The 144,179-nt window shown below is 36.8% G+C and overlaps 1 pseudogene; it reads right to left on the reverse strand.

Annotated features, from left to right (window-relative positions):
- Positions 1–67,954: 67,954 nt before the first annotated feature.
- LOC122225419 lies at positions 67,955–118,208 on the reverse strand (annotated as a pseudogene).
- Between the last annotated feature and the right edge of the window lie 25,971 nt (positions 118,209–144,179).

Raw genomic sequence — 144,179 nt, forward strand, 5'->3', positions numbered from 1 at the left:
CAGCACTCCTGTATCTCTTGGGTAAATTCCTAGCAGTGCTATTGCTGGGTCATAGGGTAGGTCTATTTTTAATTTTCTGAGGAACCTCCACACTGTTTTCCAGAGTGGCTGCACCAATTTGCATTCCCACCAACAGTGCAAGAGGGCTTCCGTTTCTCCACATCCCCTCCAGCATCTATAGTCTCCTGATTTGTTCATTTTGGCCACTCTGACTGGCGTGAGGTGATATCTGAGTGTGGTTTTGATTTGTATTTCCCTGATCAGGAACGACGTTGAGCATCTTTTCATGTACCTGTTGGTCATCCAGATGTCTTCTTTAGGGAATTGTCTATTCATGTTTTCTGCCCATTTCTTCACTGGGTTATTTGTTTTTCAGGTGTGGAGTTTGGTGAGCTCTTTATAGATTTTGGATACTAGCTCCTTGTCCAATATGTCATTTGCAAATATCTTTTCCCATTTTGTTGGTTGCCTTTTAGTTTTGTTGGTTGTTTCCTTTGCTGTGCATAAGCTTTTTATCTTCATAAGGTCCCAGTAGTTCATTTTTGCTTTTAATTCCCTTGCCTTTGGAGATGTGTCAAGTAAGAAATTGCTATGGCTGAGGTCAGAGAGGTCTTTTCCTGCTTTCTCCTCTAAGGTTTTGATGGTTTCCTGTCTCACATTCAGGTCCTTTATCCATTTTGAGTTTATTTTTGTGAATGGCATGAGAAAGTGGTCTAGTTTCAATCTTCTGCATGTTGCTGTCCAGTTCTCCCAGCACCATTTGTTAAAGAGACTGTCCTTTTTCCACTGGATGTTCTTTCCTGCTTTGTCAAAGATGAGTTGGCCATACGTTTGTGGGTCTAGTTCTGGGTCTAGTTCTATTCTATTCCATTGGTCTATGTGTCTGTTTTTGTGCCAATACCATGCTGTCTTGATGATTATAGCTTTGTAGTAGAGGCTAAAGTCTGGGATTGTGATGCCTGCCGCTTTGGTCTTCTTCTTCAAAATTACTTTGGCTATTCGGGGCCTTTTGTGGTTCCATATGAATTTTAGGATTGCTTGTTCTAGTTTCGAGAAGAATGCTGGTGCAATATTGATTGGGATTGCATTGAATGCGTAGATAGCTTTGGGTAGTATTGACATTTTGACAATATTTATTCTTCCAACCCATGAGCACGGAATGTTTTTCCATTTCTTTATATCTTCTTCAATTACCCTCATAAGCTTTCTATAGTTTTCAGCATACAGATCTTGTACATCTTTGGTTAGATTTATCCCTAAGTATTTTATGCTTCTTGGTGCAATTGTGAATGGGATCAGTTTCTTTCTTTTTCTGTTGCCTCATTATTAGTGTATAAGAATGCAACTGATTTCTGTACATTGATTTTGTATCCTGCAACTTTGCTAAATTCATGTATCAGTTCTAGCAGACTTTTTGTGGAGTCTATCGGGTTTTCCATGTATAATATCATGTCATCTGCAAAAAGTGAAAGCTTAACTTCATCTTTGCCAATTTTGATGCTTTTGATTTCCTTGTGTTGTCTGATTGCTGAAGCTAGAACTTCCAACACTATGTTAAACAACAGCGGTGAGAGTGGACATCCTTGTCATGTTCCTGATCTAAGGGAAAACGCTCTCAGTTTTTCCCCATTGAGGATGATGTTAGCTGTGGGCTTTTCATAAATGGCTCTGATGATGTGTAAGTATGTTCCTTCTATCCCAACTTTCTCGAGGGTTTTTATTAAGAAAGAATGCTGAATTTTGTCAATTGCCTTTTCTGCATCGATTGACAGTATCATATGGTTCTTATCTTTTCTTTTAAAATGTGATGTATCATGTTGATTGATTTGCAAATGTTGAACCAGCCCTGCATCCCAGGAATGAATCCCACTTGATCATGGTGAATAATTCTTTTTATATGCTGTTGAATTCGATTTGCTAGTATCTTATTGAGAATTTTTGCATCCATATTCATCAAGGATATTGGCCTGTAGTTCTCTTTTTTTACTGGGTCTCTGTCTGGTTTAGGAATCAAAGTATTACTGGCTTCATAGAATGAGTCTGGAAGTTTTCCTTCCCTTTCTATTTCTTGGAATAGCTTGAGAAGGATAGGTATTATCTCTGCTTTAAACATCTGGTAGAACTCCCCTGGGAAGCCATCTGGTCCTGGACTCTTATTTTTTGGGAGATTTTTGATAGCCGATTCAATTTCTTCGCTGGTTATGGGTCTGTTCAAGCTTTCTATTTCCTCCTGATTGAGTTTTGGAAGAGTGTGGGTGTTTAGGAATTTGTCCATTTCTTCCAGGTTGTCCAATTTTTTGGCATATAATTTTTCATAGTATTCCCTGATAATTGTTTGTATCTCTGAGGGATTGGTTGTAATCATTCCATTTTCATTCATGATTTTATCTATTTGGGTCATCTCCCTTTTCTTTTTGAGAAGCCTGGCTAGAGGTTTATCAATTTTGTTTATTTTTTCAAAAAACCAACTCCTGGTTTCGTTGATCTGCTCTACAGTTTGTTTTAGATTCTATATTGTTTATTTCTGCTGTGATCTTTATTCTTTCTCTTCTTCTGCTGGGTTTGGGGTTTCTTTGCTGTTCTGCTTCTATTTCCTTTAGGTGTGCTGTTAGATTTTGTATTTGGGATTTTTCTTGTTTCTTGAGATAGGCCTGGATTGCGATGTATTTTCCTCTCAGGACTGCCTTCGCTGCATCCCAAAGTGTTTGGATTGTTGTATTTTCATTTTCATTTGTTTCCATATATTTTTTAATTTCTTCTCTAATTGCCTGGTTGACCCATTCATTGTTTAGTAGGGTGTTCTTTAACCTGCATGCTTTTGGAGGTTTTTCCAGACTTTTTCCTGTGTTTGATTTCAAGCTTCATAGCATAGCATTGTGGTCTGAAAGTATGCATGGCATGATTTCAATTCTTGTATACTTATGAAGGGCTGTTTTGTGATCCAGTATGTGATCTATCTTGGAGAATATTCCATGTGCACTCGAGAAGAAAGTATATTCTGTTGCTTTGGGATGCAGAGTTCTAAATATATGTGTCAAGTCCATCTGATCCAATGTATCATTCAGGGCCCTTGTTTCTTTATGACTGTGTGTCTAGATGATCTATCCATTTCTGTAAGTGGGGTATTAAAGTCCCCTGCAATTACCACATTCTTATCAATAAGGTTGCTTATGTTTGTAATTGTTTTATATATTTGGGGGCGCCTGTATTTGGCGCATAGACATTTATAATTGTTAGCTCTTCCTGGTGGATAGACCCTGTGATTATTATATAATGCCCTTCTTCATCTCTTGTTACATCCTTTAATTTAAAGTCTAGTTTGTCTGATATAAGTCTGGCTACTCTAGATTTCTTTTGAGTTCCAGTAGCATGATAGATAGTTCTCCATCCCCTCACTTTCAATCTGAATGTGTCCTCAGGTCTAAAATGAGTCTCTTGTAGACAGCAAATAGATGGGTCTTGTTTTTTTTTTATTTATCCATTCTGATACCCTATGTCTTTTGGTTGGCGCATTTAGTCCATTTACATTCAGTGTTATTATAGAAAGATATGGGTTTAGAGTCATTGTGATGTCCATAGGTTTCATGCTTGTAGTGATGTCTCTGGTACTTTGTCTCACAGGATCTCCCTTAGGATCTCTTGTAGGGCTGGTTTAGTGGTGACGAATTCCTTCAGTTTTTGTTTGTTTGGGAAGACCTTTATCTCTCCTATTCTAAATGACAGACTTGCTGGATAAAGGATCCTTGGCTGCAAATTTTTTCTGTTCATCACATTGAAGATCTCCTGCCATTCCTTTCTGGCCTTCCAAGTTTCAGTAGAGAGATCGGTCACGAGTCTTAAAGGTCTCCCTTTATATGTTAGAGCACGTTTATCTCTAGCTGCTTTCAGAATTTTCTCTTTATCCTTGTATTTTGCCAGTTTCACTATGACATGTCGTGCACAAGATCAATTCAAGTTACGTCTGAAGGGAGTTCTCTGTGCCTTTTGGATTTCAATGCCTTTTTCCTTCCCCAGATCAGGGAAGTTCTCAGCTATTATTTCTTCAAGTACCCCTTCAGCACCTTTCCCTCTCTCTTCCTCCTCTGGAATACCAATTATGTGTAGATTATTTCTCTTTAGTGCATCACTTAGTTCTCTAATTTTCCCCTCATCCTCCTGGATTTTTTTATCTCTCTTTTTCTCAGCTTCTTCTTTTTCCATAATTTGATCTTCTAGTTCAGCCATTCTCTCCTCTGCCTCTTCAATCCGAGCCATAGTTGTCTCCATTTTATTTTGAAACTCATTGATAGCATTTTTTAGCTCCTCCTGGCTGTTCCTTAGTCCCTTGATCTCTGTAGCAAGAGATTCTCTGCTGTCCTTTATACTGTTTTCAAGCCCAGCGATTAATTTTATGACTATTATTCTAAATTCACTTTCTGTTATATTGTTTAAATCGTTTTTGATCAGTTCGTTAGCTGTCGTTATTTCCTGGACGTTTTTTTGAGGGGAATTCTTCTGTTTCATCATTTTGGATAGTCCCTGGAGTGGTGCGGAACTGGGGGGCACTTCCCCTGTGCTGTCTTCAATAACTTGCGTTGGTGGGCGGGGCCTCAGTCAGCCCTGATGTCTGCCCCCAGCCCACTGCTGGGGCCACAGTCAGACTGGTGTGTGCCTTCTCTTTCCCTCTCCTAGTGGCAGGATTCCCTGTGGGGTGGCGTGGCCCATCTGGGCTGCTTACACACTGCCAGGCTTGTGGTGCTGGGGATCTGGTGTATTAGCTGGGGTGGATCAGCAAGGTGCACATGGGCGGGAGGGACAGGCTCAGCTTGCTTTTCCTTCAGAAATCCACTTCGGGAGGGGCACTGCAGCACCAGGAGGGAGTCAGACCTGCCGGAGGGATGGATCCGCAGAAGCTCATCGTTGGGTGTTTGGGTTGGGGTGCAAGCAAGTTCCCTGGCAGGAACTGTTTCCCTTTGGGATTTTGGCTGGGGGATGGGTGAGGGAGATGGCGCTGGTGAGCGCCTTTGTTCCCTACCAAGCTGTGCTCTGTCTTCTGGGGCTCAACAACTCTCCTTCCCGTTGTCCTCCAGCCCTCCCGCTCTCTGAGCAGAGCTGTTAGCTTATAACCTCTGAGATGTTAAGTCCCGCTTGCTGTCAGAACACACTCCCTCCAGCCACTCCGCTTTTGCAAGCCAGACTCGGGGCCTCTGCTTTGCCGGCAGGCTGTCCCTCTGCCCTGGCTCCCTGCCGCCCATCCCTGTAGCGCGCACCACCTCTCCACCCTTCCTACCTTCTTCCGTGGGCCTCTTGTCTACACTTAGTTCCAGAGAATCCGTTCTGCTAGTCTTCTGGTGATTTTCTGGGTTATTTAGTCAGGTGTGCGTGGAATCTAAGTGATCCACAGGACGCGGTGAGCTCCGTGTCCTTCTACGCCGCCATCTTCCCCAATTATCATACCTGCTACTTTTAATGGATGATGATTTTGATAGTTGGCATTCACTTGGAATAGAAGATACATTAAGATATGTTCATATTTTAATATGGAAGATACATTTTAAAAATAAAACTAATGACTTTCTTAATAATTTCTAAATGATGATAAGCCACCTAGGCATGTTAATATACTTGGTATTTCATCCCGAATAATATTTGTGGGAATGCATATTTTCAAGGAATTAACAATACCTATTTTACTGCATAATTTGGTTAAGAACTTAAAATTCTGAAAATGTCATTCAGAGAAAATCTTCTCCTCAGTGGACTAAACACAAATTTTGTTAGGATCCTGAATGTTTATTAATCATTTTCACTCTAAGCAAGGTACAGCAGTTAAATAAATAACTAGCTTTCTGCATCTTTAGAGAAAAATAACTAATGAGAAATGTTTCCCATTTCTGATATAATATCTTTAGGAAAGACAGTGAAGCAAGAAGTTTGCCCCGTTCTGATGCAGACAAGTGGGACACTGAAGAGACCCAAATTCCTCTCTGAGTGAGGATGCCGCTATTGCAACATCCTCCCTGTTTAAGTAAGTGTTCACTGAGATCCAGTCCTCATTTAATTCTCCCTGGTCATGTGTGTGGGTCATCTGACCCACAACAGTCAGATAAGGGAACAAGAAGGGCCCTTAACAATCTACCTACCATCAGCTATGGTAATCTTAACACAGGGAGTGCGTCTGCAGAGGCTTCTGCCCAGAAGCGAGGCTGGGGAACGACAGAGGCATTGGCAAGGGTGATGTGCTCGCATTTTGTATATACGATCTATGACCAAATGCAAAATCTTCTGCTTGCTAGCTGTGGAAATAGGCGCAATCTACTTACCGTCTCTGTCCCTCAGTTTCTTTATCTTGACATGGAGTTAGTGGTACCTACTCACAAGGTAGCTCGAGTTCAATGAGTTAATTTGTTGAAAACTTGTGAAGCAGTGCCAAGCATATAGTCAGCACTCAATAGATTTTAGTAATTACTGCTAGCATCATGACCACTACACCTAATACATGACCCTCTTTTCCATTTTTAATGCCTTGTATCGAGTGCTAAATTCCCCACTTTTGGTGGGGAGAAGATTACCAGATTGTTTCTTATTCCTTTAGCTGACCTAGAAGCTATTTTGTAACACATAGGCTTTAACAGCCTATTACAAAGGAAATCTGCATTTCATAGATTATTTTATTGAGCATACATCTTAGAGTTAGAGTTTTCTGGTAGTTAACTCCATGTGGTGATTCTCCTCCCTTCTGCATGAGTGCTTGATGTTAATTCCTTCCCTCTAACATTTTTTCCATATTTGTTTGTCAGATACTTCCAGTGATACTCCTTAGGGACAGGACAGTGGGCAGGTTTGTGTTCTGTTCAACACACTAATGTACTCTTGTACCCACTATGCAAATGATTAAGCTGTAGGGGGATTAGGGGGATGAAAGCTCTTTCAATCTACCTTATATTATCTGTCCTGTCAGGGAATCATATGAATTTTCAGAGCTCCACGTTACATGATTTTCAGTTTCAGGTCCCACGTTGAGAAGTCAGTTCACTAAATCGTAGACCCATAGGCCTTTTGGTGGCTTGTCCCAACGTCTTAATAATTACAAGTTGAATGTTTATAATACCCTCACTCATCTTGCTCTAATAAACTCAAATTAGGTCAGATGGGACTTCAATCCCCTCATAGAGAAAACTTAAGAAAGAAATTGAGTGGAAAGTGGAAATTAAAAAGAAGAGATTAGCAGAATTGTGGCCAATGAGGGAAGGACTGGAACACATATGAACCCTGCAAAAAAGAATGAAAATGTAAAAAAAGCAATCAAACATACCTTGAGGGGGAGAAGTGGGAAGTCAAAGAAACAAACTGAATGGCTTTAGGCTTCCCTGGAAATAATAACACAAAGTCATATAGGACAAGTGAGAGAACAAAGGAATTTTGGAACTTGCAGGTAGGTATGTTTGTCACCATATAGTTCAGTAAGATTTTCCTGTAATTCTCTATAATTTTCCTAGCTGAGTTATGCTCAGAGGTAGGCAGTCCATATCCTTCAGGTGAGTTATAGGCAAATAATTACATCTGATTAGAATATTCTGAAGAAGTAGAAGCTAAGTAGAATATATGATATCAGTAACAATAAATCAGAAAAAGAACATCACTGGTTTTAACTTTGTTCCATTTAATCCACACTGGAAATCCCTACGATATTCTGGGAGCATGGTAATGAATCAATATTAGAAATAGGGCAACTTTTAAGTTATTTATTCGGGGATTAAGGCAATGCCTGACAAGTGATATGTTGTCCTTTTCACACAATGCTTTAGAATCTCATTAGAAATTTCTGCTTCAAGGAGCATCTGGGTGGCTCAGTCAGTTGCACATCCAACTTTGGCTCAGGTCATGATCTTATGGCTTGTGGGTTCAAGTGCCATGTCGAGCTCTGTGCTGACAGCTCAGAGCCTGGAGCCTGCTTTGGATTCTGTATCTTCTCTCTCTGCCCCTCACCTGTTCACATTCTCTCTCTCTCTCTCTCTCTCTCTCTCTCTCTCAAAAATAAATAAATATTAAAAAAATTAAAAAAGAAATTTGTTTCATAAATAAGAAAATATATTACATTATTGTTTATATTACTTATATTTTCAAAAATAGGACTCAGTCATCACTGTGGCAGAACAGATCCTGAGACCAGAAAGCTCTACAGAAGGAAAATAATGACAAAACTAGGCAATGACCTACAGAGGGTAAAAGCACATATGGGATTTTAAAGCAACCAGGAGACAGCAAAATTAAGTGGTTGGTTAGTATATGATCCAGGACTCCCACTTCTGGGTATATACCAAAAGAAAATGAGATCGCTATATCAAAGAGATAGCTGCAATCTCAAGTTTGCTGCAGCATTATTTACAATAGCCAACGCATGGAAACAACCTAAGTATCCATCAGTGGATAAAAGGATAAAGAAAATATGGGGACTATATAAGTATGTTTGTGTATATATGTATATACACAAGTATGTTGTGTATATATATACATATATATACGTATATATATACAAATATGTATATATTTGTACAAATATACAAATATGTATGTATACATATATATATATAAATATGAATATATATTCATATACATGGATATTAGTCACAGAAAAGTAGGAAATCTTGTCTTGTGCAACATGGTTAGACTTGGAGGGCATTGTACTAAGTGAAATAAATCAAAGAAAGACAAATATTGTATATTCTCACTTCTATGTGAAATCTAATAAACAAGTTAAACTCATAGAAACAGAGGGTAGAATGGTGGTTGCCAGGGCTATGGAGTGGGGGCAATGGGAAGATGTTGGCCAAAAGATACAAACTTTCAGTTAAAGATGAGTAAGTTCTGGGGTAACTGGGGCACTCAGTGCATTCAGCGCCTGATTTTGGCTCAGGTCATGATCTCATGGCTCGTGAGTGTGAGCCCCACATCCAGCTCTCTGCTGTCAGCACAGATCCTGCTTCGGTTCCTCTGTCCCCCTCTCCCACCCTCACTCTGCCCCTCCCCGCCTCATGTTCGCTTGCTCTCTCTCAAAATGAACATAAAAAAGTAAAGATGAATAAGCGCTGAGGATCCACTGTACTACATGGTGACTATAGTTAACAATATCGTATATTTGAAATTTGCTCAGAGAATAAATATTAACTGTTTTCACCCCCCCCCCACACACACACATACACACAGTTAACTATGTGAGGTGATGGACGTGTCAACTAACTCTATTGTGATAATCATTTCACTGTATCATATATCATGTTATAACCTTAGATTCATATAATCTTTTTAAAATATTTATTTTTGAGACAGAGAGAGACAGAACATGAATGGGGGGAGGGCCAGAGAGAGAGGGAGACACAGAATCTGAAACAGGCTCCAGGCTCTGAGCTGTCAGCACAGAGCCCAACGAGGGGCTCAAACTCGCAGACCGTGAGATCATGACCTGAGCCATGACCTGACCATGACGGAAGTTGGAAGCTCAACAGACTGAGCCACCCAGGTGCCCCGATTTATATAATCTTATTTGTCAATTATACTTTAATAAAGTTTGAGGGCAAAAGGTAGTCAGTTAGTGCAAGGTGGTTTACAGAAAGGAAGCTACCTCTTATAAGAGTGTCAAATGGTCTGATCTACAGCAGGAGGCTTTGTAGGAAAAGAAGGCTGTACTTTAAAATTTTTTTTTTAATGTTTTTATTTATTTTTGAGACAGAGAGAGACAGAGCATGAGAAGGGGAGGGGCCCAGAGAGAGGGAGACGCAGAATCCGAAGCAGGCTCCAGGCTCTGAGCCATCAGCACAGAGCCCGATGCGGGGCTCGAACCCACAGACTGTGAGATCACGACCTGAGCCGAAGTCGGACGCTCAACCGACTGAGCCGCCCAGGCGCCCCAAGAAGGCGGTACTTTTATCGTGGAACACAAAAATAGGACACCAGTTACTAGGACTGAGATAAAAGTGCAAGTTTCTTCACTGAGTAATAGCAAGAGCAAAGCTTGAGGTATAAGCCCGTGGGGAAGGCAAGTGGTTCCCTGAGGCCTCTAAAATCCTCCCAGATGGGACGTGGTAGTATTGAAACCCATATGCAGTAGCACCAATTAAAAAAATTTCAATAATGTACTTCAAACAATTAAAGTCCTAAATCCAAAATAAAATCCTAAAATGAAATCCACATAACTCTTTGGTTTGTAGTTAGGAGATAAATTCAGCAGTATATTTAAAACCTTGAACTTATCATGCAAAGTATATGCTAAAAGTGAAAGCAAAAATTAGAATTCTTCCAAAATTTTTTCCTCAAAGAGGTGACCCTATGTGTAATCTTAACTATTGATGACGTAAACATATCTGGAACTTAACTGGTATCATTGTACTGTACTCTACTACAGTTTTTTTTTTAAGCAGCTCTTTTGAGGCATAATTGGCATACAGTAAACTGCATGTATTTACAATATAAGCTTTTATAAGTTTTGACATTTATATATACCCATGAAATCATCACCAAGATTAAGCTAATAAACATGTTCATCACTCCCAAAAGTTTTCTCCTGTGCCTTTGTAATTCCCCCCTCTGTTTCTAGCCCCCACACCCAAGCAATCACTGCTCTGGCTTCTGTAATTATAGACTAGTTTACATTTGATATTTTGAAATATATATATATATATATATATATATATATATATATATATATATATGTATATATCTATAGGCCTGTTTTAATTTCATTCAGCATAGTTATTTGGGGTTGTGTGTATCAATAGTTCATTTCTTTTCCTTTCCTCAGTAGTATGCCACTGTGGGAATATACCACAATTTATTCATCTGTTGATGGACATTTGTGCTGTTTCCAGTTTTAATGACATAAAGCTGCTAAAAAGATTCAGATACAATTTTAGCACCTCTAGAATGGTTATGTTTTTAAAGTATAGTTATCCATCTGAGGAAGTCAGAGCAAAATAATGTAGAAAGCTTTTCGAGAGGAGCCGTAGAGTATGTGTGGCCTCTGTGGGCATTATGCTGATACCTCTTTTCCTCCGTGACAGCTTGTGTTCCATCAAGGCAAGTCCCCAGTTTTTTATTGACTCAGGATGAATATGTACCTAAGTAAGATTCTATCGTATATTACAGGATATTGAAGCTAATTTCCACTAGTTTAAACTTCTAATATCATCATTAGTTTCTTTATCCTTCTAAGGAATTGTAGTGAAGACACCTGAACTTCATCACTGTGAATTTTGAAACATAATCATCTCCTTTATTTCTAATTAAATTTTAAATTTCTCATATGAGAGGAATTCACACCCATATGTTTTGATTTCTAACATTTTAGGAAGAACAGGCTTGACGTTCATTACGTTTGAAAGCATTTAAGAGTCATTACAGTTTTCTTCAAAACGATACTGGAAAACAAATGAATAACATTAAAACCACATATTCTCAGCGATCTAAGAAATATTTTACACCAGTTAAAATCACAGAATGTAAGACTTGGTTGAAAGTGAGGTGTGTCATCTCATCAAGGTTACTTATTTTATACTCCTGGAGGTGAAACAATTTGCTTAAAGCCACATAAGAACAGTTGTTAATGACTGTGTAGCAATTCAAGCCAGTTACCATCACACTTCTGATGTGGTTTTATTTCCATTATCCCTTACTATTCCTGTTGCCTTCTCAATTTTTAAAACAGCTTTCAAATTTGGGGAGACATACAACATTTTTATGCTAAATTTTTCATGAAAATAGATGTGCATTTTCTTAGCCAAAAGGTGTCATTTTACCAAGACAAGCTGTCATCACTGTGAAAGCTACAAACTTCTATCCATGGAGAAATCCAAAGTCTATACTTTTTGTTCTTCCTCTAAGTAAAATGTTGTCTTTATTTACTTTAACTTTGAGATGCTCTTGCTGGTAGAAATAACAACAGTTTGCTTTAGATTAAATGTTCTTTTAAAATGTCATGGCTCTTTTTCCTCCTACCCCACACCCCATTTCCATCCAAGGAACTTTTCTCCATATAAAACTTTGTCTACATTTTTATAAAAGAGAAATAGACAAGTTATTTAATTTGGAATATAATGGAGTATATTCCCTAAAGTAATAATACTATGTCCCTTAATAAATGTACAGACTTGTGCATGTGAATTAAGCTCCCAAAGTTTAGTTTCACTCAAAATTATGCATAATATTATCTTCTGTGAGCAATTGTAAAGATTATCATGAGAAGGAAATGAAGTACTTTATAGGAAGCACTTTATAGACTGAAACATGCTACAGAAATATAATTGTAATTTTATCAATTCTCTGAAGTTGGATAAGGGGATTATAAAAATCTTGTCAAAATGCCAGGACTAGCCTACTTGGGTTTCTACCTCTGGAAAAGTATGGAGTAAAGACCTATATATTTTAGAAATTCAAGATCTACTTGTATCAAGACCACTGCAATGGTTTTAGCAAAATATGTGTAGTTCTTTGCAGCAAGGTATGCTAAGAAGGACACATGATGAAGTGTCCTCCCATGGTGATGAAAGAACTATCAGGGAGGGGGCAAATAGGATGCAGAAGCTTCCCATAGACTCAAAGATTTCTGTGTTCAAGGTATGGATTTCCTCTGCTTTGTTAACATACCAGCTTTGAATTATGTAACTGAAGCAGTCACTTTCTTCACTTTAGGTACATTCTTTTAACATGTATGTATATAAATAACCTTCCTGGGTCAGACATTGCTAATTCCTCCATCTACAATGTTAGACCAGATCAACATAGTCCTGGCTTCAGTAACTTATAATTAGATACCATTACCTCTCCATTGTTTTATAAAGTTTGTAAATGAGTGAAGCTACATGGTGTTTTGTGATCCAGATTTTAAAATCCAAGGCTTTTGCTATCAAGTTATGAAAAAGCATGAGGAATTGTAAATGCATAGTACTAAGTGGAAGAAGCCAATCTGAAAAGGCAGCATACTGTATGATTCCAACTATATGACGTTCTGGGAAAGATCAAAATATGGAGACAATAAAAGGATCAGTGGTTGCCAAGGATAGTGGGTGGGGAGAGATGAACAGGCAGAGTACAGAGGATTTTTAGGGCAGTGAAAATATTCTGTATGATATTACACTGACGGATATATGTCATTATACTTTTGTCCAAACTCAGAATGCATAACACTAAGAGTGAATCCTAAGGTAAACTCTGGACTTTGGGTGATTGTGATGTGTCAATGGAGGTTCATCTTTGGTTAAAAACTGTACCATTCAGGAGAGTAATGTTGATAGTGGGGGAGGTTGTGCATGAGTGGAGGCACAAGATATATGAGAAATCTGTATTTCCTTCTCAGTTTTTTTGTGGACCTAAAACTGCTTTAAATATATAAAACCTTAAAAAATCAAATAGGAGAAAAGTAGAGTTCTGAGTGTAATAAAGGAAATACTTCTCTATGTCATCATCTGGTTTCCATGCATTTAATTTCAATATGCATTTTCACTGTCTATTGATGATAATAACTCTCCATTTCTAGAATATCATTTTACTTCACATTTTCAAAAGAGTGTAAAATACATAGGTAATATCTTTGACAAGTTTCCACTGTATTGTGATAAAAATATTTTGAAAATTTCTACATAATAAATCACTCCTGCAGAAAATGATATTAGTTGATAATGAGCATTTTTAAAACCTCGTGTTTAAAATATTTTCGAGTATCTGATACATTTAAATTCAGCTTTGATGTGTGATGAACATTCAGATTTGATATTCTAAAAAGTCATAATTTTCATTACGTCATGGAGGATAATTCTGATTTCGGTTTGTAATTGATTTTTTTTAAATACACATGAACTTTAAATTTTTCTTGAGTGGAGATCTTGGTTTTCCCTGTAAAGTCTAGCTAAAGTATAAAGAGTAATTTTAATTTAAAATATTTATAAAGACGATGAAAATATACTTGCTTTCAGAAATTATCTTTTCAACTAAAAGGTCAAATAAGTCTTGAGTAAATCCTATTTCATTGCATTTTATTTATAAAGATAATTTTATCCATATATAATTTTTAATTGCTGAAACTAAAAGATGACATTTCAAAAGAATATTATGTCTTTCAGTTTTATTCTTTCTGTGACTTTTTTAGGTGATAAGGGAAGTTCAAACATTGTATTTTATGAAGCAGCTGTGGAAACATGGATGGAACTTATACACAAATTATAGTATGAGCTCCCTCTCACCGATGCTAATCTAGCTGTTCCTGAATTCCTGAATCATAAGAAGAGAGAGAAATGCCTAGCCCCAGGTATGGTAACATGTCTCAAGAATCTAGACAGGCCCCTAAAGCCTATTAATTATATCTGAATTAATTTCTGATATAATTTTACTGTGGAGGGGACAAAGTTTTTATCTTATTGAGATACTCATCTACTCTGGATATGGGTTTGCCTTCCTGCCTATATTACTTAGGCCAGAATAATATGTGATTGATTACTTAGACCAGAAGATTATGTGATTACAAAAAATCTGATTTATTGACATAGGATCCTGAGTAAAACCACTTTGGAACAAGGAACGAATCTGACAATGACAGCCTGTAGGGTTTGGTTGCTGTTTTCCAGGAAACAGTATATATGCTGGACTAAAACATATCTATGGCACACTTGCCAATAGGCTAGAAAAGTTGGATTCCCAAACCAAAGAGTGGAAGTAGGATTAGTTCTTCTCACTCTCAGTGACTTTGCAGAATTTGAGCTTTGTGCCTGTGCAACTCTAGACTCTCCTGGGTTAGAGATCCTAGTCATCAGGCAGTATGCCTTCGTCTGGGTGCATTATAAGAATTCCACTGAACATAAAAATATTCCTGTTGCCTGATCATTTTGGAGTCCTCATGTGAGTGAATGAGTAGGTAAAGAAAGTATTTACTATACTAATGGAGATAATCAATTCTTCTTTTCATGAGAAGCTTTGGTTTGTATATTCCCTATATAATGGGGATAGAAATAAATATGTTTGAAACTTGTAGGTTTTTCTGGACATCCCTTGGGACTTTCATGACTAGTGACAATTGTGCATGGACAATTGCTAAAACCTAATCTGATAAGGTGAAGGGCACTAAGGACTCAGATACCCCAGAGATAAATGGTGACTCCACCGGACAAACAACTTACATCAGTTGAAATGTTGGGCAAGAGTGAAGGAAATCTAGTGTGAGTGGATGAAAAGGATGACAAATATAAATTATAACCTCTGATAGCCGCAAATGGGAACTATAACTTGTTTTCTTAAGTACTGTAAACAAATCTTAGAGGTCGCACACAGTACCACCTAGAAGAGTCAGCAACAGAGAGGACTTCATATGGGAAACATGCTGAATCAAGTGATACAGCTGATGATCCATGCTTGGATATATTATGCTAAATCTCCTTGACTGACCTGGATTCACCACAGCTATAGTGCACTGTTCACTCACCTGGTCTGTGTGCCATATCATATATGTATCTTATATATCTTATTATATCTTATGTATATGTATCTGTGTCATATCCTATATATCATATATCTGTGTGCCATGTCATATATTTATGATATATAAAAAGCAGTTTCTTTGCTTTGCTGACTCATGGCTTTCTCCTTAGCTGTAGAAGCCTGTTTTAGCCCTGAAATTTCAAGGTAGTTAAGAGTCCCCTGGGTCATTCCTGAACAAATAAGTAACAGAAGTTGGTGTATAGTTCAACCAGCCCCTTTACTCTATGGAGAGAAGAGACAATTCTGAGGTACATTCTATGTAGTTTCTCATAGGTTCCCCCATGGGATTGAGCAGTAGTTTTCTACAGAGGTAACCAATTAATTAACACATTATTTATTGGTCTGTGTCTCACATTCCTTCTTTTATTTAAATTTTGAGAGTTGTGATAATATAAAGTATAAGAAAAATGCAAGGAGTCTGTCTAGGTTACTTTTATAGCTTCATTATACTATAAGTGTTCACGTGCAAATGTGTAGTTGAATGGTGTCTCATAAGACTATTTACTTAACATAGTTCATTCAATCTGATTTGGATCCAAGTGCTTCATTGACTCAGCTCTATATAGAATTCACTTTCCCCACTCCAGGACGTGTCCGCATTTCAGTATATTCACTATATACCCACCATAATTTTTTTGTCCTATAAATTTACCTTTAGGTTTGGTTACTTTTATATAATTTAAATATCACCCCTTTCATCTCCAGATCATAGTGACACTGAAAACGTAATAGAAGGGCTAACAAAATGAACTGACAGCAGGAAATGTGGAAGAGAATGTACATCTGCCTAGAGGTATCTTTCCATCTTAATTTGAAATGTTGAGTAATGTTTGGACCATCAAAGAAGACTGAATCCAGGGATATGAAATGGGTAATTGTCCTGTTTAGGGCTGGCAATTTTATTCCTTCTAGAGTAGGTAGTATCAAAATTTCAATATCACTATTCTGTAGCATAGTTCATGGCCAGTGGATTTCGCACTCATTTATTTGAGAACTGTCCTTTAGAATGAGAATATAAGAAATTTATGAGGTGTTTCACAATTCCACTTGTAGTCGTAGGAGACTAAAGACAATAAAATTAAGTATGTTTTTGAATATTCTTTCTAAATACTACCTCAGGAGGAATTCTCCAACAATATAATTTTGATTTTTCTTGTCAGTCTTGAGGCTAGGTAATATTTTACTAATTCTAAGAAACAGTATGTATATACATTATATATATATGTATATATATACATATATATCATATTTTAAATTTTGTCAGTCTAAAGGCTTTATTTTTCCTACTTAATTGTAAAAAAAAATTAAATAATGACATTGAAGGAAAATATATAATGTTGTGTTATCCAGGAAATTAACCAAAGGACAGAAAACATCTTTGAAAGAAAATTCTATTTAGCAAATACTTGTTGAATGCTCACTAGGTGACAGACACTGAGGCGAAGTTTATTGTAATGAGTCAACAAATGCAGTTTGAGTCTCAGCTTCAATATTTGCTGACAATGAAATCTAGGCTACTTATTATTAACTTCTCTGCTAATGTCTTTATCATTAAAAGGAGAATATGGAAACCTGTCTAATAAGCTTGATGTTAGGATTAGATGAAATAATACATGCAAAATGTCAACCAGTGCCTAGGGCAAAGTGCTCAACAAATGTTAGTTATTCTTAAATTGTAGGGGATTAGGGATGAACAAGTGAGACATCCAGCATGGAGACAGACAATTTAACATGTAATTACAATACAGTAGACTAGGTGCTTTTATAAGGCTTCTGGAAGGAAGTGATATTTATCTTAGAAGATATTAGAAGATATCTGAAGAAAAAGAGAAAGTTGGTGGGGAAAATCAGAAGAATGATAGTATTACAGAACAAAAGAAAAGACCAGAAGACCAGACAGAACGTGGTGATTTCAAGGATTAAATTAACTCAGGTAAAGTTGAATAAGGTAGTATGAAGTTGAAACAAGAGATACACACAGAGAGATAAATAAGCTCAGATCAGTGGCTCTCAAACTCTTTGGTCTCAGGACTTCTACTTACTCTTAAAAATTACCAGGGACCTCAAAGAGCTTTCATTTATGTAAGTGATGTTGATCAATATTAATCACATTAGAAATTAAAGCAAATTTTAAAGCATTTATTTATTAATTCATTTTAAAAAGCAACAAGCACATAGTGTGTTAACACAAATAACATATTTTTATGATAAATGTATTTTCCAAAACAAAAGAAATAGTGAAAGGGTGGCAGTTTTTTACATTTTACAAATCTCTTTAAAGTTTGTCTAAATAGAAGATAGCTGGATTTTTATACCTGCTCTGAGTTCAAGCTTTTGTGATATATATTTTTTTGTTGACACGTATAAAGCAAATACAGTCTCAGATATGAAGTAGGAAAACGGAAAGAGTATTTCAACAACTTTTGCAGATAACTCTGTCTCCTTTTGATACTATGTCAAAAATCAGCAAGGAATGATTTCTTAAAAGTTAGACATAATGTAAGGTCTGACCCCATACCAATCAAAAGTTCATATACTATAACAGTAAATTGTGTATTAGTATTCAATAGTATATTTCATACTTTGCATCTTTTTCTCATGTATAATTTTGTATTATAAGTGATTGGTCATTTGGAAAATATTAGTTCACTGTTGCTATCCTATACTGGTCTCTTTAGTAGAAAAATCTTTATTAGAAGGATAAATTTATGATAGCAAATTCAAGTTTTAAATTTTCATTTGGAAGCTAAAATTTTATTATTGGGAATAAATACTATCATGTTTTTTGAACAGCTCACTTCATCCATTTTTGAGTAAATTTCTGTCTCATAGTCAATTCTGCATAATCTCTTTTTGTCTGTCACTTGTTCTTTTAAGTAAGAATGGTGTCGAGTCAAGAAAGTGGCTAGCTCAGCTTGCAAATCAAACTATTGTCCAGCAGTTCAAAATTGTTTAATGCAAACTTCCCCTTTCATCACATAGAATATTAAAAGGACATGTCCACAGAGTGGAACTATGACAACATTAATGAGTCTTCTTCATTAAGATTATATTTAGGTAAAAGTAGTTTTAAAAATAAAAATCCAGAGAATATATGACAGTAACCCAGAGGTGTTGGACCACACTTGTTTAAGAATGCTATGTTTCTGGGGTGCCTGAGTGGCTCAGTTTATTCAGTGTTGGACTCTTGGTTTTGGCTCAGGTCATGATCCCACGGTTTGTAGGTTCGAGCCCTGTATTGGGCTCTGTGCTGACACCTGGAGCCTGCTTGGGATTCTTTCTCTGTCCCTCTCTCTCTGACCCTTCCCTGCTCTCTCTCTTTCTCTCTAAATAAATAAACAAAAAACATTAAAAGAATGACTATGTTACTAAAAAACAAAAATATTCAAGAAAGGAAACTGATATATTTTTTTAATGGTATATAATTTATCTCTTTTAATTGTATTTGTTCATCACATAAAGATCTCCTTAAGTGTTGAAAGAGCCATTACACAGAGTAGGAATTAGACGTGTTAGGTTTCTGTGGGTAGAACTTGAGCCCAAAAACATAAATGGCAACAAAGTAGATAAAGGGCAACATAAACATGACTTCTTGAAGCATCACTGGCTTTCTCAGATGGTGAGACTATTTGGGAACTGATAAGTTTCTAGGAACTGAGCCAAGACAGGTAAAGCTTCAATGCCACAGAGTAGTTTAAGTGCTGGAGAAATTTTTGGACAATCACTCTTCAAGTGTTGAAATTCTATGATTTTTTATTTAATTAGATTGACTCATATGTAAAACACTAAGAGACACACACAGAAAATGTTAGGAAAAGCCATTGTCAAATTAATTCTTCAGAGTTGTTTTCTTGTTGTTGTTTTAAATCTCAATTCCACAGATTCCCACAGACCAATTGCTTTTGGAAGGAAATTCTACTGGTATCTCATTTGGCTAAAGCATTTATCCAAACACAATCTGCTCAATCCTAAATAATGATAAAAGCTGCACATAGAATTGTGTGAAAACAGAAACAAGTTATTTGTAATTTTGCTTCATGCCAGAACTAATTAATTTTTATGAATTCTGTTTCATTTGCCTAATTGCCATGATCACTTCCCTAGTTTGTTGATATCTTTTTCATTTTTCAGGTGGACAATGGAATTTGTACATCAATTCAAAAAGTTATACATAAATTAAAGAGTGACACAAAATGAATAGGCTGTAAGTTTCCTGATTATTTTAATGGAACTTTATCTCAGGTTACATTTATATGATACCTACAAAAAACATTTGATTCAGTTTATTTAGAGAAAGAAAAAAAGGCGATGATATTGGTGATTATTGACTTCCTATATATCTCAGTAGGTTACATTGCTAATTTTTTTATGTGTAGACATAACAAACTGTACTTTAAAATAAAAAATATACATTGTTAACTAATAATGTGCAAAAAGAAAAAACAAAAAGCAAAAAAACAAGAAACAAAAATCTCTATCTCTGCCCCTCTCTGTCTCTCTGTCCCTCACTCTCTCAGTCTTTTAAAGCAAATTTGTAAACAGACCTAAGAAGCTACAAGATAAAAGATGCCCTCCAGTTCTATGAAATACGTGAAGGTGAACCCATGAGAGATTTTAAAAACAAATGTAAAAAGAAATCCTTGAAGTTTCTTTTATTCTTCTTTCTCATTTGTCTTCTCGCTAATATTTAAGAACATTCCAATCACATCATTCCCCATCTGAAGTGGCTATTGTCTGTTTCCTTGTTCTTTCAATCTTTTCTCTCTTGCATGGTAGCTTCTTTCATCTTTAGCTGTTAAAAGATAACTCTAACCATTGTTTAAAGAACAAGCAATCTGAGGTGAAGCTTGAAAGCACCAAAAAGCATTACATTTATTGAATTGTACTTAAGATCAGTGCATTATGAATCTTCTATTAGTGTCCTTTCACTATTTTATGGACGCATTCCCCTATTCTTTGTTATATATATAATGCACCAAGCCTGCATATAAGCAGCATTCAGCTTCATCTTTAGACTTGTTTTAGTTTTCTCATCTAGGCTTTTAGTAATTCCCTCTAAATCAATATTTGTCCATTCTATTAAAATACCAGCTCTTGCAAGCAAGAAACCATTTACCGTGGATCCTAAATCAACAGAATATAAGCTCAGAATTGTGGTAATTTTACATAAAGCTGGAGACTTTGATATAAAGGAAAATAATTCAGCTACACTGTGAAATTTGTCTTCAACAGATGTTAATTCAAAATTAAAATATTTGTTATAAGTTAAGTCTACCTGAACAGTTTATAAGAATGAGATTTGAATAGGTTACAATGCATTCTCAATATCATGATTATGATTTTTGTGGAGTTGTTTTTATAAATCCCTTAATTGAACAAATTTGACACATCTTTTATTTTCTTTTTTTTTCAATATATGAAATTTATTGTCAAATTGGTTTCCATACAACACCCAGTGCTCATCCCAAAAGGTGCCCTCCTCAATACCCATCACCCACCCTCCCCTCCCTCCCACCCCCCATCAACCCTCAGTTTGTTCTCAGTTTTTTACAGTCTCTTATGCTTTGGCTCTCTCCCACTCTAACCTTTTTTTTTTTTTCCTTCCCCTCCCCCATGGGTTTCTGTTACGTTTCTTAGGATCCACATAAGAGTGAAACCATATGATATCTGTCTTTCTCTGTATGGCTTATTTCACTTAGCATCACACTCTCCAGTTCCATCCACGTTGCTACAAAGGGCCATATTTCATTTTTTCTCATTGCCACGTAGTATTCCATTGTGTATATAAACCACAATTTCTTTATCCATTCATCAGTTGATGGACATTTAGGCTCTTTCCATAATTTTGCTATTGTTGAGAGTGCTGCTATAAACATTGGGGTACAAGTGCCCCTATGCATCAGTACTCCTGTATCCCTTGGATAAATTCCTAGCAGTGCTATTGCTGGGTCATAGGGTAGGTCTATTTTTAATTTTCTGAGGAACCTCCACACTGCTTTCCAGAGTGGATGCACCAATTTGCATTCCCACCAACAGTGCAAGAGGGTTCCTGTTTCTCCACATCCTCTCCAGCATCTATAGTCTCCTGATTTGTTCATTTTGGCCATCTGACTGGCGTGAGGTGATATCTGAGTGTGGTTTTGATTTGTATTTCCCTGATGAGGAGCGACGTTGAGCATCTTTTCATGTGCCTGTTGGCCATCCGGATGTCTTCTTTAGAGAAGTGTCTATTCATGTTTTCTGCCCATTTCTTCACTGGGTTATTTGTTTTTCGGGTGTGGAGTTTGGTGAGCTCTTTATAGATTTTGGATACTAGCCCTTTGTCTGATATGTCATTTGCAAATATCTTTTCCCATTCTGTTGGTTGCCTTTTAGTTTTGTTGGTTGTTTCCTTTGCTGTGCAGACGCTTTTTATCTTCATAAGGTCCCAGTAATTCACTTTTGCTTTTAATTCCCTTGCCTTTGGGGATGTGTTGAGTAAGAGATTGCTATGGCTGAGGTCAGAGAGGTCTTTTCCTGCTTTCTCCTCTAAGGTTTTGATGGTTTCCTATCTCACATTCAGGTCCTTCATCCATTTTGAGTTTATTTTTGTGAATGGTGTGAGAAAGTGGTCTAGTTTCAACCTTCTGCATGTTGCTGTCCAGTTCTCCCAGCACCATTTGTTAAAGAGACTGTCTTTTTTCCATTGGATGTTCTTTGCTGCTTTGTCAAAGATGAGTTGGCCATACGTTTGTGGGTCTAGTTCTGGGGTTTCTATTCTATTCCATTGGTCTATGTGTCTGTTTTTGTGCCAATACCATGCTGTCTTGATGATGACAGCTTTGTAGTAGAGGCTAAAGTCTGGGATTGTGATGCCTCCTGCATTGGTCTTCTTCTTCAAAATTACTTTGGCTCTTCAGGGCCTTTTGTGGTTCCATATGAGTTTTAGGATTGCTTGTTCTAGTTTCGAGAAGAATGCTGGTGCAATTTTGATAGGGATTGCATTGAATGTGTAGATAGCTTTGGGTAGTATTGACATTTTGACAATATTTATTCTTCCAATCCATGAACAGGGAATGTCTTTCCATTTCTTTAAATCTTCTTCAATTACCTTCATAAGCTTTCTATAGTTTTCAGCATACAGATCTTTTACATCTTTGGTTAGATTTATTACTAGGTATTTTATGCCATCTTTTATTTTCTGACCATAGTTCTTACGTGTCAAAGCAAAATCGTTCTAAAGTTAAACAGGCACGGAAGACTTTATTCAATTGATTGCAAGAGGAAAAAGAGACTGAACTTAATTCTGCTGAAAAAAGGCTGGAGAATTTTCAAGAGCAGGAGTGCAGGGATCCTAGGTCATCTTGTTCTCTAATTGGCTTTACTCAAAGGAAAAGCAAATAAAATAAAATAAAATAAAATAAATGTAATTCCAGTGTAGTTAACTGTGATGTGAAATTAGTTTCAGGTGTTCAATATAGTGACTCAACAATTTTGTATATTACTCAGTGCTCATCATGATAAGTGTACTCTTAATCCCCTTCATCAATTTCCCCCATCTCCCACCCACCTTCCCTCTGGTGACCATCAGTTTGTTCTCTATAGTTAAAAGTCTGCTTTTTTTTTTTTTGTCTCTTTTTCCCCCTTTGTTCATTTTGTTTCTCAAATTCCACATATGAGTGATTCATATAGTGTTTGTCTTTCTCTGATTGACTTATTTTGCTTAGGATTACATTGTCTAGAATCACTTATGTTGTTGCAAATGGTAAGATTTTGTCTTTTATGGCTGAATAATATTCCATTGTGTATATATACCACATCTTATTTATCCATTCATCAGTTAATGGACACTTTGGCTGTTTTCATAATTTGGCTATTCTAAATAAGGCTGCAATAAAAATAGAGGTCCATGTATCTTTTTAAATTAGTGTTTTCATATTCTTTGGGTAAATACCCAGTAGTGCACTTACTGGATCGTAAGATAGTTCTATTTAAAAATTTTTGAGGAACCTCTCTACTGTTTTCCACAGTGGCTATAGCAGTGTGCATTCCCACCAACAGTGCATAAGGATTCCTTTTTTTTCCACATCCTTGCCAACAATTGTTGTTTCTTGTGTTGTTGATTTTAGCCATTCTGAGAGGTGTGAGGTGATATTTCATGGTGGTTTTGATTTTCATTTCTCTGATGATGGGCAATGTTGAGTATCTTCTCATGTGTCTATTGGCTATCTGTATGTCTTCTTTGGAGAAATATCTGTTGATGTCTTTTGCCCATTTTTAATTGGATTATTTGTGGGGGGTTTCTTTGGTGTTGAGTTGTATTAACATCTTTATTTATTTTAGATACGAACTCTGTATCAGATATACCATTTGCAAATATCTTCTCCCATTCGGTAGGTTGTCTTTTAGTTTTGTTGATAGTTTCCTTCCTGTGCAGCAGCCTTTTACTTTGATGTAGTCCCAATTGTTTATTTTTGCTTTTGTTTCCCTTGCCTCAGGAGACATATCTAGAAGAATGTTGTGGCTGATGGAAAAAGCAAACTTTCATTAACTTCATAACAGTAGGTAGTTTTACAAGTTGGAACAATGCCCTCAGAAGTTAGGTTCCTGCCTTCTCGTAGAAACTTGGGAAATAGAGCTGCTATCTTCCTCTGTGTTTATATTTTATAGATGGCTCTCAGATCCTTAAGGAAAAAAAAAGATGCGTAGGTTGTAAAACTGACAAGAAACTAGGAGAAGATTTACATACATTTCAAAGGAACAAAGAAAAAGTTTACAGTGACAATTGTACTAAAGTAAATGGTCTAAGGAAAGTGGGGTTGGGGATCAAGGGCCTAGACACAGGAAGAAACCTGCCTAAAAATTGGTCAAGCTGTGAGAAAGGGTAAGACTATATTGATCCTACATACAATTTTTTTCTATTGAGATCAGTTTCTGTTTCTTTTTTATTGTATTAGCTTATCCCAATTACTGACAGGGAAGACAGAGTAGCTCCTATATTATAAAATCTGTAAGGGACAGTTATTGTTTCATTGACTTTTATTATAAAAATATCTACAAAAATGTTTCTTGGTTTAGTTATTGAGAGCCCACAATTTGTAAATTACCATTAAGTAACATGAAGAAACAGAGTGTATAGGATATTCTTTAACTTGAATAGCAATAATCACATATTTTTTATAGTAGTTGGTGATTGTGATTTTTATAATATCTACAACATAGGAGATGATAATAGGTTTTGTCTAAAATCTTGCCAAAGGTTCTGGGTTATCACTTATACAACATGCACAATAACTTGATTTTAATAAATATTTCTCAAATAGACACAGGCTTCAATCATTTCAACATTATCTACTCTGTGGTAGTCTTGAAGGATAGCAACAAGAAAAAAAGAATGAAAATTGGAAACATAGATTGTTAAATGCAATATTAGATAATGTCAAGCATTATCCTATCACTTTACAGATGAAAAGAACACAAAGAAAAATGAGATGGTCCAGAGTCATAGGATTATCTGTAGAATTTTATCCTGTCACAAAGCTCTGTCATTGACCTCTGTCACTGAGCTCTGTCACTATTACTTCAAATAGCAGAAAGTACGTATGGTATAAGTCTGTCTACAGAGTTGCAAAGTACTTGATTTAAGAATATTTCTTATGGGGCTCGTGGGTAGCTGAGTCATTTGGGCGGCTCACTTTGGCCCAGGTCATGATCCCATGCTTCGTGGGTTCAAGCCCTGTGTTAGGCCCTGTGCTGACAGATTCTGTGCTTCAGATTCTGTGTCTCTGTTTCTCCTCCACTTTCACAGTCTCTCTCTCTCTTTGTCTCTCTCTCTCTCAAAAATAAATAAACATTAAAAAAAATCTTCACGAAAAATTAAAAAAAAACACATTTCTTAAGTAATTATGGCCAAGAACAAAAATAAAGATGGAAAAATGGTACATACCATAAAATAAATATTCAACACATGGTTGAGACAGTTGCCAGTAACGATCACCTTTTAATTGTTAAAATTTTACTTTGACCATATTGTAATGAATATTACATTTTATCAGATGTTTTAAAATGTGATTTGCCCATGTGTCCTATAATTATTTATTGAGTGTGACCAAATGTGTGTATGAAGAAAACTCTAATCTTATATGTTGAGGAAGAATAGTTTTTAGTACCATTTTAGAGAAACAAGTCACTTTGACTGACCCCTTTTTATATAGGTCTTGACTGTTCTTAATTTGAATTGAATGGATAATTAGCAGGCAAAATTACCTAGAGAAAACAAGCTATTTTCAGTTCTCCAGTGGGAATTAGCTAGTAGGGATTCAGCCTAGTGTGCAGAATGTCTCGTTCAAATTATTGCAACTTAGAAATGTCTTATGTATGGCCATGAAATGGTACTGTTTAAAGACATTTCTGAGGGTATGGATTAAATAGAGCATTTAATGATAAGACAAAAGAACAAAGTGGCATGATATGGATGTAAACCTAAGCAACCTTTTTGTTATGAGCATGTGTTTGTGGCTTCTTGTTGGTAACTGTCTTTCCATTTCTTTTTAAGTATCATATATAGATGTCAGTAATAAAACTGGAGCTGAACAGAAAATTGTTTAACTGAGCCAAAGGCAAAGTGCATCTTCAGGTAAACTTCAAATGCAACCTGGGAAATTAATTCCAAGATGCCTTACATAATGGCATTGATTTTGGTTTTAAAGCAAATCAGTGTCCATAGGACAGGAATATTTTCTCCCATCATTACCATGTATGAAATAACAGGATTCTAGTTGCATAATTAGATAAAATAATAGGGAGAAAGGTGGTCAGGAGTGCAATGACTGTGTCAGGAAGGAACAACTACATTTTGTCACACTGTACCTGTTTGAGGTGGTTTGTAGGTAAAATAAAAATAACTAGTTTTAGATGATCCCTTTAGTGTGAATGTTTTCCTAAATGATCTGTATTAAGTAAATTAAACATATTCTGTGACTGCTGATGCATCTAGTAGTTAAAAAGGCATAGTGACGGTGATTGTAATACCTGCCTTCAGGGATATGTGTAGGATTTAAATCTTAAATGTGGTGCGTTTGTGTATGTGTATATATATATATATTATATACACACAATATACACATATATTATATACACATATATACACATATATTATATACACATAATATATATATATTGTATATATATAATATATATATATATAATATAATATATATACACACACACACACACACACACGTATACACTCACACATGCATGCTTTGGCTGTTCTTAATTTGAATTCAATAGATAAGTAGCAGGCAGAAAGGCAGGAATATCTGAAGAAAATAAATTCTTTTCAATTTTCCAATGGGATTTAGCTAGTGGAGAGTCAGCCTACTGTGTTGATTTAATATATATGTATATATGTATATATATGTCTATGTGTGTGTATGAGTATGTATTTATGTATATATAGTACCTTGTTCACTGCCTAGGACATCTGTGACATTAAATAAATGGTAGTTTCTTATTATTACTTATGTCAATACTATAAAAACTATGAAAAATCCAAATATTATTCATATTTGGCTTTGATATATCATCCTTGCTTATTATACAGCAAATATATTCTCACTATAAAAAATTCAAAGATTCAAATATAAAGAATGAAATTGTGCAAGTTCCCTTTTCTTCTTCTTCCCAGTCCTGCTTTCATCCTTGGTGATTACCACTCTTAAAAACTTGGCGTGTGTTTTTGTGCTGTGTATTTACATGCATTTACATGTTCATAAAGAACTTCTATACCTTTGTCATTTTTATTTATGAGAGATCATGGGATACGCCTTTTTTGACAACCTTTGTATCTCAATCACTAACTTTTGGCGATATTTTCATGACTGGGGATAGAGGCATTATTCTTAGACACTCCAGAGCCTCCCACAGTGTGGACACACCATATACTATACAGTCATCTATCTGTTTATCAACACTTTGGTCATTTGCAATATTTAGAAATTATAAACAAACCTGCAAGGAAGATTCTTTTAGAACCTTTGCAAACGTGTATTTCTGGGGTTTATATTTCCAGATGTAGGATTTCCCACTCAAACGTACAAGGTTGTAAAGTCTGGTAGGTCCTGCAAAGGTATCTTTCCAGAAATTTTGTGGATATATATTCTAACCATCAATATGAGTATTTTCACTACCCTCTCCCCCACATCCGTCCTCCTTGTATAGCCTTTGTATATTTTTATCATGCTATGTTCATAATAAAGGACAGTATGATTCTTGACGTGGTGAAATTTGAGGTATTTCTACAGTGAGCTATTCCACAGTCTTCTGGACAAGTCAGGGCATTATAAAATGACCAGTCACATTAATTCTCTTAAACATTTTGCTGAAAACACTGCCTCACCAACCTCTTAGAGCTTAATAAGCTTATGGAGTTTTATAAACTTTTGAAATCTTTCCATGAAAGCTGGTTTTAAAGGAGTCAGTCCTATAAGTTTATCATCCAGTGTTCATTTTCAGATTTATTATATACATTTCCCTTACAATTTGTTTTATTATTTTTGTCTTTATTCTCACATAAAGAGCTTTATGTCTGTGCTAAAACTGCAAAGTATTTGAAGTATGTTGATGGACCATGTTAATACTTGCTTTCCTGTATTTTCTAGGCAATAAGTGAAGTTTTGATTAAAGTTACTAACGTCATGAGAATGATCTGTTATCTGTATAAAATAATCAGATGAAACACATTTAAATCTTAGGTTTTTTTTTAATTCCAGTGCAGTTAACATACGGTGTTATATCAGTTTCACATGTATAATGCAGTGATTCAACACTTCCAGACCTTAGTCAGTGCTCATCAAGACAAGTATATTAAAAGCTTAGGTTTCCTTTTATATAGTTTCTAGAAAATCTTTATAGTTTTATGTTACTGATGACCATTTTTCCCACACTTTAAAAAAAACAATTTTTTTAATGTTTATTTTTGAGAGACAGACCGTGAGCAGGGGAGGGGAGGGGAGGAGAGAGAGGGAGACACAGAATCTGAAGCAGGCTCCAAGCTGAGAGCCTGATTTAGGGCTCAAACTCACAAATAGCGAGATCATGACCTGAGCTGAAGTTGGATGCTTAACCAACTGAGCCACACAGGCGCCCCTCCCACACTTTTTTTTTTTTTTTTTTTTTTTTTGTAAATCAACATATTGATGGATAAATTCAAACAAATAGTTACAAAGCAATTTGTTCTTTGTGATGTTATTTTCTTTCAGGCAATATTTCCCTATATTCTTTAGGAGATAGAAATATTGATGGTAAAAAAGAAACAGTTATATTTCCTTATTAGATATTTCATATAAAGTAGGACTGGATAAAAACTTGAGCAATAAAAGTAAGACAGCATTACTGAGCATCTACTGTTTGCCTGATATGATGATGAAAAATCCATATTTTCCCATATGCATTTAGAGGGATTAGCTGGCAATTTACTCAATGTATTGTTATATAAATACAGACAGTTGAATATTCTTGTATTGTAAAATCTCAAATGTAATAGAGAAATCAAGAGTGTCTAGTTCCTTGGCAGACAAATGTTTACTAATTGAAAATAAAATCTTCTTTATTGATTTTTTTAAATGATGAATTATGCCAAAGAGCTCAGGGAAGTCATACATATTTCAACTAGATTTTTTTAAAAGATGCCTCAGTGGGCCAAGGAAGACAGATTTTTGCATTTTTATACATGCTTGGCTCATCCTAAATTACAGCAATGTTTCATTACCACCAAAATTCTCAAGATAAAAATTCGTAGCACAACTGCTTGCTAAGCAAAAGGAGAAACATAAATTGTATCTGTGCTGAGCAAACGGATTTGGAAACTGACTTTTATTTGGCTTCCAGCTCCCCTTGCAGAACAAAGTTTCTGCTGATTCTGTTGAGGATCTGGCTGAGGTCAAGCGGATAATCTGATAGATAATCAACGGATCTACAAGGTTATACCTTCTTGTTCTCTGATTTGTAAACAGCAGTGATTCCTTTAAGCTCACCAGTTTTGATCTGGAAGAACTAACTGCTCACCACAATTCTTTTTCCTAAAAACAACAGTTTTGTTTCTCTGTTTAAAAGAAGTCTAACCATGATTTTTATTACAATAAATTATTTTATTACAATAAAATTACAGAAAGTTGTTCAAAAGTCTTTTCACTCACAAATGTTCACTTAGGGTAAAATATACACCTATTTCAATCTGTCCAATAAAGCTAATTTAAATCACTGACATGTTCCTTACATTCCCCTTAAAAAACACATTTCCTGTTTTTTTTTTTAATGTGTGGATTGTCTAAAGTTTGTGAAAGTCAACTAATCCGCATTTACTTTCATGTACTTCCATTCTTCGTCATTTATTTTCTCACATAGTAATTGCTAGCCCAAGCAAATAGATTTTTAATATGATTCTACTGTTTTCATCAGTAATATTTTTATTTATTCAATATGCAAATTCCTAAGCCCTGCTGTAAGTTCTATGTTTCCAAAGAGAGGAAAGCACAGCAGATGCTACATAACTTCTTTTACGTACATTGGATTCTCCATTTTTTAAATGATGATTGTTCTAGATCCCCTATTGAGGTTTGTTCTTGTGCATGCCCGTACTTTGCATTTTGATTTGACAGAGAAGGAGTTGGAAACTGATGGTCAATGCAAAATTTGACAGTTAGTCAATATTCAGCTTCTAGTGAAAGATATGCTTATTTTCTTTATATATATATATAATTTCTATGAATATAATACAAACTGGTTTCAACATGTCGGATTGAACAGGTGTTTACTTCGACTCTTTCCTGAAAGTCTACTAAAATGTAAATAAAGAGACTTTGGAAAGGCATAAAATGTCAAGGACAAATAGAACAGAAGTGATAAAGAAAGCCATGACATTTTGAGACTGGAAAACAGAAAAAGTAAATCATACACAAACATGCACACACACACACACACACACACAATTTAATCTTCCATTCTTGCTCAGTTCTTCTCCTTACCACTTATTACTTGGCCCTGCCTAGTGCCGGAGTCTCAATCAGAACAGGATCTACATGAACTGTTAAGAAATAATTTCCCAGTAGAAAGTTAGGAAATAATTACCATGTCCTAGAATCTGAATCTTCCTCTTTCCCAATGATAATCCAGTTGGGAGAAGTTCAATTTGAGTATTAGCTCAGGATATTGTTTTCCAAATACTCTATAAAATATGTAATTGTGTTTCTATAATTCCCTGTCTTCACAGATACTCATAATGGAAAACTTGGAGACTCTTTTAGTTCACTGCCATTTAGGAAGACTGGAATGCTTTTTATTCTTATACATTTTTGATTCTATGCTTTAAACTTTTATACCAGATTATGTTTAGTAGGAAATGTTTCTTCCAACTTTTAAATAAAACAATCTTGGCCAATGGAACATGAGCAAAACTAATGTATGGAATTCTAGGCAGAGCTCTTAAAGGGAAGTAACATTCTAGTCCCTTCCTATTCTCTTCACCCTGGGTAAAATACACATAGGGCCTTTTAGTATCTCAAACCCAGTCAATCTATAAATGGAAGAATAAGGGGAAGGAACCTGAATCCATAATTATTTTGTAGACACATATTATGCTCAGGAAATAAAATGACTTAATTTAGCTATGTTATTTTGGTCCTCTGCTATAATCTGTTATGAACTGAATAGTGTGTTCCCAAAATTCATGTGTTGAAGCTCTAATCCCAAATGTGACTGTATTGGAGATAGGGCCTAAAGGAGGTTGAGTGAGGTCATGAAGGCAGGGTCTTAACCTGATAAGACTTGTGTCCTCATAAGAAGAGGGAGAGACACAAGATCTCTTTGTCTCTCTTTCTCTTTTCAGAGGAAAGGCCATGGGAGGATACAATGAGAAGGAAGCCATCTACAAACCAGAAAGAAAGACCTCACTGGAAACCAACCTTGATCTTGGACTTCTAGCCTTCAGAACTGTGAGAAAATAAATTTCTATTGTTTTAGCCACCAAGTCTGTGGTATTCTGTTATAGCAACATGAGCTGACTAATACATACTCTAAACCTAAAGATTAAGTAATATGAAATTTGGTTCTGAAAAGGGGTGTGGCACAGAGTAAAACCTAAGCTATACTGGATTTGTTCAAGAATTAAATTCTAGCAACAGGACACTGATATTGCATAGTTACAAAAATGATGCTCTTGACCATGGCATGGCAAAACATTTTGTGAACACGGTGTGTTTATTATGTCTGTAGCTCCCAAGATATAGTTGGCATAACCCAAGAAGTTAGTATGTGTTTGCTGTTTCTTGCCATCTTCAGCAGGTGAAAACAGAAGGGAATAAAGTTCTTTAAGGAAAGTTTCCTCTGACTTCAAATTTTAATTTTAATTTAATTTAAAAGATTCAGGTCATATATGACCTTGCAGCATTAAAAGATGCCTCTACTTCTGTTTCCCAAAATGGAAGCAGATATAAGGGATAGCTTTGAAGATACTAGCTTTAAAGAATAATCCAATGCTTCCAAACATTTTTGAAGTATCTCTAGGAACCAGTATGAAGTAACCCAGAATTAAAGATGTGGTTGAAATTAATACCTTCCATCCAAGCCTGTTGTTTGAAGATGGTCTCAAGGGAGCATACATTAAGTTGTGGGCATGGGAGTGGGGATTAATCATAACAGAGGGACCAGAAAATAAAATAATGCAATTTTCAGAAATAAAGTTTATGAGATCATTATCTGTGGTTACTTCGAAATGAAACTGAAAACAAACAGAAGTAAAATAATATAAAATTTAAGGGTATAGCATTATCAGAAAAAAGACAGCTCTACCAAATGTATGGTTGTTCAAATTCTTAAGTCCTAACAACGGAGTCCAAACCTGCACCTGTAGAAAGACCTCTAAGCTCCAAAGCAGGGCGTGCCTTCCAATGGTGATTTCAGATGAAGTCCCATGAAATATAGGAAAAAGAAGAACCACATAGAAGGACAGGTCAGGGGCTATTGGGTTAGGATGTTCCTCCAACAGACTAGAAATAAGTGTTGTCAGATGGACTAAGCAAGGAATTTATTATATAGGCAAGGAATTCTATGTAAATCCTGTCTTCAGGATTCAATAATTGCAAAAAACCCAATTGACTGCTACATGCAACCCATTTACCTCCTTAGAACAATAGTGGTTTCTTGAAATTTTTCTGTTCCTATACCATAATTCTATACTGGCTGTGAAGGGGAAAAATAAACTGCTTTTTAATTTATACTTTTAATTTATAGGTGGATGGAATATAAAAAGCCACATATGGGACTTTGATGGGACTGCACATTACTCTGAGACCCTTAGCTTTGAGCTAAATGCAATAACAGGGCATAATTTTCTGTGTGGGAGATCGTATACATGGACATTTGGGTGCATTGTGGCAGAAATTGCTAATTGTCCTTTAATATCCACTCTCTGATTCGTAATAGAAAGATTCCTCTTTAGCTAGACACATAGTTCAATGGCTGGCCAGAACAAAGCTAAATTTCCAGAATACCCTCGAATCTCTGACCGAGTCCTTACTTCTGGCTAGCTTCTAGGTTGTTAACTTAAAGCAAACAGGAGTTGCGTTTAGGGACAATATGCTGATCCAAATATGGTGCACATAGGAGTGCCTGGTTGGCTCAGTCAGTTAAGCATCTGACTTGGTTCAGATCATGATCTCACAGTTTGGAAGTTCAAGCCCTGTGTTGGGCTCTGCACTGACAACATGGAGCCTGCTTCAGATTCTCTGTCTCCCTTTTTTCCTCTCTGCCCCTCCTCCAGTCATACCCTCTCTCTCTCATAAAAATAAGCAAACAAGGTGCACATAGCAGAGCCCCCACTGTCAGTCAGTGTTTCATAACCGTAGAGTCCAATACAAGAGCCACTAGACATGTGTTTGAGACTTAAAATTGTGGCTGGTTTGATAGAAGCACTGAATTTTAAACTTTATCGAATTTTAATTAATTTTAATAATTGATATTAATACAGTTATTGAAAAATATTTAGGTATGTTTGGAAAAACAGATGTTGCATTTACTTTTTCAGCCATAAATTTTATGAAAATGAAACAAATATTATCAATGAAAATTTGGTACAATTTAAGATATACTGTAAGTGTAAATAAAAAACAGATTTTGAAGACAATATAAAAATGAAAATATTTCATTAAAATTTTATATTCATTGAATGTCAAATAATAACATTGTAGATAAATTAGGTCAAGCATAACAAAAAAAGTTATCAAAATAACTTTTCCTGGGGCACCTGGGTGGCTCAGTTGGTTAAGCATCCAACTTTTGATCTTGACTCAGGTCATGCTTTCAGTCATGAGATCCAGGCCTACACAGGCCTACACTGATGGCACTGGGCCCATTTGGAATTCTCTCTCTCCCTCTTCCTCTGCCCCTCCCTTAATTGTGCTCTCTCTCACTCTCTCAAAATAAATAAATAAACATTTTATTTTATTAAAGAAATTTTTTTAATGTTTTTTTTGAGAGAGATAGAGAGACACCGAGTGAGAGCGAGGGAGGGGCAGAGAGAGGGAGACACAGAATCCGAAGCAGGCTCCAGGCTCTGAGCCGACAGCACAGAGCCCGACGCAGGGCTCGAACCCAGGAAACCATGAGATCATGACCTGAGCTGAAGTCGGATGCTCAACTGACTGAGCCACCCAAGTGCTGCAATAAATAAACATTTTAAAAACAATTAACCTTTCCTGTTTCTATGTACTTTTTTAATATGGCTACTAGAAAATTTTAAATTGCATTTTGTAAGTGGCATTCTACATCTACTGGGCATCACTGGCCTGTAACTTGAATAATGTCTATTGAATGTTGCATTTGGAGGCCCTAATTCTGACTTCCTTATCCTCTTTTTACCTTCTCAGTAGTTGAAATGAGGACTTGGAGTGGCCATTTTGGATCACATGGCAAGGTTAACACTCTGGAGATGTCAGATCAACCAGCCAGAGGAAGCATGAATCCATCACGACATGTTAGCACTGAGCTGCCACACTACCTCAGAGATTTACATGACAGAGATAAATTTCTATCCAGTCTAAAATATGGCTTTTTGAGTTTATATTATATAAAACTAAAGTCACTCCTATCAAACATAACTAAGACAATGAATGAAATAGAGTTTTCTGGACTTGCTCAGATAAAGTAACTTCAAGTCTAAAAATGTATATGTCTTGTTTTAAATTGGGGACAACTTCTTTCTTTCTTGAAACAGATAACTTCCCAAGTACCGCACAGACCTTAGATTATGAAAATACTTTAGAACATTGTACACCTGAAACTAATATAACACTGTAGTTTAAACTTACTGGAACTAAAATAAAAAACTTAAAAAAAAAGTACTCTAGAAATCAAAAGTAACAATAACTATCACATAGAGTTCTTTTGGATCATTATTGGAAATAATGTAAATTCAGTAATTTCAATCAGGAGGTTATGTTAAAATTTGTGCACATGAAGAATTCCCTGACATGATTAATAATCACAATTAGAAAATTAAGTGTATTCAGTATCAGAAAGATGGCAAATGCATGTTATTCAGACTGTGTTTTGCTGAGATATCAAGGAAGTATGCACTGGGACAGCTCCTGGGTGTGAGAAATGGGAGACAGAGGTACTCAGCTGGCCCACCAAGCAAAGCCAGCACCTGGGTTTAGAAATGCAATTATCTAGGTAAGTCTCTCAGAAATTAATCCAGTGATGCCATTCCAGAAAAAGGGCTCTGTTGGTTAAACATTTTTGAGATACGATATATAACACATCCTTTCACTACATACTTAAAATGCGTTTTAACTTGATAATGATTTTAGGGAGACTTACAGGAAACTCATTTAACTTTATTAAGTGAATGTTGTCTAATATTATTTGAACATCAAACTCCTTTTCTTTCCCTTTCCCCCACATATCTCTGGAGGAACTGGAGCTAAGTAGTAACTCGTGGGAGATACTAGTCAAGAAATTTGAAGGTGGACATCCAACATTTTACTAAAGCTGCTTAGCCCATCCCAGTTAGGTCTTTAACCCCGAATTCTTGTTAGAACAGAACAGTTTTCTTCATTGTGATGCTTGCCAAATCAGAATATGTTTTTCCACCAATTGTTCTTACTATCCCCTAATTTCCATTTCAGAATCCATAGTTTCTGGGAACCTGTCTCCACAATTCCAGGGTTGGACCTGAAACCGAGTCTAATAAATCTAACATTCCTTTCTATCCTCTTGGCCATACTGGTTGTTTCAGAGAATGGGCATAGGCGTCAAAACTGGTCTAGTCAAAGAGAATCTATGTATATTTGTTTGGAATGCTGGAACAGTGTTTCTAGTTTCCTATTTGTTTTTGGCTTTGGGGGATTTTGCTACATTTTCTCACATATTTTAGTGTTTTAGGTTTTTGCTTTTTTTCCCAGCATATCTAGTCTGTCACATTGCCAACATGATTTTTGTGTTTTTCTCTGTAACTACATAGGGGATTCAAAAGATTTGGGGATGATCCCAAGGAAAAAGTTATTGCCACAAAAGGCAGTAACACACATTTAGCTTTATTGGGTGATGCTTGAACAGAGTTGTATGTGAGAAGTCTCACACAGACTGAGACTTACAGAGGCTTTCAGTGAGAAGGCCACTACCCAGAAGGGGAGAGGGGAAGGGAATGAGGGCAATCAGAAGCACGGTAGGTAGGCTGTGGGTCAGGGAACTGAAGGGCCATAGCAGCCCAGGGTATTATAACAAGAGTCTGTCTTTAAAAGGCAAGCAGATGTGGAATGATGTTTCTAGGATATGCAAAGCAAGGAAGCTCTAAATGGCCAAAAGCCTGTTTATTTGGACAATTTAAAAAAATAATTGGGTGTGTAAAAACTTGATCTTAGCTAGTAGGCTTTAGAGCTAACATTTCTTAGCCTGCAGTGAAGAAATAAACACCCGGATACCTTCTTTGGCTCAATTATGCGACAACCACCTGAATCCCAATTACCTTGGGATTATACACAAAGTATAATTTTGAGCAGATATATTCATTTGATTGTTCTTTAAGCCCTCTTAATGTGTGCAAAATATATAATAGATATACCAAATGCATTAACCATTATTTCATTTTTGCATTTTCCAATTAGCCTGCCTAAATTCTAAGGGATTTGGGAAAAATAAACATATGGATAAAAGCCATATTTGTTTTTTCTCTAATTAAAATATTCTTGTGAGGTAATTATATTTGGGGAGCTAGTTATGAGTGGTTGTTGTCTACTCCATATAACATCTAACTATTTGATTCCTTAGTCATTAAACTTAATGTCAGCTGTGCCCTTTCATTCTTTGGTTGTATAGGTACATTCAGCTCTAAACTCTAATTCAATGATCTAAAAATGTAAATTCCCTCCAGGTATCTGAGAAGCTCATTTGTTCATCAGCCTCCCTGCCTCCGGTTTTTACATTCACACATTCAGTTTCTCCTTATTTGATGTCGATATGGATGTGAAATCAGAAGCTGACAGATTTCTATGTACCCTAAAGCCACTCACACCAAGGATTTGAAATTCTGGGGTCATGAATTAACATTTTTGAACTTATCACTCCATGACATTTATTTTGCTCTCTACTTTTGATGGCCTGTCTTTCTCTTTTCTTCTCTTCTTTTAAGAACAAAAGGCATTTTTCTTCCACTGTACCTAGCGGCATAATGATGCCCTTTGATAATCCGAGAACATTCATCTCAAGCAGCTTCTCAAAGTAATTCTTGTTAATAATTTATGATTCTTTTAAAAAGTAATTCTGGAAAATATAATTTTCTTCATTATTTGCAGAATAAGCAGAGGTAAACCAGAAGGTATTTATTCATACATGTATATGTGTGAATAAAGGCATTCACCTGTCACTCTTCATGTTTGTCATAGAAATAAAATGACTGTCAAATGTCCATTATCGTACCCATGCATTTGGGTCGCCTAAAACTGTCGCCTAAAACTGACAGAATTCCACTTGTAGTCAGTCGTAAAGATCACCAACTATGGGCAAAACAAAACCAAAAACAAACTAGCTCCGTTCAGAAGGGACAAAGAGGAACAATATTTCTATTGAACTTCACGTCTTTAAATACTTCAAAAGGAGGTTAGAATTCATGAGAATGTCTCCCCAATGAGTTGATCATTGTTATGAAGCAGAAAGGCAACCCAGAGCATGAGTATACAGTGGCTGCCTTTTTATAGATGTTTTAACACAAAATTCTTTGCAAATATAGGTTTAATTTCTTAGTTAGGCATTGATACTGGATGATGTCACAATCATTATATGGTAATTAAAATAATAATGTTTGACTATGTCTTTTGATTCAACAGCCAGTGCTTGCTGTGTTCTTCTGTTTTTCCTATTTCTATTTAGTTAATTTAATTTGCAATAAAATATTCTATTATTCTTCTCTCTCAGCATCCACAATAAAATTTTCACTGAGAATGAATTTATTCACAAAGAAATAAAAAATGTGATAAGAGCGATACAGAAGTAAGCTTCAATTCAGGTCTATGTTTACATGTAATTGTTAATGTTTCTAAATTCTATCTTAATAATCTACTCTGATATGTTGGCTATCACATTGTTCCTCATTATCTAGAGAGGAAATTTGCGCTCCGAGATCTCTTCAGAATTTGTAATTTTGAGCTCTGTGCCACCAAATATTTTTCAGAAAAAATTTTAACATTTATTTGTTTTTGAGAGACAGAGAGAGAGAGAGAGAGAGAGAGAGCACAAGCCAGGGAGGGGAAGAGAGAGACAGAAACACAGAATCTGAAGCAGGCTCCAGACTCTGAGCTCTCAGCACAGAGCTGGATGCAGGGCTCAAACCCACGAATAATGAGTTCATGACCTGAGCCAAAGTTGGATGCTTAATGGACTGAGCCACCCAGGTGACCCTCAGCAAATATTTATTAAAATTCTAATTTATTTATTCAATTAACAAACATTGCTGTATTTCAGTGGTTTTTCCAGATGCTAGGGATCCATATAGCTCACGTTTCTTACTATTGGCAGATATACAATATAAACAAATGAAATTTCACATATCTTTTGATATTGGTCACAAAGGCTGTCCATTAAAAGACTGATATTTAATTATAAAAAGCAATGACTATGATATTATGCATATCTATATTCCCAGCATAGGTCCCTCCATTCAGAGCCCCTTTCTTGGGGATCCTTGGCCAACGTCTTACTTAGACATCTCTGCCTAGACCTCCTTATGGGAGGATAGAACCCAAAGACATTTTTTCTCTACTCTGATTTAGTACTTGACACTTTCCCACTACTGGCCATTCCCTCCATCCCCTGCCTCAGCCAACCCATCCTTTGATACCAACCCCCAACCCTTGGTCCATAAAACAGCAGGAGACTTTTGTTTAGGACATTTTTTCCTTCCCAACTGATACAGCTGAGCCTTACCTAGCATCACTACAGGGGCAGGGTGGGGTGAGGGGGTGGGGGGAGGTGGGCAGAATGGAACATTCAGGAAGCTGGTATTTTCTCCTGTTTAACCTGGTTTTTATGCTATAGCAATAAGTGATTGAAAACTTGTCTTTGTTTCGGCTTATTGTCTTAATTGTCTACTGTGACATCTAGTATAACAGCTCAGCTCCCTCCAGCTCAACACAACTCTTGATATGCAGCTCAAAGAGCAGCAAGGCACAGACACTGAGAAAGAGTTCTTAGGGAAGTTCAAAGACAGCAGAGAATATAGCAAGAACACTAGAAGAATATGAACCTTTGACACTAAGAGTTACAGCAAACATTAAATACAGCCCAGTTACTAGCTAAATGAAACCTTGCACCAATGGCCTATATAGCTCAGTTTCTACTACCTGATATATCTTGTTTTGAACAAAAAATTATAAGATATTCTAGAAGGCAAGAAAAATAACAATGGTTACGGCAAGAGTTCTAACGGATAAAATAGACAATGTGCAAGACAATGGGCGATGTATGCAGACATATGGAAACTCTAAGAATGAATCAAAAGCAAATACGAGAAGTCAAAAACACTGTAAAAGAAATTAAAGGATTCCTTCGGGGTCATCAGTATACCTGGCATGACTGAGGAAAGTATCTCTGAACTTGAAGAAATATTAATAGAAACTTCTCAAACTAAAATGCAAAGAGAAAAAAGAATGAACACAATAAAATAAAGTGAACTTCAAGTAATTATGGGGCCATTTCAAAAGATATAAATATAACTGGAATACTCAAAGGAGAAAATAGAACAAAGTATAAGAAATACCTAAGGAACAATGGCCAAGAATTTTTGAAAATTAATTTCATACACCAAACCACAGATCCAGGAAGTTCAGGACTATAATACTGTTTTGATACATCTGATTTGCCTGATTTATACTGACCTAGTCATTATTTGTTTCCTTTTTTTTTTAGCCTTATAGTTTGTTTACCTGTTCGTATTCTAAATATGCAGATGATTGAATCCTCTTATAGTTATTCTCTTAACCTCTTAGAGCTTATTTTCCTCAATATGTAATCCTACTGTTAATGCTTATAATCTTCACCTCTTACATTGTATCCTTTTATCATAATCTTTATTCACTCTTATTTTAGGATTTTTAATGTCATTGATTTCATACATTTGTTCTACCATATTTAAATTGCTGTAGAAATCTTTAAATTGTGCTTGAATTCCTGATTTATATTATTTTTAATGGAATCACTTTTAATTGTTAACTCTTATTTTCGTCTAAATTTCTTAGTATTGGTCTTTTCATCTTTTATTATTTTAAAAATTCTTTTTTTTTGTAAGGACATTCTCTCTCAGTAAAAAACAAACAAACAAACAAACAAACAAACAAACAAAAAACTTCTCTCCAATCACCATAAACAGGATATAATAAAAGCCTTTAGCATTTATTCATTTAGACTTTCATTAATTCAACAAATATTTATTGATAATGCTCTACTACTCAGTAATTTGCCTTTTTCGTATATTGGGGCAACACTAGTGAAAAATATAGAACTCTCTCTTCATGTGAATTTTATGTTCTAATGTATATTTGTGTGAGTAGGACAGGGGAACAGGTGGTCTCAGAAATTTCAAAAAGGCAAATAAATAAAATAACTATGAGGTGGTCTGATAGTGAATATTTCTAAGAAGGAAATAAAATAATTTGATTTGATAGTGTGTCAGGCTTAGACAGTACTTTACATTGAGAGGGCACAGAATGATAAGATCTGAATGAGAAGAGACAAGACTAAGAAATATATATTCTAGGTGGAGACAACTGTGAGAAGGCCCTAAGGTTGTAAACATCCTCATGTTTTCAAGGAACAGAAGGCAAACAAGGTAATTAATAAATGCTGAATGAAAGACCACCAAGAGATTAGACAAAAGAAATGTGGTCACATGCCTGATCCTGAAAGCTTCATCAGACATGGTGATAAGTTTTAAGTTTTGTTATAAATGTAACGAGAAGACTTTCAAACATTTTGTTAACTCTTAAAAGACAACTCTCTCTAGCTGCCATGTAGAAATGGAATAAGATGCAAGAATCAACTAAGGAAATGTATTTCAGTAGTTCAAGTTTAAGGTTGTAGTGACTTGTGCTAGGAAGGGAGCAATGGAAAAGTGAGACATGGACAGCTGCGAGATGGGTTAGATGTGAGAGGAAAGATAAAATCAAAAGTAATGAGTGAATTTGGGGTTTGTAAAATGGGTAGAGTAATTGTACCATTTACTAAGCTAGAGAAGACCATAGGTGAGGTAGAAGGTAAAAATTCTATTTTTAATATTTTAAGTATGGGATGCTTATATCTATCGAAGTTCAAACCTAATGTAGGCTTTTAGAAACATGTGTCTGGGACTCAGACGAGATCTCTGAGCAATAGGAGATAGTCTATTTTAGATTCATCAGCACTTTTAGCTATTGTGATGCTGTATAAAATGGGGACACAAAAATGATCAGATTCAGCCTCACGGATAGTATCAGTGACTTTGAGAAAGTTCATTGAATGGAAGGTGGCTGAAGGTGGTCTGGAGTGAGTGAAGGAGTAAAAGTTGCGATGAGGAAGTTAAGACAGTAAATATAGAGCTGTATGGATGAGAAGTATAGGATTGGAGTTGGAAGAATGGAGATAATGGAGATACTAAATTATATTAGTCTTCTGACGGATTTAACAAGTAGATGGAGAGAATCAGGGGCTGCAGAAGAGAGAAGAGAACTGATGAAACAAAATATTTGAGAAGGTGAGGAGGACAGGGTACTAGGGAAAAAAATAAAGGGGTTGACCTTTGAAAGGAGCAGGAATATTTCTCTGATTTTGATAGAAATAAGCAAAAACTAAAGTCTAAGATGGAGATAGATCTGTTCTTTGAGGGTGACAAATTAAGATAGCTTCTTGCCGCTTACTCTTATTTTTTAGTAACATATCTGTATGGTGACGAATAGAGAAGCAAACGTAGTAGGGTTTACAGGGATGATGGAGTGTCTATTTGAAGCTTGTAAGCATACACTTAAATTATCACTAGCCAGGGTGCCGGGTGGCTCAGCTGGTTAAGCAGTAAACTCTTGATTTCAGCTCTGGTCATGATCCCAGGGACTGAGTGCAGACCCTGATGTATGCAGCCTGCTTGGGATTCTCTCCCTCTCTCTCTCTCTCTCTCTCTGCCCCACCATCCCTCTCAAAAAAAAAAAAAAAAAAAGGAAACTATTGCCAACCATGTTTATGTGATTTTTTCAACAGTATTTGGACGCTAATGTGAGGTATGAAGAAGTCTAATCTGTGTATATATATATATATATATATATATATATATATGTATATATATATAAAGGTGTTTTTTTTTCTTTCAGGTAACCAGAGTGGAGAAAAAATAAGGGAGTCGAGGAGTTTGCATCAAATGTGGAAACAAGCATGGTATCTGAATGTTAGGCACAATAATTTATCAAAGTGATATTTAATGTACTTCCAATGGTACCTCCCATGCTTTGGGCCCCCAAAATATATCATTCTCAGTGATTTAGTGTACTGGAAAATCTTCTACAAAGCATGAATTAGTCTGCGTATCTACTTAATGACATACTAGAAGCCTGAGGTTCTTATTATTGACCTTATCTTTTTACAAAACCGCTGTGCATTTAAATATATGTGCATTATTTATATACACAAATATATACTAGATTTGAAATATTTGGCGTTAAGGCCTCCAGTATGGGTCAATTGATTACTTGGGGATAAGAGGAAGCAGAGATTGACAGTTTAGCTTACTAAGAAAAATCTGGGTTGAGAAATAGCTGGGTTCTACTGAATCTGTGTCATCATAGTCAAATTTAATCTCCCCAAGCATAAATTTCCTTACATATATAATTATCTAAATTTTAATCATTTATGAGGAAGATTACATGAAATATGCTGTACATCATACATAGCCCATAACCTGACTGAGGGTAAGTTTAGCTCAAAGCACATAAACTATTAGTTTTACAAAGGCAGGAAAGTCTTGGAACACGTATGCTGATTGCCCGTGTTCAGTTTGCTATACTTTGATCTAAGTAGAATCATCTGAGAGAATACTTGAAAGTTAAATTTAGTACAGATATTAGAAGAATTTGCTTGCCAAGGCAAGGAGTTGAAATTATATTCTGAGGCAATGGGTAGTAATTGAAGATTTCTGAACTTAAGAAGTGGTCAGAAAGTGGCATTAAGAAGAGGCAGTTAACATGGGGAAGTAGGCTGTACGGCAAGGAAGGAAGTTTAAGACGGCAGATCTGTTAAGAAATTCTAGCTCATAATGGGACAGAAGAACCAGTCTGACTCTAGTGACATGTACAGTCACTTGATAAAATATAATATTAAGTCGATATAAGTAAAATTCAAAGGAAGGAAAGGAAATCAGAGGTATAAAATGGTCACATAGAGAGCTTTCCCATATGAAGTGAGGGGCTTCAAGTAGTTACACTATCCTTACAAAGGAATCTAAAAATCGTCTTCCAACTCAAGAGTTTTGAAAGAAAGCTTGTGTATTTCATCATCTATGGAAAGGAAAAAAAAACAATCATTTGTGAGAAACTGAATACTTAACCTGGAATCATATATGGAAAAGGCATCTCAGTACATGCTTTTTGTGTCATTTAAAAAACAGACTGAAAAATTAAGTGAAAGGTCAGTCCAGAGACAATAAAATCCCAAAACCCTGACACAGCTGCCTTATTAAAACATGCCAAGTCAGGAAATATTAGACTTCTACAAATAAAACACTATTAACAATAATATCACCAATAACAGTGATAGTAGTCATGAAAGATAATTATAATAAAATATAAGCACTATAAGCTATGAATTACTACGATGTATATTCAACAGTTAAAAAAAGATAGCAATAATATCTTCTTAAAACTGGAAATAATGCAATGACTTTAGATTGCTTATAACATAAGCATCATTTAAAGAAAATAACATAGTTTAAAATGTTAAACAAATTAAAAAGAAACGAAAAGGAAACAAACTGAAAAAAAAATTTAATGGATGTTTTAAAGGATTGAATGGCCAGTAAGATAGTTGGAAATGGGTGACCAGAATTCAAGGTAAGGTGCGTAATGATAAATACAAATTTAACAGCAAATACATCCTCCCAATATTGATAATACAGCATTTGTAAACAAACAAGAAAACAAACTTACCATAGCTGAGGATAGCTCTGTGGAAAATACCTATCAGGAGGCAAGATGATAGACAGCAATGTTGAGTTCAAATGGAAGAATATCAAGGATAATGTTTAACTGAATTTTGGTGTTTGAAACAGTTACACTGTGTTCTGTTCCTCTGTCTCTCTTCCCCTTTCCCCTCTCCCTCTCCCCTCTCTGCCCCTCCCCTTCCCCCTATTAAGTCATATCAAATAATGTGATTGATAGCGGACAAATGAAACTTACGTCTTTTGATCTGAAATTCTGATGCCAACCAAATTTGACTTAACACTTTTCCATTTCCATTTTTTTTTTTGATTTTTAGAATACTATTGTTAGAACAATGTGACAGGGAAATATATGTGAAACTGGGAAAGATTTGAGCAATGCTGTATGCCAGAATGAATATATTACGTGTATGTTTGATTTTAATAGTGCATGTAAAATAATATGATAGGAGGATCTGATTTTGCCAGAAAGCATGAACTGAATAATTTATTTTATAACATAAATTTATCCATTGAATCAATGTGTAGTATTTAGCCACCTTTTCTATATTTGGTTTTCATTCATGTCATAAATTTTAATGGATTCCTTAAAGCAGATAGGCTATAAATTGTGAATTCATATAAATGATAATGCACAGTTACATGTGACAAATTCATGAGCAGAAATTTACAGTGAAAATATTTCATTAAAAAAATCTTTTTTAAGTTTATTTATTTTTGAGAGAGAGAGAGAGAGAGAGAGAGAGCAAGCAGGGGAGGGCCAGAGAGAGAGGGAGACACAGAATCTGAAGCAGGCTCTAGGCTCTGAGCTGTCAGCACAGAGCCCGACGCAGGGCTCAAACTCACCAGCATTGAGATCATGACCTGAGCCGAAATCGGACACTTAACCGACTGAGCCACCCAGGTGCCCCAGAGTGAAGATATTTCTTAAGTGGTATTTTTACATTTATTGATTTCTCCTAAAATTTAAATGTGAAATTGTTAAAAGTTCAACTCTTAATAATAGAGTATTTAAGAATAAATAATCTAGTTTTACTATTTAAAACTCACTATATGGGGCGCCTGGGTAGCTCAGTCTGTTGGGCGGGCCGACTACAGCTCAGGTCATGATCTCACAGTCTGTGAGTTTGAGCCCCATGTCTGGCTCTGTGCTGAGAGCTGGGAGCTCGGAGCCTGGAGCCTGCTTCCGATTCTGTGTCTACCTCTCTCTCTGCCCCTTCCCTGCTTGCTCTCTGTCTCTCTCTCTGTCTTTCTCAAAAATAATAAACAATAAAAAATTAAAAAAAAACTCACTATAGGTGTGCAAATTATAATCTCATGTTGTAAATACAAATTATATATTGAAATATTTTTTAGTATATATATATATATATATATGTATATATATATATATGAAATGTTTGAGTTAACAAACTCCAAGGTAATTTCAACTACTTGTACTGTAAGCAAATATTTATCTACTATTTTAAATAACTGAAAGCATGCCCTCATTTTGACATGAAATTTTAAAAAATTTGCAATTCAAGAAAATCATAATTTAAACCCTATGGTAAACCTATAATATCAACTATTAAAAAATACATTGTTTTAAAAATATATGGAAAGCACTTTCATCCTTCATAGTCGTTCTAAGAGTTCATAGATTATTTTGGATGGCTTATATCTCTTCCTTTTAAAACTGTGGAATAGAATTAATGTGAAAGAGGCTTGAAGTTTTGGATAAATTAAATGCCTTATAAATCCATAACGTGATGTGGCTGCTATATGGCAAATATAAATTTAAGTTTTTCTGGTGTATATATGGTATCTAGGATGAGTCCCACATAGATTTGTTCAATTTTTGTCAAGTCTGACCATAACTGTAATATTACATTCAGTTCTATGCTCCACACCTTGAAGGATATTGATCGACCTAAATGCATTCAGAGAAGAACAAAAAGGGTGATAAAAATGAAAAGCAATTAAAGGAACAGGGGACATTTACTATAAAGACAAGAAGATTGCCAGCAATATGATACTTATCTCCAGACTTTGAGGGCCTATCATACGGAAGAGAGAGTAGATTATGTTCTGTGGCTCCCAGTAGTAGAACTCAAAATAATGTGGTGGCTCCAGGGAAGAACTATTTTAGTTCAGCACATGGTGATATTACCTCTTCTTTGTAATGGTGCATTTGGCAGAAGAAAAAGTGCTTTTATTTGGGTTTCCCTGAGTTACTTCAAATTTCATTTGACATTGATTTCTTCATTTACAGTGAAATCTACTGATAGTTGTTGTTACTATATTATACTCAGTAACTAACTTTGAGATGAAGCTTGAGGCACCATGAAATGATGAAATTCGGGTTTTGCCACTTATGAACTCTGAGAACTTAACCAGCCGGTTATTTTCACATAGGATTATTTTCAAAAGATTGATAATACCTTCTCAAATTTTCTGGTTTTGAACATTACACTCTAGTCTTCTGGTCGCTCAAACTTTAAATTTTAAGGGCAGAATAGTCGAACAATCATTGACTGAAAGCCGACTGCCTGTGTTCAAAGTCTGGCTTTGCCACTTAGCCGTAGGACCTTACTTAGCTTCTATGAGTCTTAATTTCCTCATCTGTAAATTGGAGAAAACAATAACACCCATTTCATAGGTTTGTTGGAGAATTAAATGAGGAAGCGTGAATAAAGCTTTTAAAAAATAATGGTACGGAGTAAACTTATGTAAATATTGACTATTATTATTGTTATCTGTCTGTCCTTTGTAACTCACTCATCATGCAGCCCATGTTCTCCAGATTCTGCTGCTATTTCCCTAAATGTATTCTTCCCCCTCCCCATGTTCCTACTATAATTGTATTTCCAATAATTAACCTTCATGAGATCTACTATACTAATCTCTAAGTGGCATAGTTTCTTCTGATTTTCATCTGGATTTCTTCCAGACCAGACTACTAGGAAAGATATCCTGTAATGTCTTTCAGAAATACTTCATTATTGTCTTACCTTTCTGTAAAACTCTGGAAAATTCTGAAATAAACCCCCTTCATAATCTGACTTGAACTTATAACTTCTAGACTTTTCTCCTGCTACTTCTGCAAAATCTTTTGCCTCAGTCTTGTTTTGTATCTTTTCTAAATTTGCGTTTCTGTTTGTTCTAACCCTTTGGCTAGAAGAACTTCACCTGCTTACATTCTGAGAGTCCTTGAGCTTCAGCCTGAACCTTATTCCATCCTAACGCTTTCCTGAGACTTTGGTGCTCTCTCCCTATCGTGAAATTTTATTTTGCTAATTATCCTACATATTCTCCTCATAACCTATATCTCATGCTTTGAAATTTCTTTTATTTAGGTATTTTGTACTTTTCACAATATTTAGCACCAGTTTCACTAAGTAAATGTACTAAGTGATGATTGTGGACAGATTCTTTTTCATATTTTTGAAGTTTCTTCATAAGTAGAGTATTAATTATGATCCACAGTGCTCAAAGTTTTGCCTTGTGCATATGAACTTTTCAAATATGTTCAGTTGGGCTGGCCCCAAGTCAATATTAATTTAAGTATACTTAAATTTGTGAGGTTTGATCTCAAGCTTTCTCATCCTTAACGTTGCCCACAGTTGTCGAAGTAAGTGAAAGTTACATTTTACAGTACAGTGCTCAAGGTTATATTGTGTGAATAATTTCTAGGGTGCATAGTAGTTTCGGAGGCTTAAGTGAACTTTGTTATGTTTTGCTTTGAGGATAGGTAGTTTGAGAAACACACTGTACAATATTAGAAAACCTATAGAGTTCTGAATCAAATCTGGGTCTTAATTTTGCTATTTCCTGGATATTTGGCTATGAGGAAATTAATCTTCCTGAACTTCTTTCCCCTCATATAGAACATGGATGATAATTCCAAAGAAATGTAAGCCCCCTGTGAGATATTTATCTGTTTGATCACCATTGTATCCCAAATATCCATAACAGTGTCTGGTTCAGAATACTCAATATGTTTGTTGAATGAACACCACCTCCAAGAAAAGTATTTGTCAGCATGAAAAATATTAATGCTTATGAATGTGTTCTGATGAAGTGTTCTTTAGTTACGCAAAATTTTATGTAAGTTCCTTAAGAAGAGGGCGTTTCACTTACCAACTAATCCCTAGTGTCTGGCACATGGAAGGTGAATTATTGACTCATAACTTGCCTGAAGGTGGAGAGAGAGGCTGACAATAGGAATTCCTGTACTTGTACTTGCCATTGTACTTATATGTCATTGTTTGCCTATAGTTTTTTCTTGCCATGTAAGTATGATATGATTGATATAGTTTAGGAAACTAATTTGTATCTGGGTATCAAAATCAGACGCCACTAAAGTACAATGCAGATGGGTAAAGCCATCTGTGAGTAGGTAGTTTTTTAAGAGATATATTAAAATATTTAAATATTCAGAGGAAAGGAAAATTAACACCTCGTTGTCCTGTGATAGGATCTAGATTATTTACTACCATTCCAATTTGATAAATGTGCCACATTCGCATTATGTGAACGAAGATGCAATAAAACATTCACATTCTTGGGGCGCTTGGGTGGCTCAGTCGGTTGAGCGTCAGACTTCGGCTCAGGTCACGATCTCACGGTCCGTGAGTTCGAGCCCCGCGTCGGGCTCTGGGCTGACAGCTCAGAGCCTGGAGCCTGCTTCCGATTCTGTGTCTCCCTCTCTCTCTCTGACCCTCCCTCATTCATGCTCTGTCTCTCTCTGTCTCAAAAATAAATAAACGTTAAAAAAAAAAAATTAAAAAAAAAAAAACAACATTCACATTCTATTTGTTTTCTTAGGAAAATTAAGTTAGCCCCACTTACCAAATGTATTCTTAGCCCTTCTACAAATATAATAAATAAGATTTAGAGTGGGTAAGATTACACAGTTAAAAGGAAACCAAACTGCAAAGACAGCAATTTAGGTCATTAATTTCTAGGTATTGTTAAGCCACAACTGTAGTAATATCAGTACTATTTGTTTGAAGGTTGTTGTGCATATTTACAAAGCCAGAAAATTCATCTATTTTCTCCATCACTATATCCTTATTACTTGTATTTTTTGAATAAGTGAATAAGTAAATGAATGCTATATTAGAAATTCAAATCAGTTGCCAGGGAAAACCAAAATTAAAATATTTCTTTTGGATGGGAGAATATGAGGGGGTTTTTGGAAAATAAAGAGTTCTGCCAGTATTCAGATTAAGAGTGGGAATATTGTTACATGAGGAGATGAGAAAAGGTATTCTATGCATGTGCAGAGGACAGAGCACAATTATGGATGCTGAAGTAAAGAAAGGAAGCATGTTCAAGAACTAGAGATCTGATGATGGTAGAAGGGAAAGACATAGAATGGATATACTTACCTGGAATATGCCCTGGTATCTTAAAACACCAGGCTCTGGAGTTTGAAATTAAGTTTTATGTGATAGGATCTGTACTTTAAGATGATGATTCACATAACCCTACGTGGGAGGCAGTGTTCTCAGAACAGGCTGAATCTAAAGTTTGTTAGAATAACATTAAATGATAGCTCAGCAGAGAAATAGCTTTTTAGTGAAATGCACTAGGTCTGATGGGAGGGGTGGTGTCAAGGCCAGCAGTGGGGTGGGGGGCCAGCACGGGTTCTGAGAGGGCACAAAGGTATTTGCTCTTGGAAGCTCTGGCATCGGAGGTCTGCAGGTCTGCACTGGTGAAGACTGCAGGGGTCCTCAGTGGGAACTGCTGTGGGGATCTGACGTGAAAGCTGTTGGGGTCCTCCTGCTCTAAACATTTCCCTCATGGAGGAACTCAGAGCTGAGAGGATTCCTCTTAGTGCTACACTGGGTTAGTTTGGGGAATGAGGTGAGGACAGATGAAATGCCTCTTACCTTTTCCTATGCTGTTATCCCGGGTTTATCAGGTTTGTGCAGCTGGTCAACTGCACCCTAAGCTCTCCCAGAGCTACTTTCATTGGTGGATAATTGTTAAATCCTTGTTTTTTTTGGGGGGGGGCACGTAGAGACAATGGCTGGGAACTCCTGTTCCACCATCTTGCTGATACCACTCTTTCCTAAATTCTTGACATAGCTTTGAGACCCCAGCTACAGACTGATCAGTTCCCCTTCTTGAGCTGCTGATTAAATCTACCTCAACCACTTGCCTTATCAGGATCTCACACTCTCTGCCAGTATGCACCTGCCCTAATCACTCTGGAGTCAGGTTAGACAACTAGAGAAGCCACTATGCCCCTGAGCCCAACAATTTATTCTAAGTAGCCAATCTACAGGGAGTCGGTGAAACCTAGCAAACCTACTACCCTTCTTGTCATTCATAAGCTGCCCCCTACAGCTCCAGCTTGCTGCCACTCTGCATTCCGGAAGAACTCCCTACGTGGCCCTGACTAGAGTCCCTCTCTCGTTTAGAGCTAGAAGTAACAAAAACTGCTTTCATCCATCTGAGTGTCATTGTGATGTGTTCTGCTATCAGAGAATCTTTAAATCTTATAAAATCATACCCTGGAACAGGTTTCAGATTATCTGATAACCAAATAGAGGGGTAGAGTGAGATATTTTGGTAGAGTAGAGCACAAAAATATTCAAGGGATTATCAAGGACAAGTATGGAGTACAAAGAAATCCAAGGGCAGAAGTTTGAGAAGTGACTAATTTTAAGGAATTTAAGGAATGTTCTGAGGAGGAAACTATGCAAAGCCAGAGTAAGTGATCTAAGATGGCAGAAAATCCAGGAAAGTAAAGGGTCTAAGCCAAGGATTTATTATGAGGTCTGTATCCACGCAGATTTTAAGAACCACTGTACTTGTTAAAAGAAATAGAAATGAACGATTAACAGGGATGAATGCTATAGCAAGGAAAAACATAAATGGGACTTAAAAGAGCTTAATGGCTATTTAATTTACAAATTAATCCCCATGGCAACTTCAAGTAGTTAGTGGTTTCCTCTGCTGTGTTCCCATAGCCCTTAGTGCATATTCCTTTATTATGGTACTTACGTGCCATATATTAATTTGTTTCATATATTAAAATGTAAGCACTCTGAGAATATAAATCATGGACTCATCTTTTTTTTTAACATCACATACAGTCACTGAGATAGACCTATTACTCATTGAGGGTCCAAGGAAGAAATGTTTATTCTACTCCAATGTTAACATTTCAGTGCTCTTTTTGAATTTCAGAGGGTATTAACCCCCTGTTGTTTTGAATTGGAAGCCATCTCTTATTGATTTACTCATTTCCATAATACAGCTTCAATAATCTATAGAAGCCCAGCTCTGCAGTTACTCAAAGTTTTGTTCTGCTGTGTATGCTTAATGTGTTCTAATATTTCCTCCAGAAGAGCTGGAGAAAGTAGATAATCTTGTGTCAGAAGTTCAGTATCAATATCCTCCTCAAATGCATCCCATCCCCATAGCAATAACCTAACCCCACCTCCTTCTATAAGACATTTTGTGCAAAGATGTTATGCATGTGAGATGGAATCATGAGTCTTCCATTAGTAAGTCAGTAGGTTAAAATCTTGTGCTTATGAGAACAGTGCTATGGGGAATAACTTCTCTGGGGACCAATTAACTTCATTTTGCCTGATGAATACTGATTATATTCTTTACCCTAATAAATCATCTTATACGCCTGTGTGTCTGGTTGCAGGGGCAATTAAATAAAAAGTTATATATCTGAATTTTAAAAATTAAAGCATGCAGCAACATCATACAACAGATGTATTTATATTGATTTCCTCTTCTGTACCAGGCAGCTGGACACTGGGCTCTGTCCCAGGCCAAAAGAGGAGAGATTGAGAGTGTGTTACCTCACAGGAAGGAATGTTTATTTTGGTCACAGAGGCTGTTCAGTCTCATTGGCTCATGAAAGAGTTAGAAGATGAGGTCCTGAGGATTAAGTCAATCCCTTTGAAACCCAAGAACTAGTTAGTAACCCAACAACAGTTGCTCTAACTCTGACTGCATATTAATATTATCCAAGGAACTTGGGGAAAATATTACAGGCTCTGTTGTTCCCTTCCAAAAGTTTTTATTTAAATGTTCTGTGTTTAGCCCACACTAATTATGAAATCATAAAATGACTGGCTGGTGTTTTCCTCATTCTGGGAGACTGAAGGATGAGTATGGCATAATAGTAGAAACATCCCGAGATGACAACAATTCTTTTTTTCTACTAAACAGTCAGATATTCTTGCATGAAGCAAGACAAAATCTGCTCTTCAAAAACAGAAGGGGAAATAAAATTTTAAAAAATGTGTTCATATTTCCAAATGAAACATGAGAATGGGATTTACATAATTATGAGCAAATATTTGCTTTTATAACCAATGTTGCTGCTATTGACATAAATTTCATTGTCTAATTTTGTGGAGGTCTTTTATTTTTACACTTTAGAAATTAAAGAATAAACTTGTGTTGGGTACTGGCTTTTATTACAGATGCAAGCTTGTTTAGTGAAAACAAAAATAGAAAGAAAATAAATGAAGAATTTATATCATGCCCAAACCAGAGAAAAACTAATTACAAATTTAGTTGTGAGCAAGAAATAATTTGCAGGGCAGGGGTTCAAATGGGCCCCATTTCAGAGTTTTTAATGTGCAGCTGGGTTTAGAAATGCAGTCAGGTTTGGAGACACTGTCCTTTAATATCGAATTCCCCAAATTCATAAAATAAAAATTTTATTCACAATAGAAATAACTCTGTACTAGAAGAAAAGTGAACAAAAATGTAAAACAAAACAAAACAAAACAAAACAAAAAACAGCTGCAAGAAATTCATGAAGGACCTTTGGTAATACATGAAGAAATATACCATAATCCTGAAAGTTAAAATATTTCCAAAAATTTAAAGATGCTGTTTGCCCCCAAACTAATTTACAAGCTTAGTATAATTCCCGTAAGACATCCAGTGGGTCAGCATTATCAGTTTTTAGGAATCAGAAGGATGTCACAAAATCATTCTAAATTTTGTATGTATTTTATTTACTCAACATGTTTAAGATTTTGCAGAGCATAAAATAGAATCTTAATACCTGCTAATTAATATCTTGGTACTTTGTTAAGTAGTCAAGACCTTTTACTCAGTTTTAAACAGGATATATATTCAACACTTAGGTTTAGTATCAGATAATATAAAAAGTAATAATAGAAAATTCAACAGATCTTCAACCTTCCTGTGGTCTTTAACAATCTAACATTTAACCTTAATAATATTTAATAATGTTTCAAGGCAGACATAGGATTCTTACCTCAAGAATGGGAGACTGGGGCGCCTAGGTGGCTCAGTCGGTTAAGCGTCCGACTTCAGCTCAGGTCATGATCTCGTGGTCCGTGAGTTCGAGCCCCGCGTCGGGCTCTGGGCTGATGGCTCAGAGCCTGGAGCCTGCTTCCGATTCTGTGTCTCCCTCTCTCTCTGCCCCTCCCCCGTTCATGCTCTGTCTCTCTCTGTCTCAAAAATAAGAAACTTAAAAAAAAAAAAAAAAGCTGCTGAGGATTCAACTCAGTTTAAAAAAAAAAGAATGGGAGACTAAGTTTTGAGGAGTTCTATGTGGATTACACACCACCCTTATTCTCTTGGGGACACAGCTCAGCTCCAATCTAGATCCACTGTAACCCAGTCCCCAGTGGAGCAAGACTAACCTGTTAAACAATGCTAGCCCTGGGTCAAAAACCTTATGTGAGTGAAGCCAGGTGTAAAAAACTATTGGAAAGTCAAATGAGCAAAACACAGCACCCATTTTTTGTCCCACTTTACTTCTTCTAGATTCCCATTTTTATTTTTCTTCTTGACATTATATCTTTATATTCCATCTTTCACTGACTTGTGATATGGCTACATAGAGATAGTAAGAATATTTTTCATAAATTTACATGGGATAAATTAGATACTACCTTCTCATAATCAAAATTTACAGATTCCCCTACAACAGAATGATAGATTGACTTCTCCATAACAATCACACATGCTCAAAAGGTTTATCATCTATTTATGGGTTATGTTTTCATAGGATTATGTGAAGAGAACTTTAAAACACAAGGATCTTGAAGATGAAAACATTGCAATATATGGGGTGCCTGGGTGGCTCAGTTGGTTGAGCATCCAACTCTTGGTTTCGGCTCAGGTTACTATCTCACAGTTTGTGGGCTCGAGCCTCACATCAGGCTCTGTGCTGACAACACAGAGCCTGCCTGGGATTCTCTCTCTCCCTTTGTCTCTGCCCCTCCTCTGCTCTCTCTGTCTCGCAAAATAAATACACTTTAAAAAAAAGTTAAAAAAATAAAACATTACAATATCTAAAACTTATGTGGAACCATAAACATATTCATAACTAGGTGCCATGAAGAGTGGGAACCCATTTTCCATCTATGAATGAAAATTGGGACCAGATAATTTTTAAGTTCCACTTAAATTCTTACTAAAATAGTTTTATTATTCATTCCAAGTCACAGGAATCACTTTTTTTTTAAGTATTGAGAGTTAAGAAAGGGAAATATGGGGGAGAGAGATTTTTTATACAAGTTCTAAAGATATATTTATAGGGATCTAAAGGAAAGGAAGTTTCCTGGGTGGCATATATCCAAGTAACTAATGTCTTTCTGGATATGGATCTCATATCCTCAAATCAACTTTTGTAAACTATATTCCAAAAACATTAAATCTGTAAAATATCTGTTTCTTAAAGAAAGAAAGAAAGAAAGAAAGAAAGAAAGAAGAAAAAAAGAAAGAAGAAGAAAGAGGAAGAAAGAAAGAAAGAAAATGAAAAGGAAGGAAGGAAAGAGAGAAAGAAGGGAGAGAGAAGAAAGGAAAAGTTGCTTGTCCCATTTCAAACAAGCTTGGGCTTCTTTGTCCAAGTTTCTTTACCTCACAGGATTCCTTAATGCCATGGATATGATTCTGAACGTTGTGACTCTATAAACAGGAGAATAAAACATGTACTACTTTCCAAACTGATTTGGCCACAACTTTTTTATTACTAAATACTTGTTCAGGTACTATAGGATTTACTTAGAAAAAACTCCTCTGCAGGATTAGAGGCTCTTCTTAGAGCAGTTAAGAGAACATTCCTCTTGTAATCTTTCCAATTCTATGCCATTATATTTCTTTTCAAATATCAAGCTAGCCTATATTTAAGTTGCTTCTAGCAATGAGGAAAAGGAAATACATGTCTTTTCTTCTTAGACTATTATGTAGCATATTATATTATTTTGCTAAGAACTAAAGCTGTGGTCATGAGCCTAACCGTTATTATGTTCGTCAAGATCAAGCAGTTATCTAATTTACCCCACAGGTGCATAAAATTTTTTATTATTGTTAAATTATCCATAATATTTATTAATATGTCTCTTCATTACATCTTCAATGGGAGCCTAAAATAACTTTTTTTTTTTTTGGAGGAATCAAGCATTACCTTCATAGCTGGGTACATGCCACGTTCATTTCTTAATGCTGTTCTATAAAATGGAACAGACCTGTCACCAGCTAATTTATTTCCGTGCCAAACCATTTAATCTCTCCAGAGAAACCTCTGTTTAAATAAGGCATGCTTGACCAAGAAAGGTTGTCATGTATTAACTGTCTCTGTGGGGAGTTGATGTTAAAAGTATAATTGGTTCAGTGGAGGGAACAGAAAATAAGCTCTTCTATTCACAGTCAGAAAAGCAGCTCCCAGTCATCTCCGCGTGTAAGTGTGTTGTCACTTCTAACTAAGAAAGTGCCACCAGACAAATTAGCAGCAGGGAGACTTCTGCTTTTCAAAACTGCAGGGATTTTTTTTTTCTACCCTAAGGATAAAAATCCTCCTAACATGCATTCTCTGATTGCCATTTATCTGTTAGAACGTGAGGGTGCACTCTCAAACTTTTTCTTTTTCCTGTCCAAGAAAGAATCAGATTCCCTCTTATTGTTTCCTTCTTATTTCTCTTCTCAATTTTTCATGATATTGCATTCCTCCTGGTGTTTCATATTTTCTTCTAATACAGAAAGAGCATTTATGCCATGGGATTTCAAGGTTATTCCTACGCTACAAAGCAAAAATACTCTCCGATGCTACAAAACAAAATCATTTTTAATGGGAGAGAAAAAGATAAAAGACAGCATCAGTTACAGGGAGACTAAGAATCCTCCTAGGATTTTTAATCCACAGTTCAAACAAGGTTCTAATTTCTTAATCATGGTATAGAAAGACTAATGCAACCAACAGCGAATACTGTTTATTCCCTCCCTCTTTAAATATCTCTACTCAGCAATAGTTTCAACCCGTGGATAAAACACTTCATACAATTCTTCACTGTGATTACCCAACATTGATACTGGAAACCACAGAGGAATTTGCAACCTAAATCTTAGTTTATTTTAGAAAATGTTTGATTTTCCCTTGGCAGCACAATTTATTGTTTCGATTGACTTTCCAACAGTATTAGGTCAGACTAACTTTTTCAGCTTTCAGAAATGATGGCTTAATACCACCTCTATTCTCTCTTATACAACAACAACAACAAACATAAAATATAGTGGCCGATTTAGTTTTTAAATTTTTTTGTGGTCAGACAACATGGACCGTATGACATCCATTCTTCGAAATGTGTTGAGGCTTAGGAGTGACCTAGTATACCATCAATTTTTATAATAGTTTAATGTGTACTTGATAATAATGTACTATATTTAATTGTAGATTGTATACACAGAATGCAAAAAAAGATTAGTTTTTTTGAAAAATTCTATATTCTTGTTAACATTTTTTATCTGCTTGATCACAATTTTCTGATGGACTATTATAAAGAGTTACCACTATGATTAATGGGTTGTTTGCTTCGTGTATTTATGAAGATGCCAATTATTTTAATATATCATTAGCCAATTATTTATTTTATTATATAATGCTAACATCCCTCTCTACCAACGCTTTCTATGGAAATCCTACTTTATCTATTGGCAATACTGCTAACAACAATTTTCTTTCATCAAGTCTTTGGGGGTATATATTTTCCATATCTTGATTATTAAGTGTTCTTTTTAATTTTGTTTTTGATATGCTTAAATGATCTTATTTTGTTTAAAATGCTCTTATTTTGTGTTTTCTGTTCAGAGAAACTTCTTTGCTTCTTCCTTTCATCCCCTTTGTCTTCTGTTAAAATTGATATATGTGTCAACAATTACCATTTACGTTTCTCTATTGGTTTGAAAGCTATAGATTGTATCTTTAGTATTTTGTAATATTTACATTTTAATTTATATATTTAATTATAACATTTTCTAACAAAAATAATTAAATATCTTTAACTTCCTCTGGAAGAAGACGATGACTTTATTAGTGTCCCCTCTTACCACTGTCCAATCTTTCTATTGGCATCTTGAGATGTAATTTTATTTTTATGTCGTTAGGTGATTTGTTTCATTTTATAGTAAAAAAGGCATAGAAAACAACTCCCTGCCAAAAAAAAAAAAAGCTTAGAATAAGTTACTTTACTCAACACAAATGTTTTTATAAGATAGCACTTAACTTTTACCTTTTACAGTCGGTTCTTGAAGACATTTATAAGCATTCAGTTGAAGAAAACCTTCCTCGCTCCCAACTCTTATGAATCAACTTTTCTGCTTTATATATATATCTTACAAATTGACTTTGTATGAGGTTCTGTAGCATGATGTAGTATGCTGTTGAACATCAAGACTTCCCTAATCAACATGGAAAGCAAAATAACAAAGCCCCTTGCCATTGAGATGTCTTTCCAATTCTACCTCTTTTGTGTGTACCATGGAAAAGCCTGGAAAGCTTCATTATTCACTGAAGCAAAATATTATATATTACTTCACAAAATAATTCCATCTACTCATTTTATAATTTACACATGTGTACTTGTCAGTGACCTTTGTATAATATCCGTTATTCATTCTTCTTTTCCTAGTACTACTTGGACTCAGGGCCTAGGCAAATGGAACCACCTTCTGTTACTTGTATTTTTTCCTATTTGATTTGAAAGACCACCTACAATGTATCTTACTGACCACAGAGAAGAGATAATGGTCTCTTACACCTACCACATCTCATCCCAATTTTTGTTTCTCATTTGGAACAAGGGAGAACAGCAATCACCAGAAGAGAAATTTTGGTGTTTGGCTTCAGAACTGATTTACACAAGGGGCTCCTGGGTGGCTCAGTCAGTTGAGCGTCTGACTTTGGCTCAGGTCATGATTTCATGGTTCCTGGGTTTGAGCCCCGCCTCCAGCTTTGTGTTGACAGCTCGGAGCCTGGAGCCTGCTTCAGATTCTGTGTCTCCTCCTGTCTCTGCCCCTCCCCCTCTTGCACTCTGTCTCTCAAAAATGAAAACATTAAAAAAAACACTGATTTACACAAAATTCTACTAAGAAGTTTGTTGGTCACTGCTGAGTGAGAACAAATGACTAGTTTACACATAGATAGTATCTCTAATTTGGGTTTCTCCTAATTTAGGAATTCAAATGAAGAGAATGTTACAAATAAACTCATGCTTATTAACAAACAAGAGACAACATTTCATTATTGGCTGATGGGAAATTCCTCGTTCACATTTTCCTAGTGGAGAGTAAATTTAGGAATTGAGAACTAAGTTTGTTAGGCAATTAATATATTAAAATCTCACCATGTGGCCAACTTTCCTGGTATATCTGACACCTCTGTTGTCATAGTAGAAAAAATTACATTGCTACTATACGTAGAAAACTTACTTTACCTTAAAGAGAAGGTGACAAATATAAGCAAAACAAATAGTAAATAGTGATATTAGCATTCATTTGAATACTATTGCCTGCCAAAATCTGAGACTGAGGTCTGTTTTCTCTTTTTGAAAATTATGTAATGCTAGACAGACATTAATGAAATGTGAGCAACAAAATTTCTCAGAGAGAGACAGACAGACAGACTTGAAAAGAGGAACTTTCTCAATGGCACCTCAGTGTGATTTAATGTTATTCCTCCATACATCTAAATTTGTCCCTCTTTCTACCAGAAGCGAGGATCCCACTCTTTGGGAAACTCTAGTGTCAGTCGGTCGCCCTACTGCAATTCATATGAAAGTCATTCCACCCTGACCAAGTGAATGGAAGGTGATATTCTGAGGTATTTTCCAGGACCCATTCATTTTATATCAACTATTCAATACATGAGAAAGAGAGCATTACTTATATTAACCAAAAAATGTTAATGACTTTAAATACTAAATGGGCAGACAAGAAAATTGTAAGTAATCATGCAACAAGCAGTAGAAAATTTTCCAATTTCACATGGTGAATAGAAAGCCTATGAAATACAGATGTGAGTTTAAAAACAAGCTTAACCGCTAAGGTTATATAAACTTAACTTCTCTCAAAAGTTAAGCTATTCTTCATCAAAAACTGAGTATAGTTATAACTAACCCAAGTTTTGTGTTTCATGATGGTAATAATTATGTCTAATATTTAATGGACACTTACTATGTGGTAGACATTTACTGAACACTAAGTGCTTTTCATGCATTCATTTATTTATTATTCACAACAATCTTATGAGATATCTACTATTATTATCCCCATTTCCAGATAATAAACTGAAGCCTAGAGAGGTTAATACACTTCTCCAAGCAGGCTTTATGTTCTTTTTCTTTTTTAATACGTTGCTCTGAGTTCTTGTAAATGTAAGAAGAACACACATACATATGTGATTATATAGTATATGACATTTTTTGTGTGTGTGTGCACAAGGAAGTGCTGTACCTTAAGACCATTGTATAGAAGGTTTTTAAGTCCAGGTAATACCTGGTGATTGCTGGGTATTATACTCTTTTCTAGCTTCTGGTGAATTTTCTTCCTGAACATTTTTTTTTATTGAAGTATAATTGATATATGACATTATATTAGTTTTAGGTGCACAACATAATGATTCAATATTTGTATGTACTGCATAAAGGATCACCAGAACAAGTCTAATTAACATCTGTTACCAGACATGGATACAATTTTTTTTCTCATGATAAGGACTTTCAAGATTTTCTCTCCTAGCAACTTTCAAACATGCAGTACTATACTATTAATTATAGTCATTATGCTGTACATTGCAATCCCATGGTTTTTATAACTGGAAATTTGTACCTTTTGACCCCCCATCATGCATTTTGTGCCCCCCCCAGCCCCCTACTCTCTGTCTCTATCAACCACCAATCAGTTCTCCCTCTGCGCCTATGAGCTCCAGTTTTGTTTTGGGGTTGTTGTTGTTGTTTGCTTGTTTTGTTTTTTGTTTTTTGGTTTTTTTTCTTTATCTTTTAATTCCAATATAATTGATGTACAGTGTTATATTAGTTTCAGGTGTACAATATAGTGATTCACCAATCATTGATAAACATTTTTGAAGAACTTATTGGGAAATGCTCAAAATAGGTGAAAAATATTTAACACTTGGTGTGCACACTCATCTATTACATACAGAAAGGAACCAATAGAAAGAAATCTCTCAAAATGTTCTTAGTGGTTTTATATTGGTAATTGGATTATTAGTGATGCTAAATTATTTTCAGTATACACCAGCCTATCTTATAATAAGCATATAGGGCTTGCATATTCCACAAACAACTAAAATCTATTGATAGATTTCCAAAATACAGTGATGCTTAGAATCAAGATGTGAATGCCTCGAGAATTTGAGGAGTCAGAAATATCTGATGATTTAAGAAGGAAAAAGGTAATATTAAAAATAAATATAGATGATATTCTCTACCACATGAGTTATGCATCTTGAAAGATGTTTTGAAACAAATCTGGGAGACTTCACATCAGCTCATTCAGGATAGCAGTTTGTGTTTCAGCAGCAGACTATATGGAGTAATCTACGGTCAATATTGGTATCAATTTTGAAAATATGTAAAAGCCATAAAAATTGTTCAGGTAGTTTTGGTGATATTTCGGATATATATAGAGACATTTTTATATTTAAAAAAATCTCAATGTCCTTGATCAGTCAATTGTTTTCTAGTAAATAAACATAAGGGGAAAAAAATAATAGTTTCTCCACATGAGAATCCTATCACAAATATTTTCAAAAAGGAATGGATTTTTATTAAAGTAAAGTGAGGCTTGGCACTTACTGTTTGTATAAGTTTTTGAAGTCTTATTAAGGATATTCATTCTGGCCACAAAAGGTGATACGATTCATTAGATTAGACTCCATTAGATTTAAATGATCAGAAGCTGGAGACGATATTAAGTGAAGGAAAAAGTTACATGAAGCCATTTTTCCTTTATCTCAATCTTTCAAATTTGAAGTTTCACTTTTCAATTTTTAAACTTATAAACCTATTAAGTCAATTATTTGCCTATAAAAAAGAGATTATGAATTATTACTCAAACGTTCAAAAGAGTCTTTTTCACATACTGGTTACAAGAGGAGTTTAAATAAGATTTTAGCAAAAACAATGTGGATTGGAAAGTTTAAGAATAATTTTGTGGCAGAGACAGTCTATCTAACTTGACTTTAAATTAGGCAAGAGGAAAAATACATATTACAAAGGATGTACAGACTTCTGGTTGTTTTTTGGAAGGATTTGAGCTAGCCTAAAGTACTGGTCTCTTTCAAGATCCTCATTCACAGTTCTCCAGGGAAGACTGGTAACTGGGGGGACAGATGTGCATATGTGGAACTCAGGATCCCTGGCTCTCCTTGTTATCTGACAGAACACGTTGTGTACCTGTATTCAAAGAGAACTACTGGGGCGCCTGGGTGGCTCAGTCGGTTAAGCGTCCGACTTCGGCTCAGGTCACGATCTCGCGGTCCGTGAGTTCGAGCCCGACGGGCTCTGGGGTGATGGCTCAGAGCCTGGAGCCTGCTTCCAATTCTGTGTCTCCCTCTCTCTCTGCCCCTCCCCCGTTCATGCTCTGTCTCTCTCTGTCTCAAAAATAAATAAAGGTTAAAAAAAAAAAAAATAAAAAAAAAATAAAAGAGAACTACTGCAAGGATAAAGAAAATGTTATTAAAAATGGCTTTCTAGGGGTGCCAGCGTGGCTTATTTGGTTAGGCATCTGAGTCTTGATTTCGGCTCAGGTATGATCTCACAGTTCATGGGTTAGAGCCCCTTGTCCGGCTCTACGCTGACAGTGTAGAGTCGGCTTGGGATTCTCTTTCTGCCCCTCCCCCACTCGTTCTCTCTCTCTCTCTCTCTCTCTCTCTCTCTCTCTCAAAATAAATAAATAAAAATTTAAAAAAATGGTTTTCTGTGGGGTGCCTGGGTGGCTCAGTCGGTTAAGCATCCGACTTCGGCTCAGGTCATGATCTATGGTTTGTGGGTTCAAGCTCCGTGTCAGGCCCTGTGGTGACAGCTCAGAGCCTGGAGCCTGCTTTGGATTCTGTGTCTCCCTCTGTCCCTCCCGTGCTTTCTCTCTCTCTCTCTCTCAAAAATAAATAAAACATAAAAAAATGGTTTTCTGTAAGAAAACAGGCAACAGAATAACAAGGCTACAATTAAAGTTTAACTTCTCTGAATGTCACTTGTCCATAATTTTTAAATTAGAACCACTTAATGTTGTCTAGGTTTTTCTCAAACTGTTAAATCAGCAAAAAAAAAAAAACAAAAAAAACAAAAAAAAACCAACAAAAAACAAAAAACAAAAACAAAAAAAAATCATTATAATTTGATGACAATGTGGATGACATACTATAACAACTGCACAGATGAAACATGTTTCAAAACACTTTATTATTATTTTTTAGTGTTTATTTATTTTTGAGAGAGAGGCCGAGACAGAGAGAGACAGAGAGGGAGACACAGACTCAGAAGCAGGCTCCAGTCTCTGAGCTGTTAGCACGGAGCCCAACACAGAGCTTGAACTCACAAACCGTGACATCATGACCTGAGCTGAAGTTGGATGCTTAACCGACTGGGCCACCCAGGTGCCCCTTGAAACATTTTAAAACACGGTATGTATTTATATTTCCAGTGGAATGTATTCTAAGAACCAAAAGAATGTAAAGGAAGTCTAAAGTCTATTCAGAGTGTTTTTATTTTTATTGGTTACATGTGTATATACATATATATTTGGAACTATAATGTATATATTGTAAGATATATTAAATAATTATGCTGAGAGGCGTTTGGGTGGTTCAATTAAGCATCCAACTTGGGCTCAGGTCATGATCTCATGGTTTGTGGGTTTGAGCCCCACGTCGGGCTCTATGCTGACAGCTCAAAGCCTGGTGCCTGCTTTGGATTCTGTGTCTCCCTCTCCTTCTGTCCCTCCCCCACTTGCTCTCTCTCTCTCTCTAAGATAAGCATTAAAAAAATTAAAAATAATAATAAAAAATATTTATTTTGATGTCTTTAAATTAAGTCAAACTAAGTTTCAAAAAATAAATAAAACATCTGTAGTCTTATATTTGAAATGGAAATACCAGTATGAACTCATGACTTTTTTTCAATAGAATAGCATTTCTCTGCTCTGTGCAGTTTAAAGTCCAAGAAGCAATAACAACTCAGTTGTAACTAACTCACCTATCACCCAGATGATAATCTCTAAATATCATTTCCTACAAATAAATAAGGGAGTTCTGGGGGGTGGGGTATGATGGGGGGAAATTCCAGGCCTGGAGAAGAAAATACGCAAAGGTAACTTAAAATTATCTTTCAGTTCCAGAAAAAAAAAGGATGATGTATAAAATAACCGACTCATGTCCAAGGAAACAAGAGATAGTTTATAAGCTGACAAAGACTGGAGAATTTTTAATGCAGTGATCCAAACATATCAAATATGCACAAATCCAGAATTCATAATCTTTCAAATATTCAAATAAATTGAGGCACCAACTAAAACACTATCTTAAAAGTGGTAAAGTGAAAGGAGAGGCATTGGTTTTGCTCTGTTTATACTGTTGGATAACCAATAGTTAATAAGGCAAAATCTTCTTCATAAAAAGAAAATACACAGGTAATAAATGCTGGAAGAATGATAGAATTTTTATATTACTATTTTGCAGTCTCTAATGAAATAATGGATCTGGGAAATGATCAATAGTGAATGCTAAAAGCATTTGGTGGAAGGTTGATGGGGAAATTTATAAAAGAGAAATAAATCTGATGTATTAGATTTCTATTGCTGTCATAATAAATTACCACAAATTTAGTGGCTTAAAACAACAGAAATTTATTTTCTCACAGTTCTGTAGATCAGAAGGCTAAGTCCAGCATAGCTCAGTTCTCTTACCTAAATTTCACACATCAGAAATCAGTTTGTCAGCAAGGACTACCTTTTTATTATTATTATTATTTTTTTAATTTTTATGGAGGTTCTGGGGTTGAACCTTCTTGTAAGGTCATTCAGATTCTTGGCAGAACTCAATTCCATATGGTTGTAGGACTGAGGTCCCATTTACTTGCTGGCTTTTGGCTAGAGGTCATACTCGGTTTCTAGAGGCCCCTTCTATTCCTTAGCTCCTGGTCTCCTTCCTCCATCTGCACAGTCAGCAACAGCAAGTCTGTCTTACACTGTGATATCTCTGACTCCCCTTCTGTCATCTCTCCTGCTACCTCTTCTCTCTGACCCCAGCCTGCGAAAATTCTCTGCTTTCAAGGACTCAGGTGATTAGACTGGATCCAAGATCCAATTTCATGGAATCCAGGATAACGTCTTCATCATCATTAGATTGGCAAGGTTCCTTTACAGCAGTACCTAGGTTAGTGTTTGATTGAATAACTAAGCCCAGGAACTTGAGTGACATCTTTAGAGTTCTGCCTACCACAGCTGACATTATTTGAATCTATAAATCAATCCCAATCAAATCTGATTATGGTTTTGTACACAAAACAATCAGAAACAAATGGAAATTGGGTTTTCAGTTCTGCAGGTAAGGATCTCGGAAGTCACAATTTCGATCTAACAACAAGAAAAAAGCTGAACAGCCTGAAAAATCAACAACTCTTCCTGGTTTCATAGGAGAGGAGAAGTCATAATGTAAATCACTAGATTGAAGAGACAGGTGAGTAAAGGGCTTACAAAAGCAGACTCACAAGCAGAAACTGCTTCAAGAATCAGTGCCTGGGTAGGAAAACCTGAACTCTAATCCATGAATTGCTGGAAGCTCACCATGGAGAAGTCTGAAGGCTAAGAACTCCAGGGAACCCAGTTATCAGTGTGGGTCGGGGGGGATGTTGGCATCCACAAAACCCTGAGATTTACCTTCAGGAGCTCGACCAGGTTCCCACAGTAAATATCAGAGAAAATCCCTTCCTGCTTTCAGCAGGGGGATGGAGAAGGAAAACATTTTGAAATACACCAGAGCACTCTAAACAGAGTCTGACCTCAGCAGAAGCTAGTTAGCCAGAGCTAACCTGCAGAGGTGTTATCAGAGCCTAACTGACCTGGGGAGGGGAAACACCAACTCCAGCCAGCTGCAGCCTACCATAAAGGAGAAGGGAAATACCCAAATCCAGACGGCTCTAATCTTCTCCCACCTAAGGGGTGAGAAAAAAACTGAGAAACACTTGTACAATTCACAGTCCAGAGGCATATGCTCATTAGAAGACTGGGGACCTAATCATAGGACTATGGTATGCTTCCTCTTCCCCTACACCTTCAAGATGTATTTATAGCAACTGCTTTTATTCAGTGCATCATATTGGCTCTCAGGAAGAAAATTACAAGACTTTCTAAAAGACACACACACACACACACACACACACACACACACACAATTTGAAGAGACAGAAAAGGGATCAGAACCAGACGCGGCAGGGACGTTGGAATTACCAGGTGAAAATTTAAAACACCTATGATAAATATGCTAAAGTCTCTAATAGATAACAAGGGCAATGTAAGAACAGATGGGAAATGTAAGCAGAAAGGTGGAAATCCTAAGAAAGAATAAAAAATTCTAGAGATGAAAAATGGTGTAAGAGAAATGAAAACTGCCTTTTTCCCCCTCATGATTTTAAACGCAGGCCAACGTCTACTTCCTAGGCAGCTGTGAGAATGTACAGGGGTAGGGATGTTTGTTAAGTCGGCATGCTGGCCCGTAGTAAATACCCAAATCAGTCACTGATTTGTTTACTGGTAGTATTCCTGCTGTAGATACAGCTGTGAAAAAGCAGCCAGACTCCTGCTCTCCACCAGCTAGCATACTGGTGGTCCTTACTACGTGAGTCCTGCTCTCTTACCAGTAAGCAGAAGTAGTGGTCCCTGTTCGAAGAAATCTAGACTAAAAATATTCTTTGGATAATCTAAAAACCTTCAGGAAAAGATTCATCTTCTATTGCAAGATACAGTTTTCACTCGATGAAACTATGATATTGTGATCATATCATCAATCAACTTTTCAGAGAGACATTTCTCTCCCTCGGGATTATTTCGCCCTAGAAGTGTGCACAGCGATGCCAGCCCTTGGTTTCTGGGGGGAAACACGATCCGCCCAGGCCCGCAGCTGCCTTCGCGCTCAAGCTCAGGCATGTGTTTGGTTCCAGGTTTATTAACTCGTCTACGTGACAGGGGGAGCCAGAGAGGACAGTCTGAGCACCCGGAGTAGGAGCGGGCCAGCATTCCCCAGGGGCCGTCGCTGGAGAGGAACAGAGTCCTGGTCACCTGCCGCCCTCCCTGCGGGCCGCCTCGCGTGCTGGCCAGGGCCTTGACCCACTTGGTGCAGCTGCGCAGCTCAAGACGGAGACGCAGGGGGACCTCCCTGGGACGCATGAGGCCACTGCTCCACGCAGAACGAGGTCGCCTGGAGCACCTGCACCTGGCTGAGGGCGCCTGGAAGCAGGTAGGAGGGCCAGCCAGGTGTCGCCGTGAGCTTGAGGGGAGGGAACTGAGACCCCAAGACGGGGGAGGCTTTGAAACCCTTCGGGCACCCAAGCTTTTCAGATGTGCTCCTGAGGGAGGTTTGCAAACCTCTAGCTTACAAACCCTCCCTCGCGTCTACCCCAATGCGGAGGGAGAACTTGGCTCCTAGACAGACTCAGCTGAGATGGGGCGGCTTCCGCTGGCCTGGGCTCAGTTCACGTTGTCGTCCTTGTTGTCGCTGCTCCAGGGCTGTGTCCCCCGCAGGGTCCTTGCGCTGCTCACCTGGTTTGCGTCGTGGTGGTTTTTACTCAGGACTCTCTGCTTGGCCTTCTGGGTGTGTCTGGACCCCTGTTTTGCGCCTGAGGCCCGGGTTTGCGTTAGGCGTCTCGGTTTGCGTCTGGACCCCGGTTTTACTTCCAGCCCTGGATTGAGTCTGGGCCGAAGTTTTACTCTTGGTGACCCGTCTTTGGGACTTTGGGTGTGTGGCCTGCTCTTTGATGGCTGTCTCTAGGGACATGCAGGACTAACTCTGAGGGCCCCCGAAGACTATGTCTTTGCATACTTTTTTAAAAAATATTTATTTTTGAAAGAGATCCAGTGCCAGCCAGGTAGGGGCAGAGAGAAAGGGGGTGACAGAGGATCCCAAGCAGCTCTACAGTGACAGAGAGCCCAATGTGGGACTTGAACTCTCTGACCTGAGATCATGACCTGAGCCCAAGTCATGGCACCAAATCCAGGCACCCCTGGATTTGTATACTTTAAATCTGCTGCCTGAGGGTATCTCAGCCTTCTGGCTTCTTCACTGCCTCTCAGACTCCTGACATTACCACTTGGTAGTTGGTGAAGCCAATCCAACCTTGGTATGGGGAGGGGAACCTGTCTCCGAATATCTAAATGGTGGCTGGTTATATTCACTCTTCCTAAGTGAATCTGTAAATGGAAATGGCCAGTTGTATCATTTGACATCCATTTCCAGAACTCTGGTTACAGCTTGCCGAAGAACCTGCCACCTCCCTGCGATTCAGTTTGCTGCAGCTGGGAAGAAGCATTTGCACTGAGTCCTGCTACATCCTGACCTATTTCCATTTTACAGGAGAACCTTGTTTCTATTCCTGTAATGATTTTAACCCCTCCAAACCTCGAAATTTGGCCCTTAAATCCATCTTAAATATCATCCTACCATAAAGAGGGCACTAGTTTAACTTACCATAAATAGAAGGTAACTATAAAAATTATCAAAATAAAAGCCTAGTCATGTTATTAAAATTTACCTAAGTCTCCAAATCCTCTGGATTTAGAGCCTGAGTTGCTGCTGCAAGATAAAACTCTTCTCAGGTGATGAATAGGGACAAAGTCAATTTCCGCTGTGTTTGTTACTTTGTGTTTTTTTTTTTTTTCCTATAGTCACAATCACATTCACTTACATTTATAAAAATAGCATATTTGCTCCTTTCCCCACCCCCACTCCCAAGACTGGATTACTCAATATTGTCTGTGTTCACCTTCCTGGGGATATGCGTCGACGGGACCCAAAGATCCGTAAGACATAAGGAAACTCTAGCAAAAATAATTTGAATCTTAAGGTCTATATGAATTTCTGTTTCTTTCTGAGTGTCTTTTTCATTCTTTTACCATAAAATGGGTTCGTTGTTTCCGTATGTTCTGGAGAAAATCTGTTATAAGGACCTCACAAATTGGCCTGGCCCCTGTTGTTACATTCATGGGCTAGCTGGTCTTTTGCTTCTAGTAACTTCATTGGTTTCTACCTAATCTAAAAATAATCTTCAGTTGGCTTGGTTTCCTGATTATAGTCCTCCAATCAACAGTCAAACTTGGTAAAACACATTCTAGAACTCTGGCTTAACAGAGGCTCTGTGTGGGGATAGTTAGATCTATCAAAATTTAGACCCGGAAGATGCCCTGAAGTAAATGATTTCAGCTAAACAGTAAATCTAGTAGTCAGAATGGAAGACAAGAGAAAGAAAATTAATTACAAATATTTAGAGGCTACCATCAACAGACAAACATTTTGAAATCTTTGTTTAAAAAGAACAGAGGAAAGAACAAAACAGTTATTAGTTTTCTAGTGAAGGTTTTTTATTCATTTACTTTTGTTCATTTTTACAGTCAGGACCAAGGCAGACCTGCATATATTTGAAGGCATTTACTTGAAGGATAAAGGGAAAAAAAGATTGGCAGTTTTGGAAAAGAAGGCAATATGTGATCCGTTCAGAATTACGAACGGAATAAAATGTCTGCCTACTTTAGGTTTAAATGAGAACAGACTATTGAAGCTGTGAAAAAATACACAACTCTTGAATCTCACCAGAAATACCGCATTATAGCAAATTTTTGAAAAAGTATGACAAACAGTACTCACCTGGAGGAGTAGAATTGACACTGATGTAATAGTGGCTGCATTTATTCAGCAGCATAGGGAAAAGGATTGTTTTTAGTTCAAATAGTACATTACTGGTTTGGTTTTTATTTTAACTTGATAATAAAAATGTATGTGTAAGTATATACACATATATAGTGTATGTAATATGTGTACAATATACATATAATACAACGTGTATAATATGTATATACATAAAGGTATATATATGTACATAGTACACACACACACAAACACACACACACACACATTGGAATGTTCAGCCATGAGAAAGAAGAAAATCCTGCCACTTGTGACATGGACAGACCTTGAGGGCATTATGCTAAATGAAATAACGTCAGACAGAGAGAGACAAATACTATGTGATATCACTTATATGTGAAATCTAGAAAAGCCAAACTCATAGAAACAGAGTAGAATAATGCTTACCAAGGTCCAGGAGATGGGGAGAAATGAGGAGATGTTGGTCAAATGGTACAGACAGACTTACAGTTAGAAGATGAGTAAGTTCTGGAGACCTCATGCATAGCATGGTGATCATCATTAACAATTATGTATCTTGTATTTGAAAGTTGCCAAGAGAGTAAATCTTATTTCTTGTTCTCACTACAAAAAAAGAAATGGTAATTGTGTGATGCGATGGATGGTTAGATAATGGTATGATGGTAATCATATTGCCATAGAAAAGTGTGTCAACTCAACAGGCTGTACACCTTAAACTTACACAATATTATATGTCAATTACATCTCAATAAAACTGGAGGAGAAAGATAATAAGTATTGACTCAAAAGGAGCATTAGACTTTACATTAAAGTAGCTACAGATCATGAAAGTTAAAAGTATTTGAATTTTAAGTGTAAAAAATATATAGCCCATTTTGACCTTGCATCATCAAACTGATTTGCTAATATATATATATATATATATATATATATATATATATATATATACACAATTAAAAAGAAAACCTAAGCCAGTAATTTGAGCATTTTCTGAGCTGATCCTGAAAGCCTAGTTTTCAAGAGGTCAAGGAAGTACAAGTCATCCGATTAACTCTGTGCAGATGGGGGCACAGAAGGGACCAGACAGGTGAGAGGGTGCAGGTGACAGTCTTTTATAAGGCTCATCACTTTGACTTGTGAAGAAGAAAAAGTCACCATCTGTGCTGTCATCCTTGTTAACCTTCTACTCTGAGTGGGAAAGATAACCTAAATACTGAGAATAGGTGGATAAACACAAAGCAATATTTGCGTCAAGACTACTGAAAATCAAACCTTGCCTCTGTTTGTCAGGCTTATTATACATATTTTTGTAGACAGTTATCGTTATGACTGAGAAACTGTTTTGTGAGAAAATACAATCATCAACTCTGATTTAAATTTGAAACTAGTCTAATTTAAGCATTAAAATTCCATTTTTAAAAGTTTATTTGAGATAGAGAGAAAGAAAGAGAGAGAGAGAGAAATAGAACAAGGTGGGGAGGGGCAGAGAGAGAGAGGAGAGAGAACAAAGCCCAAGTAGGCTCTATGCTCTGCACTGAGCCTGATGAGGGACATGGTTGGGGTTCAATCTCACGACCGTGAAATCAAAAGTCAGTTGCTTACCGACTGAGCCACCCAGGCACCCCAAAATTACACATTTGGTGTTAGTGAGCTATTTATTCATAATGTATAACTATGGCTCTTATTTTTAATATCCAAGTAATTTTTAATAACCAATAAGGGAGACAGGAAGTAATTTTGAGTTTTATGTCATTGAACAAAAAACCAAGGGGGCAATTTTTATTAAGTTAATGTTAAGTCATACAGATTTTTTTGTTTGAGTAAAATTCTGAGAATAATACTGTCTTTTGCAATGATATGCATTTCAGGTTTATACTATTTGATTTACTTTCTCAGAACTTTGAAGTCATTCCTTGCTTTCATACCCTGCTTGAAGGAAGAAAACTAATACTACTCAGATCCTCCAAGGTCTGTGTAAATATACACCACCAGTCATAGTAGTTTCTTATTTCTCTGAGTGCCTAGAATTTAGTGTCAAGCCATGTGTTTGACCAATCTGTATTTCCCTGTGATTCCTATATCTTACGTTGAACTAGATACATCGTTCATACTGTTTAACTTATATATCTACCCAATTTCCTACTTAGATTTCCTTGTCTCATCTCTAATACATATGAATTCTTATTAAATGTGTGTTTTTATTTGATAGGCAATTTCATTATCCATAGGATAAAACTGACATTTCTTAGTGAAGCATGTAAGGTCTTCTGCGATTTGACCAAAGCTGGTATCCAGAGCCTCATCTCCTTTGATTCCATCTCATAGCCCATGTATCAGCCAAAGCTATTGCCTTATAGTTCTTGACATACTAGTTTCTTAATCCAGAATGTACACATTTTACCCCTCTACTCTTCCAAGGCTAATCTTCAATACCCAACCCTGCTTAGCCTACATGCCTCTCTTATGGGACCTCCTGTAATTTTATCCAGCACTCTCATTTTGTTAGAGCTTATCCTCAAGTAATATCTTCAGCAAAGGAGAGTAAATTTCTTGACTCGATGCATATTGAAGATATCTGTGTTATGTTCATATTTGAGATCAAAAGTAGATTTAGATAATTGTAAAGAGGCATTATTACAGATGAGGTAATTTTTTTTTTTCAGATTTACGTATAGGTGTAGTGTAACTCCAATTAAGTTATAAAGTTTAAAGAGAAGAATAAAGAATGATGTGTGTGTGTGTATACACACACACACACATATATTCTTTTGTAATATATATATCTCTAAGTTGATTCTCTTATTTTTTATTGTAATGCTTTATAAAATAATTTATTATAAATAAACAATTTTTTTTACAAAGTTTTGACTTAAAAAATTTTTTTTAATAGTTTTCTTTATTTTTGAGAGGCAGAGAGAGACAGAGCATGTGTCGGGGAGGGGCAGAGAGAGAGGGAGACACAGAATCGGAAGCAGACTCCAGGCTCTGGGGTGTCAGCACAGAGCCCGACGCGGGGCTCAAACTCAGAGACCACGAGATCATGACCTGAGCCGAAGTCGGACGCTCAACCTACTGAACCACCCAGGCGCCCCTGAAGTTTTGACTTTTATGTCTTCCTCTCCATTCTAGAATAGAAGACAGTTGTTGACAAAAATTGTGTCCTATGTTTTTTTCTGAACATAAAGCATTGCTGTAAATATTCAAATACTAAACCACGGGTAATAATAATTATTATTATTGACATATTTCCTCATGGTCATATTTTCTTAGTGTAGATAGATAATTTAATAGAATAAAGTAACATCTCCTAAGAGATAAATTCCTAAGTTATGAGTCATAACTGAAAATTCAGTAGTAGTGTCATCTCAGATTCTGAATGTGATCTTCTCCTCTTTGGATACTATAGCAATATCATATCTACTATCTACTATGTGCTCATTTTCTGATACCTTGAGACAAATATGCCTCTTTATAGGTGTTTTACAGAAAGTGATTAAAAATATACGTAGCCTTCAAGAAGAAAATATAAACTTTTACCTCAAGATTCCTGATGAGGAGCAAATAATAACAGGGAGTATGTCCTGTCAGACCACACGTAAGAATTTTTCAAAAGTGGGAGATATAGGCCTATTGAGGAACCAAGGTTCAGTTGGAGAAAGACAAGACACAGTGTCAAGATTTAGCAATTTCAAGTTTTCAGTTAGGAAAACGTGTAGGTTTATGACATCCAGAATTGTGGAAGAGACAATTATCTCATTATTTTATTTATCTAAATATCTGTTAATGCTTGCTATGAATCAAGCAGGAAAGGCAACAAGAAAGAAACTCGGGTTCAAAGCCAGAATGGTCAGAAGTTGAGTATGTGCCCCTAGGCAACAGAGAACCAGCTGCTATGAGAGCAATCAAGGGCAGTGTTTAGGGAGTTCAATCCTCAAACGAAGCACTTACACACTTATCAAAGCAAGGGAACATATAAACATGGGTAGATAAATCATTTGTAACTTTTAAATTTTATTTAAGATCTTTTATGTTATTTTTATGACAGGTTCATAAAATTTTGATTTTCTCATGATCATGTACTTGAACAAAGGGAAAATTCGGTGGATTTGGTCATCTGTATGTTTTATATACTTACCTTATTGTCATAGTCTTGGCTATAAATATTACTTTTCTCTAAATCCTGTTTCTAGTCCTCTCAATGCACTTAACTCTTAGGAAGATTCTATCAAAAATCATTCACATGTGTCCAGACTTCTATTTCTATTTTTTCGACCTGAAATTTCATTTGGAGATGTCGTGGAGATTAAACCAAATTTAGAACCCCAAGTGATTGCCATAATAGAAAGGCAGAAGAAGAAAATAATGAATAGTGCTCCATTCATTCAAAATGTATATTTCAATTCTTAGTAAAATAAAATATAAATACAGGTTTTCCCCAATTATAGAGCCTTTCATGTTCACACAGAGGCATTACTCAATGTAATTCATCTAAACCAGAATTCTAGTAGTATCAACCAAATCCATTATACACACATTAATATTAAGGCACATTAAAATTTAATTAATCCAAATAAGCTATTGTATCCTATTTTTATCTATATTATTAGAATGCTTAATATAAAAATTCATAAAATTATTGAATATGTTCATATATATTAAATTGGAATTTTAAAACTTTAGTTCTCATTACTGCCAATGAAATTTTTTTTTGCTATATTATTCTACCATTCAATAAATTATAGGCTAGAAAATCGTATATAACTAAAATGTAAATGCCTAGAAAGAAGAACATGCTAAGAAAAAGATATAGAAGTTCCTGCTTGTATTTTGCCTTTTCTGGTTTGGAATTCTGATATCTAAAAAAACACATTTTTTTTTTTGATACTGTTAACTATTGAGCATAACTTTTTAAATTCACTATGTTTTATTCACTACTAAAAGAAAGTCAAAAGAGAAAAAGGTGTTATATAAATCTTTTTAAGATGTATCTTCCTCCTCTTGATGAGAGATGAACTTCTCAGTACCCTTTATTGCCTTTAATATAAAGTCTGAGTCTTAACAAATGCAGTATGTTGTTTCAACCTCTTTCCTCAAGACCTTAGAGTTGAAAATGCAAATGACCAGTTCATGTAGAGCCAAACTGCAAGCTTAGATGGCATGAAAGATTCATTATTGAGTCAAGAGGGAGTGAAGAATGAGAAATGAGAGACAGGTAGAGTAAGACCAGAATATTCAGAGCCTTGAATTTCAGTATGTCTTCCAATGACCTATAGGCAACAGAGAACTATTACAATGTTAGTAGTGGGTAACATGAAAAAAACAGTGATTCATGAAGGTTAACCTGGTAACAGTGTCTGAAACGATGCAAGGAGATTACAGAATACACTCCTTTTCATTTGTATGGTTATGTGAAGCCTGTGCTTTCATGACAGCATTTCCCTGTCCTGCCACCTGTTGGTCAAGTTTAAAAAAATTCTCTTTAAAGCCTATTACTGTAAAGGAAATTATAGATAAGCTGAGATTAAGAAGGTAATTCTGAGTCATCCTTAGTAGCTGGAGATTCAGAGTCTTCTATCAGTATACCTGGTCTTAAGCAATTAGCTTGGAGATCACACACAGAAAGAAATCTTTAGAAGGATGAAGATGACCAAATGATTTAATGAGGATGTTAAAATACTTACACGTACATCATCTTTTAGGTACAGCTATACTATGAATTTTCCATTGACTTATTTGACAAACTAGAATAAATAAGTCACTTATTAATATAGATAGAATGTAGGGATGCATAGTAACCAGGAATGGCTGAAATTGACTTAGGGGAAAGTACATTTGCTATCAACTCTGCAGATAGTGAGCCAAGTTCACTCAAGTCAATACCACTTTATCAAAAAAGTAGGGCATTTAAACAACATACCCAGAGTTAAAAGACAAGTGACAGTTTGAGTGAGAAATATTCTCAATTCTAAGAGGAATATTTTAACATTTTTAAAACTTAATAATAATTGGGGCACCTGGGTGGCTCAGTTGGTTGAGTGTCCGACTTTGGCTCAGGTCATGATGTTGTGGTCTGTGAGTTCGAGCTCCGCATTGGGCTCTGTGTTGCTGACAGCTCAGGGCTCTGTGCTGCTTCAGATTCTGTGTCTCCCTCTCTCTCTGTGCCCCTTCCCTGCTCATGCTCTGTCTCTGTAAAAAATAAACATTAAAATTTTTTTTAACTTAATAATTATTAAATCTTAATAAATATTAAATCTTAAAAAAAGAAAAAAACACTTCAATTTTTAAATGGCCTAATAATGTTAGAACTATTTTACAGGAAAAAAATACCACCTAGTTAGCCAATAAAATATGAAAATAAATTCAACCTCACAAGTAAACAGTGCTTTGCAAATTAATACACTGATACTTTTTTCCTCAACAAGATGAAAGCATTTAAACAGATGATGATATACACACTGATGAATTTTAGTGAATGGGAACTCATATTCAGTTTTGGTTTTCAGTGTACCTACTATATTTTGCATCATACTCATTAGTTGCATAGCAAATAATTTCAGTTTCAGGATCCTAATCTATAGAATTATTACACAGATGTTCCCTGTAGTGTTTTGTAATAGTGAAAACCTTTAATAACTTAAATGTGATGCTTAAAAGAATAAGATAGATCCGTGTAATTGGCATGGAAAATCTCTATTCTGAGTGGAAGGCTGATGGTAAAGTACATACAATGTGAAAGGCTGATGGTAAAATACATACAATGTTATTTCATTTCAGCTCTCAAAACCTCAAAGAAAAAATTGTATGTGCCTGTACATAGGTAACTGTATGCACATAACATATACATGTAACTATGTGTGTATTTATTATTATTTGTATATATATACACATATGTATATCCCATGAATCTACAAGTATAATAAACATAGGATTCTGGGAGAAATATACTAAAATGATAATAATAAATAAGAGTAATTACTATATTTAAAAAAATTTTTAATGTTTTTTATTTTTGAGAGAGAGAGACAGGGCACAAGCAGAGGAGGGGCAGAGAGAGAGGGAGACACAGAATCCAAAGTAAGCTCCAGGCTCTGAGCTATCAGCACAAAGCCCAACACGGGGCTTGAACTCACAAGCCATGAGATCATGACCTGAGCCAAAGTCAGATGCTTAACCCACTGAGTCACCCAGGTGCCCCAAAAGCCATTGCTATTGAGAAATGTGGTGCAGAGAGAAGAGTAAGGGGTAATTTGCTTGGTCTGTAATGTTTGAAGTTTTCACAAGAGTGGTTCATGTGTCATTTGTAAAGTTAAAAAAAATAATGCGCTTGTTGAACAATATTATCTGGAAAGTATCTGAATCGTCCAGATTGAATACTGCATTTACTGAGGTATATCTTAATGTAATTTTTGACCATGTGTAAGCTTTGAAAATTGTAAACATTAGGCTGAATGTAAGACCAGCAGTCATTGAAGAACAACAGTATTCTCCATAGCCATGAATTAATACTTAAAGTGTTGTATTTTAAATATTGTACAATTCCACTTAGATGAGGTCTCTAAAATAGTCAAATTCAAAGAAGCAGAAAATACACTGATGGTTGCCAGGGGCTGGTGGGCAGTGGGGAAAATGGATAGTTATTACTCAAAGAGTATAAAGTTTTAGTTATGCTAGTTGAATACATTCTAGAGATCTGTACATCATGGTGCCTATAGTTCACAGTATGCTATTGTGCATTTTGAAATCTTCTAAGAGGATAGATCTCATGTTAAGTGTCCTTACTCTCCCCTCCAGGAAACTCTGGGATGTGTTGAACATATCTGTTACCCTGATTATGGTGATGATATCATAGGTGTTGACATATGAGCAGACTCACCAAATTGTATACATTAAATATGTAGTTTTTCTATATCAATTACCTTTCAAAAAAGCTGTTAAAATAAATTTAAATACATTTAAAATATAAAATGTGCTTTCATTAATCTTCTTCCCCTTTCCTAATTTTTAAAAGTAAGTATAGCAGAGATATAGATGCTGTATGTCCATCTCAATGAATGAACTATGATGACTGACCTTTACCTTACAACTGGACTGTATTACTGCATGCATCTAATGTGGTATGCATTTTTGGAGGCAAGGAACTTCCGATTCAAGTGACTATTTGCCTTTCCACTACCTTGACTTGGAGCACATATCTGTGGAATATCTGGTTTGTTTGATGTTAGTTTCCTTCTTCCATAAAGTTTGTATCTGTGCATTTTGTCATTGGATTTGTAGTCCTAATGCCATGTATGATGATGAATCCATTCTAGTCTATCTCTATGCTTTGCCAATCATATAACCTTGAGGAATTACTTTCTTTCTCTTAACGTGAGCTTTCCCAAATGTAAAAATAGGGTTCTTTACTCCTCTAATAGGAATCTCGTGGATCATAGAATCCATCTAAAGCATCTAGCATTGTGCCTAATTGCTTTTATTAATCATTAGATAATTCACTTTTGCAACCCACTTCTTTCTTATTATATTTTCTGTCAAACACCTTATGTATTAATTTTTAATTGAAAAGGACCTTCATTTTTACATATATTTCAAATTAATTAAAGAACTCTTTTCCATCCATGTTACCGATTAACAGTATATGTTCTTTGGCTTCTCAAAGATGTTGTCATGGCTGCCTGTTTACCAGCAAAGATCATTTGGGCTGGGCTGTTTCCCAAAATGTAGCCCCTTGGAAATTAGCTTGCTCTAAAAGACTGTTTTTTAAGCATTTGAGTTTTTTATGACAAAATAAACTAATGCAATATAATTACAGATTTGTGAACTATCCTCAAATAGACATACCCTGAAATAGACATTTTCTCTGCTTAATGTTATTTTTTGTCTTCTTTTTCTTAAAACCTAAGAAGCTGATTGAAAAAAAAAAAAAAGAACTAATTCACAGGAATATCTGAAATTTCCAAATAAGAAGTCAGAAAAATGCAAATGTTATTTTTCATAATATTACTTTTCTAAAATTACACATACTGCATAATCAACAGTTCATTTAGCAGTCTATAATAATAGCTATGTGCTGTGTTTGAATAAATGTATTACATTTGTACTTCGTGTATTTCTGCAATTTCCAATTTCAAACCATCTAACTTATTTGATCATTAGCTTTTCCCCTTTTATTGACTAATGAAATTTATTTTTATTCCCAGTGAGAGTGAAGAAAAATGAAAACAAATATGCTTATTTCTCCCTTTCTGTCCATATTTTATTTTATTTTTTAAAAGATGCAATCAGCAGAAGTTTTTCTATTTAGGAACTTTAGGTGCTGACCACCATCCACCTTTGTCCTTTACCTCCTGAAGCTCTCCATCCCAAATTCCATTGTTAAACTGCAAAAATAAATGGGTTCCTAATGACAGCAAGTTTCCTTCCTTCTTATTTTCTCTCTGTAACTGTCAGATTTGTGTTGAATGCAATTTAATATGTTAGACCCAACTGACAACATTAAGTCTCTATGCAAGTGTCATTACTTGGTGCATAGTGTAGTTGACACAATGGACTGTGGAAAGGGTCAGAATATAATATTTTCTTCACTGGTATTGTTGTCATCAAGCTCATATATATACAGTAGCAAGGCAATATTTCAGCCAAGATTGGAGTAGTGCCTCCAATCTTATCAGCCACTCCTTTAAAATGAAGTTGCACTAAGTTCTGTCCAGTGAAGTAAATTTTCCAACAAATTTACTCCAGAGGATATTTGAAAGCATAACATTTATGTGGAAACTTATCATGAGTACCATGCGGTGTTTCTGGTTCATTGGATCCCCAAGCCACTGAAGAGGCTGATAAGCAAATATAGCTAGCCATAGTATAAATTCAAGATTACCTTCTATGAGATGTGATTTAAAATAATTACTCAGGCTCACACTGACCTCATCCTGCTCTGACTTCTTGTTTCACTCTGACAAGGAGAGCTATTTTCTGCATTTTCCTGGATCACCATCACATATCATAAAATAAAGGCTAAACATCTTCAGCTATGTTCCAGGAGTAACAATAATTGTAATAATATCTAAAAGTAAATGTTCATTGTGGTCCACATACTGTTCTATGTCCATATGTTAATCCATTTAATCCCCACAACAGCCCTGGGAAGTGGGTACCTTATTCTCTTTCTGCAGACAGTGAAACTTGGACACAGTTTAATATTTTGCTCAAGGTCATTAGAAATAATATGCACAGAAGTTGAGATCCTAAGCAAAGCATTATGGCTCTAAAGGCAAGTTCTTAACCACTATGCTATACTGAAGGGGGAAACATTTTTATGCCAGTGATTCTACCAACTTGTTCTCTCTTCCTCACACTAGGGTCTTTGTCTGCTCCCATGTGTGTGTAGTCAGAGCACCAAAGTCAGGGTTTAGTCCTTGTCTACTAGGGGTAGTCATCAATCAAGTTGCAGGCAACAGAAATTAACGCTTGCAGGAAAGCACTTTTCTGATATTGCAGAGTTCACACTATTGCCAAAAAATACTTTAAGAGCCAAGTTCTTAAAAAATATATATATACACATACGAAAAGATGAAAAAGAGCACATGGTTCTCCATCCCACTAACATCATGCTTTGTTCTGTGACTTTCTTTGGGCACAGGAATGTAATTGGAATATTTTTACACCACTTCTGAGAAATAGCTTTAAAAAGCATTGCTTGATTCTACCATCTCTCTTTTCTCTCTCGTAAATTCAGCATGTCCCACATAGGGACTATTCCTAAGGTGCAAAGCCCCAAAATAAATGCTTACTGTGTTTGACTTCTGAGATTCGAGTTTGTTTAAGTGACATAATTTAGCTCAAACTGAGTCATCTAGGGGCGCTCAGTAACAAACAGAACCATGCCCAAAATGACGTGACAGTGTCAGTTCAGTGAGAATATTGTTTCTTTTCTACAAGGAAAATGAACTTAAAGGCTGGTACCACTGCCACCATTGCCATTCAATACTGAATCCCAGTCTTGGCACCCTTGCCATCATCATCTCAGAAACAGGATTTGTTGTTGCCACAGCCACTGTAGTCATGGATTGTACACGGTTCGTGTTTCTTCAGTTCTTGATTCAGTGTCTGGGAGAGAGGCATCTCATTACTGGAGTCTAGGACTAGTACTTTTGCCTCAGGCATGAGGTTATCTAGGAAGGCAAATATCTAGGTTTTTCAGGCTTTATGGTAGGCTCTTCTCATCAACCGGCATACTGAGGAATTGCTCACATAACAGAGAATCTTGACATGCATCAGAATCTCCCAGACGTCAACTACCCCAATTAAGGAAGATTGAGGTCCTCTCTCTCATTCTCTTTCTTTCTCTCCCTCCCACTCCCTCTCTTTTTCCTTCTCCCTTTTTCTCCATTTATTTATTTATTTATTTATGAGAGAGTGTGTGTGTAAGTGAGCAGGGGACGGGCAGAGAGAGAGGGAGAGACAATCCCAAGCAGGCTCTGCCCTGCCAGCATGAGAACCCGATTCAGGGTTCAAAGCTACAAACCATGAGATCGTGACTTCAACTGAAACCGAGAGTTGGACGCTCAATCGACTGAGCCATCCCGGTGCCCTACTCCTTTCCCTGTATTATTGCTTTTAATGCATGCATGGAGTTGTGGCCACCATTTTGTAAACTTGAAGGACAGCATAAAGAAGTAAAAACAGGGCACCTGGGTGGCTCAGTTGGTTGAGCATCTGACTTCTGTTCGGGTCATGATCTCCAGGTTTGTGAGTTTGAGTCTCATATCGGGCTTGCTGGTCTCAGCCTGTCAGTGCAGAGCCTGCTTCGGACCCTCCATCCCCTGCTGTCTGCCCCTCCCCTGCTTGCACAGTCCCCAAAATAAATAAGAAAAAAAAGGAAGAAAAACCAGAGGTACCTGACTGGCTCGGTGAGTTAAGCATCCATTGTTGATTTCTGCTTAGGTCATGATTTCTATGATCCCTGTCAGTACAGAGCCTGCTTAGGATTCTCTGTCTCCCTCTCTCTTTCTGCCCCTCCCCCACTTGCACATGCATGTACTCTCACTTTTTCAAAATAAATAAACATTTTTTAAAAAAATAAAGCCAGTATGTTAAGGATGGTAGGGCAGTAATATGTAAAGATCTCAGTTCCTTGAGTATATTGTTTAACAGCTGGGTAACTACCATCTAGTCTATGATACTCCTTAATTTAACAATAAATTTCCTTATATTTCAAGCCACTATTAGTTACATATTTTGTTAATTGAAACCAGAAGTATTCCCTTCTAATACACATGGCAAGCATGAAACCATATGAAAGAAAATAAATGTATTTATTACTTTATTAGAGGGGATTTTTGACATAAACTTTGGGAAGCTCAGTGAAATAATCCTATCACACAACATCAAGAATATTTATTTAGAGATGAAATTTCCCCTATAGCTTTATTACCAATGTATTTCTAGAGCATACAGTATTTAACATACTGTGGCTTTTGTCTCTATAAGCTTATTTTCCATAATTTTGTGCTGATCACCAGTTGCATGAAAAAATTCACATTTTTTTTTTTTAATATGAAATTTATTGTCAAATTGGTTTCCATACGACACCCAGTGCTCATCCCAACAGGTGCCCTCCTCAATGCCCATCACCCACTTTCCCCTCTCCCCCAGCCCCCATCAACCCTCAGTTTATTCTCAGTTTTAAGTGTCTCTTATGGTTTGGCTGTCTCCCTCTCTAACTTTTTTTTTGCCTTCCCCTCTCCCACAGTCTTCTGTTAAGTTTCTCAGGATCCACATAAGAGTGAAAATTCACAATTCTAATTAAATTGTTAATTTTTTAATAGACATTGTGTCTTTAATCTTCAAGGATTGATATTCATTAGCCTCTGATTATAATGGCATGTTGGAGTTACTGTTTTGAGGGTTGAAGTCTGATTTTGCAATTAATTAACTGTTGATCTTAAGTTATTTGACCAGAGCTTTATGAATCCATAGATTAAATTATACCTTGGATATTTAAATTTCTAAGTATATGCTCAAGCTTTTCTAGCATTAAAATATCCTAGGCTTCCCTCAAAAGAAAAGCATCTTATTTCAATAAATAGTTTATAATATTTTGTTTCTCATAGGTTTTAAAACTCTTGCCTCTATTATTTTCTCTTTTGTAGGAAGAAAAACACTTAAAAGAGTATCTACTAAAGAGAAAAAAATAAATTGCAATGAATATTGTCAAAATTAATTTATTTATAATTATATGTGAATGACAGTATGCAGAAATCAAAGAATTTATACAAATAATGAGTTTTTCCTTCTATGTCCTCAGTATAGCCCCCCAAAACACTTATACATACAAATATTTATTAACTTTGGTGCTTACTTTCCTCTTAAAAAAGAGGGATATCTGAAAATAACGTCAGAGAATATTGTCTGCACTAAATAGCATTTAGAACATAAGGTTGCTGGTAACAGAATTAGGAATGATCACATTATTTAGGCTATTCAGTGCGAAGCATGACTCATGCACATCTGAGATGCTTAGAGGAGACTAGCAGGCTGTTTATGAAATTGATACCTAAATCTTAGATAAAAAGTATGTTTCTATTTCTATCTCAAATACTGTCATTTTGGTCAATGGAGAACTTGTTGGATATTTAGAATTTCAGCTGGCTTTAATTTCTTACTGGTGAAATAAATAGCTACTCTTTCCTCTCAATGTTTATCCATATTCAGAACTAAATTATTTAAATTCAATTTTAATGCTTGATAATTTAAGCAAATTAGGCTATTCAGAATTAAATCTGATTACACAATCACTGAAAGGTAATATCATAGGCAGCTTGGTACAACCCATAAAATAATTCTTTACAAAGGAACTGAAACTTTAATTACATGTGTATATCATTTCATAGTATTATCTAAATTGTTATACTCTCCTTCACATACAATTCTAATTTAGCTTCAGTATCATTAAGTGTTTTCAACATTCATTTTCTAGTGTTCCTCAATTTAAAATTTTTGTCCTATATTAGTATTAATGTTACATAAGCATATACTTATTTTTACCTTCCTTATTCCTCAAAGGTATTTAATATTTCCCTAATGTCCTTTCACAAGAAAACTGAATAATAAACAGAGACCAAAGGAATCATTTGGAATGTGGTATGTGCTTACTTCATTTTTGGTGATTGAATCCGAACAGTTTTTAAGCCCTACCGCATCCCCTTCATAGTGGATACTTTCTCTTTTAGTGCGGGTGGGAAGTTCAAAGCATGCAATCCCTGGCCTACGTATACATATCCTCACCCCAGCTCTGCTCCCTGTGAAAGTATAGCCAGTCTCCTTTGGACTATCTTGGAAAATTTTCATACCCCAGAAAGCCTCAATATGTTAAGTGATAACCTCTTTTATACCTTCCTGGTGTGTGTGTGTGTGTGTGTGTGTGTGTGTGTGTGTGTGATCATTAATCTCAACCTGAACCAAATGCTAAATGGGGTGTCCATCCCGTCTTTGTGAATTGGCTGCCATGGCTAAAACTGTAAGCAGTTTGTCTACGCAATGATCACCACCACTAGTCATCATTATTCTTTCAGTTTGATTTGAAGCCCAGTGGCAAACATGATCTTTTAGCTGTGCTTCTCTGTAGTTGAGTCCTACTGAGCTTCTTGTAACTTATAAACTTACGTTAGAAGTTTTTATAATTGACATTTAAGGACAGGAGTTTAGGAATTGGCCCTCCTTAAAATGGTCCTGAGTTGAGTGTCCTGGCCCAGACATTTAGGATAGGAGTAAGGGGCTTGACCCTTTTTAAAGTGGCCTTGAGTTGAGTATCATGGCCCAGACTGTGACACTTAAAGACAGGAATATGGGACTTGGTCCTTCTTAAAGTGGCCCTCAGTTGAGTGTCCTGGCCCAGACCATGACATTTAATGACAGGAATATGAGACTTGGCCTTTTTTAAAGTGGCCCTGAGTTGAGTGTCCTGGCCCAGACTATGACATTTAAGGACAGGAGTATGGGACTTGACCCTCTTTAAAGTGGCCCTGAGTGAGTGTCCTGACATAGACCATGACATTTAATGACAGGAATATGCTACTTGGCTCTTTTTAAAATGGCCCTGAGTTGAGTGTCTTGGCCCAAATTATGACATTTAAGGACAGGAGTATGGGAATTGGCCCTCTTTCAAATGGCCCTAGGTTGAGTGTCCTGGCCCAGACTATGACATTTAGGACAGGAGTATGGAACTTGGCCTTCCTTCAAGTGTCCCTGAGTTAAGTGTCCTGGCCCAGACCAGGACATTTAAGGACAGGAGTATGGGACTTGGCCCTCCTTAAAGTGACCCTGAGTTGAATGTTCTGGCTTTGTGTCTTTGATTGAATTGTGTATCTCAATTCAGTATAGGTTATGATTGATGCTAGGGTTATGAGAGCAACTCTTACCCTGTGATTGCTGATTATTTGTCTAAACCAGACATAGGCTCCCATTTGATAGACTACTCAGAGGAAAAATGGGTACACTGGATGGTTGCTTGTATGGATGAATAGTCAGCATGTGGCTTGCTGAGATCACATTTCTAAAAACAAATGGCCTAATAGAACCCTACAAAATGCTTCTGCTGTTACTACTGCCTATGCCTCTATGACCAAAAGAGATATTCTGATCCTTTGGGTTTTAGAGAAAATACCCAAGGCACCCCTGTGGCACAGTCACAGGGTTCATTCAAACTTGATTGGAATTCAGGATCCTTAAGCTCTATAAAGCTATTATTGCCATGAAGGAAACCCCTAACCCTGATGATACTGATTTAACAATCTCTGGAGGAAGAAACTTCTAAATATTGGAAGGTTAGGGAGAATGTCCCCTGTAATAAATCCAGTACTACAAAGGCAGTCCGTTCAACTATGGTGATGATGATGATAAGGGAGAAGGAAGAGGATGAGGAGGAGAAAGAGAGCAACAACAATAACAACAACAGGAAGAAGGAGGAGGAGAAGAAGCTATAATCATTGCCTGTATATAGAGGAAGGCAACAAAAAACTAAAATAAAAGTCCAAAATTTGACCTTTTTGGAAACCCAAAATTTACTAAAGTAATTTATAACAACAAAAAGATAAAAATGCACTGATTGACCTTTATGCCTCTACAGTGTAGGTTAGGAATTTACATTGGCTGAAATGCACCAACTGGCAAACCTTAAGTGTATTAACTGATACCGGGGCTCAAGTTACATTCATACCTGGGCTTCCACTAAATTTAAATTTAAATTGGAGGTGTTACCAAATTTAAGTCTCACCTTAACTGTTGGCACTATTGCTTTGCCTAAAATTCCCCATGGCCATAGCACCTATTACCCTACAATGACCCGTCATGGGGTAGTGCATGACCATTCTGACCCAAAGAATGGTACATTTAAATAGTTAAGCTGTTACTAATTAATGAGCTTGACAAAATGAGATCTGCCATGGACCTCCATTTGCCACTCCCAACCCAGTTAAAATAGTTAATATGGTTCAATATAAATTAAAACAGGCCTTTAAGGATTGAAAACCATTATACAAAATTTTGACAAGGGATGGTTTTCCCGACCATTTCTTCAATTTACAGCATCATTTTACCTGATCTCAAACTTGGAATGAATGAATGGAGACTCATTATGGATTATAGCCACTTTTATAATGTGGTTTCCCCCATTAAGATACTCATGTCCAATATTATTGAATATACTGACTCCATCCAATCCGAAACTGGTGAACACTTTGCAGTTATGGATTTGGCTAATATTTTCTGTTCCCTGCCTATTTCAATAGTCTATTAGCTGCAGGTTGCCTTTAAGTTCAGAGAAACACAACGCACCCTTACCTGCTTACCCATGGAGTACCTCAATGCCCTGCCATCTCATACAATCTTTATAGGGAAGAACTGAACGCTATTCAGATTTCTCCAGGAGCACAGGTATGACATCACATCAGTGACATCATTCTCCATGGATTCATTTGGCAAATTCATTCAGGGCATACAAAAAATCACAAAGGAGTTTTACCAAAACACATACTGTTGACCCACCCATAGTACAAAGCCCGACCATCTTGTTTAAATTCCTAAAAATTATTGATCAGTCAAGTGTTGCTTCATCACTGACACTGTCAAGAAACAAAACAATATTTATCTACTCAGTATAGCAATGTTAACTCAAGCCAAACATCTTTCAGGCCTTCTTATTTTATAAGTTTTACGTAAATCCATTTAGGCTGTTACTTATAAATAGCCCATTTTGAATGAGGTATCTTACTATTAAAGGCTCTAGAATCCATCCAAATTGCCATACAATAGGCATTCCCCATAATGTCTGCCGGGCCCTCCTTCACTGTAGAAGCTTTAGCAATATCCTCTAATGCCTATTCTGGATTGACCCTGATGGCAACAAATGTCCTTAGGACTTCTGGAATATAAAGTTCCCATGGATGTCTGAAGTACATACCTTTAGAGCATCTGTTGTTGGCTGCATACTGAGCTTACCTAGGTTCTATGCTTATAGCTAGCTGCTCATTAGGCCTTAGGTCATGAAAGCAGCACCATGTATGCTTGGTTCAGCCACCAAAGTCTTCCTCATGAAATGAAAAATATACCTACAAGGAAGAACTAAATCTGGGTCTTCTGACATATTCTGGATGCAGAGGAATGACCTTCTTGTCTCTAGTCCATTGTCACATACATGATGCCATGGGAAGTCAGTCTTTCTCCCACCCCTCTACCTGGGCAGCCTGTTGAGATTAAACGGATGAAGAGTATAGCAAAGGCAATTTTATACTTTACGTATGGCAGCAACATTCTCATACATGATCGAGCTTGCTGGAGCTGCTAATTTTCATCCCTTAATAAGAATATCTCTAACCAGTGATGGAACCCAAAGGCTAGCACCATTGACTGATTTTCAGACAGTTATCTTAGCACTAGATTGGCCCCATCTGTATGTTTTTATAGATTCTTTGGCCATTGTCAATGGTCTGGCCATCTGGTCCAGTCAGTGGCAGCAATAACAATTCTTTATCCAATGTTGCTGTCTTTAGGAAATATAATTCTTGGAAACACTGTACTCACAGATATGCACAATAAAATTCAAAGTCACACGTGTCTTTACCCATACTGAAATCACGATGCAAGGCCTCATCAACACCTGAGTTTAGACATTATTGACGGTGAACAGGGCACTCCTTTTACTTCTTAAAATATGTGTTGTTAAGTTCTTAAACAATACGTATATTGGAACTTTTACCTCCCTGTCAGCACTAGGATACATATCTCATAGGACAATACCTGTGTTAAACAGGTTAAAATTCAATTAAATGAAACTTAGCACATGTTAGTCATCAAGCATTGAGGTGAATTATAATAAAGAATCCAGCTCCTTTTGTGATATTTTATGACTGACAGCTTTCAAGCCCTACCACTCCTGTTCACCTTCTCCACATCTGGTTAATTGTATGAGGTAGCCTGGATGATTTCTCCTTTGGCACCAATGGTGAATTGAAATCATGCAAGCCATGCAAGGTTTGTGAGAAACATCGAGCCAAGCCCACCCTAACCACCATAAAAGAGGACCCCATTTCCTTTCCCCATTCTCCAAAGTCATTTTGGGACCACCCTTGAATGCTACACTGCTTTTACCAGAAAGACTTATGTCATGAATACTATTTTTACCCTATTTCACCTTATTTGTGTGAATACATGGCATCTGGTGGCATGCTAACATTGAACTAAAGTTTGATTAGGGTGATCTATCCTGCTTTTATGGAGTGGCTACAATGGAAATACTGTGCATCAAATGTCATTCTTTATGCAGAGAAAAAATCAAATTTGCTTTCCTCAAAAATATCTAAGGCAGCAACCACAATGGTTATCTGATTATCCTAGTGACTCCTAACAGTCCACATCACTGAAAAACTGATTGCTGTTGTGCATAAATATTTTTGCCCAAAGAGATAAAATAAGTTAATAACAAAAACAATAACTACAACAACAAAAATGTTATTGTTTTTGTCTGAACCACAAAAAATATACTTAGAAGAAATGGTTTGTTGGTATCTTGTTCTACATTATGAAAATTGTTAACTTTTATTTTAATGCTTACTTTGGTTTTAAGTACATTATAAAAAATTTTGGAAGCATTCACTTTTTCCTCTCCAATTATAATGAGTACAAATAATGATATTTATACAACAGTTGCTTCTGTTAATGTGTTTCTGATCCTTAGAAGTAAGCATATTGTTTGCATGTCTATCTTTAGAAACATTTCCATTCCCCAGTTAGTCATTAATCAACTGGTACCCATGAGAGTATGACAGCAAAAAAGAAAAGAAAAAAGTGGGATGATTTTGTTATTAACAATAGTGAAAACACAATATAGCCTATAAGATTAAAACCATATTTTTTCTTTTATTTTTTATATTAAAAATAATTTATTGTCAAATTGGTTTCCGTACAACACTCAGTGCTCATGCCAACAGGTGCCCTCCTCAATGCCCATGACCCACTTTCCCCTCTCCCCCACCTCCCATCAGCCCTCAGTTTGTTCTCAGTATTTAAAAAGTCTGTTATGGTTTGCCTCCTTCCCTCTCTGTAACTTCCCCCCCACCCCCACCGCCATGTACTTCTGTTAAGTTTCTCAGGATCCACATATGAGTGAAAACCTGTGATATCTGTCTTTCTCTGCCTGATTTATTTCACTTAGCATAATACTCTCCGGTTCCATCCACATTGCTACAAATCGCCAGATTTCATTCTTTCTCATTGCCAAGTAGTATTCCATTGTATGTATAAACCATATCTTCTTTATCCATTTGTCAGTTGATGGACATTTAGGCTCTTTCCATATTTGGCTATTGTTGAAAGTGCTGCTATAAACATTGGGGTACAAGTGCCCCTATGCATCAGCACTCCTGTATCCCTTGGGTAAATTCCTAACAGTGCTATTGCTGGGTCATAGGGTAGATCTATTTTTAATTTTTTCAGGAGCCTCCACACTGTCTTCCAGAGCAGCTGCACCAGTTTGCATTCCCACCAACAGTGCAAGAAGGTTCTCCTTTCTCCAAATTCTCTCCAGCATCTATAGGCCCCTGATTTGTTCATTTTAGCCACTCTGACTGGCGTGAGGTAGTATCTCAGTGTGGTTTTGATTTGTATTTCCCTGATGAGGAGCGACGTTGAGCATCTTTTCATGTGCCTGTTGGCCATCCGGATGTCTTCTTTAGAGAAGTGTTTATTCATGTCTTCTGTCCATTTCTTCACTGGATTTCTGTTTTTTTGGTATGGAGTTTGATGAGTTCTTTATAGATTTGGGATACTAGCCCTTTGTGAAATATGTCATTTGCAAATATCTTTTCCCATTCCATTGGTTGCCTTTTAGTTTTGTTGATTGTTCCCTTTGCAGTGCAGAAGCTTTTATCTTGTTGAGGTCCCAATGGTTCATTTTTGCTTTTAATTCTTTTGCCTTTGGAGATGTGTCAAGTAAGAAATTGCTGCGGCTGAGGTCAGAGAGGTTTTTCCTGCTTTCTCCTCTAGGGTTTTTATGGTTTCCTGTCTCACATTCAGGTCCTTCATCCATTTTGAGTTTGTTTTTGTGAATGGTGTAAGAAAATGCTGTAGATTCATTCTTTTGCATGTTGCTGTCCAGTTCTCCCAGCACCATTTGTTTAAGAGACTTTTTTCATTGGATATTCTTTCCTGTTTTGTCAAAGATTAGTTGACCATACTTTTGTGGGTCCAATTCTGGAGTCTCTATTCTATTCCATTGGTCTATGTGTCTGTTTTTGTGCCAATACCATACTGTCTCGATGATTACAGCTTTGTAGTAGAAGCTAAAGTCTGGGATTGTGATGCCTCCTGCTTTGGTCTTCTTCTTCAATATTACTTTGGCTATTCAGGGCCTTTTGTGGTTCCATTCAAATTTTAGGATTGCTTGTTTTAGCTTCAAGAAGAATGCTGGTGCAATTTTGATTTGGATTGCATTGAATGTGTAGATAGCTTTGGGTAGTATTGACATTTTAACAATATTCTTCCAGTCCACGAGCATGGAATGTTTTTCCATTTCTTTGTATCTGCTTCTATTTCCTTCATAAGCTTTCTATAGTTTTCAGCATACAGATCTTTTACATCTTTGGTTAGGTTGATTCCTAGGTATTTTATGATTCTTGGTGCAATTGTGAATGGTATAAGTCCTTTATTTGTCTTTGGGTTGCTTCATTATTAGTGTATAAGAATGCAACTGATTTCTGTACATTGATTTTGTATCCTGCGACTTTGCTGAATTCATGTTTCAGTTGTAGCAGACTTTTGGTGGAGTCTGTTGGGTTTTCCATGTATAATATCATGTCATCTGCAAAAAGTGAAAGCTTGACTTCATCTTTGCCAATTTTGATGCCTTTGATTTCCCTTTGTTGTCTGATGGGTAATACCAGAACTTCCAACACTATATTAAACAACAGTGGTGAGAGTGGACATCCCTGTTGTGTTCCTGATCTCAGGGGGAAAGCTCTCAGTTTTTCCCCATTGAGGATGATATTGGCTGTGAGCTTTTCATAAATGACTTTTATGGTGTTTAAATATGTTCCTTCTATCCGAACTTTCTCAAGGGATTTTATTAAGAAAGGATGCGGTATTTTGTCAAATGCATTTTCTGCATTGATTGACAGGATCATATGGTTCTTCTCTTTTATTTTATTAATGTGATGTATCACGTTGATTGATTTGCGAATGTTGAACCAGCCCTGCATCCCAGGAATGAATCCCACTTGATCATGGTGAATAATTCTTTTTATAAGCTGTTGAATTTGATTTGTTGTTGTTTGATTTGATTTGAATTTTTGCATCCATATTCATCGGGGATATTGGCCTGTAGTTCTCTTTTTTGCTGGGTCTCTGTCTGATTTAGGAATCAAAGTAATGCTGGCTTCATAGAATGAGTCTTGAAGTTTTCCTTCCCTATTTTTTGTAACAGCTTGAGAAGGATAGGTATTATCTCTGCTTTAAATGTCTGGTAGAATTCCCCAGGGAAGCCATCTGCTCCTGGACTCTTATTTGTTGGAAGATTTTGGTAACTGATTCAATTTCTTCGCTAGTTATGGGTGTGATCAAATTTTCTATTTTTTCCCATTTGAGTTTTGGAAGTGTGTGGGTATTTAGGAATTTGTCCATTTCTTCCAGGTTGTCCAGTGTGTTGCCATATAATTTTTTGTAGTGTTCCCTGATAATTGCTTGTATTTCTGAGGGATTGGTTGTAATAATTCCATTTTCATTCATGATTTTATCTATTTGGGTCATCTCCCTTTTCTTTTTGAGAAGCCTGGCTAGAGGTTTGTCAATTTTGTTTATTTTTTCAAAAAAACAACTCTTGGTTTCATTGATCTGCTCTACAGTTTGTTTTAGATTCTATATTGTTTATTTCTGCTCTGATCTTTATTATTTCTCTTCTTCTGCTGGGTTTGGGGTGTCTTTGCTGTTCTGCTTCTATTTCCTTTAAGTGTGCTGTTATATTTTGTATTTGGGATTTTTCTTGTTTCTTGAGATAGGCCTGGATTGCAATGTATTTTCCTCTCAGGACTGCCTTTGCTGCGTCCCAAAGCATTTGGATTGTTGTATTTTCATTTTCATTTGTTTCCATGTATTTCTTAATTTCTTCTCTAATTGTCTGGTTGACCCATTCATTCTTTAGGAGGGTGTTCTTTAACCTCCATGCTTTTGGAGGTTTTCCAGACTTTTTCCTATGGTTGATTTCAAGTTTCATAGCATTGTGGTCTGAAAGTATGCATGGTATGATCTCATTCTTGTATACTTATGAAGGGCTGTTTTGTGACTCAGTATGTGATCTATCTTGGAGAATGTTGCAGTGCACTCGAGAAGAAAGTATATTCTGTTGCTTTGGGATGCAGAGTTCTAAATATATCTGTCAAGTCCATCTGATCCAATGTATCTTTCAGGCGCCTTGTTTCTTTATTGATCCTGTGTCTAGATGATCTATCCATTGTTGTAAGTGGAGTATTAAAGTCCCCTGCAGTTACCACATTCTTATCAATAAGGTTGCTTATGTTTGTGATTAATTGTTTTATATATTTGGGTGCTACCGAATTCAGTGCATAGACATTTATAATTGTTAGCTCTTCCTGATGGATAGACCCTGTAATTACTATATAATACCCTTCTTCATCTCTTGTTACAGCATTTAATTTAAAGTCTAGTTTGTCTGATATAAGTATGGCTACTCCAGCTTTCTTTTGAGTTCCAGTAGCATAATAGATAGTTCTCCATCTCCTTACTTTCAATCTGAAGGTGTCCTCAGGTCTAAAATGAGTCTCTTGTAGACAGCATATAGAAGGGTCTTGTTTTTTTATCCATTCTGATACCCCATGTCTTTTGATTGGAGCATTTAGTTCATTTACATTCAGTGTTATTATTGAAAGGTCTGGGTTCAGAGTCATTATGTTATCTGTAGGTTTCATGCCTGTAGTGATGTCTCTGGTACTTGTGGTCCTTGCAACATTTCACTTACAGAGTCCCCCTTTGGATCTCTTGTAGGGCTGGTTTAGTGGTGATGAATTCCTTATGTTTCTGTTTGTTTGGGAAAACCTTTATTTTTCCTTCCATTCTGAATGATAGACTTGCTGTGTAAAGGATTCTTGGCTGCATATTTTTCCTGTTCATCATATTGAAGATTTCCTGCCATTCCTTTCTGGCCTGTCAAGTTTCAGTAGATAGGTGTACTACTACCCTTATGTGTCTCCCTTTGTATGTTAAGGCCCATTTATCCCTAGCTGCTTTCAGAATTCTCTCTTTATCCTTGTATTTTGCCAGTTTGACTATGATATATCGTGCAGAAGATTGATTCAGGTTACGTCTGTAGGGAGTTCTCTGTGCCTCTTGGATTTCAATGCCTGTTTCCTTCCCCAGATCAGGGAAGTTCTCAGCTATGATTTGTTCAAGTACACCTTCAGCCCCTTTCTCTCTCTTCTTCTTCTTCTGAAAATCCTATAATATGGATATTGTTCTGTGTGATTGCATCACTTAGTTCTCTAATTCTCCCCTCGTACTCCTGGATTTTTTTTATCTTTTTCTCAGCTTCCTCTTTTTCTATAATTTTATCTTCTAATTCACCTATTCTTCCCTCTGCCTCTCAATCTGTGCTGTGGTCGCCTCCATTTTATTTTGCATCATTTATAGCATTTTTTAATCATCATGACTAATTTTTAGTCCCTTGTTCTCTGTAGCAATAGATTCTCTGCTGTCCTCTATGCTTTTTTTCAAGCCCAGCAATTAACTTTATGACTATTATTCTAATTTTTTGTTCAGTTATATTGCTTAAATCGGTTTTGATCAATTCGTTAGCTGTCGCTACTTCTTGGAATTTCTTTTTAGGAGAATTCTTCCGTTTCTTCATTTTGTCTAGTTTTATGTCCCTTATGCATTTTAAAAGCTCGCTGTGTGCTTGTACCTGTGAGCACTGCTATATTAAAGGAGGATCATACACTGTCCAGGGCCTGGCCCTTCAGGAGGTGTTTTTCTGGAGATTGTTACTTGCTCTCTGTTGTTGTGACTTTGGTTATTTTATTACCCTACTCATAGTGATATTTCTTGTGTGGCAGGAAAAATTTTCTTTACCAAATATTTCTTTGTCTCATCTTCCTGTGATCTGCCTTCTTAGCTTTTGTAGTGCCCAGACCCCCTCTCCCTTTCCTTAGCTCAGGATGGTATAGTATATAAGGCTCAATTGCTTGCTGTCTTTTTGGAGTCTCATATCTTTGTGGGGCTCCTGTACATAATTACAGTGGCTTTTCTACCATTAACTTGACTGACTATTGTGTTTCATCTGTGACTAGTTCTAACTCTAAAACCATATTTTAGTAGTTTAGAATGTTTTGGTTAACAAATTGGGGTAAGGAAAATGCCTCCACCCCCACCCAAGGAGTCTCAAAATGCAGTGATCAGTGCAATTTTCCTGTTTTTATCTCTTCTCCTAATAAGTCCAGAAATGTGTGGTGCTTCGTTGTGTCCCAAAAGATATCCCTGCTGTTTTTTATCTGACCATGATGAGAAAGGAACATCATAATTAACTATGTGAGTCTTAATTGTATGGGTCCCTTGAGAAAGGGACTCAGGATTCCTCAGTTTTTTCTAGAAGCTGCTTATTCTAGAATGAGCCTCTTTGTCAAAGAGTCATTGAACTTCTCACACTGTATTAAAGTTCTAGAGCTGAATTACATTAGCACTTAAGAAAAATGTTTGCTGCTGCACTGTTGGTCAGGTCCTATACCTGCTGCAGCAGTTGGAACTTACAACCACAAATGCAAGATGAAGTCCTGGGGCAGGCTTCCCACTCAGAGCATTTCTTCCACCCCTAGTGTGAAATGTTGCTCATACTACAGGAGTGTTTCAAGATGTGAAATAATATAGACCCCCCCCCCCCACTTTGGGATGATGTTGAGCCAAATGAAACCCCGTGCCCAACTGACTTAAATCCTAATATTAAAAACAAAAAGCAAAACCAAAAAGACCTGGCTTTGCTCACACTGTCACATTTTCAGAGTAAAGTCTATCCACTGAATGGATTAGGTGAGCTCTCTACCCCAAAATAACCGTCCTGTTCTCTACTCAATGCAGTAGCAGTCCTGCCTGTTCCACTTTTTTCTCCTCCCAGAGGATTTTTTTTTCTTAATTATGTGGGTCTATTATCCTCCCACCAGAGTGGGATTATAAATACCTAGGATCTCAAGGAGAAATGGTTGAGAACAGGTAGTCTTCAACTCCAAGGAGACCTCTTGTCTCTTTAAAATTCTCCATGTTTACCCAAGACGTTTTGATCTCCTTTAACCAAAAATTTTAAAATATTACCAGTAGTTCTTTCAGTGACTAGGCATTTAAACACCATGAATTCAACTGGATTCCACTTTTATTTATTTTTTTTTTTTAAATTTTTTTTTTTTTTAACGTTTATTTATTTTTGAGACAGAGAGATACAGAGCATGAATGGGGGAGGGGCAGAGAGAGGGGGAGACACAGAATCTGAAACAGGCTCCAGGCTCTGAGCTGTTGGCACAGAGCCCGACGCGGGGCTTGAACTCATGGACCGCGAGATCGTGACCTGAGCCGAAGTTGGACGCTTAACCGACCAAGCCACCCAGGCGCCCCTGGATTCCACTTTTAAACCATATTATAGAATGCCTCAAAAATAAGCAGTCAAGGATATTGTCTATACATTGAAATTATTAACATGGATTTTTGAGTTCTGAAAATATTTTGTTATTCAATCTTTATCATTTATTGAGTAAATAGAAAAAACCAAATTTTCTTCTTATTTTTTATGGCTATATTCTCTAGGAAACTTGGCAATTTGTATGCGAAATTTCTAGACATTCTTAATTAACTACAAATTGTGTGGATTCCAGGCTAAGGGGTAACATTAATTTTAATAAAACTAATAATATAGGCTGTATAACACTTGAGGAAAAAATAATTTGCCTTTTTTTGTGGAAAAAATATATTAAAAGTCTACATCACCTACACATGTGAGATAGTCAACAAAGTTGAATTCAATGAAAAATATCCAGTTAAACTATTTTTTCCTGTTTACATGATATCAGCTGGCTTTAACTGTTTAACTTACATGTATATTATGCAGTAGACTGCTTCATAACATGTTATGAGTGAAATACTTTTAGTAATCTTATTTTCCCATCATTGTTTGAGGTGACTGAAAAGAAAAATCTGAACTTTTAGTCAAACATAGTACTGTAAATTAGAATTAGGAGTATCATGTAGTCTGTAACACTATTGTTCTCCAACTATAATGATGGATATATTAGAAGCTAGTATATTTTTAATACCTTGGAAGTTTAAGGTTATAATTAAAACCACACCCACAAGAAACATTGTTATTAGTCTTGCATACAAGGTGAATTAGTTGATCAGAAACAAATACTTGCAATATTTTCAAATATGGCCTGTGTTTCTTTATTAAGTTACTCAAATCTAATACCTACTCTGTATTTAACTTATTTCTGCATTCTTAGAAGATAATTTTTTTTGCTATTATGATAGTATGTAATTAAGTGCTACACATTTGGCATATCTGTTTGGTAACACTCTTATTATTGTAAACATTATTGTATATATATATATATATATACACACACACACACACACACACACACTTGTGTGTTTTGTGTATTTATACTTTTGTTTTACCTATAAAATTATAAATTTGTATCTAGTGAAAATGTATATTCTGAGTAAAATAAGATAGCACTGCTAAATTCTTTCTATTTATAGTTTTCTTTGGATAGAATTCTATTAGTAAGATTTTAGTGTTTCTTTTAAATTTTTTTAATGTTTACTTTGGGGGGGGAGGGGCACAGAGAGAGGGAGACAGAATCTGAAACAGGCTCCAGGTCCACACTGACAGCACAGAGCCCGATGCAGGGCTCGAACCCATGAATTGTGAGATCATGACCTGAGCCGAAGTAGGACACTTAATGACTGAGCCACCCAGGTGCCCCAAGATTTTAGTATTTCTGCCCTCGTTCTTGCTATGTGCATAGCCTATCTCCACTCATTCGGTTTCAATGTCTACTCTTCGGTGAAAATTTCTCCAGGATCCTCATTTGGAATAAACCATCCTCTATCTCTAAATATACCACAGGACATCTTTATCTTTATTGTAGAATGTTGTGTTCTTTCTAGTTATCTTGTTGTGGACATGCCTATAAATCATACTGTGAACCATGGACTGTGGTTGACTCAGCTTTGAATTCCTCACATTAATCAATACTGCCCATAGTAAATAATTCCTAATAGTTAAGTTGAAATCAGAGCCAGTGGTACAACTGTTTTTAAGATTGTCTTAAACTTGAATAAAGGTAACCAGCATTTCTGTAGAAAGGGTCATTGCAATTGCATTTCAGTTTCAAACAGGGACTTTCATAAACATAAGAGCATATTTTGCCTCATTGATTTACCTTCATTGGGTCAGGAAAAAATGGTAGAGGGTAGGAGGTGAGAGCAGTTACTAATATAATCTGCATATATTTTAGCTCCTTATTATAAGTCGAAGTAAAGTTTTTATAAGGCTCAATATAATTGTCATCTCATCTGAAAAGTACATCCTTGTTATACAGTGCAAATAAACATGAGTTGTTATCTAACCTAGGGAAGTTAATTGTAGCTGTTTATGTCTATCCACATCTCACATTAATATTACTATTAAAGCCTTTATCATTACTTCCAGTTTATTTTTTCCGAGATCTTCAGGGATAAAGAGTGCCTTTATCTCTCAGCTTCCAGGACTTAACATAACACGTGGTCCATTCGGTATACTCAGTATATTTTTGTAGAATAAATATATAGTCTTATATGAATTGCAAGACTGCCACTTGCGATTGTAGGCCTCATGCTACTCCCTGATGAATGTTGCCATTGCATGTGGCTTTAAAAAGTTGTACATTTATTATAAATGGAAAAACAATATTGTCAATAAATTAATTTTCACTCTTGAGGATATTACTCAAAGTATACATGAAAGTTAGGTTATAAGTATTTATAAGGTTATTACAGTAATGATTTGGTTTGACAGATATTGAGTTAAAACTGTCATCTTTATTCTAATAAATGCTTCTCATACAAATTTAAAGAGGAATTAGCTGCTGTTGTTTTTTGAACCTTGAACAGTAAAATTAACATTAGTTATATAGACAAAAGTGAACAGAAAAAAATAAAACCTGTTATTTCACTAAACTTTCATCTCAAAACCAGAATATTGTTAACAATAATTCATGCCATTGTTAATCATAAAGTTGACAGTAATAACTAACAGTTTGCTCATGCTAATTCCTTAGTTCCCCAGCGAGTTAGTTGTAGTCTATTCCCTGTTTTTAGAAGAAAAAAGTAGTGGTAGATTCTTTGTCCATGTTACATAGTAATTAGCTAAGCTGGGATTTGAACCCATCTTTATTTTTCTATAATGCCGTGGTATTAGATCTGCACTGAACATTGTTAATGCTGACTTACATTCACTACCTTACATCTGATTTCTCAATATGCTTTAATTTGGACATAGGACCTATTATTATTCAAAGATCTTACTATTCCTCATCTCCATAACCTTACTGAAATAATGCCTTGCATTTCATTTTCTAAAAGAACCCTACATACCAAATAATGCCCACCTTATTTTTAAAAGGTCATTCCTGGGGCGCCTGGGTGGCGCAGTCGGTTAAGCGTCCGACTTCAGCCAGGTCACGATCTCGCGGTCCGTGAGTTCGAGCCCCGCGTCGGGCTCTGGGCTGATGGCTCGGAGCCTGGAGCCTGTTTCCGATTCTGTGTCTCCCTCTCTCTCTGCCCCTCCCCCGTTCATGCTCTGTCTCTCTCTGTCCCAAAAATAAATAAAAAACGTTGAAAAAAAAATAAAAAAAAATAAATAAAAGGTCATTCCTGATTTTCTCAACTGGATTTGAAATATCTCTTTGAGTACTCAGAATTAAATATTTTATTCTTTTATGGCACATATGAAATTCTTTTTTCTCTTTAGTTATTTGCATGTTCGTATTCTTCCTTTCCCCAGATCATAAGCTTCTAGACCCAGGAATTATCTCTTGTCAATCTTTGTAGCTACTGTGTTACCTGGCACAATAGAGTAATAATATCTTGTATTTGTAGAGTCCTTTGCAGTTTATTAAATATTTTCAAAGAAGTCTTGATAATGTAAAGAATAATTTTATCAAAAACAGAACTTTTCAAACTGATACGACCTGCATCTAAAATGGTGTGCATATAGAATCCAATCATCAGGTGGAGAATTGAATTGATTAACTTCTAAGGCATCTCCCCTAATATTCTACAGGTTGATCCTCATGACAACTTTGTGAAGCAAGCAGAAAAGCCATTTAAAAGACATATTTAAGAAAAATGACTTATTTTTCTACTGGATTATTAATACCCTAGACACCAAAATATGAGGGCCTCAGAGATGCTTAAGTCTCTGATCAGGATATTTATGTAGATTGTCTAGTGACTGCTTTTGCCAATCATCTAGAATAGTGATTTTCACATTATCACTATGGAGTCAAAGGACCTGGTGTGATGCACAAGGAACGGGAACATGCCGAAGGCTCCAGGACCCCCACTAATTAATAGAAATGTAACTTTATTAAATATATTGGAGTTGTCGGCAAAATTTTTTACTTGAAAAAATTTTTTTCCTCAAGGGAAATAAAAAAAAAAGAAGGAAAGAAGAGGGAGAGAAGAGGAAGGAGAGGGGAAAAAAGGAGAAGGAGAAAGAGAAGGAAAAGAACAGAGAAGGGAGGAAGAAAAGGGGGAAGGGGGAGGTAGGGAGGTATATGCATTGATCTAAGGACTTACAGGCATAAGGGAGAAGAAAAACTCTCCTAAGTTTTCCTGAAAAATGATGACTGCAAAATTAAGACTATTCATACATATAGTTGGGGTAAAGATGTAAAGAAGGAGACAAAAATAAATGTTTCACCTAGGAGATATGTATATACTTACACTTAACTTTTTGCTGGTATACGAAATGATTGCCGGGAACATATCTTTTATTGGACAATCATTTTTAAGCATAATGAGCTAAGGACAGGGATGGAGTGTGGGAGCTGAGTGCTAATTGCCTTTTCTGACTGCTTATTCATTGTCAGAAAAAAAAGGGATATGTACTACTCCCTTTCTATTACCTGTTAAAAATCTATGTTTTGAGGATGTACCAGAAATTCAACTCCCTGAATTAGAGCAAAGAAATAAAATACTCTGACCTTTAGAATGGTTTTTCATTTTTGAGTGACAAGACATTTCCTTTCATTACTTTATCATAGCTTTATATTCCTTAGGTTTATTATACAGGAGTTTAACTTTTTAATCATTTTTAGTGGGACTGTATTTCTCCTGGGAATAGTCAGAGAACAGGCACATTCAACCTGTCCTTGAGGTTAGAAGTTAGGAGGCTGACATAAAGGTGAGGCGTGAACTGTAATGCTAACCAGATACAGGGTAACCATGAGTGAAACAAACCTGGTTTGTATGACCTCCAAAGAGAAAGACATCTGGAACTTGAAAAGCCTGCCAAGAAACAACATAACATTGTGGTTAGGAGCTTGTTTTCTGGAGCAGGACTGTCTGTGTTCTTTAATTCTAATCCGCATCCTACTACTTAACCACTCAGTGCTTCAGCATCACCATTTGTAGAATGAGGATTATGAACTATTTCCCTTATAGATTTGTTGTTGATTTAATGAGAAAATCCCTGTAAGCAGCTTCAAATAATACCTGAGTACATACCAAATGCTCAGAAAATGTTAGTTGATGTTATTATCATGGGCTGCCTTAATACAAAGAAATTAACACTTAAAATAATAGCACCCCTTGTTCTCCAGGTATATTCAGATGAGGAAGTGGAGGTGAAGATTTTATCATAGGACCTGAGAAATGTTAATTATGCATAAAAATTTACTGTTGTTGTTACTGTAATAGTCCGATTCCATGATTCCATTTTTGATGTTTGACTACTGGCAGCTTTTAAGTCCTACCCCTCCCTGTTCCCTTTCTGACCCACATCTGAACAAGCTGATAAGAAAGCCCCCTTGCTGCTCCCTTCATTGATAGCAGGGCATGCCAAGTTCAAAACTTGTACAGGAATGCTCACCCTGGGTCTGCTCCCTACTCACTGTAAAAGCAGAAAACCAATATTCTTCCTCTATTTTCTTAAATAATTTTAAGAACAACTTGTTAAGTCTGCCTTTCTCTTCCCAGAAAGATTTTTCATGTGAGAAAAAACAACAACAGTAGCAACAACAACAACGAAAAACTTTCATAGTCTATTGGTACAAATGGGGCATCAATGGTCTGGGCATCCTAACCACATTTTAGGTGGACGTTCATCCTGCTTCTATAGAGAAGCAGCCTCATGAGTCACGTGACCACTTAGCTCATGTGAAGTAAGAATAATTTTGTGAAGTAAGAATATTTTTGTGAGCTATGGGATTAAGATAAACTGTATCTGAAATATCCAAGGCATATTGAAGGAGAGAAAAATAAGTGTAATACCACAGATTACTTTTTTAGCTGTTTTAGTTAGGAAATTTGATAAAGTATCATCAGAAGTTCTTTGTAAATTGTAAGGAGGAAACTATTTCAGTGATTCTTCTTTATTTACCCTTTCTGGTTTAAATTTTTTTGTGTGTGATTATAATGCACGTACTCAAGGTCTCTTCTTATATGTTATTTTTCTTTTTTCTTTTTATTATTATGTATGTGTGCTCCTTATTCTCTTCATGTCCATTATAGTTCATTAATATGGACTATGTTACTTCAAATTTAATTTTTGTAAAGTTGTTCTCACCAATTTATCTTTATAGTTTCCCTGTACCAATGTTTTTTTAATGGTTTTATTTTAGGTATTTTGAGAGAAAGTAAGCATGGGGAAGTGCAGAGAGAGAGGGGGAGGGAGAGTCCCAAGCAGGCTCTGCACTGTCAGTGCTGAGCCTGACGTGGGGCTCGATCCCACGACCGTGAGATCATGACCTGATCTGAAATCAAGGGTTGGTCGCTCAAACTACTGAGCCACCCAGCTGCCCCTAGGTTTTTGTTTGTTTTTGTTTTTTAAGTAGGCTTCAAGCTCAGCATGGAGCCAAACATGGGGCTTGAACTCACAACCCTGAGATCAAGACCTGAGCTGAGATCAAGAATAAGTTGCTTAACTGACTGAGCACCGAGGTGCCCCTATTTTGTTTTGTTTTGTTTTGTTTTGTTTTAAATAGAGTTACATTTTGGTTTATTAATGCCCCTTTTCATTCATCTTTTGATGTGTTTCTCTTCTGTAATAGGTATCATATTTGCTTGTCATTCAAAATGTGTTATTACAATAGCTTTATAGAAGTTATTTATATAACTTTATATAAGCATGTTGAGACTTTGTTTTTATATTTTCAGTCTTTGTCTTGGCATCTGATAATCAACATATAAGTTATGTCATCCATAAGCAAACCTCAGAAATCCTGTTATGGTATGCTTATTCATTTATATATCCAGATGCCAGACATACTCCTTTCTTCAGAGACTTAAGTTATTTTTCATCAAAATGGATTTTTATTCTTCAAGAATAAATAAAAGATTAATAAATCATTGTAGCTTTAATTTCAAAGGACGTAACTATTGATTGCCATTATTTGGAGCCACTGGACTTAGGTAGTCACTACTGATTATGAGGAAGTAAAACCTGAACAAAATTAATGAACTTGAGTATGTTTTTGTGTGTGTTGTTACCTGCCCCATTTTGTTTAGTTGGGACGTTTAAAAATGAACATACTGTTTTTCTTCCAATACTAATTTAAAAAAAAGGATTTTAAACTGAATTATTTGAGTTTCTTACAGTTTTTATTAATTCTATAACTTTATAGTTTTTAGGTTTTTTACATTATCTTGCACTTTATGTGACTTTTAAATAAATAATACATACTCTGTTCCTATTTTACACTTAATAAATGGAAAAGTGAAAATTTCTAAAAGTCAAGGATTAGAATGAAAAGTTGATCTCTCAATAGTTAATTGGATATAGTTTGATCATCATTTGTGTTTTTCTTTATACTGAGTATGTGTTCCATCAGTGACTCAGTTTGTGCTTTATAGTGCCTTGTTGGTCCTCAGACTGAATTCTATAACAAAGGTGACTTGAAGTTTTTCTGGGGGAAAGTGAATTTATATGCACATTATTTATTCTCTATCTCAAAAACAGCAGAAATGGTCAAAAATTCCATTTTTGTCACTGTGAACTATATTCACTCACAGTGGCACTGTTCATTCTTGGCCTAGCCCCTTTGCTGCTGAACTGTCATTGTATCTTTTTCCACTTCTCACAGACTTGTTAAATATAAGCTCAGTGAAAGAATGCATGAAAATTTGTTTCAACCTCTCAACATTTTAATGTTGTTTTGTTAGTTGCTCTCAGTCAAAACATGTAAGTTGAAATGATGTGTTGTTGTAACATGGACAAGTTTGTGTAGAGTGGATAAAGGCAGAGTGTTTCTAGAACTGCTATGTACCCAAGGACCTCTTCACAGGAAGCTCATAGGAAAAGAAAATGCCAGGACACCTGACTGAAGTTGAGAGGTATTGTAAGGATGGGGCATGAAATAGGGCATTATGTCACAGATACTTATATTTCTATTGATTGATTTATTTCATTAAGGTATAACTTAGATATAGTGAAGCATATAGATCCTGAGTATAAGTTCGATGAGTTCAAATGTGTATAATGGTATAACTAAAACAGTTCTCAAGATTCACATTTCATCGCCTGTAAAAGTTTGCTCACACCATGTCTTTATCATTCCCAGCCCACACCCCACCCCATGTCAGGAAACTACTCTTCTAATTTTGTTCAGCACTTAGATGAATTTTTCTGTCTTAGGAAAAGTTAAGTAAGTTCAATACTTCTAACAGAAATATCTTGTAATTGGTGAGGTTACCAGTTAATGAAATTTGTTTATCATCTTGATTTTCTTGCATAATATTTGCTAAGATTATAGTTACATTGTTTCAGTTTGATGTGCTTGATTTTTTTGAAGATCTATAAACTGTTATCTTCTGTATATGCCAATCCTTGAAGGCTGGATATAGGAATTTGGTAGTGAAAAATCAGACTCTATATACTCTGTGACCTTTCGCAGGGGATCAGATCATTGGTATGTGTGTGAAATAAGAAGTGTTACACAGTAGGTGTTTATCCAACCATGGTCCATGGACAGTCTGTCAGGATTATGGACCATGCTTATTAAAATTCAAATTCCTGGGTCTCTTACTGAACGAGAAACTCTAAGAACTAGGAACACACTGCTATTTTTTTAAAAGTGGTCATCACAAGTAAGTTACACATAGAAATATTGACTCAAACAAAATGTCTTAGTCTCTTAGAGTTTTGATGAACTAATCTGAGTTTATCAGTGCTTCCTCAATGAGATAGGAAACCCTTGAGACAATCCCTGGCATACAGCAAAGCACAGCATATATTATCCAATTTTGCTATTGTTTTGTTTTTTGTTACAAACACCCCTGCTTAAAATCCTTGAACGTTCTTTTGTTGTTTTGGTGAAAAGAAATAAAGTTTGTAACATGATCTCAACCCTACGTCTGTCTTTACCCACATCTCTAGATCAAGCACTCTTACTTTCTAAGCTTGTTTTCTAAGCTCTAAGTATTTGAACAGGCCAGATTTCCTCCCAGTACATGGCCTCTATAAGTGCTGTTCTCTTACCTGGAACACTTTCTGCTCTCTGGACATACCAGTTCAAATGCTTTTTCCTCAAAGTTCCCCGAACACACCTCCCCCAAATAAGTCAAATGTCTTTTTTCCCCCAAATAAGTATCACTAATTGCATAGTCTTCTGATACTATAGCTATTTATATTTTAAAGCATTTATCATAATACCAGTTTTATACTTGTATGATTATATGAATAGTGTGCCTTATCTGCATATGACTTAATGGATACTATGTCTAGTTTTGCCAACTACTGATAAGTAGTAGATGATTAAAAAAATAAGAGACTGAGGTGCTTTTTGTTTTGTTTGTTTATTTGTCCTAAATTAAGGAACCAAAAAGACTCATATTATTTTCTTGTTTATATCATCTTTCATTACGGTCTATGACTATACTTACGTACATTAAACCATTACAGAATTCAGATTGTAAGACGCCCAAGTCTCCCAAATGAAGGTACCTATTGTACTTTGCTCTGTAATTTCAAACATTATAACATGAGAAGTCAGGCTGCCAACTTAGTATTAACTTTGAGGCTTACGTTTGTAGAATAAATTAAGTACTTCAGAAATCTCAAGTCAAAAAATTAGCAGGCTAGAGGTTGTGCCAATACTCTTACCATGGTTTGATCATCACTTGATTTATTCTTGTTACTTAAATTTTTATTTACAAATCAAAATAGAATCAAAATTTACTTTTGAATGCTACAACAGAGCTATGGATGGAAGAGACAGATCCGCTTATTTGCTGTATCTCTGCACATTTATCTTGCTTCAAAATGATAATCTTTTGTGATTTAACCTTCTTACTAAGTAGTGAATATTTATCTGTGCACAATCCATTTCTTTCTTTTTTGTTAAAGTTTATTTATGTTTGAGAGAGACACAGACAGCATGAGTGGGGTAGGGGCAGAGAGACATGGAGAGGGAGAGAATCCCAAGCAGGCTCCATGCTGCCAGCACAGAGCCCGATGTGGGCCTCAAACTTACAAAACCGTGAGATCGTGTTCTGAGCTGAAACCAAGAGTGGGACACTTAACCAACTGAGCCACCCAGGGGCCCCACGTGCACTATCCATTTCTCTTCCTTCTGGGATTTTCTATAGAGTCAGTGGTGCCATCACTGAACAATTCTGAATGTGTTTCATTAGGTATCTTTGTCGTGCATGGAGTATTCTCAAAGATCACACTTTCATTTTTGGCTCCCATGGCTTATCCTAAAGCTGTTAAAATTCCATCAGGTTGATCCACCATAAACTTTGGATCTTCTTCAATCCAGTACGTAGGTGGTTTCAAGCATATCTATGAGGTCCATCAGCAGTGGGAACCACTTGTTTTTCTTTCATCTTGTAGACAGTGTATCGACTTTTGACTATGGCAGGACTCCTTTTCTTATGGTCCTTAACTAAGTCAATTTTAATAAAAAGGGTAACACCGCTGATATTGCCAATGAAAGTGTGTTTAGCCTTCAGTAACTCAGTAAGATAATTCCCTACTCTTGTGACATTTCCTTGAAGGTCTTCACTTATAATTACATCCAGGATGACCAAATCAACAGCACAGGATATTGGATTTCTTCCATACAGTATTGAAATACTGTGGTCCAGAGCTACTGATGGTTTCTGCAATTTCTTTGGTTGCTACCATTCATTCCATTGGGTAGCCATTGCCTGTTGGTTTTCTCATTGTGATGATGTCCAGAACAAAGTCTTAGCCATGCATTTGGAAGCTCCAGAAGTGTTTCTCAGCTTGTCGAAAGCCTCAGCTTAATTTTTAATTAAAATTTAGAGCATGCCAGATAAACTTAATTATTCTAATTTCCCATCCTTTAATAAAACACGTAGCATAGCTTTTCATTAACAATGGCCATTTACACTTGTTGGGATGAGCACTGGGTGTTGTATGGAAACCAATTTGACAATAAATTATATTTAAAAAAACAAGGGCCATTTAGGAAATACAACTATTTTAGGTATAGAAGATAAGTTTTATTATTTTGAATTTGGGACCTAAATTTGAGAAAGGTAAAAATCAAAAGATTGTCAAAAGAAAAATAAATAACATAAGCCACAGGTATCCAAACATAAGGTACAATATTCAATAGGTGAGAAATAGTTACACATAATATTTTAAAATACACACAAACACACACATGCACATATACACTCCACAAACACACACATGTATGTATACACTCTGCAGTAAGTGACTATATTAGGAACTTTTAACTTTTACAACATTCAATAGTAGTTATCAAAGGTAATTTACATCATATGACTTCACTCATTCATGTGGAATTTAAGAAACAAAACAGATGAACATAGGGGAAAGGAAGGAAAAAAAAGATAAAAACAGAGTGAGGCAAACCATAAGATACTCTTGAATACAGAGAAAAAATAGGGTTGCGGGAGGTGTGTTGGTTGGGGGAATGGGCTAAATGGGTGATGGGCATTAAGAAGGTCACTTATTGGGATGAGCACTGGGTGTTATATATAAGCGATGAATCACTAAATTCTACTCCTGAAATTTAAAAAAAAAAAGATAATTACAAATGTGTCAAAAAGTACAGAGAATTCAAAATATATTTGTGATAAAAGAAACTGTTTTTTGGACACATAAAAATTATATTTAACAAGGAAAAAACTAGAATTATACTTCTTTTTTTTTTTTGTTTGCAATCATACATTGAACAATTTATAGTAAAGGAGTCACAAGCATTTTTTTGTCCCTTGTGAATAAACCTATCATATCTAGCCAATTTTGTTAAATTTTAAGTACATTTCATTGCTTCTGTCCCATTATTTTCACTTACCATAAACCCAGGCACATGAAAATTCATTTCATTCGTACCTTTTGCACTTCTTGTATGTCTTCAAATATATTTCACTATTTTCTATTATATTTTGAAACAACCACACTGTCTCCCTTTAAAAGAAAATATTCTCTTTTAATCTCTTCTTTTCCTGGATAAACCATTGAATATCCATTCCTCTGCCTATATACCCTGATACCTAACATACACTTATTTTACATTTCTTCAAAATGAACAGGTATGTAACATGACCCAAATTTTAGAAACAATATATTTTGACTCATATGTAAATATTGAAATTTATAATTCAAATTATAAGATAATTGTCTTTTTTTAATTCTGTTTCTAGTTTTTAATATATACTTTCTTAGCAACTTTTGAAAATAAAATACAGTGTTGTTAACTGTAGTCACCATGTACATTAAATCCCAAGAATTTATTCATCTTATAACTGGACATTTGTACCCTTGAAAACTTTGTCTACCACTCCTGCCTCTGACAACCACCAATCTGTTCTCTCTAGGAGATCTGTTGATTTAGATTACACATATAAATGAAATAATATATCTTCTCTTTCTGACTTATTTTATCAGAAATCCTTCTGACATCCTTCTATTATCCTTCTTTTTATGGCTGAATAGTATTTCATTATATACGTACGTACGTGTGTGTGTGTGTGTGTGTGTGTGTGTGTGTGTCACATTTTCCTTATCCATTTTGCACTGATGACACTTAGGTTGTTTCCATGTCTTGGCTATTGTAAATAATGCTGCAGTAAATATGGGAGTGCAGACATGTCTTCAAAATAATGATTTATTGTCTTTGAGGTACATACTCAAAAGTTGGCTTGCTAGACCGCATGGCAATTCTATTTTTCATTTTTTGAGGAATCTGTATACTGTTTTACATAGTAGCTGCACCGGTTTGCATTCCAACCAACTCCGTACAAGTGTTCTCTGTTCTCCACATCCTTACCAGCACTTGCCATCTCTTGTCTTTTTGATAATAGCTATTCTAATAGGTGTGAGGTGATATTATGGTTTTGATTTGCATTTTTTTTTGTTTTTTGTTTTGTTTTGTTTTGTTTTTTGATTAATGATGTTGAGCACCTTTTCACGTATCTATTGGGCATTTGATTATCTTAGGAAATATGTCTCTTCCAGTCCTTTGCCTATTTTTAAATCAAGTTATCTGTTTGTTTGTTTTTTTGCCACTGAGTGTAATGATATTTTTACAGAAGTAGAAAAAAGTTCTAAAGTTTCACTCTTATGTGGATCCTGAGAAACATAACAGAAACCCATGGGGGAGGGGAAGGAAAAAAAAAAAAAAAAAGAGGTTAGAGTGGGAGAGAGCCAAAGCATTAGAGACTGTTAAAAACTGAGAACAAACTGAGGGTTGATGGGGGGTGGGAGGGAGGGCAGGGTGGGTGATGGGTATTGAGGAGGGCACCTTTTGGGATGAGCACTGGGTGTTGTATGGAAACCAATTTGACAGTAAATTTCATATATTAAAAAATAAAAAAAAAAAAAAAGTTCTAAAATGTGTATGGTAGCACAAAAGATCCCTACTAGTGAAAGCAGTCCCGAGAAAGATCCCTACTAGTGAAAGCAGTCCCGAGAAAGAATAGCAAAGATGGAGGCATCACACTTCCTGATTTGAAACTGTGTTACAAAGTTATAGTAATCAAAAAAAAGTATGGTATTGACATAAAAAAGACATAGACCAACAGAGTAGAATTAAGAACCCAGAAAGAATCCGTGCATACATGGTCAACTGATCTTTGACTAATATTTGACAATAGTGGAAAAAAATTGAGTCTAGTTGATAAGTGGTGTTGGGAAAAGTGGATATTGATATGCAAAAGAATGAGACTGGGCCATATCTTACACCACTCCCAAAATTTATCTCCAAATGGATTAAAGACTTACAGGTAAGACCTGAAACCATAAAACTCATAGAAGAAGACAAAAGGAAAAAGGTCCTTGACTGTCTTGCCAAGGATTTCACAGATATGACAGCAAAAGCGTAAACAACAAAAGCAAAACTAAACAAGTAGGACTGCATCAAACTGAAAAGCTTCTGCATAACAAAAGAAATGACCAACAAAATGAAAAGACATCCTGCAGAATGGGAAAAAATATTTATGAATCATATATCTGCTAAGGGGTTAGTATCTAAAATATACATAGAACTCTCAAAATTATTAGTCTTATACAAAGCAGAATATCATTTACATTATTTACAATTAGGAAGAAGATATACAGAGTTGTTTTAAAACTCCTATTAGTAATGCTAATTTTTTAAAAAAGAGCCTTCTACTTATCAGAAATATTAAATTAACTTTTGTTTGCACACATTATGAATCCCTGTATTCACAAATCATAATTTTAAAAGACTCTTTAAATTATGTTTGTAAGTTCTGAGTGTCACAATTTTCTTCTTACATCTAACCAAGATTAAGGCTATTAGCTTAACTCACTGACGTTTAGAATGCTTTTTACAGAACAGAAATTTACTATCTAGCTTTTCATGGAGCTGTTTTGGAGAGGAAAAAAAAAGCTATATTTGGAAAGAAAATATTTAAAGCATAGAAAGTTAAACATTTAAATTTTTTTATTTTTTGTTTTAAATTTATATAAACCTAAAGAATGTATCAGTTCAAATTTGAGCTCCAACAGGTTGTAAGAAACCTTAAAATCTGATTCATTGAATGCTTGTCTTATGGAGCCTCTCAAATGAAAAAAATTTGTTCCTCTGTCACTGCAATTTTAAATTGCCCTCAGTAAAACTTTGCCAGTTAGAGAGATTTGCATATTAGCTAGGATTGTAACATGAAACATAGATAAAGTAGGGTTTTAGTCTGGAAAGAACACAGATTTAAGAAACTCCATGATAACTGTAATAGTCAATAAGGATATAGTTGTGAAACCACATGACTTCAGAACCTGGCCAAAGACTAATAGCTTGAAGAAGCCTCTAGCCCTGGTAGAGGGAATTAAGTAAAATATTTTCAAGAACATAAGGACAATACTGAGGAATGTCTTTATAAGGTGTCAGAAAGGTAAATTGATGTAACATTTGTCCAAAAGACATTAGTGTGATGCACTAGGGTAACATGAGATTTTGAAACTGTCAGCTTCTAATCCACTTGAAAGGCCAGTTTTTCTGAATTCAGTCTCCTGCCCTTTGAACTTGAACTTTTTTTATTTACTTATTTATTTTGAGAGAAGGAGAGAGAGAGAATCCCAAGCAGGATCCATGAACCATGAGATCATGACCTGAGCTGACACCAAGAGTCTGATGCTTAACTGACTGAGCCACCCAGGTGCCCCTGAACTTCAACTTGTAATGTAGGGGTCAGCAACTTGCAGTGAGCAGGCTAAATCCAGACCGTTATCTGTGTATATAAAATAAAGTTTTATTGGAACACAACCTTATGCATTTATTACATGTCATCTGTGGTTGTTTTTATGCTGCAGCACAGATTGGAGTAGTTGCAGCAAAGACTGTCTGGTCCACAGAGCCTAAAATATTCACTTTCTGTCCTTTTACAGAAAGACATTTGTTGAACCTTGTTAGGAGACATAAAGCCTTAGAGATAATAGATAAGTAAAGAGGATGTTTAGTGGCACATGAATGTTGTGGAAGGTCCATGCAAGGGAAAATGTATACAAATTTGTCCAATGACCAGGAAGTAGGGACTTTTCTCAGGACAGAGAAGAAAACCTAATACTGAGAACTCTGTGAAATTGTTGGAGCTCAGATTAAAAATAAAACTTCATACTCACGGACAAGGTGGCCCTCAGTAGAGGGAGACTCAAATATCTCAGATGTGCACACCATTATAGGGTTGAGCTTCCTGTCAGAATCAGTGGGGGACTTGGCCGGATATTCTACTTGCCAAGCTTCAGCAGCCTAAGGCCATCAGGAATACACTAGTGTTAGGTTAATTAGCTTGCTACATCAAAGAAAAATGCAAACTAGGAGGAACCATGAGGACTCTCAAAATGGGGATTCAGGGCAGGTTGTTGATAGCATTTTGAATGCTGAAATAAGTCACAGGGTGATATTCACAGGGACTGAATGGATTTTGTAAAATACGTAGCTACTGGAAGACGGGTAGTCGTACCTTTTAAGTATATGTCACTGTAGAGTTATTATCAGGGTAGATGGTCTTTGTTTTAGCATGGACTGTATGTGTCTAAATAAACTGATGCTGAAAGGTTTATGCTCAGATAATTTATCTAGCATGTCATGCTGGTATACAGTTTATCTGTTTCGTGAGCCCTCTTACAGTTTTGGAAATATGGTTTCTGTTTCAAGGTCCAGGATAAGAACATGCATTGGAGTAATAAACACCACATTCAGATTTGTACATGCAATTGAGAATAGGTACAGCTTTTATTTGTACTTCTCTTAAAATGATACAGCTTAGTTTATTTTTTTAAGTTTATTTATTTTAAGAGAGAGAGCACACTTGAGCTGGGGAGCAGCACAGAGAGAGGGAGAGAGAGAATTCCAAGCAGGCTCCATGCTGTCAGTATGAAGCCAGATGTGAGGCTTGATCCCACAAACTGTGAGATCATGACCCGCACCAAAATCAAGATTCTGAGGCTCAACCAACTGAGCCACCCAGGTGCCCCAGTTTATATTTTTTATAAGGTGCCCTTCCTCCCTTGATCTATGAACAAACACTGATAGGAGTTGAATGGAGTTACCAAACACGAAATGCTCCTGCTATGATCTCCCCCTCCATCTTCCCCTCTGACATACTCAGCATTATCCCACTACATTCTGCTTTAAACTCCGGGGAGATTCTCAGTGTTCTTTTTAGCCTGACACCTCCAAAAGCCCAGATATTCCTAAGTATGTATTATGTTTCAGACTGTAGAATGTGAGTTTACAATACTTTTCCACATGATCATTTCTTATACCTTAAATGCTTTTTTTTTTTTTCCCTATAGCTCTTACCATCATCTGACACAATATGCATGTCACTGATTTCTTTTTAAAGTTGGTATCCCCTGTTTTGGTAGGCAGATTCTTTTTTTTTTAATGTTTATTTCGAGTGAGTGAGAGAGAGAGAGAGCACACACACGAGCCAGTGAGGCGCAGAGAAAGAGAGGGAGAGAAAGAATCCCAAGCAGGCTCCATGCTGTCAGCACAGAGCCCGACATGAGGCTTGATCTCACAAACATGAGACATTGTGACCTGAGCTGAAATCAAGAGTCAGAAAGCTTAACCAACTGAGCAAACCAGGTGCCCTGATACGCAGATTCTAAGGCAGATACCCTCTTCCTAAGATTTGTCTGTTGGTTATTTAATCAAACACTAATGTAGGTACTGCTGTGAAAGGATTTTACATATGTAATAAAATCTCAACTCAGTTAAGCTTAACATAAAAGAGATTATCCATCTATCCAGGTGGAATTGACTCAATCAGGTAAGCCCTTTAAAAGCAGAGTTTTCTCATGGGGCGCCTGGGTGGCTCACTCAGTTAAGCATCTGACTTTGGATCAGGTCATGATCTCACATTCCGTGAGTTTGAGTCCCACGTTGGGGTCTGTGCTGACAGCTCAGAGCCGGGAGCCTGCTTCAGATTCTGTGTCTCCTCTCTCTGCCCCTCCGCTTCTCATGCTCTCTCTCTCTCAAAAATAAATAAACATTAAAAAAAAAAAAAAGGTGGAGTTTTCTCTGGCTGGTAGCAAAAAGGAAAGACAGATTTTCAAATTGAGAGAAGAATCTGATGTGCTGTTGCTGCTTTTGGAGATGGAATGGGTCATGTGCAAGGAGCAGCCACAAGGAGCTAAGCGTGATCCTAGACTGACAGACAATAAGGAAATGAAGACATCAGTCCTACAAGTGTAAGAAGATTCACTTTGCTAACAGAGTGAATGATCTTGGAAGCAGATTACTTCCCAGAAACTATAGATAAGAGCCCACCTCTGTCAACATCTTATTTTTTTTCATCCTTGTGAGAACCTAAGTAGAGGTCCCAGCCAATACCAGACTTCTGACCTGAAGAACCAAAATAATAAATGGGTGATGTTTTCAGCTGTTATGAGAGTAGAGCTATTTTTCCCCATTTTGTTTATTGTTATCTCCTTGGTGCCCAGATTGTGCCTGGCATACAAGAAACATATCAGAAATAATTCTAATTAGCCTGCTAAACTAAACACTTTGAATGATTTGAGACTGTTTTAATCTGTAGACTCACTCTAGATATTTAGCTGTAAGTCCAGTTGAGTAAAGGATTAAGGGTTAAATGTTTGAAGAGATCATCTAAAAATCTTATATAATCTCTGGTAACATTTAAAAAAATTGTAAAGGCATCAATGATACATTTACAAGTGTTTAAGCTTTTTTTTAAGATGAATTGATTGCCAGACAATGAATACTTAATTTAATGCATGTTTTAGTGCACTTTATGTGACACAAATTAATTTGCAATAGAGGCAGGAAACCTATCTCTAAGGTAATTAGTCATGGTCAAATCTTAATTATCTCCTTAAAAAGGAAAACAGACTTATCAAGGTATCTACTAAGGTATTCTTGAGTGGTACTCTCTTATTTATTAATAACCATTTTCACTAAAATAAAACATTCTATGGTATATGTTTTAACGTATGGAGTTTGGAATAATGACACCCATTTTGAACACCTTAACCTCTGTGTTCCTTCCAGTCACACCACAAGGTACTTTTATTTCTATACATGAGAAAAATGAGCCTCTGAAATATTAGGTAACTAGCTCAAGGTCAGAAAAATTGAATTGGTAAGCCTAAGATTTCAGCCCAGGTAGATGCATAACATGAAGATCCATGTTTGTCTTATTGTGACATACTGTCAATCAGTGATGTTTTGTTTATTAAATGCATTCATAATTATTATGAATATATATGAATATATATGAATTTACATGTGTCTGAATATTTGCACAGTGTTTGTAACAGATTTATTGAATATTAACAAGATACATCGTCATTTTCCTAGACAATAATTTTATCTTGGAAACTTTGTTAGAAGGACTGGATTGTGGGGCGCCTGGGTGGCTCAGTCAGTTAAGCGTCCGACTTCAGCTCAGGTCACGATCTCACGGTCCGTGAGTTCGAGCCCCGCGTCGGGCTCTGGGCTGATGGCTCAGAGCCTGGAGCCTGCTTCCGATTCTGTGTCTCCCTCTCTCTCTGCCCCTCCCCCGTTCATGCTCTGTCTCTCTCTGTCTCAAAAATAAATAAACGTTAAAAAAAATAAAAAAAAAAAAAAAAGGACTGGACTGTGTGAACTTCTGTCATGAGGGCAATAATCAAATTGGTAAAACAAGTGCAAAAGGGAGTTAACTTTGATCAACAAATGGACTGAACAATTTTAAAGCAATCAATTATCAATCAGTTGACATTTGTTTTCCTTTGTTTCTTTCAGAACACATTTATTGAGAGTACTTCATGTGCCTGGCATTGTATTCTATGCTAAATTCAGCATGACATTTGTCCTTGGGATTTGGGGAGCTTTGAGACAGGGATTTGAAGTGATCTATTGACAGAGAGCTAAAGCTGAAAGTTGAGTAGGTATTAGCCTTAAGAAGGGCAGTTTAGAGGGAAAAAGAGACCAAAAGTGTGGGAATATTCTAAATGACAGAAAGTAAATGAAAAGGATGGAAAATTAAGCAGATCTTGCTTTTTTTTTTTTTTTCGTTTTTTTTAAGGAACTGAAAGGAGTGCACTGTTGTTGGATACTAGAGGCCTTTGTGTGGGAAGGGAGCACATGGAGGCAGAGATTTAAAAAGGATGAGATTTGTGTATGCAGTACCTTCCTGGTCACATTAATACAGTTGAAATTTATGTGGTGCCACTGAGGGGAATGCAACGAGTAGGTTTTTTATTTGTTCATTCAGTCATTCAACAATATTCACTAAAGGCTTGTTTTGTGAGCTGTGTGCCAGGTGCTGGCTCATGGGTTAGGAGCTAGACTGCAGTGAATTTGTCATTGTCAGGGCCCTTTCCCTCATGGAGCTTATTATCTGGATTGATGGTTTTGAAAGGTCATTCCGTTGCAACATAAATAATAAACTCTAGCAAGAAAAGACCTGATAGAAGGAGCTGCAGTGGGAAGCAAACGGGAATGGTTGCCTGAGCTAAGGATTCAGGACCTAGCAACAAGGAAGTTGGGGCAGAAATGGAGCTGTATTGGATGGAGGAGGCATTTAGGCCCCAACTCCTTTTTGTAAAGTTAGAATGATGGAGGGAAGGTAGTGTATATCTTCGTCATTGTATTTCCAGTCCTTGTCTACTAACTTAACCTTGAGTCTCAATCATCATCTTTGCTACATCATTGATTATAAACATTCTTGATTTCAGAATGTGCCCAGCATCTGCTTAACCATTAGGACTAAATTTGATGGTTTGGGGTATTTTTTCCTGATTTTCAATTCACAAATAAGTACTATTTACTGAATAATGAATACCTTAACTTTTTGGACGTTTTTTCTTTTGGGCATTATAGGGACATAGTCACATTCAATTAAATACTGCATAGCATGTTAGTGAGTGGTTAGTGAATCTCTCTTTCCTCCGGAATATCTACTAATCTACTCAAAAATTTGTAATCAACTGATGAATGGATAAAAAAATTGTGGTTTATATACACAATGGAGTACTACATGGCAATGAGAAAGAATGAAATATGGCCCTGTAGCAACATGGATGGAACTGGAGAGTGTTATGCTAAGTGAAATAAGCCATACAGAGAAAGACAGATACCATATGGTTTCACTCTTATGTGGATCCTGAGAAACTTAACAGAAACCCATGGGGGAGGGGAAAGAAAAAAAAAGAGATTAGAGTGTAATCACTTCCCAAATTGACAATATACTTGTTATGCCCAGAATTCGTGATCCCCAAAGACCACCAGGGAGCCGAGTCCGATGCAAAAGCAAAGAGCCTTTATTCGAGCTAGCTTGAGCTCAATCCCCTACCTGCACCGACACAGCGGTGAGATACCGGGGAGAGAGAGCAAGTTTCAAAAGCACAAAGGTTTTATTGGGGTCTAGGGGCAGTTGGTGAGGTAATGTCTGTGGCCTCAGCCGATTGGCTGGGGAAGGGTTGTGGCCTTGGCTGATTGTCTGGGGAAGGGTCGGAGTCCTGTTACTCAAGGGAAGGAGGCGTGGTCAGCCGGCGTAGGTCCGCCCCTTCATTCCCCCCTTGTCATGTAGCTTACAGACCCAATCATGGGACCAGCTGCATTTATGGTGACAAGCAGAACAGAGTTTGGAGGTTTACACAAAGTTCTGGGAACTGAGTGTCCCTGGGGTGGCTCTGGGAGGTCTGATTAAGTATTGTACCCGAGCTGGTGTCTATGATCTGCCAGGTGATGTTTTGGGGGGCGTGGGGACTCCCGGCAGCATGAGCAATGACAAGCAGAATTAACAGAGTTACCAATATTAGGTGGGTCGAATGCGCTGTAGCTTGAACTTGAGAGGGTTGTGTTGGTCCCGATTGACGGCCCATGGCGTGACGAAGTCCTTCCGGATCGAGGAGGGGTCTGCTGGCCGAACGTGGGTGTGATGGACCCAGGTTGGGATGCCGTCTACTTTGAGAGCGGTGGGGGTTGTCAGCACCATGATGTAGGGTCCCTTCAAGCGTGGCTCGAGGGTCTCTCGGTGGTGCCTCTTGACGTAGACCCAGTCTCCTGGCCTGTACTGATACGGTGTCAGGGTCGGGCCAGCCTCGTAGATGGTACGGAGGCATGGCCAAATGTCCTTGTGCACCATCTGGAGCCCTCTCAAGGAAAGAAAAAGTTCTTGATCTTTAAACTTAGCAAGAAGGTTGGGAATAATAGGGGGTGGCCTGCCAAACATGATCTCGTAGGGAGTAAAACCCTACTAGTATAAAGAGTGTTCCTAACCCGGTAAAGGGCATACAGTAGGAGAGTCACCCAGTCCCCACCAGTCCCCATGGTTAATTTGGTAAGGGTCTCTTTTAGGGTTCTATTCATTCTTTCTACCTGTCCTGAGCTCTGGGGCCTATAAGCACAATGTAATTTCCACTTTGCCCCCACCGCCTTGGCTACTGCCTGTGTTACCTGCGAGATAAAAGCTGGTCCATTGTCTGATCCTACCATGGCAGGAAAACCATACCTGGGTAAGATGTCTTCTAGTACCTTCTTAGCCACCATCTGAGCCGTTTCATACTTGGTTGGGTATGCCTCCACCCAGCCAGAGAAGGTGTCTGTAAATACTAAAAGATATTTATAACCATACTTTCCTGGTTTGACTTCAGTGAAGTCGATCTCCCATTGGGCTCCCGGTCTGGTGCCTCTGAGCCTGGTTCCTTTTATATTTGATGTGGCTCTCGAGTTGGTGAGTTGGCAGGTCTTGCAGGCAGATACAACTTGCTCTAATATTGAGACTCCGAGCAGGTCTGGCAGCATGAGCTCCTTGTTAGGTGTATACCACCATCCCTTTATCTCCTGGGCCATGGGGAGTTTCTTGATCAGCTGTAACTCCTCCTGGGAGTATTTGGGCTGGTCTGGTAAAACTGGGTCTCCCAAGTCCAGTAGTTGTTAAGCTGTTTTCTAGCTCCCAGCATCAGTGCCTTGGTGAGGGCTATGAGCTCTGTTCGCTGGGCTGACGTTCCGGAGGGTAGAGCCTCCGCCCATACGGTGTCTGTTTCGGTGACCACTGCTGCACCCGCATACCTGTGTTCGTCTCGCACATAGCTGCTGCCATCAGTGAACCAAGTAGCCTTGGCATCGGGGAGGGGTCGGTCTGTCAGGTCCGTCCGGAATCCATGTACTTGTTCCAGGATTCCCGCACAGTCATGTAGTGGAGCACCTAGGTCAGGGTCGGGAAGCAGGGTTGCAGGATTGAGGGCTGCACTGGGGTGGAACCGCACTCGTAGAGGGTTGAGTAGGAGGCTCTGGTACGTGTGTTGCTCATCCATCTATCAGGAGGCTGTTTCAGAACCCCTTCAATGGCGTGTGGGGTTGTGATCCAGATCTCCTGTCCTAGGGTCAGTTTGTCTGCATCCTTGACTAGGAGTGCTGTCGCCGCAATAATTCTTAGGCATGGCGGCCAGCCGGCAGCCACTGGGTCTAGTTTCTTGGACAGGTAAGCCACCGGGTGGTTCCAGGGGCGTAAGGCTTGAGTTGGAACCCCTTTTGCTATTCCCTTATGTTCGTCTACAAAGAGGTGGAAGGGCTTCGTAATGTCTGGTAGGCCCAGGGCTGGGGCACTTAGGAGGGCCTTTTTTAACTGATTAAAGGCAGTTTCTTCTTTTTCAGCTCATTTAAATGTTTTCCCCTCTTTGGTAGCTTCATATAGGGGCCTGGCGATCTCAGCAAAACCTGGAACCCAGAGGCGGCAGTAGCCAGCTGATCCTAAGAATTCCCTTACTTCTCTTTGGGAGGTGGGAATAGGGATCTTTAGGACAGTTTCTTTTCTGGCATCTGATAACCGCCGCTGTCCGCCCTCCAGGATATATCCCAGGTAACTTACCCTCTCCCTGCATATCTGAGCCTTCTTCGCGGATGCCTGGTACCCTAAGGCCCCCAGGGTAGCCAGCAGGTCCTGGGTCCCTCGCTCACAGTCTTTGTCCATGTCGGCAGCAATCAGGATGTCATCTAAGTACTGTAGAAGGGTGAGGCCAGGACGCTCCCTTCTGTACTCACCCAGGTCCTCGTGTAGTGCCTCGTCGAAGATGGTGGGCGAATTTTTGAATCCCTGAGGCAGCCGTGTTCAGGTGAGTTGCCCACTGTAGCCCTCCTCCAGATCATGCCACTCGAAGGCGAACAAGGGTTGGCTCTGGGGTGCCAGCGGCAGACTGAAGAAGGCGCCCTTTAAATCTAGTACAGTATACCAGACCCTGGAGGGCGCCAAGGAGCTCAAGAGAGTATATGGGTTGGGAACAGTTGGGTGTATGTCCATGACCCTCTTATTTACTTCCTGGAGGTCTTGTACCGGTTGATAGTCATTTGTGTGAGGCTTTTTGACCGGCAGTAGGGGGGGTGTTCCAGGGAGACTGGCAAGGAACTAGTACCCCTAGGCTTTGTAGTCTCCAGATGTGTGGCTGGATCCCCTTCCGGGCCTCCTGAGACATGGGGTATTGTTTGATCCTTACTGGACTTTCTCCTGGCTTGAGCTCTACCAGGACTGGGGTCCTGTGAGCAGCTAGTCCTATCCCCCCTGTCTCTGCCCAAACCGAGGGGAATTCTTGTAGCCATCTGCCTCTCTCGGGAGGCATATTATCCTCTCTCGGGAGTGCCTCCTGGTGGAGGCGGTATTCATCCTCCAGTTTCATGGTCAGGACCTGGATGGGGTGGCCCTTGCCATTGGTGAACTGAGGCCCCCCTTGTCTGGAAGTTATCTGAGTTCCAATCTTGGTCAGTAAGTCCCGTCCTAACAGTGGGTAGGGGCATTCTGGTATTACCATAAAGGAGTGGGATACCCGTCCGGTCCCCAAATCTACCATTCTTCGGGTAGTCCATGAATGCTGGCTCATACCAGTTGCCCCTTGTACCCAGGACTTCTTGCTGGCTAGTTTTCCTTGTGGGGTGTGGAGGACTGAATGTTGTGCTCCGGTGTCGACGAGGAAGTCAACAGGGGTCCCCTCCACTTTAAGAGTTACCCTGGGTTCGGGGAGAGGGTCTGAACCCCGACTCCCCTAATCACTCAGTTCATCTAGCTCTAGGACTTTTACTCGATCAGTCTTGCTTCCCTTCCCACCGGCCCTTTTCGGACAATCTCGGGCCCAATGCCCTCTCTCCTTGCAGTATGTGCACTGATCTTTCTGTAGCCTCTGCTTCCCCCCCACTTGGTGGTTCCTTTACCTTTTCTTGCTTCGTCTGCCAGCTGCCAGAGACGGTGGTCTCGTTCCTCGGGGGAAGTCAGCAGTGGTAGCTAGTAGTATTCTGGCCAGGTCTCGAGTCTGCTTACTGCTGGGAGCCGCCATGGCATGAGCCTGCTTCTCCTCAGGAGGCTCCCCATTATTATATACCTTTTCGACTACCACCAGTAAGTCCTGCAGACTTTTTTTCTCCTAGTCTATCTATTTTCTGTAATTTTCTCCTAATGTCTATGGCCGATTGGTTTACAAAGGCCATGATAACAGCTGCCCTGCTTTCTGGAGCCTCTGGATCCATGGGGGTATAGGTCCATGATCCGTTCTAAAAAGGCAGCTGGAGATTCATCTTTTCCCTGTTGTACATTTCCTACCTTGGCCAAATTGGTTGGCTTTCTAGCAGCCATTCGGAGACCCCCCCATTAGAGTCTGGCGGTAGACCCGGAGCCTCTCCTTACCTTCTGCCGTGTTGAAATCCCACTGGGGCCAATTTAAGGAGAAGGAGGCATCTATCTGAGCCTGGTTGGTGGTGGGATTCCCATCTGTACCCGGAACTAGTTTTTGGGCCCCATTGAGGATTCTTTCTCTTTCTTCAGTCATGAACAGGACCTGCAAAAGCTGCTGGCAATAGTCCCACGTGGGCTGATGGGTAAAAAGAACAGAGTCTAATAAATCAATAAGCTCTGCCGGTTTCCCAGAAAACTTAGGCTTCTGAGCTTTCCAATTGTAGAGGTCACTAGTGGCGAAAGGCTAATAGTGATGGGGCTGATTCCCCTCCACGTCTGGGGGTCCGGTGGCTCACAGGGGCAGAATAGTGGAGTCGGCAGCGGAGGCGGATTGCTCCCTCTGAGCCCTTTGTCTGGTAAAGGGCAGGCTTCCCACTGGAGTGTTTCCACCTCCCGCTCTCAGAACAGTGTCTGCCTCCCCTGGAGGGGGAGGATGGTGTTCTTCCAGCATTCTAGGGGGTTATACGGGGGAGGAAAAATTAATTCTTCTTTAGTCCCCCCTTGTAGGACAGGGTAGAGGGGTGCTGAAGGCTGGGTAAGACTTTTCTTGTTTTTCTTCTTCTTTGTCCCCTGCAAAGCAAGAATAGGTTTTGGCTCAGGAGGGAGTGGGGCTAGGAAGGGCTTAAGCCAAGAGGGTGGGTAGAGGGGTAGTCTGAGTCTGTCCCATAACGTCTGTCCAGTAAGTCCACAGAACAAAACAGAGAAACACAGAAACAGACAAACAGAGGGCCGTTAGAAACAGTCTTCCAACTCTGTGGAAGCAAAACTGAAAGCTAGCTCAGACCTTTGAGGGGATTCCACATCCCTCCAAAACCGATGAGGGGATTCCACGTTCCTCCTAAACCGAAAGCTAGACGATGGCCTCACGCCAACTGGCGGGAGTGACCCGCCTCGTCTCAGACCTTTGAGGGGATTCCACGTCCCTCCAGAACCAATGAGGGGATTCCACATCCCTCCAAAAAGGAGGATGAGAACATCTTCTGAAATTCCCAGCCCGTGGTCCTCCAGTGTGTCCACTTAGACCACGCTGGGCACTACCAGAATTTCAGAAATGAGCTCACACAGAAAAGACAGAACAAACAGACACTAACCGTGGCCAGTCAGGCTCTCCAGGGTCTTGGGGATCCCGGGCCGAGCCCCCAAATGTTATGCCCAGAATTCGTGATCCCCAAAGACCACCAGGGAGCCCAGTCCGATGCAAAAGCAAAGAGCCTTTATTCGAGCTAGCTCGAGCTCAATCCCCTACCTGCACCGACACAGCGGTGAGATACAGGGGAGAGAGAGCAGGTTTCAAAAGCACAAAGGTTTTATTGGGGTCTAGGGGCAGTTGGTGAGGTAATGGCTGTGGCCTCAGCTGATTGGCTGGGGAAGGGTTGTGGCCTTGGCCGATTGTCTGGGGAAGGGTCGGAGTCCTGTTACTCAAGGGGAGGAGGCATGGTTGGCCAGCGTAGGTCTGCCCCTTCATACTTTAGTAACCATTTGTACATTTTTTTTTTTTTTGAACTGTGCAATTTGTTCTTCTCTCGGCAGGTTCTGTAATACTTCATTTGTGAATGCTGGTACTCCTTCACAGTTTTTAAAACAAAATATTCAAATAGATATTTGAGTTTTACCCCTACCCTTGAAAGAGAAAGTAAATAAATTTGCTTCTTTTCTGTTTTTCTTAATTTTTAAAGTTATATTAAGTTTATAGAGGGCATGCTTTTAAAATTACATTTTTGGCTTTGCAAAAGGAAATATATTCAACAATCTAATAATTTTTAAAATATTAAAGTTAGAATATAATTATAATTTGTAAAATAACTCATTCTTCCACCAGATTCTTGAAACAAAAACATAGACCCTATATTCATACTCCTGTTTCCAGGTCCTCATTCTTTTGGGAAAAAATGATATTTGGGAATTTGAAAGGTTCCACCTTTATATTTAGATCTGACAGAAATTTAAGAATAAATTCTATTCTTAAGCCCCCTGACAATTTTAAATATGTCTACACTTAATTTTTTATTAACTGTGTGTAGCTTGTTAATACATCTGATGGAAATCACAAGATTCTGTTGTGATATATTTGTATTTAATTTTTGTTCGGCTTAATTTTTTTTTTTAATTTGGCTGTTTATTCTTCTAATGTTTGTTTATTTTTGAGAGAGAGAGAGAGAGAGAGAGAGAGAGAGAGAGAGAGCATGAGCAGGAGAAGGGCAGAGAGAGGGAGACACAGAATCTGAAGCAGGCTCAAGGCTCTGAGCCTGGTCAGCGCAGAGCCCAATGTGGGATTCAAACCCACGAATTGTGAAATCATGACCGGAGCTGAAGTCGGACACTTAACCAACTGAGCCACCCAGGTGTACCTGGCTTCTATCTTAAATGCTATACATTCAAATTTCAGTACCATTATACTATAGATCATGTAGAAAAAGTTGAACAGTTTTGGAGGAAAAAAGAGAACTATTTCTTTAAATTGTCATAGTACTTTAAAAACTGTGTAACATTTGAAGTGTATGACAGAAACATTTGATATTTCTTAGACATCCTAAGGTCACTCCCATTTCTAATTTGATGAACTTCTTTATACAAAATTCCAACCTTATTTGCCCTATCCGTTTTTTCTAACTTCCTTTTCTTCTTATTTTTAACAATATACTTAGCACTACAGTTGCATAAATGGAAAATTTAGAATAAAATCCTCAACCAAAACTTCCATTTTGCGCATTTCATTTTGTGTCAGACAATTCAGTTTTTACAAGTATTTATAGCCTATAGTAATTAATTTAAGCTAACAAGTACCTTAAAAGATCAAATATTTTAAGTTACTAATAAAAACAAGCATTTAAAACTATTCCTATTTACAAAGTTGGACTATTCTAATTTAATTTTCATCTTGCCTTTAACACTTTGAGGGAAAAGTTTATAAAATAATCTGAAGATTTACATTGGGAAATTAATGGATATTTATGGATACTAAAGAGTAGCAAGGAAAAAGTCTTCTTTTCTGGATAGTAGTTTCTAAAAGAGTATATTTCACCTATTCCTCTGGTATTAGTTCTATGATAAAATTTTCCTTGTAGAGGGGCGCCTGGGTGGCTCAGTCGGTTAAGCGTCCGACTTCGGCTCAGGTCACGATCTCACGGTCCGTGAGTTTGAGCCCCGCGTCGGGCTCTGGGCTGACTGCTCAGAGCATGGAGCCTGTTTCAGATTCTGTGTCTCCCTCTCTCTCTGACCCTCCCCCGTTCATGCTCTGTCTCTCTCTGTCTCAAAAATAAATAAACGTTAAAAAAAAATTTTTTTTTAAAATTTTCCTTGTAGAAAGTTTTTATGTAATTCAGCCAGGCTTTCCTTATAATTTGTAAGAAGATGCCTTATAACTGAAACCTATAATTTATGCTTATGATTTATGTCAAAGTCAAATACTTTTCTATTACTTTTAAGAGTCTTAAACATTTTCAGTATTAAAAAAATGTATTATTTTCCCATTCAAAATCATTTCTGCTTTTAATATTCAAGCACGATAGGTAAGTGGTTGTTCTCCAAAGAAATTAACAACTATGGATTTAAAATTCTGTTTCATTTTTTTCTTATAAAATCTTAATATTATCCTTTTGGCTTTATGGAGGTGGACCATAAAATTGGCTGATAAACAAGTTAAGAAGTTAATTTTACCTTTATGTGTAAAGGTAAAATTTTCCAGATACGGAAAAATCAGGCTTCATTAACTATGCAGACTGTATGACTCTTCTCCATATTGCATGCTCTCGAACATAGAGGGCGCTGTTACATTGATGAAGACCACCATTTCAAGCAGTGATGTTTATAGCTCCTTTTAATGGCGAGGCCATCAGCTCCAATGTGTTTCATGACTGCTATGCATTAATCATTTTGCCTTTCTCTCAGTAAATATCTTTTTCATAATGCTTTAATGAAGTTCTTTCCATAGGCTTTTATCTGAGATAAGTAAAGATGTGAATGTGAATGCATGGATGTATTTATGGAAAGCATTAGCTCATATGTTCAATGCTTCATGGCTTCCCGACAGTACCACTCTTAATTTTTAACACGTATAATATATCGTGACAAAAATCAGTCAACATGAGTCACTAGACATTACATATTAAAAATTATGGAAAGACTGATAACTTGCTTTGACATTCTGGAAAAGCACACATTTTGTCACATTCATGCCAGGAAACGGAGACCAATATATTTAGGCTGAGTGATGAACAATATTTCTGGCAATACATAAAATAGCTCCAGTTAGTTTTTATGTTGATCATTCCAAGAAAAAGAAGGTTGTTTAAAATATTGTGATTTTGGAATGCATTGATCTTAAAATTTTTATGTAGCTCGTTTGAGAATAGAGATATCTAATCAAAGAACAGGTAGGATACCTGTGGATGTTTTCTAAAGTGAGAACAATCAGAAGAAAGGCACCAAATTCTCAATTTGCAATACTATTCATTTCTCTCCTTAATGCTATTAATGTTTTACTCATTCTTAAATGCTGACTTCGCATGTTACCACCTGCATGGCTGTTTTCCTATGGTAGAATACTCAGAGATTGGCCCAGATCCTGGGAATGAGCCTTAGCATACAGCATATATTTTTGTAATGATTAGGAAATATAACTACTTCCTATATTTATCATCTGGCTTTATGTGCAATAAATGCTAGGCCAAAAACATGTAAACAATACATGTATCAAGAGACTTAAGCATGTTTGTATGTTTAGATACTATAGCCCCATTGTCTAGAATCTCTATTCAAAATAATGTTCTGAGAGAGTAAAGATACCCTCATGAAGAAACAAAATATTTTTGCAATTCTAGAAACATCACAAATAATTAAGAATGGTAGACTACTCAATGTGGTATTATAGAGGTAATATATATTGTATGTTATATATGTATGTTTGTGTGTTTTAGTGGTTAAAAGACAGATTCTGGAGTCTGAGAACTTGGGTTCAGATTCCAACCCAATCATTCACCAGCTATATCATCATGGAAAAAGGATAATCTCTCTGCCTCAGTTCACTCATGTAGAAAATAGGTATGAAAACAGTCTTTAAAACTACATTCATAGGATTTTTGTAGGAATTAAATGATGTGGTCCCAGGTAGAATGTTTAAAAGTGTGTCTAGATCATATTAAAAGGTTGCTAATGTTATTTTTGTGGTTTTTCACATTTAAAGTGGTATTTTGTAACGATATATTTGCATTTACCAGCACCTAAGTCTTAACCTCTATCTATATGCTCTACAAAGGAAAGATATTACCAAAGCAAACTTTAAAAAGATGAATTGGTGTGTGTGTGGTGGCTTTTGAGAAGGATGAAAATGAAGGAATGCTGACCAGTTAAAAATATACTGCAGTACTGAAATGAGGTCATATTAGAATATTCAGTCATGTCTTATCTCTGTCTGCAAAATATAGAGACATCAAAAGTACCCATCTATTATCATTTGGTCTTTTTGCTCCATGTTGTACTTTAATTATGATGTCTGCATATCATATCATAATGTTCCAGTAGTGAGTTCTGTGGTGTTTTATGTGTCTTTTGATGGGAAGAGATATGAATTCACAATTTAGAAATCCCATCACTACAAAGTTAGCCTTCTACCGGTCACTGAAAAGGTTGCTTTTCATTATAGTTATATCTGTCTATCTATCTATCTATCTATCTATCTATCTAGATATGGAATTTCATCATGTAGTCTAGATAGATAGATAGATAGATAGATAGATAATGAAATTTCAAATCATTCTGCTTATCTTTTACAACTTACTCCTCACCTCATGCTACTCAGCCACCTGGTGTCTGTGCTGTTGTTTGGACACTAAGTGTCTCTCATCATAGGGCTTTATCTTGTCCCACATTTCCCAGCTTGTCAGGGAGTCAGTGTCATTCATTCCGATCTGCTTAAATGTCACCTACTAGAGAGGGTTCCGATAACTGCATCTATGAAAATATTATCGCCATCCCATAACTCCAATTTTTTTAATTTTTAAGTATTGCATTTTATCACAAACATAAGTTATATCTACCTAAATTGTGAATGTCTGGGAGCTCCTGGGTGGCATCTGACTCTTGATTTCAGCCGAGGTCATGATTTCACACTTTGTGAGGTCAAGCCACGCATTGGGCTCTTCACTGACAGTGTGAAGCCTGCTTGGGATTCTCTCTCTCCCTGTCTCTCCTCCTCTCTCTCTCTCTCTCAGAATAAATAAGTAAACATTTAAAACAATTGTGAATGTCTGTCTTCCCCCACTAGTGTACAATTCTACTGAAGCATGAGCTTTGTCTGTTTGCTTTTATGTCACTTGTCCCTAGAATATGAGACTAGTCAATTAAGACATATTAAGAGGCTGACTGATTATGACCAGTAATTTTTTTGTTCAAACCCAGACGAAATTTCTATGCAATTTGAAACTGTGTAAATTGTAACTAGGTAAACTGGTGTCTTCTATAGATAACATCAACCAAGCATACTTTAAAAAGTTGCAGTACTATTCGTAGCATTTCCCAGTATTTACATACACACTGTTCTTAAGGGGGGAATTGAGCTGGATCTCATCATTGAGATTATGCAGCAACTGGTGAGGGTCAACATAAGCATCAGAGGAAACATAAAAATTAAAAATTGCTCTAAAAACCAAACAATGATTTGTTCCTATTTTTAAAAAGATGAGTATATTTAGAAATAAAGGGGGAAATGACATTTTACCTGACCTAAATCTTTTTTTTTTTTTTTTTTGCTATAAATTTCCCTCTGAGTACTCTTTATTTTGTTTTTTTGTTTTTTTTTTTTTAAATTTTTTTTTAAAAAAATTTTTTTTTTTTCAACGTTTTTTATTTATTTTTGGGACAGAGAGAGACAGAGCATGAACGGGGGAGGGGCAGAGAGAGAGGGAGACACAGAATCGGAAACAGGCTCCAGGCTCTGAGCCGTCAGCACAGAGCCCGACGCGGGGCTCAAACTCACGGATTGCGAGATCGTGACCTGGCTGAAGTCGGACGCTTAACCGACTGCGCCACCCAGGCGCCCCATAAATCTTAATTTATATACTGTTCTAATTATCTGATGACCATTTTCTCAGTTGAAAAGTAATTATATTTCGGATTATGCCACTACAATAAGATTTCTTACTTTGTCTTCTGGTTAAATGGTGTGAGCTGTGCAAACAAAGTGAAAAATGCTAGTGCCCAAGTGACTACTCCTGTGTATTCATATTTTATGGTCTTTCTTTAGAATAAAACAGTATTTCTCTCTGAGGGAATATGTCATAAATAACAAAACCTTAGAGACCACCTCTTTAGACTAAAAAGCCCTCTTGGCTTTCTAGAACAGAAAATAGTGACATAATCAGAGAATCTCAAGTATAGAAATACAATTAGAAGCATTATTCCGTTGATTCACCACATTCTTAAATCAAAATAGGGCTTTTGTTTCAAAATATGATCTTTTTGTTCCATTTCCTATGTGGAATCCTTGTTTCAATAACTAAAGCACTCTTTAGTGCTTGAACTATTAAATAATTGAAAACGTTTTTTTTAATTTGTTTATTTTGAGAGAGACAGAGACAGTGTGAGTGGAGGAAGGGCAGAGGGAGAAACAGAATCCCAGGAAGGCTGCTCACTGTGAATGTGGAGGAGCCCAACGCGGGCTTGAGCCCACAAAACCATGAGATCATGACCTGAGCCGAAACCGAGAATCCAATGCTTACCCGACTGAACCACCCAGGCACCCCTAATTAAACAACGTTTAATGATGAATGAAAATAAAGACAACATCAAGTCAGTAAATCTTCATAAGTGCATTCAGAGACCTGTGAAGAGAGTTGCCTCATGCTGTGATCTCTGTAAAGATAGGGTACCAAGGTTTGAAGACATTGACTTTGGAACCAGAATCCCCCACATTCAAATCTCAGCTCAACCACACACTAAGAGTGTAATCTTTGGCAAATTACTTAACTCCCTCTCATCTTAATTTCCTTATAAATAAAACAGGGATTAATAATAATACCTGGACATAGAGGTTATCTAAAGAATTAACTGAATAGAATATTTGGTTCATTATAATCATATAAAAGCGTTTTTTTAAGTATTTAATATGGCTTTTTTTTTATCTCTACAGAAATTGCCAATTATTTTGGGAATATGAGGTTGTTTTCATCATTTATCTTAGCCAGTTAATTTGAAATATTTCTATATGATGGTTCACTCTCTGTTTCCAGCACCAAAAAAAAAGGAAAATAAATATTGTATATAATTCATTCATTACAATAAATATACATGAGTATCGCTGAGTCTATATTTAAAGGATGTCAGTGTAAGAGTCATAAGTTATCCCTATCCTGCTGATAGCTTGATAAGACATCGGGTCTTCTTTAACTACTCTTGAGCCTATTTCCATAGTGACATTGACATGACCATTGTAAATATTTACTAACCATACTTCATGCCTAATAACAAGAGACGTTCTGGGAAGGAAGTGGTAGTGGATATAAAAAAATGTTTTTGCCATAGTCATTGTCCCCTAAGGAATAGAAGAATATTCAAAATGCTATTTATTTTTCAGAAGTGCAGTTTAATTCAGTTAACATTATTAATGTTATATTTTATGATATTTATTCTCACTTACTAATGAATTTTCAGATGCCTTACAAAACTGAGAAAGTCCTTCATGAAACTTAGTGAGCAGCCTCCTTGGGGGAAATTATCAGTTTACAAGTGCTTTTTTAAGAAGGAAGTATTATACTGTAATTGGAACTTTAATTGATGCCTTGATATCCATACATTGGTAAATAAATGGCCTGCTGCTGAAAATAGAAAGGTATTTACATGAATGAAATTTGCATTATTTATTTAGGTTCTTCATAATATTTTACACTCTTAAACTCTCTTTTCTACCTCTCTCTTCCTCTCCCTCCTGAGCACACACGAGCATGCACACACACTCACACACACACACACACACTCATCTGATGTATTCTGAACAGAAAATCTAAATGGTCTATTCATTGAGAGAGAAGCCACATAGGAGTATAAGGTCTGAAAAATTCACTCTGGAATCGTATTCAAACATGGTGCATGTTCAGTGCTTATATGATGTTTGTTGTGAATTAGCTGCAGTTAACTACAGGACTCAAGTAGTACCTGTTAACAGCTTTCCCCCCTTTTATTTTATATCCAGCTGTGCCTTCCAAGTCGGTTTCATATAATTGGCAATTTTTCTTTGAATATGAAAACAAGAGTTAAAATCACAGTATACCTCTGCTATTGGCACTTTGCCATTTGGTGTTTATTTTACATCTTTTTCACTGTGAGAAAAACCTGGTGTATAACCAATAAGTAACTTGATGCATGTACTTTAAGGTGAATCCTTCATGTAGCATTTCCTTTTGCTTTACTTCCATTGTTCAGTATGTGCCCTTTGTCTTTGCTCCTGGTAATATGAGTCCTACACGTATTTGGTGTTCTGGTTTTGGTTGGTGGGTTAGATGACTCAGTGTTATCAGAATTTTTCTCAGCAGGTTCACTGCCTCGAGTTTTTCTGTCAGGTTTTTCTGAAATATTTTCTTTACATTTTTTTAATTTACTTTGAGAGAGAGAGAGTGAGTGAGAGAGAGAGAGAGAGAGAGTGAGGGAGGGACAGAGAGAGAGGGAGAGAGAGAATCCCAAGCAGGCTCTTCATTGATAGTCTCTGGTGCAGGGCTTGAACTCATGAGTGGTCAGATCATTACTTGAGCTGAAATCAAGAATTGGACATTTAACTGACTAAGCCCCCCCCCCCCAGATGCCCCTAAAATATTTTTAGCAATAAAAAATAAAAGCAAAAAATTTGAGGGCAAAATTGGAAAAAGCTAAAGTTAATCTTATACAAATACTTTGCACAACTTATTTAAATTATTCAAGTTTGTTTCTGCATTAGAATATGTCAAACCAGAGGGCAGGCATAGAGTTAAGCTGTGTGCTGTTTACTAACTCAGCTGTCTACTGACTATCATAGCATGTTTGTAGAGATTAAGGAAAGGAAGAATAATAAAGGTTAAGTATACAGTAATTCCATGGTATATCGTTAAGACCTTAAATGTCAGATAATGTAGGTGTATATGTCCAACTTTGTAGCGATTGTTCAAATGTGATCAGATTGTGTAGTTGGACATGAAGCCTGCAATAAGTGCCCATTTAATAAAAAAACTCATTAAAGATAATTCTTTTTATATCAATCAGAAATCTTAGATATAAGAAATAAAAATTAAACCTGGCTGAAGTAAGCAAAAATTGAGTATATTAAAAGATCCTTGGTGGCAAAAAGAATCACTGAATAGCCTCTAGGTGAAAGTCAGAAAATGTAAACATGGAGTCCCATCCAATGTCAAGACAAGTTAAGCCTGCTCCGTCATGGCTGAGGACTAGACATTACTTCCAGTGCCCTGACTCTAACCTTTCAGATTTGTTTACTGGAGAAACCACTACCAGAGATGACTTTCTGTAGCAATACTTTCTTGGAACATTAGCTACAGATTCTAAGACCAGGGCAGCTGTATGTTTTGGCTAAGTCTAAGGCATATTCTGTGCTTTAAAAGCACGTGATCAAGGAAACAACCAACAAAACTAAAAGGCAACCAACGGAATGGGAAAAGATATTTGCAAATGACACATCGGACAAAGGGCTAGTATCCAAAATCTATAAAGAGCTCATCAAACTCCACACCCGAAAAACAAATAACCCAGTGAAGAAATGGGCAGAAAACATGAATAGACACTTCTCTAAAGAAGACATCCGGATGGCCAACAGGCACATGAAAAGATGTTCAACGTCGCTCCTTATCAGGGAAATACAAATCAAAACCACACTCAGATACCACCTCACGCCAGTCAGAGTGGCCAAAATGAAGAAATCAGGAGACTATAGATGCTGGAGAGGATGTGGAGAAACAGGAACCCTCTTGCACTGTTGGTGGGAATGCAAATTGGTGCAGCCGCTCTGGAAAGCAGTGTGGAGGTTCCTCAGAAAATTAAAAATAGACCTACCCTATGACCCAGCAATAGCACTGCTAGGAATTTATCCAAGGGATACAGGAGTACTGATGCATAGGGGCACCTGTACCCCAATGTTTATAGCGGCACTCTCAACAATAGCCAAATTATGGAAAGAGCCTAAATGTCCATCAACTGATGAATGGATAAAGAAATTGTGGTTTATATACACAATGGAATACTACGTGGCAATGAGAAAAAATGAAATATGGCCTTTTGTAGCAACATGGATGGAACTGGAGAGTGTGATGCTAAGTGAAATAAGCCATACAGAGAAAGACAGATACCATATGGTTTCACTCTTATGTGGATCCTGAGAAACATAACAGAAACCCATGGGGGAGGGGAAGGAAAAAAAAAAAAAAAAAGAGGTTAGAGTGGGAGAGAGCCAAAGCATTAGAGACTGTTAAAAACTGAGAACAAACTGAGGGTTGATGGGGGGTGGGAGGGAGGGCAGGGTGGGAGGGAGGGCAGGGTGGGTGATGGGTATTGAGGAGGGCACCTTTTGGGATGAGCACTGGGTGTTGTATGGAAATGAATTTGACAGTAAATTTCATATATTAAAAAATAAAAAAATAAAAAAAATAAAAAAATAAAAAAAATAAAATAAAATAAAAGCACGTGATCATGAAAATAAGTACAAGCTCACCTCATTTTATGGCACTTTACCCTGCTTTACAACTATTGATTGCATTTCTTACAAATTGAAGGTTTGTGTCAATCCTACTGCAAGCAAACTGATTGGTGCCATTTTTCTAACACTGTTTGCTCACTTCATGTCTCTGTGTCACATTTTGGTAATTCTCACAACATTTCACTTTTTCATTATTATTATGTTGGCCATGGTGATCTTTGGTCAGTAATCATTGATGTTATTGTCATTGTTTTGGAGTGCCACGAATCATGCCCATATAAGATGCCAAACTTTGTTTTCTATTTTAGAAATAATTTAGATGAAAAATTTTTAGAAGAATTGAAAGCACATTAACATTAATAAACTGTGTAGTAATGAGCATTTCATGTAGAATGGGCTATTCCTTCTTCATCAGATGTGGGTTTTTTTTTTTAATATTTCAAGTTTTTATTTAAATCAATTAATATATAGTGTGTTTTTAGTTTCCAGAGTAGAATTTAGTGATTCACCACTTATGTATAATACCCAGTGTTCATCACAAGTACCTCCTTAGTACTCATCACCCATTTAGCCTATCCCTCCACCTACCCCCCTCCAGAAACCCTTAGTTTGTTCTCTATAGTTAAGAGCTTCTTATGGTTTGTCTCCCTCTCTTTTTTTCCCCTTTTCCCATGTTCAGCTATTTTGTTTCTCAAATTCCACATATTTGTGAAAGTATATGGTATTTGTCTTTCTCTGACTGACTTATATCACTTAGCATAATACACTCTAGTTCCATCCACATCATTGCGAATGGCAAGATTTGGTTCTCTTTGACGGCTGAGTAATATCCCTGTGTGTGTGTGTGTGTGTGTGTGTGTGTGTGTGTGTGTATGTAACCTCTTTTTTATCCCTCATCAGTAAATGGGCATTTGGGTTCTTTCCATAATTTTCTATTGTTGATAATGCTGCTATAAACATTGGGGTGCATCAGCCATTTTTGTATCCTTTGAAAAAATACCTAGTAGTGCAATTCCTGGATCATAGGGTAGTTCTATTTTTCACATTTTGAGGAACCTCAATACTGTTTTCCAGAGTGGCTACACCAGGATGCATTCCCACCAACAGTGTAAGATATTTCTGCTTTGTCCAAATCCTCACCAACAACATCTGTTGCTTCCTGCATTGTTAATTTTAGCCATTCTGACAGGTGTGAGGTGGTATCTCATTGTAGATTTGTAGTTCCTGATGATGAGTGATGTTGAGCATCTTTTCATGTGTTTGTTAGCCATTTTTGTGTCTTCTTTGGAAAAATGCCTATTCATATTCATGTCTTCTGCCCATTTCTTACCTGGATTATTTAGTCTTTTGGGTGTTGATTTTAATAAGTCCTTTATAGATTTTAGATACTAACATTTTATCTGATATGTAATTTGCAAATATCTTCTCCCATTCCACACGTTGCCTTTTAGTTGTCTTGATTGTTTCCTTCACTGTGCAGAAGATCTTGTTGAAGTCTCAAAAGTTCATTTTTGCTTTTGTTTCCTGAACGATGGTCAACTTAATAGATAAATGTTGTGTATGTTCTGACTACTCCACCAACTGGCTGTTCCCACATCTTTCTTTCTCTCTCCAGCCTCCCTATATCCTGAGACATAACAGTATTGAAACTAGGTCAAGTAATAACTCTACAATGGCCTCTAAGTGTTCAAGTGAAAGAAAGAGTCACATGTCTCTCACTTTACATCAGAAGCTAGAAATGACTAAGCTTAATGAGGAAGACATGTTGAAGGCCAAAGTAGGCTGAAAACTAGGCCTCTTGTGCCAAATAGTTAGCCAAGTTGTGAATGCAAAGGAAAAGTCCCTGAAGGATATTAAAAGTGCTACTCCAGTGAATATATGAATGATAGGAAAGTGAAACAGCCTTATTGTTGAAAGTTTAGCAGTTTAGATAGAAGATCAAACCAGCCACAACATTCTTTTAAACCAAAGCCTATCCCAGAGCAAGGGCCTAACTTTTCAATTCCATGTAGGCTGAGAGAAGTAAGGATGCTGCAGAAGAAAAGCTTGAAGCTAGTAGAGGTTGGTTCATGGGAAATAAGAAGCTATTCCATAACATCAAGGTATGAGATAAAGCAGTGAGTGCTGATGTAGAAGCCATGACATGTTATCCAGAAGATCTAGCTAAGATAATTAATGAAGGTGGCTACACTGAACAATAGATTTTCAATGTAGATATAATATCCTTTTATTGAAAGAAGATATTATCTAGGAATTTCGTAGCTAAAGAGGAGAAGTCAATGCCTGGCTCCAAAACTTCAAAAGGCAGGGTGATTCTTGTTAGGGGCTAATGCAGCTGGCGACTTGAAGTTGAAACCAGTGCTCATTTACCATTCTGAAAATCCTAGGGCCCTTAAGAATTATACTAAAGTTACTCTGCCTGTGATCAATAAATGGAACAAGAAAGCCAGGATGATAATACATCTGTTAACAACATGGTTTTCTGACAATTTTAAACCTACTGTTGAGACCTCCTGCTCAGAAAAAGATTCTTTTCAAAATATTACTGCTCATTGACAATGCACAATGATCGGTCAAGAGCTCTGATGGAGATGTACAATGAGATTAATGTTGTTTTGCTGCATGCTAACACAGTATCTATTCTGAAGCCTACGGATCAAGGAGTAATTTCCACATTCAAGTCTTATTATTTACAAAATAGATTTTGAAATGCTAGAGCTGCCATAGATAGTCATTTCTCTGATGGATCTGGGCAAAGTAAATTGAAAACTTTCTGGGAAGGCATCACCATTCTAGATGCCATTAAACACATATGTGATTCATGGGAAGAGGAAAAATATCAATATGAACAGGAGTTTGGAAGAAGTTGATTCCAGCCCTCATGGATGACTTTGAGGGGTTCAGGACTTCAGTGGGAGAAGTAACTGCAGATGTGGTGGGAATAGCAAGAGAACTAGAGTTAGAAGTGGAGCCTGAAGATGTGACTGAATTGCTGCAATCTCATGGTAAAACTTTAATGGATGAGGAGTTGCTTTTTATGGATGAGCACAGAAAGTGAATTCCCTTTTGAGGGAATCTTCTGGTGAAGATACTGTGAAGACTGTTGAAATGACAGCAAAGGATTTAGAATGATACACAAACTTGGTTGGTAAAGCAGCAGTAGGGTTTGGGAGGATTAATACCAATTTTTAAAGGAATTCTACTGTAGGTAAAATGTTATCAAGCAGCATCTCATGCTATAGAGAAACCTGTCTTGAAAGGAAGAGTCAATTGATGCCTCAAACATCACTGCTGTCTTATTTTTACAAAATTAACACAACCACCCCAACCTTCGGCAATCACCACCCTCTTTGATCAGTGGCCATTGACATTGACGAAAGATGCTCTACCAGCAAAAGGACTGGGACTCGTTGATAGCTCAGAGAGTGGTTAGCATTTTTTAGCAATAAAATATTTTTAATTAAGATATGCACATTGTTTTTTTAGATATAATACTATTGCACACTTATTAGGGTATAGTATAGTGTAAAAATAATGTTTGTATCCATTGGGAAACCAAAAAATTCATTTGACTTGCTTTATTGTGATACTTGCTCTATTGCAGTGGTCAAACCAAACACACAATATCTCCCACAACATGCCTGTATCTGGCATGTTCAGCTTCTTCTTAGTGTTACTTCTCCCAAGATTGGTAAAGGGGATCTGGTAGTCCATCTAAAAGATACTACTTCCCCTCTACTTTTTATCTATCTTTTTGTAGAACTCTGTGCTTGAGTCTGATGGACTTTTCAACTTGTTATTTACTGCTAAGATGTGATGGAAGTAAGGTGAAAAAAAAAATCCTTATGACTTCTACTTGAGTCTTCTGGGACACTTACTTTGGAGTTTCTCACTTTAAAACCCACCTATCATACAGTGATAAGTCCAGGACACATAAGAGGCCATGTGTTGATGCTCTGATCAAAAGCCTCACTTGAACTTCCAGCCAATAGCCAGTTTCACTTGTCAGCCACTGCCATCCATGTGAGTAAGCTGTCAGATGTCCAGACCAGTCAAACTTGTAAGACCACTGTAGTCTCAAATAACACATGACTGCCACCCCTCGAAAGAGATCACAAGCAAGAACTGGTCAACTGAACCTAGGGAATCCTCAAACCATGAGAACCCATAATACATTGTTGTTTAGCCACTATATTTTGAGATTGTTATGCAGAAAAGATATCAACAAAATATGACAATTCCACAAACGTAGGAAAAGTTTAAGATTCTGGGCAGAAGGAAAGGAGGGAGGAAGAGAGGGAGGCAGAGACAATGAAAGAGAAATTACTACAAATTTCACAAATTTACAAAGTATACCTGGTTCTGATTTCATTTAACCTATCAAACATAGCATAATATTTTTTTAAAACACTAACATTTCTTAAATGACAAGGACTACTAGAAGCCCTCTTGCAGAGATTTGTTTCTTGACTGTTCATAAATCCATCACCGTTCTTTGAAAGATACAACTATATTTCAAAAGATAAAAAATAATCAGGCTCACAGAAGATAAATAATTTGCCTAAGATCACATAGTTAATTGTTGCCAGAGGCAAGTTCTAGACTCAAGTCTTTATGAATCCAAAGGCAAATTTTAACTTCAGTATATTGCCAAATTTGCCCTTTCCCTCTTTTATTCAATAATGTGAAACTAGTTTGATAAAGTTTATTTATTTCAAAGAAAATATGCAACATATATCAGCTCAGAACTGATTGCTTAGAATTGCACATGTGATTTTGGGAAGACAACAGTAACACCTGGTGATCTATAATACCAATTATATTTCTAGTTTTATGAACAAGGCTTGCTAAGAGTCTCCACACCAATTATTTGCTTTGAAACATGCTTGACTAGTGCTTCTGCCAATATATGCCTTCAGAGCCATTCTGGAGACATGCAAACACCCACTTATCCATAGTATGTGCCCACCAACTTGAGTTGGTGTAAGAATTTAGATGTAAGCATAACAACGAATTGTAGGGTGAAGGCAGAGAGGGCAAGATTGCTCACACTCACTATTTATTTATAAAAAATAAGTAATGTAGTGGGAGCATTATTTGTCAGTTTAGCTGGTGTGTCAAATTGAATGATTATGGGGTCACACAGTGAAATACTTACTAAATAAATTAGCCTTTTTGTAATGAACCTTTGTATTGGCATTACTGGTAGTTAATTGTTGCAACAGGACAGTTATAACCATGAATAAATACAAGCACATTATTTCCTAATAGCATGCTAAACTAGAATCAAAACAGGCATAGATAAGCATGGATTAAAGTTGAATGGCAATTAAATAAACACTGACACATTTTCTGATTTGTCTTCTCAAATGACTCAATTGGTTAAAAGCCGTTAGAATCAGAAACAGTGCGAGAATAAAAATTCAAAAGGTATTCATATTTACAAAACTTATATGGATAGTTAATGAGAAGCCTTAGAGTCAAAAATAAATATGAAATTATGTATTTTTGAGCTTTCTTAGCATTTATTTTTTAATGAAATATATATTTTTGAAATAGAAAAATTGGATAATTTTTCCAGAAATAAAGAAGATATCGTCAGTACTAACCTATAGGGAGTATATTGTGACTACAAATTAAAATAAAATGATCACTTAGTGAAGTTTAACATCACTGACTCTTTATTCTGGAGAACTTTGATATTGGCACAGAATGTGTAGACTTTAATTTCTCCAAATTTACAAACAACATCTTTGTATCCCCCTTCTCTAGTTATTGGTCTACTTCTTTTTGATCAGCACAACTTTCTTGGAACCTTTCCTTCAGCCAGAGCAACATACTATCTTTTTAATCTCTTCTTCCCTACTTATGCTTCCCTGGCGGTCTAATTTGGTATCTTCTCCACATCTCTGAGCCCTCTAAAATTCAGAGTGCTGTGGGAAAACATGCTAACCAACCTGAATGCCGGCTCCTTCCCCTGGGAAAGACTGAAACTCGTCTGCCACTACCTTAGACTCATAAGAGCGGATCAGAATTGTGCCCTGCCTTCCCTGTGCACAATATTTAACAGAGAAGCTATTCATCTCAGAGGAAAATGAGCACACAAAACAAAATAACATTTGCAGAACATCTCTTTCAAAAGAAAAGGAAACTTTATGTTTACTTCTAGGAGTTGTACAGTCTTGGGTCTTACATTTAAGTCTAATCCATTTCGAGTTAATTTTTGTGAATGGCATAATATAGGGTTCTAGTTTCATTCTTCTTTTGTTGTGGTTCCTCATTAGATCCTTGTAACTCATTTATATTATAACTGAAATTTTATACCCTTTTACCAAACTGCCCCTATTTTCTCCATCCCTGGCAATCACTTTTCTGCTCTGTTTATGAGTTTGATATGTATTTTTTTAATTCCACAAATAAGTGTTACCGTGCAGAACTTGTCACTCTCTGTCTAGCTTATTTCGCTTAGCATAATGCCAGGGTCCACCCAAGTTGTTGCAAATGACAAGATGTTCTTTTTTAAAGCTGAATGATGATAGTCCATTGTATCACATTTTCTTTCTTTGTTCATTCATTGTAGACACTTAGGTTGTTTCTGTACCTTGGCTATTGTGAATAATGCTGCTAAGAACATAAAAGTACAGATATCTTACCAAGATAATGATTTTGTTTCCTTTGATAAATACCCAGAAGTGGGATTGCTGGATCATATGATAGTTCTATTTTTAATCTCTTGAGGAACTTCCATATTTTTCATGGTGGCTGTACCAGTTTACATTCCCACCAACAGTATATAAGGGTTCCCTTCACATCCTTACCAACATGTATTATCTCTTGTCTTTTTAATAATAGGTATCCTAACAGATATGAGGTGATACCTCATTGTGGTTTTGATTTGTGTTTTCCTGATGATTGCTAATCTTGAATACCTTTTCATGTACCTATTGACCATTTGTATGTCTTCTTTGTTTTTTTCTTTATTGAGGACCTGGACAGTATGCCAACTACTAAGGAAGTAAAGATGAAAAACTTGACACAGATCCTATTCAAACAAAGTTTATAGTCTGGGGGGCCACCAAACAAGAAAACAGGAAGCTACAACAGAGGCACAGTCTAACACAGCGGGTTCTTAAACCTGTGGGCCTCTGGAGCCAGAATGCCCAGGTTGTGAATCTGTCTCTTCCTTTTACTAGATCAGTGACTTTGGGCACGTGACTTAACCTCTGCACACCTCAGTTTTCTTCTCTGTGAAATGGGAATTATAATAGTAGTCCCCGTCTCAATGGATTGTTTTGAGGATTTATATAAAGCACTTAGAATACTAACTGACATAGTAAAAGGCACTATGTAAGTATTGATAAGATCTAAAAATGCTAAAGATCAAGGATATAGGAACATAAAAGACATGCCTGACCCTCCTTGTGGAATCCGGCAAACCCAAAGGTAGGTGGGAGTTGCCCAGCCAGGCCCGAGTCTGGCCTTGCTATAAGAAGGGTTCAGACCTAGGTTCATTTCCTTAGGTGCCAATGTCTCCTCCCCAGCTTCACAGTTTTACCACCACCATTTATTAAAGAGACTTTTCTTGTTCCATGTGTGCGCTTGTCACCCCTAACAAAGATTAGTTGACTATATATGGTGCTTTTATTTCTGGGCTGTCTCTTCTGTTGCATTGGTCTATGTGTCTGCTTTTGTGCCAGTACCAAACCTGTTTTGATTACCGTAGCTCTGTAATAGAGTTGGAAATTATAAAATTGTGCTGCCTCCAGACGTATTCTTTCTTAGAATTTCTTTGGTTCTTTGGGGTTTGTGTAGGTCCATACAAATTCTAGGATTGTTGTTTCTATTTCTGCCCCAAATGCCATTGGAATTATGATAGAGATAGCAATGGATTTGTAGATGGATGGGTTACTTAACTTAATTGTAATCATTTCACAATGTATACATATATCAAATCATCATGTTTTACACTTTAAGTGTATGTGATTTTATTTGTCAGTTGTACCTCAATAAAGCAGGAAAACAAAACAAAACAAAAGTACACTCCATTACAATTTGTATCAGGAGCAGAAACATCAATACAGAACATCCTATTTTATAGTAACCTAATAATCACACTAAGTTATATAAGGAAATATATTTTCATAAAAAGGTAAAAAAGATCCAAGTAAAATATTAGTTATGAAAAATGTGAGAGCTGAAATACAGAATTCAATAGATGGAACAGATAAAACTGTAGACTAGAAAATTGTCAAATCAGAATTAGAAATCTCACTGAAGGAGACACCCCAAAAGGGAAACATAAGACATATGAAGTATAAAAATGGAAATGTGCTATTCAGATTATAGGAGTCTCATAATGACTGGGGTATAAAAATGAAGAGAAAAAAATATTTGAAAAACCACAGAGATAAGTCTAATAAGAAAATAAAGCAAGAAAACGATATGGTACTTATTAAACAATAAGACACCTTTTGCTATTGAAAAGGCTGTTGCATCAGCAAAGAGGAGAGATAAATAACACTTCAGTCCTTAATATAGAGTGAAATTTACAACATGAAAGACAAACAAGATTATAAGGAAAAAGAGATGACAGATAAAAGAGCAAGACAAAGGAGATGGACAATAGCTTATACCATGAATGAGAGAAGATGGCAGAATTGTATTTCTAAAGTTTGAGGGAAAAGGATTTAGAATTTTATTGCAGAAAATTGCCATTTAGATAGAGGGTATGAAAATATATTCTTGGCTATGTAGGGCTGCAGAAGTTCTGCAACACAAAAACCACACTGAACACAGTTGTGCATGAAGCACAGAAAAATAGAAGACACCGATTCAGCATATATTTGAAAAAAAGATGAACAGATACCTTAGTAATGTTTGTTACTTTCTTAAACTTATCTAGATCTATCTAGGTACTTATCTAGATCTATCTATGTATCTATTCATCTATGTATCCTTCATAACCCAGCCTTAGAAATCTAATAGTATGATGAAGTTGGAACGAGATCAAGAGTTTTAAGAATGTAGAAAGTTATTTTAGTTTTAGGCTGAAAGTAAAGATTCGAATTTTTTTAAAGGAAAAAAATGGAAATATAAGAAATCACAATAAACATATAGTAAATTATGTTATTGAAGCAGACTTAAATATATTGATATAAACAATTAATAGGAATGGACTAAACTCACCAGTTGAAAGACAAGAATTGGCAAATATAATAATAAAGGCTTGGAGTACATCAATACTCTTCTTTCTTTTTCCTTTTTTTTAAAAAAAATTTTTTTTAATGTTCATTTATTTTTGAGAGAGACAGTGCATGAGCAGGGAGGGGCAGACACAGAATCCAAAGCAGGCCCCAGGCTCTGAACTGTCAGCACAGAGCCCTACAGGGGACTTGAAACCAGGAACCATGAGATCATGACCTGAGCCAAAGTCAGACGCTTAACCGACTGAGCCACCCAGGTGCCTCACTAACCTCATGGTTTTAAATACCATTTAAATACTGATGCCTCCAGATTTTATTTCAAACCTGGACTTCTCAAAACTCTAGACACATACCCAATTGCCTGCTCAACAACCAGAACAAAACAAAATCACATGATCTGTCATTAGAAGAGGTAATGGGATTATAATCTGAGGTGGTCAGTGAAGGTTTCATGAGATAATCATATTCATAGGGAAATTTGAATAATGAATATGGGGAAAAGTTTAAGTTGAGGTGGAAGCAGAGGACTTTCAGGGGAAAAGGAACAGACTGAGCAAAGGCTCTGAGGTAGGAAGGAGCCCAGCATCAGAGGAATTGAAAAAAGGTTGTTGTGATGATGGTCACCAGAGAAGAGGAGGGTGGGAGATTGGCATAATGGGTGAAGGGGAGAGGGAGATACAGGCCTCCAGTTATGGAATGAATAAGTCATGGTTATAAAAGGTTCAGCATAAGGAACGGTAGCTATGCGTGTGGTGAACGTAGCATAAAGTGTAAACTTGTCAAATTCACTAAATTTGTACACCTGAAACTAATGTAACATTGTCAACTATAGTCAGATAGATGATAGATAATAGATAGATAGATAGTTTCCACATTGTGCACACTTAGATGTGACACCCTGAGAAGGACATAGTGTGGCTGAGAATGTATAATTCAATATATAAATCAATGTATAATTCACAAAATCATCAAACTGAAAATGAGAAAAATTCTATTTATTTTTTTTAATGTTTATTTATTTTTGAGACAGAGAGAGACAGAGCATGAATGGGGGAGGGTCAGAGAGAGGGAGACACAGAATCCGAAACAGGCTCCAGGCTCCGAGCTGTCAGCACAGAGCCCGACGCGGGGCTTGAACTCATGGACCGTGAGATCATGACCTGAGCCGAAGTCGGCCGCTCAACCGACTGAGCCACCCAGGTGCCCCAGAAAAATTCTATTTAAAAAATTAAACGGGGGACTCTGTTCTTCCAAAAAAAAAAAAAAAAAAAATGCCAGTATCATAAAAGACAAAGAAAGTTTGTGGACATGGTTTAGGTTAAGGAAGATTAAAACAATTACATGCAATACCTGCCCCTAAACTTGATTTCATACTTGTTAGAGAAAAGGAAAACAGTCTAGGAAGAACATTATTAGATTAAGCAACGCAATTATTGTATGCACAGTGAATTAAATAAAAGTATCTGTAAAAAAAAAAAAAAAGGGTGTCGTGGCCATATGTGAGCACACTACAGAAAAGTGTTACAAATGTGGCTCTAAAGATGGGCAGGGCCAGAATCCTCCAAAGCCTTTGAACTTCTTTAAAGATTTTGATCTTTATCCTTATAACAATGAGAGGGGATTGAAGGGTATTGAGCATTAAATAATCACATTTTAATTTGGAAAAACACCTTAAGAAAATAAATCGCATCTTATTTATGTCCAGCATTTAGCAGAACAGTCAAGGCTCAAAAATGTCTTTTGTATGTATGTGAGATTATTCAAAGCTACGTTACTTGTTAATAACCAAGTTTTAATGAATTTTATTATTACTTTCTAATACTGGGAAATAGCTTTTTCATCAGCTCTGCAAAATTATATTACTTCATGTAAACACTCTTCTTTTAATATTATTTTAGATATAGGATGAGTTAGCCATGAGTTGTACTTTTCAGGAGTCATGATTTATCCATTTAATATAAACGTGAAAAGGTAGAGTGCATTTACTGGGAGTTATGAATATCTATTGAATGTTTAAAAATCTTTGGGTCATTTTGTGTGCTAGGTAAAACTTCAAAACCCACTTTTGACTCAGTTGTAATTTAGGACCCTGAGCTGCTAATAGAAATTAAAAAGAAAAAAAAAATATTTTCACACATGGTCGGCAAACCAAATCTGCTGAGGTTTCTAGCAGTCTAGCTTGCTGTTGTCTGCTATTTAATTAACCAGTACACAAATAAAATGTCCTCAGTTTAATTTCCATTCTGTAGCTCAATACTGTAAACTATTCACAGCATAATTAAAAGTCCTGAATTCTCCCAGGAATGATATTACCAGTAAGCAACTAACCCATGAAATAGAGAAGCCTGACTGTTACTCTGCTAAATTGTGTGTGTTAATAAAGCTGCACAAGTGTTCTCTGCTTAATCTGACTGAGCTGAAAAAAACCCAGCTGGCATGCAAGCTACCTGCTTTTAAAACCTCTCCAAGCATCTGAGCTCTGGGAGAGCTTTATTAAAGTTAATACAG

This window comes from Panthera leo, chromosome B4 (assembly GCF_018350215.1).
Source record: "Panthera leo isolate Ple1 chromosome B4, P.leo_Ple1_pat1.1, whole genome shotgun sequence".
NCBI lineage: Eukaryota > Metazoa > Chordata > Mammalia > Carnivora > Felidae > Panthera > Panthera leo.